General features: G+C 45.1%; 2 protein-coding genes across 3 annotated transcripts in view; one reads left to right on the forward strand and one right to left on the reverse strand.

Moving 5' to 3' along the window:
• The window catches only part of LOC112113469 (ATP-dependent RNA helicase A), a 47301-nt gene extending 5157 nt beyond the window's left edge, over positions 1 to 42144 (forward strand). Inside the window, exons 4-28 of one of the 2 annotated variants that reach the window (XM_026655860.1) lie at positions 1477 to 1594; positions 1882 to 1994; positions 2479 to 2627; positions 7018 to 7064; positions 8277 to 8413; positions 10238 to 10327; positions 12020 to 12181; positions 15607 to 15684; positions 16082 to 16273; positions 17542 to 17683; positions 18550 to 18632; positions 21172 to 21328; positions 21969 to 22069; positions 23983 to 24196; positions 24460 to 24554; positions 24722 to 24795; positions 25584 to 25736; positions 28503 to 28663; positions 30247 to 30358; positions 31080 to 31241; positions 31420 to 31547; positions 33437 to 33666; positions 35011 to 35126; positions 36082 to 36282; positions 41820 to 42144. In XM_026655860.1, coding sequence (XP_026511645.1) covers positions 1477 to 1594; positions 1882 to 1994; positions 2479 to 2627; positions 7018 to 7064; positions 8277 to 8413; positions 10238 to 10327; positions 12020 to 12181; positions 15607 to 15684; positions 16082 to 16273; positions 17542 to 17683; positions 18550 to 18632; positions 21172 to 21328; positions 21969 to 22069; positions 23983 to 24196; positions 24460 to 24554; positions 24722 to 24795; positions 25584 to 25736; positions 28503 to 28663; positions 30247 to 30358; positions 31080 to 31241; positions 31420 to 31547; positions 33437 to 33666; positions 35011 to 35126; positions 36082 to 36282; positions 41820 to 42144 — 3540 coding nt within the window. Of the gene's footprint in view, positions 1 to 1476; positions 1595 to 1881; positions 1995 to 2478; positions 2628 to 5540; positions 5632 to 7017; positions 7065 to 8276; positions 8414 to 10237; positions 10328 to 12019; positions 12182 to 15606; positions 15685 to 16081; positions 16274 to 17541; positions 17684 to 18549; positions 18633 to 21171; positions 21329 to 21968; positions 22070 to 23982; positions 24197 to 24459; positions 24555 to 24721; positions 24796 to 25583; positions 25737 to 28502; positions 28664 to 30246; positions 30359 to 31079; positions 31242 to 31419; positions 31548 to 33436; positions 33667 to 35010; positions 35127 to 36081; positions 36283 to 41819 lie in introns of those variants that run through there. The other variant, XM_026655861.1, reaches the window with a different exon arrangement.
• A 7647-nt stretch (positions 42145 to 49791) lies between these two features.
• LOC112113452 (testicular spindle-associated protein SHCBP1L) lies at positions 49792 to 108329 on the reverse strand. Its single transcript, XM_026656011.1, is given in 12 exon segments — positions 49792 to 50028; positions 55318 to 55440; positions 56095 to 56345; positions 66217 to 66370; positions 80965 to 81097; positions 84244 to 84462; positions 86082 to 86168; positions 96463 to 96677; positions 97362 to 97378; positions 97381 to 97507; positions 105554 to 105703; positions 108084 to 108329. Coding segments are annotated over 12 exon segments (1959 nt in total).
• Positions 108330 to 129959: the final 21630 nt, after the last annotated feature.

The raw sequence follows: 129959 nt of genomic DNA on the forward strand, positions 1-129959 counted from the left end.
GGATGTCTTTGAGCAGTCATGGGTGCTGTCAGGGGTTCTCTGCTCGATGTCCCCTTCCAATTCCCTGATTTTTCACACTATGACCTTCACTCCCATCTCTGTTTTTTTTTTCATTTGTTGTCCCCAGTATTCAGTTGTGGCCTAGGTCACTGTCCCCCTCCCCCTTAGCCGGGGGAAGGGCCTTTAGCTACTGGTGTGCGTAGGCCCGCTTAGGGTGACCAGACATCCCGATATTTGCTTGTTTGTCCCGAGTCCTGACCGATGTTCGGTCGGGACACTGAACAAACAAGCAATTTTGCCCTCCGCTCTGGTGCACAGGTGGAGCCGGGAGGGGCTCTCGCTCCCCCCCTCCCCCAGCCCCCTCACTGCCCCATTGGATCCCTCCCCAAATCCCCGCCCTGGCCCCGCCTCTTCTCCAAGCACACCGCATTCCTCCTCTCTCCCAGGCTTGCGCTGATCAGCTGTATGGCGGTGCAAGCCTGGAGGGAGGGGGTGGCCCCCAGCACTCACCCTGCAAACTACTCCAGTCCAGCTTCTCCAGGAAGGCAAGCACGGCCTGGCAGAGATCCCGCAGCGGCTCCCTCCGCCCGAGCACCCGGTAGAAGGCGAGGCAGGCCTGGGCTTCCTGCGCCGCGCGCATGGCTCATGGAGGGTGGCCGGGAAGCGAGCCAGGCTGCCCTGGGGATCTAGCACAGCATGTGGGCTTGGCAGCTCCGGGCTGGGCCTCGCTCAGCTGTTGCGGCCACCATAGAGTTGGGTGGAGACTGGGCTGTGCCCCGGGGGGGGAGGAGGCGCTCCGGCTCCCCCTCCCCCCCCCGCGTCCCGATATTTCATCTTTGTGTCATCTGGTCACCCTAGGCCCGCTGTGTCCTGGAACCCGCAATAGGTACTCATTTTCCAACTTTTACAGCAAATGAAGAATGGTGTTTTACGGATAAATCTCCTTCACTACACAACTGTGATTCATTCCTAGAGCAGATCCTTTCTGCTAGCTGAATGGGCTGAGGTCCTGTGGGAAAACTATATGTGATTGTGTAATTAGACTATCATAATGCATATGTATAATGGGGCTGAATTAAGGTTGTCTAGCTAACTGCTTAACTTTTGAGTGCTTGATTTTTGCGATATTAGTAATGTTCTTTTAACATAGGTTTTTGTGTGTAATTATACAGTGCATTCAGTGTATCCTGTTTATCATGGATATAAGCCATGGGCCATAAGTTCGCATTTTTCCTGTCGCTTGAAGCAGCTAGGAATGTTAAATTGTGAGTTTTAGTAGGACACCTGAAAGAGTTTAAATGCTCAGAGTCAAGCTTTTTAAATGTTTTAAATGGAAGCTTCTGACAGCAATGTTATATAATGAACATATCTTTAAATTGTATGACAACTTTTCTGACATGAGTGTTGAGTGAAAAGTTCTGTCCTTTTATATGAAGTTGGTGGCATTGGCATTCATGGGCTGTTTCCCTTCCCCAGGCAGGAGCTGCTGATGCTTCGGATGGAATAGTGCCTGAAGCAAGGGGAGATGGTGGTGAACGTGTTTCTACTCTGGGCGGACCTCTTCCTCCACATTTGGCACTGAAGAGTGAAACAGGCAAGACTTTGAATATCTGTAACTTACATTATATTTATTTATATATATACACACACACACACATTTAGAATACATTTTTTTACCTTATAATATCAATGTCTCCTATGTGTGTTTCTTCATAAAGAAAATAACTAAAAGTAATTGAGTATTTCTGAGGCGTGGCTGGGAACAGTTCAGATTTTTCTCTTTCCTCTTCAGAGCACCTGACTTCTCAGCATGCATCTCACAATTGTTAGGAGAGGGGTTAACCTTTCTTCTCTCTTCCCCTCCCCCCTCCCCCCCCTTAGGTGGTGGTCCGGCTGCTGGAGTTGGAAGCTCTGGCTATGGTGGGGCTCAGTGGGACCGTGGAGCCAATCTGAAGGATTACTATTCAAGGAAGGAGGAGCAGGAGGCACAGGCTGTAAGTTAACCTATCTAATTCTACTTTAGCTCTGAAACAAGTGTTTTCCACCCCTTTTAATGATTGATTAGAGTTTGCAGCCAGGCTTGTAATTTTTAGGAGTTCAGTATTTTGTAATTTTTTAACTGGCAGAAGATTTATCAGTGAAGAAACTAGCTGGTTACTGTTAACATCCGACAAACTGCTAACCACTGTAACTAATTTACTATCTTAAATTAGTAACAGAATAATTCTGGGTACACTGACGGTCAGATTGTCCTCATATCAACATTTATATTGTTTATACAGACTCTTTGCTGAGGCAGTCTGCGGAAATAGTCTTGAGGCCGTAAAGACACTTAAATTTCTTGTGAAAATTCCTGACTATTCTGTGGCACACTGACCAATTACTCAGGAAACTTGACTTTTACATTATGTTTTAAACATATTTGTAACAAAACTTTACAGTTAGAGCCAGTAACTTTAAAATTGTTTTCAATATTAGACCTTGGAGTCAGAAGAAGTGGACTTAAATGCTGGTCTTCATGGAAATTGGACCTTGGAGAATGCTAAGGCGCGTCTGAACCAGTTTTTCCAAAAGGAGAAGGTCCAGGGAGAATATAAATACACTCAAGTGGGGCCTGATCACAACAGGTTTGCTAGTTTCACTCATATCCTTCTGTAACAAGGGGTAGAAACATTTGTGGGCAAGAGGAATCCTTTCTGGGACCCATCCTATTGATTTAGTTTGTAGCACTCCGCAGTCCTATACGGGAAAGCTTTGTTTCTTGGTCAGTAGCTCTTAAAAAAAGGCAATGAGCAGTAGTCCCTGGAAAGAGGGGATTGTGCCTCATGTTAATCTTCAGCAGCTCCTTTTTTACTTTCTCAGTTGATTTTAAAAAGAGCCTTTGGCTTTGCAGTGTCCTATCCAGTGTGTTAGAAGAATGGCGACTGTGCTTCTGGACCTTGGGAGGGAGGGGGAAGAGATCCTTGGCATTGGGATGTGGATGACACTGTGGAGAAATCTTTGCCTGATGGTTTTGGCACTTGCTTAAAGAAATGCCTTTTTGTTTTGCATTTTATAGTGGTAATATTGCTATGATCTGGGTAACTGGGAGGTCTGTTTGATTGCAAGGCGATTATCCCAGCAGTAAATAATCATTTGTGCTACTCACTATAAAATGCATTAAGGAAACATTAATTTAACGTGTAATGCTTAAATTAGGTTAAGCAGGGAATGTATCTAATGGAGACTTAACAATTGTTACCGCTAGAGCTGGTTGAAAATTTCCATTGGAATATGTTGATTCAATGGAATCAGTATTCTGTGGGAATGTGTTGTGATAGCATTGACAGTTTTGGCAGAAACCAGGAAGTCTGGCCAGCCTGGTTTCCTGCCAACCGGTCAGGGTCCCAGGCTGCTCAGCTCCCTGGTGAGTGAGGCAGCAAGCTGAAAAATTCTATTTCATTTCTTCTGAAATGGAATTCTTTCCAAGCTGTGGAAAAATTCACAATTTAGAGTTTTCATCCAAACTTGGGACACTTCTTCTCTCCCTTCCCCCCCCCCCCTCCCCCTCCAAAAATGTGAAACTTTTTGTGGCAGGGAAAGTCTGTTTTCTATCTTAATAGAATCTTTTTGTGGTGAGAAACGCTGTCATACTGTTTTTTAATACATCAGTTCTGTATAAATAAGCCTTTTTGGAAAGCTGCTGTGCCCTTTGCCATCCTAAATGTGTTCTCCAAAGGTTATGCTATTATCAAAAGAGACAGCTGGATTTTTGTTTTCTCTGATTCCAATATCCCTTGATCTACTCACAGAAGATTGCCAGGAACTCTGAAGTACCTCTCCAGTCAATTCCTATTAATGGTGGGAAATTTCATAAAAATCTTTTTCAGATATATGAACACATTGTGTTTGACATCAAGATACCCTGGTACTCATGTAAACCTTGTATTGCCATTGCTTCAAGTCAGTTCACTTCCATTTCAGTTTCCAAATGTTGGGCACTTACCTCTTTCAAATCAATGGGGTGAGGATTAACTGTATACTACTGAGTACATATAAAATTCAAGTTCTAAGTGTTGTTCAGCAGAGTGTTTACTTCTGTAATCTGCAGGTTGCTGTTAGTGTATTTGGTGGTATGGGTTCCTTGTGGGTGGAGACCTTAAATCCATGTATTTGAGGAAAGTGGGGGTGGTGGTTGGTACTAGTATGTTTCTCAGCCTGCTTGCTGTTCTTCCAGAGAGCATTCCAGGGTGTAGTATTTATTACTCCCAGGAAGGCTCGTATGGATTACTCTCATGTGGATCAGCATGTTGGAAAGAGTGGATTGTGAGAGAAACCTGTTGCAGTGCATCTGACTCTTCAGAGCTATTCTAATATTAGAGGCCAGGAGTAAATTCCCCAGGGTTGTGAGTTCAATCCTTGAGGGGGCCACTTAGGGATCTGGGGCAAAATCAGTACTTGGTCCTGCTAGTGAAGGCAGGGGGCTGGACTCGATGACCTTTCAAGGTCCCTTCCAGTTCTAGGAGATGGGAAAGCTGCATTTAATAAAAAAAAAAAAAAAATGCATATTAGGTGAATATCCAGTAAAAGCAGAGGAATAGTTGCACTATATCTCTGGATTGAAGAAGTAGGGTGGTGGTAGTATTTTCAGGAAGCACCAATCCTCACATATATCTAGGCTTGGCAGAATTCAGTTTTTGATATATATTTTTTATTTATTTATTTATTTTATTTTTTTAATAATAATTTTGACATATCAATGTTTTAAATTTTCAGGTGTCCAAAACTGAGTTTGTCAGACAGTTGATAATAACAGACACTGAGATTCAGAAAGTTAAAGCTTTAGAAACCAAACACAAATTGTAAATATAACATGTCAAAAGATACAAGGAAAATAACCTTAAATCAAACTGTAAGTTCTCAAGCAGCATTTTTCTTACTTTGCTTATCTGTAAATTTAGATTATTATTGATGGTAATGTCTTTTGTCCGTTTGTATGTGTATGATGAAATCTAAACTTGCTGACATTTACCAATAAAAATCTAATCCTTCCAAGTCTACATATAACTTGCCAGTTCTGATCTTTTTAATATTCTTTATATTGAGTGTCAGTTTTACTCTTCCATAAGTGAGAAATTTTAAAGGAGAAATATGTCTCTTCAGTGGATTTTGTCACTGTCCCTTCAAAACTGAGTGGGTACGGGTACTTGATAATAGCATACATTTGGAATCAAGAGGGTTTATTTTGAGTGACAGGAATGTAAATGTAGAACTTCTGGGGCACAGAATACAAAATGAATATTTTAGCAAATGATGGGACAAGACTTTTACCTTTTGGGGACTTCACTGGCAGTCTGGGTACAGCATTGCTGCTTGTTTCATGCTGAAAGGGGTAGCAGACGGCGACACCAGAGATCTGTGCTCATTCACACATGTGCTTCTGCTTAGGCCGAACTAAGCAATCACATGGGAGTCTATTGTAAACTGATTTCTGGTGTCGCTGTTCCCCCCTTAGGTGGAGGAGAATGAGATTGAGTGCTGACTATAAGCCTGGCTGAGAAACATACTGGCATCGGTGTCATTAATGAAAGGGTGGCTGTTGTATCCCTGAGAGCCAGTGGCCTTTGACTCATGAAGCCGCTGTGCCTGAAGGTCAGTTCACTGGTGGTGCAGGAAGGAGTCTAACATTGAACTTAAATCCTCACCTAACCTTTGTTTTATTTACAGCGAGAAATCAAGGCCGTGTCCTAGCTGCAAGGTTCTGCCTGCAGCAGTGGAAGCACCAGAGGCATAGTTTTCAGAGAGGAACTGCATCTGTTAGAGCCCAAACAACTTGGATCAGATTTGCAAGTTTAAACCCAGAGTTATAACAACATGGTTTTCATTTCTAATCTTCGAACACGCATTTATTTGTGCTGTGATTTAAAAAAAAAAAAGGGGGGGGGGCAAAACTTGTGAGGTAGGTGCCCAATGCCCATTGAATTTCAGTGGAAGTTTGGTGTCTTACTCCCTTAAGCGTCTCTGAAAATCACAGCCTTAATCAATGTACTAGTAGTCTCTTTAACAAGTTTATTATATGGTTAGCAGTCTGAATGTTTGTGTTCTGACTGAAGGCAAAGCCAGAACACATGGAAATGAGGGCAATCTGAGCAGATTGCTCTAGATTTCAGTGTTAGGCAGTACTGCCTATAGGAATCTTGTTAACAGAACAATTGACTACAATGCAAAAGCAACTCTGTTATCTGCCTATTTGGTCACACTTCACCATTTGATTCCAGGCAGGGTAGGAGCCTGTTCTTGTGTTAAAACATATATACCTTGATGCTGGAGTAAACAAGTGAAGATATCCAACACACACACACCCCATCCATCCATCCTCTTTCAGGCTCGTCAGATAGTTCTGTCTGGTGCTGTCAGTTTCTTAAGGTTCTGTTCTGAAAAGTAACTGTAAAATGACATCATGGGTATGTGTGTTCATGAATCCAGATCAGACATACTCAAATTACCAGACTTTTTTTTTCCAATTGCCACTCCTTCAAAGTCACTCTTCAGTTCAAAAGTTAAGCTGCATTTTTACTAGTATATCAGTCCAAATAGTGAGTATGTGGGTTTTTTTGGTGTTGCCCATTAACTGTCAAGTTGCATAGGGAACAAATAAGGGAAGAATCTGGATCTGCAACTGGAACAATTGATCCATCAGTCAAACTAGAATCCAGTTTACTCAGCTGAATTAGTTTTTATGGGATTAAAAGCACTAGAATCTTATTTTAGTCATTAGTTGTTGAAGTATGACTCTGCTGCTCAAAATACACAGGGAGCAGATCTCACGATTGAGAAGGTGTCACTGTACAGAGGAAAAACCTTACATTTTAAGGTTAATGTTTCATTTGTTCTAGAATTAAGGAGGAAATAATTGTTTTATAATTGAGTTTTGATGAGCTTTGTCTAAACAGTTGGAAAGCCTGGCCATCTTGGAAATGTCGGGTTCAGCCACTCTCAGGAATTAAAGCCTTAACTGTGTCTCTTTGTGTGTTACAGGAGCTTTATTGCAGAAATGACCATTTATGTCAAGCAGCTGGGCAGAAGTAAGTGTCCTCCTTTTCCTCCTGTCTGGCTAGTTATGGGTCTTAGAGCAGAGAAACATGAGAATAATTCTGAGTACATGCAACACTAGTTGGATGGTGTTCCATGCAATAATGCACTGCTGCCAGTGTCCCAGTGGGCCCCAGTAAGCAGCTTGCTGAATTGTGTGAAGTCTTCTCACCATTGACTGCTATTATGGAAATGTTCTTTTACCTTTTTCCCCCAGTAAACCTTTCAGCTGCTTGTTCATTAAACATATAGGCCTTTCCTTTGTACATTGTAAAGGGATGGCCTGTGATAACTGGCTACATAGTGTATGTCTGGTTAGTGAAATAGCTTAAGACTCTTGGCCTTGAACCACCTGAGAGATGCACGTATCTAGTATTGCACTGCTTGAATTATTGCTTTTAGAAATTATTTTTAACGAGCTGGCCTCTGCCTTCATGGAAGTCTATTTCAGTAAAGTCCAAAGCAAGCAAAGAGCTAGAAATAGGACCATTCAAGAAGACACCTTGCTCAGGTTAAGTATCTAGTCAGTGATCCAGGATAGAGATATATAAAGGACTAGGATGGGTGGGGAACCTTGGAGAATCACAAAAATTACGCAGTCTCAAACAGCTAGTTAGAAACCTGTGGGTTGTGTGGGTTGTTTTTTTTAAGATACCAAGCACACAAGTCTTACTCTTGTGATTTGAACTTATAGCAGATATCTACACAATTAGAAACTTCACCAGTCAATTAATAATCTTTTTATAATGTCCATAATGCAGTAAAATTGATGTAGTGTGGTGCCTTAAAATGACCAAACTGTTAGGTATTTGAAGACACAAGAAAAACAAGTGTCAAGTCTTTACTGGATTTGTGGACTGGTGCCTTGAAATTGAAAATGGGCCTGCAGCATAGCCTGGTCCAGGTGGGTGCTGTAAGGGAGTCCTGGCTTTCACAAATATTGTGGAAAAAGCCCTGTTAAGCATGGGTAGGCTGAGTGCTATAAGGTAAACCTGCTTGCGTGAATACTGTAATGTGAATTAACTTTTGTTGGTTACAGCCTGGCTGGAGCTGGGAGTCCCTCTTCTCAGTAGGGATCATTACTGAAACCTGCTTCTAAGTAGCCACTAAACCCATCTCATATTGCTATCTTATGCTAAAGCTGTTTACCCACACAGACAACATGCATCACTGGCTACTATAACCTTAATGTTTGTATGCTACAGGAATCTTTGCTCGTGAGCATGGATCAAACAAAAAGCTGGCAGCACAGTCCTGTGCTCTGTCCCTGGTCAGACAGCTCTACCATCTTGGGGTCATCGAGCCCTACACTGGGCAGACAAAGAAGAAGGAAGGAGAAACAGTGAGTCTGCTATAGGAGAAGCAGATACTATTCCTCTGAGTCAGAAGGAGCAGTGAACTGGTGTAAATTTGTCTCTGCTTGCTTATGCTCCATATTTAATGCTTGGGAAGCTAATGCAATTTTCTGATCTCCAGGACCAGAGATTGATTTTGATCTGGGGAAAGATGAGTGGCTGGGATGAACAGAGAAGCAACTGTGTGTGTATTTGTGTGTGTATGTATGTGTGTGCACATGCGCGCTTGGAGCAACAGAGAGGTATGCATGAATAACGAGTGGGGTACCACAGGGGTCTGTTTTGGGACCGGCTCTGTTCAATATCTTCATCAACGACTTAGATATTGGCATAGAAAGTATGCTTATTAAGTTTGCAGATGATACCAAACTGGGAGGGATTGCAACTGCTTTGGAGGACAGGGTCATAATTCAAAATGATCTGGACAAATTGGAGAAATGGTCTGAGTTAAACAGGATGAAGTTTAACAAAGACAAATGCAAAGTGCTCCACTTAGGAAGGAAAAATCAGTTTCACACATACAGAATGGGAAGAGACTGTCTAGGAAGGAGTACGGCAGAAAGGGATCTAGGGGTTATAGTGGACCACAAGCTAAATATGAGTCAACAGTGTGATGCTGTTGCAAAAAAAGCAAACATGATTCTGGGATGCATTAACAGCTGTGTTGTGAGCAAGACACGAGAAGTCTATTCTTCCACTCTACTCTGCTCTGGTTAGGCCTCAGCTGGAGTATTGTGTCCAGTTCTGGGCACTGCATTTCAAAAAAGATGTGGAGAAATTGGAAAGGGTCCAGAGAAGAGCAACAAGAATGATTAAAGGTCTTGAGAACATGACCTATGAAGGAAGGCTGAAAGAATTGGGTTTGTTTAGTTTGGAAAAGAGAAGACTGAGAGGGGACATGATAGCAGTTTTCAGGTATTTAAAAGGGTGTCATAAGGAGGAGGGAGAAAACTTGTTCACCTTAGCCTCTAAGGATAGAACAAGAAGCAATGGGTTTAAACTGCAGCAAGGGAGGTCTAGGTTGGACATTAGGAAAAAGTTCCTAACTGTCAGGGTGGTTAAACACTGGAATAAATTGCCTAGGGAGGTTGTGGAATCTCCATCTCTGGAGATATTTAAGAGTAGGTTAGATAAATGTCTATCGGGGATGGTCTAGACAGTATTTGGTTCTGCCATGCGGGCAGGGGACTGGACTGGATGACTTCTCGAGGTCCCTTCCAGTCCTAGAATCTATGAATCTATAATATTGGGGGGAAGGGTTTTTTATTTGTGGTCACATTCTACAATAGTAAAACTAAAAATAAAAAATATCTATTTTTCAGCCTAAGAACATAAGAACGGCCATACTGGGTCAGACCAAAGGTCCGTCTAGCCTGATATCCTGTCTCTGACAGTGGCCAATGCCAGGTGTCCCAGAGAGAGTGAACAGAACAGGTGTAATCATCAAGTGATCCATCCCATCTCTCCCATTCCCAGCTTCTGGCAAACTTGATTTAACTTGTCAGCAGACCAGTCAGTTTCGGGTTCTCTTGTGTTAGCAGTACTGCAGTATTTTGATTGCAAACACTGAAAGGAATGTTTACGTGTTCATTTTAACAAACAAACAAAAAAGCTTTTTTTTTTTTAAAAACATAGATTTTTATTGAACTTAAATTTTGTATAAAAAGTACCTTTAATAAATGTGAGTTCTGAGCTGTCAGCATCCCTTTTCACTTCTCTCCCCTTAGAAGCCTCTCGGTATTCCAATATATTCTCCATTGAGGTTCTTGTGGATATCTTGGGTTTTTATTATAGTATTTTTAATTTCACAGGTAGAACCTTATGAAGTGGTGATCTCTCCTGATTTGGAAAATCAGCTGAATAGCATCATACAGGAGCTTTCTCTTGAGGTCATGCCACAGGTGGGTGTATGGTTCAGACTTGGGCTGTCAAGTGATTAAAAAAATTAATCGTGAGATTAATCGCTCGATGTTAAACAATAATAGAATATAATTTATTTAAATATTTTTGGATGGTTTCTACATTTTCAAATATATTGATTTCAATTACAACACAGAATACAAAGTGTACAGTGCTCACTTTATTTTTGATTACAAATATTTGCACTGTAAAAAGATAAGAAATAGTATATTTCAATTCACCTAATACAAGTACTGTAGTGCCATCTTTATCATGAAAGTTGAACATACAAATGCAGAATTATGTACAAATAATAACTGCACTCAAAAAATAAAACCGTAAAACTTTAGAGCCTACAAGTCCACTGAGTCCTTCTTCTTATCAGCCAATCGCTCAGACAAACAAGTTTGTTTACATTTACTGGAGATAATGCTACCTGCTTCTTGTTTACAGTGTCACCTGAAAGTGAGAACAGGCGTTCACATGGCATTGTTGTAGCTGGTGTCGCAAGATACTTACGTGACAGATGCTCTAAAGATTCATATGTTCCTTCATGCTTCAACCACCATGCTGATGATGGGTTCTGCATGATAACGATCCAAAGCAGTGTGGACTAACACATGTTCATTTTCATCATCTGAGTCAAATGCCAACAGCAGGTTGATTTTCCTTTTTGTGGTTTGGTTTCTGTAGTTTCCACTTCAGTGTGTTGCTCTTTTAAGACTTCTGAAAACATGCTCCACACTTCGTCTCTCTCAGATTTTGGAAGGCACTTCAGATTCTTAAACCTTGGCGCAAGTGCTGTAGCAGTCTTTTTAGAAATCTCACATTGGTACCTTCTTTGCATTTTGTCAGATCTGCAGTGAAAGTGTTCTTGAAACGAACATATGCTGGGTCATCTGAGACTGCTATAACATGAAATATATGTAGGTAACACAGAGCGGGAGACACACAATTCTCTCCCAAGGAGTTCATTCCCAAATTTCATTAACACATGATTTTTTTGGAAGCATGAAGGGGCATGTGCGGCTCTCTATGAGCTGAGGGGTGAAAACGTTACCTACTATCTGGCACATAATACCTTGCAATACCCACTACAAAAGTGCTATGCGAACGCCTGTTTTCACTTTCAGGTGATGTAAATAAGTGGGCAGTATTATCTCCCGTAAATGTAAACAAACTTATTTGTCTTAGTGATTGGCTGAAGTAGGACTGAGTGGACTTGTAGGCTCTGAAGTTTTACATTGTTTTGTTTTTGAGTGCACTTATGTAACACAAAAAATCTACATTTGTAAGTTGCACTTTCACGATAGAGATTGCATTATGGTACTTGTATGAGGTAAATTGAAAAATACTGTTTCTTTTGTATATCACTTTTGCAGTGCAAATATTTGAAATCAAAAATAATATAAATTGAGCGCTGTACACTTTGTATTCTGTGTTGTAATGGAAATAAATATATTTGAAAATGTAGAAAAACATCCAAAAATATGTAATTTCAATTGGTATTCTATTGTTTAGCAGCGCAATTAAAACTGCGATTAATCGCAATTAATTTTTTAATTGCAATTAATTTTTTGTTAATCGCATGAGTTAACTGATTAATCGACAGCCCTAGTTCAGACACTTCATTACACTGTTTTTCCCCATCAGTCGTACAGTTTGTTTAAACATTTTTTTTTCTGCACTTGTAGCCTGAAGATCCAAGCTGTCCAGTTTTGCTCAACATTGGAAAGCTGGCCCATTTTGAACCATCTGTGAGACAGAATCAAATGGGAGTTGTCCCATGGTCACCCCCTCAGTCAAACTGGAACCCTTGGACCAGCTGCAATATTGATGAGGGTCCTCTGGCATATGTAAGTCTAAGGCAGTTTCTTAGAATGGATCTGTTCCTATTTTCATATTCCTGGAACTTGTAAATGCATTTTTCCAGGTTTCTGGGGAAAGTTCCAATAATCCATGGGACTTCATGGATTGACTTCATGGATTTTGGATTTGGCTGTCTGACAGCAGCCCCTTGCTTGTCCTGTTTGGCCATTTTGTTTCACACTGTCATTTTTGCAGCCCTTAAACAATTCCCATTAACTTCATAAGGCAAGCATATAGACTTCTTTAAATTTCAGTTTATAACTATTCTCAGCCTGTCTCCCCAGGAATCCTGCTTTTGAAAGGAGAAACTGCTTCAAGCAGGTGTCACTTTCTTACCAGTCTGCTTTTCCATGGCTTCCAGCTACATAGAGAACAATGATGTGGCCTAGTAAAGAAAAGGAAATGTTGGCTTGGCGGATGCAGCTGGCTTGACTTGAGTACCAGCATAACCTGGTCAAAATAGGATACCCATAGCAAGAGTCTTGTTTTCTATTTTTCTGATCCAGTTTATGTCCCTATCTCCTCCCTGAGCTTTGCTTGCTTGGCTGAAACAATTATGCATTGTTTTTCAAAACACGGCCCTAGCAACAGTCCATTAAATGCAAGCTTGAGATGTGTTTGTTATTAAGATGTTGAATGATACTGCAGATTGAACGTATACTTCATATCACTCACAAGATTTGCTCGGCAGGGTGTAGCTTCCTTTTTGCAACGGAGATTAATTGATCCTTTAGTAGCAAAGTTGAAAAATTTATCACTATATTTAATATTGCCATTAATCGCACAATTAATTTTTAAGATTAATCGCGGTGGTAAAAAGATTAATCGTGTGATCTAAACAATAGAATACCATTTATTTAAATATTTTTGGATGTTTTCTACGTTTTCAAATATATTGATTTCAATTACATCACAGATACAAAGTGTACAGTGCTAACTTTATATTTATTACAAATATTTGCTGTAAAAAACAAAATAAATAGTATTTTTAAATTCACCTCCTACAAGTACTGTAATGCAATCTCTTTATCATGAAAGTTGAACGTACAAATGTAGAAGTACGTACAAAAAAAACTGCATTCAAAAATAAAACAATGTAAAACTTTAGAGCCTACAAGCCCACTCAGTCCTCCTTCTTTTCAGCCAATCACTCAGACGAACAAGTTTATTTACATTTACAGGAGATAATGCTTCCTGCTTTTGTTTACAGTGTCATCTGAAAGTGAGAACAGATGTTCGCATGGCCCTGTTGTAGCCGGCGTTGCAAGATATTTACGTGCCAGATGTGTTAAAAATTCATATGTCCCTTCATCTTTAACCACCATTCCAGAGGATGTGTGTCTGTGCTGATAACTGGTTCTGCTTGATAACGATCCAAAGCAGTGCATGTTCACATCATCTGAGTCAGATGACACCAGCAGAAGGTTGATTTTCTTTGTTGATGGTTCAGGTTCTGTAGTTTCTGCATCGGAGTGTTTCTCTTTTAAGACTCCTGAAAGCGTGCTCCACAGCTCGTCCCCCTCAGATTTTCGAAGGCACTTATTCTTACACCTTGGGTTGAGTGCTGTAGCTATCTTTAGAAATCTCCCATTGGTACCTTCTTTTGCGTTTTGTCAAATCTGCAGTGAAAGTGTTCTTAAAAGGAACAACATACGCTGGGTCATCATCTAAGACTGCTGTAATATGAAATACGTGGCAGAATGCTGGTAAAACAGAGCAGGAGACATACTATTCTTCCCCAAGGAGTTCAGTCAAAATTTAATTAATGCATGAGTTTTGTAAGGAGCATGATCAGCACGGAAGCATGTCTTCTGGAATGGTACCCGAAGCATGAAGGGGCATACGAATGGCATATAAATACCTTGCAATGCCAGCTACAAAAGTGCTATGCGAACTCCTGTTCTCACTTTCAGGTGACGTAAATAAGAAGCCGGCAGCATTATCTCCTGTAAATGTAAACAAACTTGTTTGTCTTAGCAATTAGCTGAATAAGAAGTAGGACTGAGTGGACTTGTAGGCTCTAAAATTTTACATTGTTTTGGTTTTGAATGCAGTTATGTAACAAAAAAAAATATACATTTGTAAGTTGCACTTTACGATAAAGAGATTGCATTATGGTACTTGTATGAGGGGAATTAAAAAATACAATTTCTTTTATCATTTTTACAGTGCAAATATTTGTAATAAAAATAATATAAAGTGAGCACTGTACACTTTGTATTTTGTGTTGTCATTTAAATCAATATATTGGAGAATGTAGAAAAACATCCAAAAATAGTCAAACAATAAAATACCAGTTGAAATTTATTAACAGTGCAATTAAAACTACGATTAATTTTTTTAGTTAATTGCATGAGTTAACTGCGATTAATCGGCAGCCCTACTTATTAAGTATTGGAGGTGGTAGTTCAACTAAGCTTTTTACTGCATCCTGCCCTTTTGTGCAGAATGGCTAATCTGTGGATGATGCATGTGAAAGATTGCCATCAGAGTGATCACTTCAGCAGTTCCTTGATGTATAGTTTTTCCATTCAGTCAGAGTACAATGCATTTGTTTCTAGGCCTAAAACAGAGAGTTAGACTGTTACTGAAAACTTTTTGGGAAAACTAACTTTTTTAGAAAAATGGTCCATCCAAACTCTAGCATGCTGGTCTGGGTAGGTAAAGAAATGGTAGGATAGCTCAGGGAACTAAATGAAAAGATCCTGTTTCTTTTGGGATTGCCTGCGTTCTTCAGTCATTACTGATTAGAAAGTGAAGCTAAATCCTCACTATCATGGTTTTAAAAAATAAAACCTCACATCTTTGCAGTAGACTTTTCCAAAGGGCCTCTTACTATAAATTAGAAGTCCATTTTCATCTTTTTTTTAATATATATATTCTCGCATCCAAAGTTATGTAGAGTAGGAAGCTGCAATTTGGCACAGTGTCTCAAAGAGAATATTTCTACTGATGATCTCACCGCAAAAAGGGTGCTAGGTCTTCGTTATGAGAGGAAATAACCTGTTCCATGAGTCAACTTTCATATGGCATTCTAATGCCATAACATGAAGGATTACTGCATGTGATCTTTGTGATAAATACTCAACCAAACTCCTGGTCCATCGGTTCCCATATCCTGTCTTTGGAAGTGGCAGGCATTTGATGTCTTCTGATAATGGACTGTCAAAGTAATATTGATGGTGTACTCCTGATTTGTTCAAACTGCATCTTTTTAGAACTACAGATTTGCACATATAACTTAATACTGAATATTTGGATGATGAAGTATATGGGTAATGGGTCAGAGTTAAGGTTATTGTGGTAACATTGCATTAGTACCACTTCTTATTGCATTAATGTGGTTATTTTCATTGTAAATATAAATAGATGTCTTCCTAACAAGTCTCTTAACCCTTTGTGTACTTTCCAGGCCACCCCAGAACAGATAAGCATGGACTTGAAAAATGATCTCATGTACCGCCTGGAGCAGGATCAAGAGTTACAGAGGGTAAGTCTGCTGCCTGTGATTTTTGGCATGCTGGTAAGTTTGCAGAAGCAATGCTTGCTGTAATTTTCTTCACCCTAGCCCTGGAGTTGCTGCTGTTTCTGAGTGCAGTAGACAATTCTTTGTGCTGGGGATTGTGGGTTTTACTCGGGATTGCTGGCAAGTGCTTTCAGGGGCATGGGGCACTACTGCTGTAGGAATGGTTGCTTTAATATGTTTTGCCCAAGTTCAAGAATGCTACCATTATGGGTTTTGCAGGAAAAGATCTCTCAGGTTCACAGATCCCACTAATGTGGAGTCGAGTACATGTTTTGCAAGAGTGGGACACTCTTGATGTAGATAGAGAGCAGAATGGGTTGAATTGCTGAATATTACGGGAAAGATCTGGGTCTCTTTTCAGATCCTACAAGAGAGGGAGACCCTGCCTGTGAAGAAATTTGAGACTGAAATTCTTGATGCAATCCATCACAGTCCTGTTGTCGTCATTCGTGGTGCCACTGGTTGTGGCAAAACCACACAGGTTCCACAGTACATCCTGGATGAATACATCAAAAACGGCAAAGCTGCAGAATGCAACATTGTAGTAACACAAGTGAGGAACGCGTTAAATAATTTCAATTTATAGGTTTCATGGTGGATTATGATAAAATACCCTTCCGGACATGCTATTAAATCTGAATGTAATTAAAACCATTCACGAAGGCTGGAGAAACTAAATCACATTCTAGACAGTTGTGAAAACATCTGCGATACTGATTACACTAAATTCATTACTCCCTATGCATGTGTCTGTGTAATGATTATTCATGTTGCAGTGGGCATCTGATAAGACTTGATCAAATAATCTTTGTGGACAGCACCAGAAAACTCTGCACTTGCATATACAGTGCAGTCCTTTCTGATACTTAGTAATGGAATATCCTAGTTCAGGGATCGGCAACCTTTGGCACGCGGCTTGCCAGGGCAAGTACCCTGGCGGGCCGAGCTGGTTTGTTTACCTGCCGCGTCTGCAGATTTGGCCGATCGCTGCTTCCACTGGCCGCGGTTCATCGCTCCAGGCCAATGGGGGCTGTGGGAAGCGGTGTGGGCCCAGGGATGTGCTGGCCGCCACTTCCTGCTGCCCCCATTGGCCTAGGATGGCGAACCGCAGCCAGTGGGAGCAGCGATCGGCCGAACCTGCGGACGCGGCAGGTAAACAAACCAGCCCTGCCTGTCAGGGTGCTTACCCTGGTGAGCCGTGTGCCAAAGGTTGCCGATCCCTGTCCTAGTTGATAGGTGGGGCAGGTCAGACCTATTGGTTATCTGAAGGAATGGGATCCAGCAGATAAGGGATATGGGGGCCTATGGAAATCAGCTGGCATATGCAAGATGAACCATTTTTTAAGGAAAACACTGAGCTTGCACCTTTCTGGTGATCTGGTTTCCTCCATCATTCCCAGCTTAAGTAGTTTGCTTCTTGCAGTGTCTGCATTGTGATACTGTCCATTAGAAGCAGCTACTGACTTGCATCCTAGCTTCTATTTATTCACATTGTGCAGCAGGATCTGCTTAAGATAAAAAAGTTTTGAGGTGCACTGGCAGCTGTGTAGAACTTTCCTATTACCTGCCCAAACTATACATGGCTCAAGCCAGTGCTGTTAGTAACGTACTTTCATGAGTATTTTAAGAGTTTGGATTGTAGTTCTCATCTTTTTTGGGTGCTCACCAATGAGATTTGTCTTTAAATAACTATCCTCAACATTAAAGTTTGGGGAGAGGCACAGCTAACTTCCCCAGTCTCTCTCTACTTGTAGGTCTTTGAAATAGGTAAGTTTGCACAGTTTCATCTTTACAATGTGCAAAAAATGTTTCACCTCTCAGCCCAGGAGGATCAGTGCAGTTTCCGTGGCAGAGCGTGTGTCGTATGAGAGAGGAGAAGAACCTGGGCAAAGCTGTGGATACAGTGTACGATTTGAATCTGTACTTCCCCGCCCCCATGCCAGTGTGATGTTCTGCACTGTAGGTCTGTATTGCTTTGTTACCCTACCAGCCTAATATCTGAGTAACAGCTTAGATGCCTGGCACTAGTGCATGGGTAGGCAACCTATGGCACATGTGCCAAAGGCGGCACGCGAGCTGATTTTCAGTGGCACTCACACTGCCCGGGTCCTGGCCAGCAGTCCAGGGGGCTCTGCATTTTAATTTAATTTTAAATGAAGCTTCTTAAATATTTTAAAAACCTTATTTACTTTACATATAACAATAGTTTAGTTATATATTATAGACTTATAGAAAGAGACCTTCTAAAAACGTTAAAATGTATTACTGGCATGTGAAACCTTAAATTAGAGTGAATAAATGAAGACTCGGCACACCACTTCTGAAAAGTTGCCTACCCCTGCACTAGTGGCACTGATGACAGTGAAAAAACAGCTCTTGTTTTCAGGGAGAATCTGAATGAAAATCGCAAGTTTTGTTCACCTGCTCAGCAAACTTTTCTCCAATTACGGAAAGGGAAATGTGCCAGTTTAGTTTGGTCATTGGGCTCATTAGAGGTTTGAGAATGAATACAGATCAGATACCATATCCACAATATTCCCTCTAAGTGAGATGAGGAGTAGCCACCTGAAGTTTAGGATGGGGAGGTGGTGGGTGGGGAGAGGTGGTCTCTCTAGTCTCAACACTTGGGCCCCCTCCCCTCATTACATACAGGTGTAAATGTGGGGTTTAGACAAAGGGTTTCAAAATGTGCACAGTTCTTGTTGTAAACTGTTGTTGGCAACTCTCATAAGAGCATAGCTGAGGCTTTGTTATAAATGTTTGAACTGCTGTGATCCATGTCAACATTCAGCTGTTACTATCCCCATTAATGTGAATTCCTTTTTTAAGGTGTCCTCCTAAGAAAACTGGAGGCTGGGATCCGTGGAATTAGTCACGTTATTGTGGATGAGATCCATGAGAGAGACATTAATGTGAGTTACTGAGTTGGAGGTCTGGATTGCTTTACCTGTTTACCAGGTCTTTTGTGTTTGCTTACTGTTTACTCTGTATGCTGTGTATGTGTTCCTGTCTTACGTGAAAGGGAATTGTGCATTTTACTAAATTGTATGGATCTGAGTCTTCCGTAATTGTTCTCAGTTGTAGTACTGGTTGAAATACTTCTGAGATGTTTCCAGCTGAAGATCAAGGCTTCACAGCTGCTTCTTACGTCCCTTTATAGGTCTTAGTAGGACTCTCTCCTACACTATTTCTCTAGCAAATAGAGCACTACAGTGCAAGTACTCTTTGTACAAAGTGGTTTGGTGCTGAAGATAAGAGTGAAAATTGGATAGACTGAAATGTTGTTGTCCTTCCCTTCCATTTTCTTATCTACAGTAATATACCACTTAATATGCTAGTACTTAAGCCCCAATCATCAAGTTGACAACTACAATGCAGTAGTTCATCTTTAGTACAAAAATCTGCAACAAATTGAAAACTTGAAAGCACTGCAAAATGAGCAACATTTAATATAAAAGTGGGGCTATTGTGCTGAATTTATTCACAATTAATTAAAAACTCTTTTTTTTAATCTACCTGAATCTACCTTGGTTTTCCTAAGAATGGCCATACTGGGTCGGACCAGTGGTCCAACTAGCCTATTTATCCTATCTTCTGATAGTGGCTGGTGCCAGATGCTTCAGAAGGAGTGAACAGAACAGGGCAGTTTATCGAGTGATCCATCCCCTGTCATCCAGTCCCAGGGTCCCTTACCATCTTAGGTCTATCAGTGAGTTATTAGCCACCCCCAAGGAACTTATCTATTTGTTTTTTTGAACCCTGTTATAATTTTGGCTTTCACAACATCCCCTGGCAATGAGTTCTACAGGTTGACTCTGCATTGTGTGAACATGTCTTCCTTTTGTTTGTTTTGAACCTGCTGCCTATTAATTTCATATGGTGAACCCTAGTTCTTATGTGAAGGGTAAATAACACTTCCTTATTCATTCTCCACAGCAGTCATGATTTTATCACATCAACCCTTAATTATCTTTTTCTAAGATGAGTAGTCCCAGTCCTTTTCATCTCTCCTCGTGTGAAAGGTGTTCCATATCCCTGATCATTTTTGTTGCCCTTCTCTGTACTTTTTACAATTCTAATATAGTTTTTTTTTTTTTTTTTTCTTTTGAGATGGGGCAACCAGAATTGTATGCATTATTCAAGGAGTGGGTATACCATGGATTTATAAAGTAGCATCATGATTATTTTCTCTCATTATCTATCCCTTTCCTAATGGTTCCTAATGTTTGTTCCTTTCTGTTTTCCTCAGTAAGATTTGATTTCCAATTTTTAAAGGATGTCTTTTTGTCTCTAACCATCTCTATTACTCTGTTTAACCATGGTGGTGTTTTTTAGTCCTCGTGCTATTTTTTTATTTGGGGTATACATACAGTTTAAGCCTTTGTGGTGTTTCCATGCAACTTGCAGGCATTTCAGTCTTGACTGTTCCTTTTAATTTCCATTTAACTAGCCTCTTCATTTTTGTGTCATTCCCCTTTCTTTGGAATTTCTTTTTCTCTCTCCTCCCTCCCTCTTTTCTCCCCCCCCCCCAAAAAAAGGGGGATGTTAAATTTAATTACATTATGGTTTCTGTTACTGAGCTGTTCATCAATATTCGTTCTTGGACCAGATCCCACACATCACTTATGATTAAATCAAGGATTGGCTCTGCCCTTATGGGTTCCAGGACTAGGTGCTCCAAGAAGCAGTCATTAATGGTATCTTTCAGCTTGCCATACCAGAAAGCTGAATCTTATCACATGATTAAAGTTCAGTTTGTCAAAGTTAGGTTCCTCATTTGTACTATGAATCCTCCTATGAGGAAATGTACGTGCGTTTGTGGCATCCAGACTGGATGAGATGCACCTTTTCCTCTTCTAATAGGAGAGATGCTATTAAGGGCATGTACTGTATTGAGTAGTTAGATTTTTGTACAGAACTGGTGTTTTTTAAACTGAGGTGGTCTGAATGCAGGGAAAGCTAAACAGATAAGCCAGACTTAAACCGATAAATGTTTTCATAGTATGGATCACCACTTCATAGTGCCTCATCAATTACCTCCCTTCTCATTTACAGTTGTAGAACGTCCTGTGTGTAGAACTACAGCAATTGTTCAGTTGTATTTTTTTAATGTGGACTGGAAACTAGAACGGCAAAGGGTTCTTTGGTGCTAACTTGTTGACATGGAAGTCAAAACCGCTTTAAGGAGGCACTCTAGAAGCAACTGAGAAGATAGTCTAATCTGGTAGGGGGAAAATGAGCATAGGGAGTTGATAACTAGGTGCTTAATTCTCCAATATGCTAGCTGTTTTTCAGAAGTTAGTTTAGTTTGAAAGGTTCGTAGTAGAAGTGCTGTTCATGTGAATAGGCGATTACATAGTTGCTTATCTATTGTTAGGGTTACTGGAGAAATGAAAATGTTTCTGGCAGCCTTGGCTAGTTGGTTAACACTCCTGTTTTCTCTATATACAGACTGACTTCCTCATGGTGGTGCTGAGAGACGTAGTTGAGGCATATCCTGAAATCAGAGTTATCCTTATGTCTGCCACTATTGATACCAGCATGTTCTGTGAATACTTCTTCAATTGCCCCATCATTGAGGTCTATGGTAGAACCTTCCCAGTTGAAGGTAAAACACTGGCTGAGCATGTATTTTGAGTAGTTGCTTTTATTCATTCTCTTTTCAATCTTGCACAGAGTAGAGGGGACAAAAGCTTAAACAGGTCACATGAATCACAGCGTATCCTGAGATCTGGTCTATACCCTATGTCGGCAAAGAAGTCAGAGAACATTAACTACTACAGAGTGAAATTTTTCTGTTTCTCTTAGAGGGTTAAATAGTGATAGTGATTTAACAATGAGTTGCTTCTACATAATGCATACACCTATTGTCTTGAATAAACCAGCCTAAATGATCCAGTATAAAAACAGCTGTGGAAAATACATGGGAAGAGCCTGAATGGACAGGCTGGCTGGTTAGAGGTGAGGAACAATGGTGGGAGAGTGTGGGGAAGCTTGTAGTGCCATTGCCCATACTGTACTTATTCTTTGTATAAATTGAGGAGTTTGGTTTCCAAGGCTGTCAGTCAAGCCCTCATCTCCAGCACTAGCTTCAAACTCTGAGTCCTCATCCTGCTCTTTCGAAACTTTATGGCTATCTTTAGGAAGGGCCTGTGTAGAGCTATGGTTAGAATATGTCCCTCTAGTGAAGCTTATGTGACTGGTTGATGGGCATCCTCTATACTAACTTGATGGATCTGTCCCTGCAGAGTATTTTCTGGAAGACTGTATTCAGATGACTCAGTTTGTTCCTCCATTAAAGGATAAGAAGAGGAAAGACAAAGATGAAGAAGGTGGTGAAGATGACGATGTATGTTGGGCTTGTTTATATACGTAAATTAAACAAGCACTGGCTGGAACCAGCGCACCAACGTAATGCATGCATTGCTGTACTACTTTCTTACTTGGACATCAATGAGGCATTTGTCCTGTTAGGGACAGAACACAATTTAACCAAGTTAAATTATAGTACTTTATAGTAAAATTTTTCAGATTCTCTTTGAGGGTTAAATATTTGCAGTGTTTCAGAAAAGTATTGTTCCTACATTATTATACAAAGACTAATGGGTGAGCAAGAGTAACTAATCAGGGGACAGAGGTAGTGGTCAGACGGCAGAACAATGGTATAAAATGAATTCCTATATAATTCACTGGCTGTGTTTTAATGACTGCAACATTGTTGCAGTAAAACGCTTTCAGAAACCTTGTAACTATTGAAATAGTATGTGGGATTGCTGTTGATATATTTAACTGAATTTTCTGAATGCTCCTCTAATTGATGTACAGTAAAAGCTGTTTTATACAGCACTTCAACTGGAAAGCTCTATAAACCGGCATTTCTGATCTTCATTGAAAGTCCGGTTTATAGTCCAGTTGGTGTGTGGCTGGCAGGGGGTTGGGGTGCGGCGCGCAGACTCTGAGAGGGAGTTTGGGTGCAGGTGGGGTGCAGGGTGCCGGATCTGGGGGCCGCTCACCTTGGGTGGCTCCCTGGAAGCAGCGACCTGTCCCAGCTGCTCCTGGTTCCTGGCCAATGGGAGCTGCGGAGCCAGCGCTTGGGGCGGGGGCAGCGCGCAGAGCTGCCTCCCACACCTCCGCCTAGAAATAGCCAGGACAGATTACTGCTTGTGGGGAGCCGCCAGAGGTGAGCAGCACCCCCCAGATCTGGCCCATCCGGCCCCCTCCTGCACCCAAACTCCCTCCCCCTTAGTTAACCGGCTTTTTTCATTTACTGGCACCCCCCATTTCTCCAACATGCTGGATAAAACCGCTTTTATTGTATTTATTTACCTTATAAAGTTCCAGTCCCATTTTGTCACGTCACCTGTGTTTTAAAAAATTGAACTGATTTGTGAATTCAAGCTTACTTCTTTTACTGCAGTAGATATTGCCAGCAACTATGCCTACCAAGAATTTGTATTCCTTGCATGGCTGTAGGTGATGGTATCTTCTGTAAAAAGATACAGTCCTGAATCTTGTAATGACTAAGATCATTTAACTAGGGCCCTACCAAATTCACGGTCCATCTTGGTCAATTTCACGGTCATAGGATTTTAAAAATAAATTTCATGATTTCAGCTATTTAAATCTGAAATTTCACTTTGTTGTAATTGTAGGGGTCCTGACCCAAAGGAGTTGTGGAGGGGTTGCAAGGTTATTGGGGGGGAGGGGGGGAGGGCTACTCTATATAGTTCCTAATTTTCCCCAGCTGGCACTGTAGTCTGTCTTATAGCAACAGAGGAGAGATCAACACCTCAGCAGGAAAAACTTAGTTGTAAAATCACAAAAAAAAAATCGTTAGAGGGTTTGCGCACAGGTGTAGAACCTGTACTTCTTACTCTTTTTTTAACTTGATTGCAAATTGACCATTTCTCCTTAAAAGAAACAATTTTTTTTTTCAAACCTACATATTGGTATTTCCTTAAAGAAAAGCAGTTTGATGTTGTAATTATGGCTCCATTTGTTCTAATGGAGATTTAATTGGTTTGATAGTTTCCTACTCTTAAATTATAATTTTACTGGTTTATAATTCTGAAAAGAGAATATGTATAGAAAAAAGCTGGGGAACAAGGCCAGGCCAACTTGTCCTGTGAGCCAGGACTGAGCATAGGACAGTGTTTCCCATCCATCCATCCCATTCATCTATCTGGTTTGCGTGGCCCTCATCCCCATAGTATCAGAGTGCCATCTGGTTAAAGGGTTTTTGTTTGTTCTCTACATCTGCAGGCCAACTGTAATCTTATATGTAGTGATGAATATGGTCCAGAAACAAAACGTTGTATGGCCCAGTTGAATGAGAAGGAAACTCCCTTTGAGCTCATTGAGGCCTTGCTAAAGTACATCGAGACCCTGAATGTTCCAGGAGCTGTGCTTGTCTTCTTGCCTGGCTGGAACCTGATATACACCATGCAAAAGCATCTGGAAATGAATCCACATTTTGGTACAAACAGCATTTGGTTATTTTCTACTCTGTGTCCTTCCCTCAGAACAGTTACTGGATGAATGTAAAGATGACTTGACTGAAGGAGTTGGTCCTTGTGTGTGTGTCTATATAGGATGAGAGCTGGGTTTGAGTAGATGGATGAGAGAAAGTGGAAGGAAGGTGTTTAGGTATGAAGCAGTGGATGGATAAGAGAGAGTTGAACTTTAATGTCTGATATATAACAGTTATAGTTGTTTAACCTCCCGGTGTTCATATTGTAGGAAGCCACCGCTATAGAATTCTGCCCCTGCATTCACAAATTCCTCGAGACGAACAGCGCAGAGTGTTTGATCCAGTGCCTTCTGGAGTGACCAAGGTGTGAAACTATGTCACCTACACAGAGACAGAGTGTAGTATCGTCGCTCTCTCCTGTACTTTTGAGAGGAGTTTTTTAATGCTGGCATTCTACATGTTACCTTACAGACCGTCCTTGGCTCCTTGTTACAATACATGTATTCTAATACAATTTTCCTGTTTTCATAGGTGATTTTATCCACCAACATTGCTGAGACTAGCATTACCATCAATGACGTTGTCTACGTTATAGACTCTTGCAAGTGAGTTCCCGATCCAGATCTCTATTTTACACAACGTATTCTTTGTTGGAATGCCAAGTAGTTTTTGCGAACATGCAGTACTTCCTTGTATTGCTGTAGCCCCAAGACTGAGTTTGGAGACCTAATCTGCAGTGGTTGTGTGCTTCCCCAAGCAATCTACACAGTTAAACAACCATATTGGTGTATCTGTAAATTGTCCTTGGTCAATTGAATACCATGCTAATGGTATTTATATGGGTGTCAGTGGGATTCCTGTATGCTGTTTTCCAAATGGATGATTTCATACTACAGACCTTGGTGTCCCTAGCCTCTGTTTGTCAGCGGGTGGAGATGGATGGCAGGAGAGAGATCACTTGATCATTACCTGTTAGGTTCACTCCCTCTGTGACACCTGGCATTGGTCACTGTCGGTAGACAGGATACTAGGCTGGTTGGACCTTTGGTCTGACCCAGAATGGCCATTCTTATGTTTAAACTCTCATTGTATGGTTGCTGGGGGAATATTAAGTCTTCCTATATTAGTCTGTTATGCACTCTGACTTGCTGTATGCACTTTGAGCATGTTATAGTCATGAATCACTAATTGCATTAGAGCTTTGAGCTGAGATTTAAACTTTTGGGAGAAGTCCAGGAAATACAGGTTCTGATGCAGTGAGTGGGGGCACTATTCTTTAAGCAGAAAGACTAGCACAGTTAACTTTTTTTATTCCAGTTTTGCTGCATTAAATGATACAGTGCAGACCTGCTTTGGCAATATTTGCTCTTCATTGTTTTTACTACTTTTACAGACAAAAGGTGAAGCTTTTCACTGCTCACAACAATATGACAAACTATGCCACAGTCTGGGCATCAAAAACTAACCTTGAGCAACGGAAAGGGCGAGCTGGCCGAGTGCGGGCTGGATTCTGTTTCCATCTGTGCAGCAGAGCTCGCTTTGAAAGGTGAGGCTGTGCCTCTTCTTCTGGGACAAAGGGACATTTGGGAGCACTCCATAAATTACAGAGCATGCAGTTGTGACCTACTTCAAACCAAGCAGAGGAAGCAGATTAATGCAAAATCATGGGGATAAGATTGCCGTGAACTGTTGCATTTCCTCAGACACAGAATTTAGTTCCCGCTCTAGAATCTGTGGGTCCCCTTAGAAAACTGCCATGGAAAGCAGGGAAATTGTTTGAGATGTGACTTCAGGAGCAGTCCCCACTTGACTAGACAAGTATGGCCCAGCAGCCTGATGGAGTAACTGGGAAGAAGGAGCCCCATGCTTCACCCAGTGAGACACTGTTGAGGCCCAAGGTATTGAAAAGAAAAGAAAAGGGATTCTAGAATGAGATGCCACAAAAGACATCTGGATCCTACCAACCAAAAAGTGCATGCTTGTGTAGAGAGATGCTGGGATCCTACTCCTCTCCTAGAGAGGACAGCAAGTGTGGAAGGTGGTGAGAACCAGGTGAGGGGGAAAGATCTCAGAGGAGAGGAGGCAGGTAGACAGATGTTCTTCCTTTTTCCCATCTCCCTGGCCAGAAGCTGCTAACACCTCTTTTTGCTGCCAAAATGTTGTTTTTCTCCCACTTCCATCTGCTCTAACATTCCCAAACTGCTGAAACCTGACCCCTTCTCATTCCTATCTGCCAAACCTTTCCCCAAAGACACAGCCATGTAACCCTCACTGCCCAGCTGCAGGGGCTTACACAGCTGTCAGATTCTACTATATTTCACCCACTACCCTGCAAAACATCACTGTACACCCATTCCCCTGGACAACAGCTGCAGGATAGCTGTATGTTTACAGTGATTGATGTTAAGAAATCTCAGTTTCTGAAGCAGCATGTAATAAAAACATTCCTAAAATCTTTGTTGAATTAAACATTTAAACACATTATAGTATAATGTGATCATCTTAATTCATTATGAACTTCTGACAGCAAACTAGTTGCATGCTGTTAAAGAAATCATGGGGTCTTGTCAGAATTTAAGTTCAGCTTACCACAGAGAACATGGAACCCCAGGAATTACTGTGCTTAAACAGACAAATTGTAAACAGGAGATTGAGTCGTGTATTTCCAATGGGGTCCCACAGGGATTGGTTCTTGATCCTACACTATTTAACTTTTTTTTTGTTGTTGTCAGTGATCTGGAAGAAAATAGAACAACTGATAGTCTGTGGATGACACAGACTGAGGGAATGATAAATAATGAAGAGAACAGGCCATTAATAGAATGAACAGGATTGCATGGTAAACAGGGTGCAAGCAATCAGTTTTAATAGGCTAAATGTAGACATCTGAGAACAAAGAATGTAGGCCATACTTACAGATTGGGGAACTGTAGCCACCATGATCTCTCTCTCAAAAAAACCAAAAACATCCTGCTTCCCAGGATAATGAGGAGAACATGAGCTCCCAGTGCAGTGCTGTGGCTGAAAAGGCTAATGCAATCCTTGCCTGAATTGGAATCTCTATTAGAAGCATAGGTTATTTTAGCTCTGTATTTGGCACTGGTGCAACTGCTGCTGGAATACTCTGTACGGTTCTGATGTCATTTTATGAAGAAAGTTGATAAATTGGAGAGGGTTTAGAGAAGAGCCACAAGAATGATTAAAGGATTAGAAAACATGTTTTATCATGATAGACTCAAGGTGCTCAATGTGAGATTAACAAAGAAAAAGTTTAAAGGGTGACCTAATTGTATAAGTATCTGCATGGGGAACAAATATTGAATGGACTCTTCACTCTAGCAGAGAAAGGTATAACATGAGCCAGTTGAAAATAAGACATAAATTTTTTACCATGGGAATAATTAACCCTTGGAACAATTTACCAAACGTTGTGGTGGATCCTCCCATCACTGGCAGTTTTAAAATCAAGATTGGATGTTTCTCTAAATTATATGCATGAGGAATTATTTTGGGAAATTCTATGGCCTGTGTTGTACAGGAGATAAGACTAGATGATTACAATGATTTCTTCTGGCCTTGGAATCTGTGAAAGCCTAGCTTCATGCAGCGTAGAAGGAGAAAGACAGTTTGAACTGTGGAAGCAAGGGTAAGAAGTAGAAATGGATGGGACCATGTTCATTTGGGAGGCATGTTTATCCCAAACATCACATAGGATACTAACTGTTCAAAAACTCAATCATTTCTAGGGGTTAACACTTGAACTGTGGTCCTCAAGGCAAAGAGACTGAAGGCACCGTGTTAGGGAGAAAGGGGCCCAAGAGCTCCATCCCCACCACATCTCCATGTTTCTAGAAATAAATACTTGGCCTGTTTCCAGTAAGAGCACTCCTCCTTGTTAACCCAAATGAACCAGGGACCAGCAGATGGTGTTGGGAGTGGAGGTGACAAAGTAGCCAGCCTGGAAACTGGAAACAGGGTAGTGGTAATAGGCAGCCTGGAAGTAATTGACCTGCCTGAGGAATGGAAGATCTGTTCTAGCATTCAAGTTTGGTTGTGGAAAGGCAAGGAGATGAGAGAGAGAAAGAGAGAGAGAGAGGGTTCCAGTTGGAAGGGAAATGGGAATTTCTGAAGATAAGTACTGTTAATCAGTGCAGGTTGCAGGAAGTCACTGAGGGTGGATTGATGAGGTAACTTGGTGAATGTATTCATGTAGGAAGGCTAGGTTGCACTTGATGGGATGATCTGTATTGGGGATCGGGAATGCATATGTCTAGAAGGTTGACTTGTTTTGTTCTCCCCTCACTGTTTTCAGGCTTGAAACTCACATGACACCTGAAATGTTCAGAACACCACTGCATGAAATTGCTTTGAGCATCAAACTTCTGCGACTGGGAGGGATTGGACAATTCTTGGCCAAAGCGATAGAACCACCACCTTTGGATGCAGTGATTGAAGCAGAGCACACACTCAGAGGTACTCCTGCTGTTGGGCCACAAGGTTCTTTGTTAGCAAACCAAGAGATGTGACATTTACAGCTTTGAATGGTTGAGGGTCTCAAGGTCAGTTGTAAGTAGCTTTGACATTTATATTGCTAGATAGACATTTATATTTCTAGGTTTTCTTTGGCTGGAACAACCTGATGTCTGAAGACCTCCTTTGTGGCTCTGGAATGCATTTTCTGGGTAGCAGTGAGTTTCTGAAACTGGAGCAGTGCTTAGAAGAACACAAATGTTCCTCTATTTGACTTCCTAGTTTCAGGCTTGTTTTGTTACATTTTACGAGGATCTTGTGAAGCTGGCTACTACTGTATCTTCAGCTGTGAGACTCATATATATGAGATGCGACTGAGTCCACTGCATTAAAGCATTTGGGAGACTGGTTCAAAAGAAGTCTGATCTAGGCTGATGGATTGTGTTATAATTATTTTGTACTTCTATACTGCTTGGTCACCCAGTTTTGTGAGATCCCTTTGTAACTCCTTGCAGCTTTGGATTTAACTATCTTGAGTACCATAGTCTCAAATTTTGCCACCTGACTGTTCACGCCCCTTTCCAGATCACTTATGAATATGTTGAACAGCACAGGTGGTCAATACAGATCCTTAGGTAGCCCCCACTATTTACCTCTCTCCATTGTGAAAACTGACTATATATTTCTACCCTTTCTTTCCTATCTTTTAACAAGTTATTGATCCGTGAGAGGACCTTCCTCTTATCCCATGACTGCTTAGTTTACTTAAGAGCCTTTGGTAAGGGACCTTGTCAAGGGCTTTCTGAAAGTCCAAATAGGCTATTTGGACTGGATCTCCCTTGTCTTCAGGCTTTTTGATACCCTCAAGGAATTCTGATTATTGAGGCATGATTTCCCTTTACAAAAGCTGTGTTGACTCTTCCCCAACATAATGTGTTTATCTGTGTCCAGTCGTTCTGTCCTTTCCTATAGTTTCAACTAATTTTCTTGTTACTGAAGTTAGGCTTACTGGCCTATAATTGCCAGATCGCCTCTGGAGCCCTTTTTTGAAAATTGGTGTTACAGTAGTTACTTTCCAGTAGTCTCTAAGGTGCCACAAGTACTCCTGTTCTTTTTGTGATTACAGAGGCTGATTTAAGCAAAGGTTGTATATCACAGTTAGTAGTTCTGCAATTTCATATGAGTTCCTTCAGAACACTTGGGTGAACTTCATTGTTTAAGTTCTTAAACTTCTCAATCTCTCATCCAAGGGCTAATTAAATCTTTGGTTTGACTTTGGGCTTGTCTACACTGGCAATTTACAGTGCTGCAAAAAACACCCCCCTGAGCGCAGCAAGTTTCAGTGCTGTAAAGCACCAGTGTAGCCAGTGCACCAGCACTAGTAGCCACGCTCCCAGCGCTGGTAGCTACGCCCCTCGTGGAGGTGGGTTTTTTTAGAGCGCTGGGAGCTCTCTCCCAGCACTCTGCTATGACCACACAAGCCACGTTAAAGCACTGCCATGGCATCGCTTTAGCGTTGTCAGTGTAGACTAGCCTTAGGCAACTGCCAGAACCATCTTTGCTGATCAGTTAATCGCTTGTTTCAGAGCTGGATGCCCTGGACTCTAATGATGAGTTGACACCTCTTGGGAGAATCCTTGCTAAACTCCCCATTGAACCTCGTCTGGGCAAGATGATGATAATGGGCTGCATTTTCTAGTAAGTTCCTCAGTATCAATGATGATTCTTGGCTGTCTTGCCCTGTGTTCCTGAATCTTCAGGCATCCAATAATGTCAAAAAAAAGATGCACCCAGATGGGCCGTGAATGGCACTGTGGGTGATGGCGTGGAGGGGAAGGGGAGGAAACTGAATATTCATGAGATTAGGAGACAAATAACATCACTGAGTGTAGGGAGCCAAATATTCATGAGCTAGGGAGGAACTGAATGGCACCAGTAGAGACTGAATATTTATGAAGTGGGGGAATGGGACACTGAACACTTGTAAGATCGGAGTGAACTGTGGTTGGGGAGATGTGAACAGTTAGCATTTGAGAGACGAGGTGAAAAGAACCACGGGACTGAATATTCATCAATAGAGGTATGCGGGCGTTGGTTTTAATCATGAGGGGTGGTGTTGGAGAGCCCATTTTCTGGAAGAGGGTAGTGAACAGGATTGTGAGAACAGATGGGGGAGGGGAAGAGGCATAATATTCATGAATGTGCTGTGAAATTCCAGCCACTGTCATTTGATCTAATTAATGTCTTTACCCTGGGAAGAGCTGCTGTAAAGAAGTCTCTCTAAGAATAAGTACTGAGGTAATGAGGCCCATGTCCTTAAGCAGGAAGTTTTTACTCATGTCAGTGGGCCTGTAACAGCTGTTGGCAACAAGTCTAGGAACAAACCCAGTCATAAATACTTCTATGGTTTTTGTTTCAGTGTAGGAGATGCTGTGTGTACCATCTCCGCTGCCACCTGCTTCCCTGAGCCTTTCATCAGTGAGGGTAAACGACTGGGTTACGTCCATAGGAATTTTGCGGGGAACAGGTTTTCAGATCATGTAGCCTTGCTTTCAGTCTTCCAGGCCTGGGATGACGCAAGGTATGTTGGCTTAGCACAGAACTTGATGGAAGATTAAGGGTAATATTGGGTGAGCAACTATGTGACCTGACTAGATAGCCAAATGGCTGTGTTAGAGTTTCCGTTTGTGGCACTCATTCTTCTCTTGTACAGATCTTCTTGAGTCCAAGTGAGTCTGTCTTGACTGTTTCCTTTTTAGAATGGGCGGTGAAGATGCAGAAATAAGATTCTGTGAACACAAAAGGCTCAACATGGCTACACTCAGGATGACTTGGGAAGCCAAAGTCCAGCTTAAAGATATTCTTATCAATTCTGGCTTTCCGGAAGGTAATATTCCATGGAAGTAGTCATTTCAGTATTGTCCTCTTCAATCTTTGAGAGTTGAGGGATAGGTTTCCAACCTGTTGGCTGGCTAATAGCCCAATAATGGTGAATACACAGCATATGGGCCCATGGTGACTTTGCCCCAGCACTGTTGTGCTGTTAAAACAGCTTCCACCTGAGTGTTGTTGCATGCATTCTGCCTCTCCTAGCGGAAGAGCAATTTAAGGACTTGTCTACACTGCATTAGTGCGCATATTGGGACTACGTTAATGAGCACTAGGGAACTTAGTGTGTGCCAGCAGGGTCCATGCGGACCAATCAGTGTGGAACACTCTAGTGCACACTAGAACTTACACCCCTCTAGTGTGGACTAATGCACAGTGTAAACAAGCCCTACAACTGCTTGTGAATTTAGCACTGCAGTGGTGGTAAATTCTGGAGGGCAAGGTTATGAGGAATTTGACGTTTTAAGTGGTAGTTGTCTTTTCAGATCCATCTCCATGGTTTTGCTTCTCATACTTCTCTGCCTCTTACCTCTGCCATATATGCTCCATATTGCAGTGATATTCCTTCTAGATGAGAAGAGCTAGAGACTGCCCTTCCAAAATCACTTGGCATAGCTGTTGCATTATCCGAAGGGAATTACTCAGGGCATTACCTCCCCACAGGATCTGAACACTGCCTTTCCTGCTCTGTAGTTTTCTGGGCTTGTGCTCAATCTTCACTACATAGCATGTTAGCTTAGAATTCTTTGTATTTGAGTTTTCATTTCCATTAAGCAGTGAGAATGTTACAATACATAGCAAAATCTCTCAGCTAGTCACCAATATAGGATTGAGCAAGACATGACTTAATACAGCCATGTGCAAATGGCAAGAAGTCAGATTTACTTTCAAATGGAATCTATTCAGAGAGAAGACCAAATTTAAGGAAGGTACCTATAAGTATCCAAATTAGGTTGAATTTATAGAGATGTTGTCAACTTGAAATCTAGTAAATTTTAGTGCCTTCTGCATAAAATTAATAGCAATGGCCAGGTCCCTAGTGGACTTTATGGGGTCCTTGCCTCTCACCCATTTTCAAGGTAAAAACTTTGATTGGGGTAGGGTTTGGGGCGGTTTACATTTATTTTGTTCTTGTAAGGTTGACTTTGTTTGAGGAGTATGCTTGGGTTGGGGTCTTTGGGTTAGGAGTCAATGCAGAGAGTTTCCATTCTTGTGGTGGAAGAAAAGCCCTTTTTTTTGAAGAGGAAGGTTTTGCAGTGTTTCCTAAAGATGGGACAGGTTCTAGATTTGATAATCTCTGGAAGTTTTGTTCCATGTTAAAAAGTTGATGGGAATCCAAAGTGTTGCTCTCCCTTTCATTTTCTTAATATCCAATAGTCTTTCTCCCTCTGTTCTCAAGGATAAATGCTACAATAATTCTCTTTCTGGGCTGAATGACCCAACAACCCCCAACCTGGGACTCCAGGTTTGTTGTGACAAGCAGTGACACTATTACAACATCCAACTTGACCTCTTTGGGAGGTCCTATGTCTCCAAAACAAATGAGGAAAAAAAAGATGTGATACAGCTACTCCTGGACAAGCTTTTATGTCCTTGTTCTTGAGCGTGTGGGAAGGGGAATGGCTTTAATTTGTAGTTTATTTTTCAGCTCTTTCCTCATTGAATACTAGAAAATGTGTGTTCAGTTTACTCATTACAAATACAGTTCTTTAATGTTGTTGTGATGCAGCATTAAAATGTCCTTTTCTAAGGGCAGAGGTGTCTTGAGAACCAATGCCTAAATAAATAGTTGAGTCAGTAAATGTTCAGATCAAAGATCCTGAATAACTTAGTTGCACTGCACTATGCGAGATCTGGAAAGTAGCCTGTTTTCTGTTCTGTCAACAGAGTGTTTGATGACTCAGATATTTAACAACACTGGACCAGATAACAATCTAGATGTTGTGATTTCCCTGCTTGCTTTTGGTGTATACCCTAACGTCTGCTATCACAAGGAGAAGAGGAAAATTCTTACCACTGAGGGGCGCAATGCACTTATCCACAAGTCATCCGTCAACTGTCCTTTCAGCAGCCAGGACATGAAGTATCCATCTCCTTTCTTTGTTTTTGGTGAAAAGGTAAAGAGAACCGTGAAATACCTTCTTTGATAAGGTTACAAAACTTTATGCCCATTCTTCATTTCAAAAGGAGTCTCTCTGGCACTGTTCTATTTCTTTAATGAAAATGTTAGTGCTAGTGAAACAGAGTGGATTGCAGCCCTGGAATCCTGTATTCCAAGGCTTTTCTGTTGTATGGCAAAAAAAACTGGAATTAGCCCTCTCCTCTTGCTGTTCCCTGCTCAAGGTCAGCTGATTCAGAATTCCATGTTCATTTATTTTATATTGTGCACAGTCCCCAAGTGTTCAGTGTGCTGCATACCTTTGTACTGACAAGTAACTGCTTTATAGAGTCAAGGGGCATGATGGAGGTTTAAGGAGCTGAACAGGGGACAGCTATGGCTTGTGGCACCCATGAAGGTGAGGGCAAGTAGCTTGTGTTTTGTTACCCAGAATGCATTTGAGTCTTTTGGTGCTGGGGAGGGGATTCCATCTCCTCTTCACTCCTGCGCAAAAAGGGGAGGGAGAGAGAATTATAAATTTGGGGGGCTGCAGGCATTAATTCCTTGCTCCCGTCACTCTAGCAACCCTGGATAACAGGCTGCCTCATTGGGGAGGAGTGCAATATCTGCCACAACAGCCAGCAGTGACTGATCTCTAACCGTAACTGGGCTTGCTAACACACCATTGAAATGAATGAGGCAGTTCATAGTCAGAGCCATTGTCTGTCTGTCTGCAGAGTTGGGCAGATGTCACTGAATTGGTTTATGCCAGATCCTATTTTGAAGGTATTCTCAACAAGTACCAAGTTCAGGTTTTTGTTTATATAAACAAAAGCCCAAGTTTTTAGCACAGTTATGCAGGAATTTAAAAATCTGCAATTGTGGGACAGTTGTATAATCACCAGGAATATATGGATCACTGACTATCCAAAGAACAGATTGCAAGCTTCCCCTAGAGTGCCCTACCAAAGTGCAGCATCCCAGATCTGTTGTATGGACTATCTTTAGGGTGAGAGGAGAGTTCCATCTGATGCTGGGGCATTGTGCTGAGATTGACAAAACTTGAGGTGTTTTTGGTAAAGTGACACCTGTTCCTTAGGAACTGCATTGAGACCACAAAATTCACTTCACATGGACAAATGAACAGCTTTTAAATGGTAATGAATTTGTTTCAACCAACCAAAGCTGGATTCACAGCATCTGTCCTGATCTGACGAGCTCTGTCTCTCAATGGATTAGTAATAAATACAATCTCCCAGGGATTATCCTGTTTGTAAAAAATTCTGTTAGTTTCCATGGCCAGTGGAAGAAAGAGCCGTCTTAGTTCTTGAAATGGGAAACCATGTTCTTCTTCTACCTGCAGATCCGAACACGAGCTATCTCTGCTAAAGGAATGACTTTGGTGAGCCCGCTGCAGCTGCTTCTGTTTGCCTCAAAGAAAGTCTTATCTGATGGAGAGATCATTCTGGTGGATGACTGGTATGAACTTCCTAGTTGATCATGGATAATTGTGAGGAGAAACAGCTGGTGACATAGCTATAAGTATGTTTAGTATGGGAAATGTAGGTCAGGCCGTGCAGTAACAGATGAATTTCGTCAGAGTATTCTCGTTGGTGTGTGTAAGGATGGGGGAACAGTTTATTTTGGCAGCTCCTGTTTTTTCTGTAGATTATGTTCCTAAATTGAAAACATGAGGCACTGGCTGGATTCCACAAAAGCTGCTTTCCCTGAGATCAGATCTGAATTAGAGGCAGTGTAGAATTTGGGTCACCGCCTCATAGACAAGCAGGAGGAAAGATAGCCTCATCGTTAAGACACAGGACTGGGTCAGGAGTGCTTGCTCTGCTACTGACTTCCTGTGACCTTTGGCAAGTAATTGGGAAACAGAGGTAAAAAGACAGTCTTTACAATGAGGTTAATGCCTACCCACTTCTCAGAGTTGAAGCTTAGTTCACTAACATTTGTCAAATTTGAGATTATGGGATGGTGAGTAGTTTTTGATGATATCTTTGTGTCCGTAACAGAGCCTTGAAGAGCTCCTGTATTTTTGAGCCTGCTTTAACGTTTTGGCATCTTTTATTCCCAGAGGGTAATGGAGTAGTAACTGGTAGTACCTGAAGCGTTCCCCAGGTCCGAAGAGCAGGGACTCAAAAATGTAGCAGCTGTTCTAATTGGCTTCTGATTTCTCTCAGTGCTGGGGAATCTCTCATGTTGCCAATCATAGTTTTTCGGTTCCAGATGGCGGCATTCCCCATCGTTAGGGTGTTATCCATACTCTTAACTTTGAAGTTCTAAGTGTTTTCTGTGGTGGTTGGCACTAGACGCACTGAACACCTGCTCTGTGGAACATTGTTCTCTACAGCCTCTCTCCTGTAGGCTATGATGCTCTATATCTAGAGAGATCTTCATTTTGAAATCGTTTTTCCTGCTCTAGGATTAAATTGCGGATGTCTCATGATGCAGCTGCCTGTGTCACTGCCCTACGTGCAGCAATGGAAGCTCTTGTTGTTGAAGTAACTAAAGATCCTGAAATCATTAGCCAGCTGGACCCAGTGAATGAGCGAATGCTGAATGTGATCCGCCAAATCTCCAGGCCTTCAGCGGCTGGCATCAACCTCATGGCGGGCAACACAAGGTTAGCGCCAGTCTGTTCACGTATACAGCTGGATCCTTGGAGTAGGAAAACATTCCTGGTAACTTGGAAAGCCTAAACATTCCGAAGGCCAAAATGTGTCTGAACTCCTATGCCAGCAAAAACTCCTGTTGTGGGATTTAGTTTGGAAGCAGGCTGCCTGATGTGGATAATGAGTGTTGAAGTTTTTATATACTCATATTTTCAGTGAATCATAATGTCTGAAAATCTTCCTAAGAAACTGTGCAAGCAGTGAAGTTGCAGGTTGATGGAGGATGACAAAAGGAGAGTAAAATGATGGCTCCTGTAGTTAAGAGTTAATGAGGTTTGGTGTGATTGGCTATCCTGTGATACAGCATGTACCAAGGATCTTCTGGATTTCACAAACGAATTGAGGGGGCTGCTGTACTCATGCATGATTTTGAACTGTTTGGGAAATGCACACCATCACATACACAAAGTATACTGACTGTAATTCCTTCCCCAGGCCACGTATGTCACCCTCCCATTACTAGCAGAATTATAAAAAATGATGCATAGTAGTTTCAGGAAACTGAAATAACATAACCGTTAGGCCCTGAAGTAGAAATCTTTCAAAAACCTGGGAGAGTATGGTTAAACTATAGCAACTTGGTACGCACAGATGGTTACTCTGCAGAGAGTAACCGTTTCACTGGCCTGCAATAAACTTCACACCAGAAGACTGATCTTGGTATGAAGTGTTTGAACAAGTTAATTTCAATTTAACCCTACTGTCAAATTCAGAATATGGTACAGGTCTGTCGCATCTTATACTGGGGTTACGTTCCGCAGTCAACGCGTAAAGCAAAAATCGCATATCGTCAAAATTACATTGAGTGTAATGGCGGGCGGAATTGCCCGCACTACAGGTACAGTATTAAAATTGTTGTTTTTCTTTTTTTTGTTTTTGCCGACTGCGTAAAGCTGAAATCGCGCATGTTAAATGCGCGTAATATGTGACAGACCTGTAGTTGTAATCCAAGAGGCCATGGTACCCTGGTGTGTACATCATATGGCTTGAACATTCTGGCAGCTGTAGAGTTGATTTGGATTTGCAGTGGTGGGCATTAACTTGTCTACTGAATTTTACATACTCTGAGCATGTGTGATTTCCACCTACTCAAGGATATTTAGATTGACGTGAAGGGTATGAAATTGCAGGCAATTTGTGTTGCTCATTATACAAAACAGATTTAAGATGTAAAGATGACTTTTCCCAAATCTCTGGAGATATAGTAATGGTTGAACTGCAGGCAAGGAGAGAAATGTATTTGGTTGATAGTGTTTGACTTCTCCATTCTACCACAAATACTCTTCCTGAAGAGATCAGTGCCTCATTTCTTGAGTGCTTATCTAATCATACTGTGTGATGCTAGGATTCCCCCTTGGTCCTAATGGCTGCCTAAGAGCAGAAAACACTACTCTAACATTAGACTCATAGACTTTAAGGTCAGAAGGGACCATTATGATCATCTAGTCTGACCTCCCGCATGATGCAGGCCACAAAAGCTGACCCACCCACTCCTGGAATAATTCTCTCCCTTGACTCAGCTGTTGAAGTCCCCAAATCATGATTTAAAGACTTCAAGTCGCAGAGAATCCTCCAGCCAGCGACCCCTGCCCCATGCTGCGGAGGAAGGTGAAAAACCTCCAGGGCCTCTGCCAAACTACCCTGGAGGGAAAATTCCTTCCCGACCCCAAATATGGCGATCAGCAGAACCCCGAGCATGCGGGCAAGATTCTCCAGCCAGACCCGCATTGACCATTGATACTAATTACCAGCGATGGCACGTTATTGACCTATTGACTAGAATCACGTTATCCCATCAAACCATCCCCTCCCTAAACTTATCAAGCTTAATCTTAAAGCCAGAGAGGTCTTTCGCCCCCACCGTTTCCCTCGGAAGGCTGTTCCAGAACTTCACCCCTCTGACGGTTAGAAACCGTCGTCTAATTTCAAGCCTAAACTTCCCGACGGCCAGTTTATATCCATTTGTTCTCGTGTCCACATTAGTACTGAGCTGAAATAATTCCTCTCCCTCCCTGGTATTTATCCCTCTGATATATTTAAAGAGAGCAATCATATCCCCCCCTCAGCCTTCTTTTGCTTAGGGTAAACAAACCGAGCTCCTCGAGTCTCCTTTCATAAGACAGGTTTTCCATTCCTCGGATCATCCTAGTGGCCCTTCTCTGTACCCGTTCCAGTTTGAGTTCATCCTTTTTTAAATATGGGAGACCAGAACTGCACACAGTACTCCAAATGAGGTCTTACCAGTGCCTTGTATAACGGAAGCAGCACCTCCTTATCCCTACTAGAAATACCTCGCCTAATACATCCCAAGACCTCATTAGCTTTTTTCACGGCCACGTCACATTGCCGACTCATAGTCATCCTGTGATCAACCAGGACTCCGAGGTCCTTCTCCTCCTCCGTTACTTCCAACCGATGCGTCCCCAGCTTATAACTAAAATTCTTGTTAGTCATCCCTAAATGCATCACCTTACACTTCTCACTATTAAATTTCATCCTATTACTATTACTCCAGTTTACTAGGATATCCCGATCTTTCTCCGAATTGGCAATACCTCCCAACTTTGTGTCATCCGCAAACTTTATCAGCCCATTTCTACATTCAGTTCCAAGGTCAGTAATAAATAGATTAAATAAAATCGGACCCAAAACCGAACCTTGAGGAACTCCACTGGTCACCTCCGTCCAACCTGACAGTTCACCTTTCAGTACGACCCGCTGCAGTCTCCCCTTTAACCAGTTCTTTATCCACCTCTGGATTTTCATATCGATCCCCATCTTTTCCAATTTAACCAATAATTCCTCATGCGGTACCGTATCAAACGCTTTACTGAAATCGAGGTATATTAGATCCACCGCATTTCCTTTATCTAAAAAAATCTGTTACTTTCTCAAAGAAGGAGATCAGGTTGGTTTGGCACGATCTGCCTTTCGTAAAACCATGTTGTAATTTGTCCCAATTGCCATTGACCTCAAGGTCCTTAACTACTTTCTCCTTCAAAATTTTTTCCAAGACCTTGCATATTACAGATGTTAAACTAACAGGCCTGTAGTTACCCGGGTCACCTTTTTTTCCCCTTCTTGAAAATAGGAACCACATTAGCTATTCTCCAGTCCAACGGTACCACCCCCGAGTTTACAGATTCATTAAAAATTATCGCTAACGGGCTTGCAATTTCTCGCGCCAGTTCCTTTAATATTCTCGGATGAAGATCATCCTGTCCGCCCGATTTAGTCCTGTTAAGCTGTTCGAGTTTGGCTTCTACCTCGGATACGGTAATGTCAACCCCCCCTCCTTTATTCACCTCTGTCACGCTGCCTCTATTCCTAAGCCCTTCATTAGCCTCATTAAAGACCGATGCAAAATATTCGTTTAGATATTGTGCCATGCCTAGATTATCCTTAATCTCCACTCATAGACTCATAGACTTTAAGGTCAGAAGGGACCAATATGATCATCTAGTCTGACCTCCCGCATGATGCAGGCAACAAAAGCTGACCCACCCACTCCTGGAATAATTCTCTCCCTTGACTCAGCTGTTGAAGTCCCCAAATCATGATTTGAAGACTTCAAGTCGCAGAGAATCCTCCAGCCAGTGACCCCTGCCCCATGCTGCGGAGGAAGGCGAAAAACTCCATCTCCAGTCTTCAGCGGTCCCACTTCTTCTTTCTTTGTTTTCTTCCTATTTATATGGCTATAAAACCTCTTGCTATTGGTTTTAATTCCCCTCGCAAGGTCCAACTCTACACGGCTTTTGGCCTTTCTCACTCCATCTCTACATGCTCTGACCTCAATAAGGTAGGTTTCTTTGCTGATCCCTCCACTCTTCGTACGCTTTCTGTTTTTTCTTAATCACCCCTCTGAGACGCTCGCTCATCCAGCTCGGTCTAAATCTCCTGCCTACGAACCGTTTTCCCTTTCTCGGGATACAGGCCTCCGACAGCTCCTGCAACTTCAATTTGAAATAATCCCAGGCGCCTTCCGCCTTTAGATCCATAAATATGTTAGTCCAATCCACTTCCCTAATTAGTCGCCTTAATTTATTAAAGTTAGCCCTTTTGAAATCGTAAACCCTAGTCTCTGATTTAATTCTGTTAATCCTTCCATTTAGTTTAAACCGAATTAGCTCAGATTCAGATTTAGTCAGATTCAGTGTGGGCAAAGCACACATCAGGGTTGGGATTTCTCTTGTAGAGTATGGGTGCTGAAGCTCCTCATCCAGTCTGTATAAAGAATGATAGAAATCAAAAGTTCTCCAGGCTCATAAACCACTATAAACTGTACCTGTGTTGCTCAGCACAGCAAACCATTAGACAGCAAGAACCACTTTTGCAGTTTTTACAAAAATATCTGAAAATAGTTGGTCTCAGTCCACACGAGTCTCACCACTTCTCATAATACAATATCTATTTGTGCTTTTCCATATCACTGGTAAACATGGCTGTGTATGGGGAAAGGGAGCTGTAGAGCTCTGTGATGTATACACATGAAAGTTCTAACAAAGAATCTTTTCTCTGCTTCAGTATCAGTCCTAGTACAGCTGCTGAAGGGCTGCATGGGGGGGAGGAGGAAGTTCCTGTTTCAGTATCCTTTCTGCTTTAAGGAACAGGCTGACTCTCTTTCCCCTCCACCCCACCCCTTCCCTAACTATGTCAAGCACATCCTATTTCCAGTCCGCTCTTCCTTCTCCTGCAGGCTGTTTCCCATTATTTTCTCAAATGCTGGGTGAATTTACAGGGCTAAATGTTAATGACTTCAGAGACTTTAATGTTCGTTATTCTGCTGTTATATAAGCAGAACAGAAACTGTGCTTTCTGTGTATCATTGGACCATTGTTAGCAGTAGCCTCAAACGGAAACGGCTGAACCACTTTGGTTGAAATTCAGCCTGAGGCAAGTGGCTGGCATGGAAAACTTCAGCCCCATAATGGGACTTTGGCAAAGTTATAAACAATTGAAAACAGTCTTATAGTAGGACATGTCAGGCAGCCCTGCCTCTAATAACCTGTTTCATTCCTTATTTCTGATGTAAATAATTTAATAAAAGTGGGGGAGACTCCACTGTATGGAGTATAGGTAACTGATCAAAATGAGGGACCAACTTCTATTTTTTCTTAAACATACCTACGAGGGGCAAAATAGAGAGCCCAGCACTTCCCACATAAGCTGAAAACTGCCACCCCTACCTATGAGTGGTTATTTTTGACAAAGTCCACATCAGTGGACAATTTTATCTCCGCTTTAGAATTTTTTCAGAATGGGTGTGGTCCTGGACCAGATGAGATCACTCCGGGCTGCTCTTTAATGAAGCTTTACAGGGAGCAAATGTCTAAGTTGGGTGTGGGATTTGAGCATACTGCTCTGCTGCATAAGAGAAGTGGGAGTTTTTATGTTTTTGGAACTCTCCACTCTGATTGTGATGAAAATATTGAATCCTATAAAGTTGTGGGTGTTAAATTAATTTTTTCTTAAAACTTTTCTTTCCTAGGTTTGGAGATGGTCCTCGTCCACCCAAAATGGCTCGATATGACAATGGAGGTGGATTCAGAGGACGGGGAGTTAACCAGCGTGGCTCTGGCTATAGAGGTGGAGGCTATGGTGGTGGAGGCTATAACTCGTACCAAGGTGGCTCTGGAGGAAGAGGATACCAAGGTGGTTCTGGGGGAGGTTATAGAGGTGGGGGGGGATATAGAGGGTCTGGGGGAGGGTATCGAGGCTCGGGTGGGGGATATAGAGGGTACCAAGGTGGTGGAAATAGAGGTAATTATGGAGGTGGGTATGGGGGCCAAGGAAGGGGGCGTGGTGGTTATTGAAATCCATTGAAGTCTTGTACTCTACAAAAATGTGCATGTTTCCTTCTGGAATTTCTTTGTTACTAATACAGAAGTCTGTTTGTCATTCTACTTGTTCACAGTAGCTTGAAACGAATTGTTTAGGACTACTGGTGATATTATGTAAAATAGAGTCCTTACTACAGAGTACCACAGTCTGTATACTTTGTTCTTAATAAAGTGTTCTGTTCACAAGACGTAACATGTTTTGTCTCTGTATGATGTTTGGATTCTGGACTTGAGCATGGCTGTTTCCTTTTAGGTTTAGCATTTGTCTATAGGAGGTATGAGAAATTTGGGAGAAACGTCTCTTTATTGTCTCCAGGGTGTAAAAGAGCATGTGGGACAGATAGCAACAATTCTTCAGAATTGCAAGGGTTACTAGTCGTTGCTGCTTCAGACCATGATTGCACTGAATGGACAGAAGAAGAGGTTTGAAATCCTAGGACTTTGTTAGCCAATACGTAGTGAGGTGTAGAATACACTACATTAATAGATATTATGAACACAATATTAATATAATGAACACATAATATATATGTGTTGGGAAGCTACATTAAGTATTGTGCTCTCCCCACAATTCTGTTCACCCATGTCAAATATCCTACTACATTTGTCAAAGCTGAAATCGGCTTTACAATTAGAAAAATAGGAAACATGGCAAAGCAAAGATGCATGAATGCTTTGTATCAAGTTCAGTTAGGATTTACTTTCATGGCTCATCAACACATGGAGTGTAATATTCAAAACAAAATATGGGAAAGTACAGGGAGATACCAAGGACAAAGCTGGCACAAACTAGTGGGTTAAACTTTAAAGTGATATGTAAAGAGTTGTAACTTGTAAAATCATTATTACTAGCTGAAATGCATATCTTTGAAGCATATAGCTGCAAGCATTTGCTTCCCAGGAAGGTATGCATGTCTCCTTTTATTGTACTGCTTTGTCTTTAGACCATATATTTAGCTAAATTGGATTATTTGGTCTTGAACACTTTTAAGAATGATCCTTGAGTGTAGTCAAACAATTGGCTACACCTTTTAGTTGATAACTTGAACAGCTGATGTGAGGGGAATCTCTTCCTTTGCTTTAGAATGCACTGTGCAAATAGGCCCTGCTGCAGTGCCAGATGACACTGTCCCCTTTTACTGCAGATTTACAGCAATTTAGGTTGTCCACTGGTTGGCTACTAGTATGTGCTGCCTTGCTCTATAGAGAACTGTGCCTAGTGAGGTAATAACATGGGCTAGGTTTCTCTGGCTCAGATACAGGAACCTCCAAGGGAAGTGTTTGAGGTTGATGTAGAGATGTTTGCCGACTCTGAAATTAACTCGGAAGTATGAAAAACCCCATTAATCTAAACAGATATTAACTTACAATGTTGACAGGTAAGCAGTGAAATAACTTGTATGATGAGAGAGGATTTCTGTTATCTGCCCATTCTACTAGGAGTGGCAGCATTTTGGCACCATGAGTAAGGACAAAGGACCTGAGAGTCCAGTATGTATCTGACCTGCTGCAAGGGGGAGCCAAACTAACTCGGAGGGGCAAGCACAGGGAATCCAGCAGAACTCCTAGGTGTGTTTGGAAGCTAATAAATAGAGCCAAGGCCAGAGAATGTGATATATCATGCTTGTAATCAGGTGCTGTCTCAGATGAAGAACTATGGACAGAACTTGAGTGTTACAACCTTCCCCTTGCCCCCACCACCCCTGATTTTAGGGGTCTAATTCTAAAAGAAACACCCCCTCCCATAAGCCACAAAAATCATTAGACAGCAGTACAGTTCAGTAATTACCAACCTGGGCTGGATGTAAACTGGTAATGTATTGCTTAAAGACTTTATTCCATTACCAACTATATGAGCTATACACTCCTATTTTTTCCTCTAGTTTACTGTATGGTGCTCCTTTTTCTCCCTATTTTTGATTTCCTTAATCTTAGTATAAGGTGTAATATAGCCTATTGTACTAAATTATTGCACATGTACGCTGAAACAAATATGCAGAAAACTGTATTTTATAATTAGATGTGTATATAAAACAAAACAACTTTAAACTAAAACAGATATATATATATATATATATATATTTTGCACAACTTCTATCCTCTCAGCTACTGAGCTTGTTAAGTGATATATGAATACTGCTAAGAATTCCCTCAAGGTTTCTCTTATTAATAGTATTGGGAAGTTCTTACTCCTGTTTTAGCAAGGTGGGAGAAGGCAGTGGGCTGATCTCTTGTGAACCACCATTGATGCTGTAACCTATTGTGGACTCAAATTACAGGCAATGAAAACTAAATTTAAATTAGTTGTCTTACACTGAGAAAATATAAATGTATATAATGGGGAAAATCCTATATAGTACAGCTTTCTGCAGCCCTGTGTCTCCCACAATTCTGCTACTTATAGGCTATTCCCCCACTCCTATCTGCTGGTTTCAGAGGCAATTAAAAGCTGTATCATAGCCTGTGCTAGACACATTCCCTTTCTTGACCTGAGGGCAAGATATTGCTTCCACCCAGCAATCAGTCATGGTTCTCTCTGCTCCTAACGTTGCCTCTTATATTTTTTTTCATTTTGGGGCATTAATAAGTAGCCTTCTTTGTTCTCTCCTCCTCTTGGACCACGTATTTAGAAGCAGGTGGCTGAAGCCACACAGAGTCTCCACTGCAGTGCCTCTCTGCTGAGCTCTTCTTCCTCCTTTCAGGGATAGCAGAGCAGCTGCACAAGCACCGCGGTGGCTAAGCCTAAAAGACTCTTCAGAGAGCAAATTATGCCCTGCCTGTTCTCAGCCACCTGACCATAGTGTGGCTAGGCACAGAGTTTGGAGTTGGACAGGCATGCTGAGACTCCTATCCTTTCAAGCAGCTGTGATTTCATTCCAGAAATGCCCAACTGGCCAGAAAGAGCTGAACAGGGAGACCTAAGGATGCGGATTTCATTCAGCTGGCCCAGGGGCTAAGTCCTGAACTTTGAAACCACGTTCAAAAAAGTGGAATCCACAGTCCAGATCCAACCTAAGCAGGGCCCTCTAAGGTAAGATACCTCCCTTCCAAATTTTCTCCTTAGACAGTGATTCCACTGCACTCACCTTTTGAAGAAATAATCGGGGAGGAATGGGTGTCTCTTGAAAAGGGTAAACACACTAACAGGAGGTTCTGATTCTTTGGCGCTTTCCGCTTGTAGAATGCTCTCTGATGTACTTAAGGTTGATGCTGCTATAGCACCTCTACCAAAAGATATGATTATTCCAACTGAATGGGACTTCTTCCCCAAGGATCCAGTGGACAGCAAGGTGGAAGGCCATCCTTAGCAGGGATTCTGATGCCTCCTCAGAGCATCTCTGGCAGCCACAGGCTTTGCTTGAGTCACAATGTCATAGCTAAAGGACTTTAAAGCCCTTAAGGGCAGAGACCAACTGGACTTTATACTCAAGAAAATCTCCCAAACAGCATTGGTAGCAGATGCTTCAATGGATGCTATAAGATTTTTCTGCCCGTACCATGGCATCCAGCTCAGCAGCCAAGAGACGCATGGCTTCATCCCTGTAAGGTAGATACTCACTCCAAACAAATTCTGTGCTCCTCTGAATTCACAGGACCTCCCCTGGGAGAAAAATTAAACAAAAGTCAGTCCCTGCCCTCTCCAATTAGTGCTCAAAGAACAGACTACAAAGCTACTATCAGACACACTCCTTTTTTCCCACCTTCCTCCCATAGGTTCCAGAGGAATGATAACACATGTTAAGAGAGAACCTTGGAACTGAGAAGTGATCAGAAAATCTAAGGGTGGCTTCCATGACCTCCATGAGTTCATTATGACAATGAATGAGTGTGCCTCCACCTAGACCTCAGTTTAGAGGCAGAAATTCTCAATTTCCAGATGAATATCTTGCTTTTACCACACAAGTAGATGTGAGAGAGGGTGCACCAGGGATACTTCCTCATGCTAAGGACCCTGCCCCCTCACTTCTTCATCCAGTCTCCCATAACCAGTGACCCCACAAAGCGTTAGCAGGTCTGAAATGAGATTTCCCATCTGGACATAGGAGTGATGGACATTCCCCCAGAAGAACACTTCTCAAGGTTTTACTCCTCCTCCTTCATTGTTCAGAAGTGCACTGGAGGAGTCAGGGCCATACTCAACCTCTTCAAAAAGAGATGAAGAAAATTCTGGATGGAGTCCCTAGCTTTGATAGTGACATCCCTGTCTCAAGGCTACTTCCTAACCTCAGTGGATTTAGCAGACTCAACCTCCACATTCCACCACAGGCTTTTAAGATTTGCTTAATGGCACAGATCACTACCAGTACGGAACACTGCCATTTGGTCTCTTGGTCCCCAGGGATTTATGAAGATGCTGGCAGTGATCATGGGCAGACTCAGATCCCAGAGTATTCACCTGTATCCCTTTCTGGACGAGCCCTATCCCACAGCATGTAGTACCACGATCCAGACTTTGAATCTTCTGCAAGCACACGGGTTTGTGATAAACACAAAGAAAAGTTCCTGGATTCTGTTGACAAGGATTATTCATCTGGATGTGGAGAAACACGTTAGCGACACTGGTCTGTCAACCATCACTCAACAGATTCCAGAAGATTCAGGATCTGATATCCATGATGGACCAGTGCATGAGCCCAACCATAGCTGTGCGGATTCAGCTACTGAGCTTCCCGGTCTCATGCACCGGAATCTCCCCAGGGCAAGGTCACACATCAGGTGCCTCCATGGCCTTTCTTCTGAAAGTATGAGACCAATCCCCAGAGCGCATACAAAATCAGGTACTAGTCCGAAACCAGATTTCCTCCCTGAGATGGGCAGTCCCGGACAAGTTCCACAGAGCAGTCTCCATATGCCTTCCAGACACTCAGGTTCTTACCAATGCCAGCCTAGCAGATGGGGAGTACATATGGAGCCCAGGGAAAGGAATCATAGCATTAATTTCTTGGAGCTCAGTGGGTCAAACCAGCTGTTCTGAGATTCCAGAGCCACGTGGAAGGCAACTACATCATGGTGAGTCAGACAGAATGACAATAGTTGTTTATGTATGCAACCAAGGAGGGAGAAGCAGCGTTGCTCTACATGTAGAAGTGATGGAGATAAAAGTGTGGGCAGAAAAGATTCTCTGTTACATAAAAATAATCCACAGAAAAGAGGAACTGAACCAAAAGGCAAACTAGCTCAGCCATTACAATCTCAACAACCCAGAATTATCTTCAATCTGATCACACAGATGTTCGGTTCCCTTCAGCTGACCGGCTTGCCAATCACAAGAATGCAAAGTGGCCGAAATACTTCACGAGGGAAGCAGATCCAAGTCTATGGGAACAGATGCTCTGTCAAACGGATGGCCTGAAGGCTGACTATGCACGTTCTCGCCCTTCTTTCTCATAGGGAAAATGAGCCAAAAGATGCGGCGAGAAAAAGCAAGGGTGATGTTAACTCTACACTGGGCATAGAGACCCTGGTTCTCTGACATGATAGATCTAAAGCTGAAACCACCATTGCAGCTACTGGTGAACTCAGACATCCTTTATCAAGGACCATTTCTCCATCTGGATGCAGCTCACCTTTATGTGACAACCTGGCTGTTAAAAGGGATGTTAGCGCCACACGTGGCATATCTTCCAAAGTGATGGGGATTCTGCTGTCTTCTATGAGGGGTTCCACACTAAAATCCTATTTCTCCAGCTGGACCAAATTCAGCAGTTGGTGTCAAGAGCACAGAGTAAAAGATCGTGGGACTCCAGTTAATTTGGAATTTCTTCAGAAAGGAGAGGATAAGAGTTCATGCCAAGCACCGCAGCTTGCTAGGTGTCAGCCCTTCATAGTGTACTGGTTTACACTATCCTCTGGCTCCCTGGCCAATAAGCCTCAGGTATCCAGGTTCCTCATAGTATTTTCACTGGCCAGATCAGCCGTCAAACTGATTTTCCTGAAGTGGGGCCTAGCACTGGTGTTGAAAGCCCTAACCATCCATCCCTTTTGAGCCTTGGACATAGCTGTATCACTATGTCACCTCTCCATCAAAACCTGTTTTCTAGTTGCCATCACAACCACCAGATATGGCTGCTAGTTCTGGAACTCATCTATGCATGAACCTTATTATGTAACCCATGATGGTAAGGGTGGTGCTAAGAATTTCAAAAACGTTCTTGCATAAGGAGAATTTGCCTTTCCATGTCTCATAGGAGACTGTCCTCCCTTCATCCTGTCCAAAGCCACAGCCACTGACTGGGAAGCTATGGCACACCTTGTATGTCAGATGAGCACTAAAGATTTATATCAAGTGTACAGAATCCATAAGGAGACCAGGCTCTCTGTTGGCTTCTTTTCACCCAGTATGCTAGGGCCTTAGGGTATCCAAGCTATCCCTGGTCAGATAGATCAGACTATGTATTGTGCAGACATACAAGGCATATGTGTGCTGGTCCAGAAGGAATTGAGGCCTATTCCACAAGACCCTATGCAACCTCTTGGGCCAAAAGAGCATGTGCTTCCACCACAGGGGTCTGCAGAATAGCGACATGGAGAAGGGCTAACATTTATTAGACACTATAGAGAATCTTCTGAAGAGGCTTCCTTTGGCAAGAGGGTGCTACAGACTGTAATCCAGTAATAACCTTGCTTTTTGAGCAATCCTGAAAATGTTTTTCCTTTTCTTCATTTGTTCTCTTACCCCTCCTTACTCCTGTCCACTGCTTGCTTTTTCCTATAGGTAGTAGAATTGTGGGAGATGCTGGGCTGCAGAATGGAAAATTTCCTACCTGATCATTTTGTCTGCTAGCAGCATCTCCAACGATTCTACCCCCCTCGGATGGCTTGTCAGCTGAGGGTGAACATCTTATTTGGATAGTTACCTTCCAAGCAAGGACTTACTGTACATAGTTATTTGGTTGGCATTGGAATTATTGTTACTAATTATTTTCTACAAGTTTTGACACAGCTTTTGAATGAATCATCTGGCAGTAGACTGGAGAAGGGGGTGTAGCTAGCGCAGCTTTTAAATGCCTCTGCAAACTGCAGCCAGGAGGGAAATAGCCCATATGTAGCAGAATTGTGGAAGAGACTGCTAGCAGAAAGAAAATTACCAGGTAAGAGATTTTCCATTATCTACATTTTCTCGTGCAGCTCTACTGATAGTAACCACAATAGAAGGGTCACTGTGCATAAGTTAGCACTGGCATTTTAGTCAGAGTTGTCTAATCCTACTCAGAGTAGGTCTGGATAATGACTATGTAAGGGTGTTCTACATTAGTGCTCAACTGTTATTGCCAGTGCAGTTCTACCAGTGGTAGTAACAGTGGAGAAACTAAGGATCAAACTACTGTAGACATTAGGCTGTTGTTCAGTGTTATAAAATGACCTTTCCTAGCCTGCTGAGAGGAAAAATATCTGTTCCCAGTTTAAACTATTAAGTCAAAGGACACACACTGTAACCCAGGACTGAAGGTGTGTGTTAGAGTTAGATGCTCTAAAAGTTAACAAAGCACAAAGGGCAACTCTAGTCATTTTCCATAACATTAATTCAAAGAAGCATTTAAGACTAACAGTCTTCAACTTGGAGTACTGTTGCTTTAATCAAACAATTTTTATATACCAAAACATACATCAAATGCATGTTTAACTATTAACTATGCTGAGACCCTTGATATCATCTAGTGTGTTACTACTCATCTCTAGGCTCAATTCATGCATTAGTTTGGAAAGCATATCTTCCTCTGCATCTCCCGATGCAGTAAATTCCAGTATCCCTCCTGTAGTAGAGAGTTGGTCCATAGGCTGAAGGATGGTCACTCCATAACCATTGTTACTATAAATGTGATTATTTTTCATCTTCAGTTTAGGGACAGGAACAACCTGTTAAAGATTCAAAACAAACTAGTTTTGAAGGGTGCATTGTGCTCTTACACACTTAAACATGGCATAAAAGAATGCTTGCACTGTTCACATTCAAAAGAAACTCACTTTCCTTTATAGTTCTAAGTATTCCTCTCAAAATGACAATGCCTTATCTCAGATTTTTAGATTCTCTCATAACTGTTAAAAGGAGCAACCTAATTCAAATCTGAAAAGACTTAGCAAATACATTTTAACTTTTAAAACTACTGATTTTAGTACTAAGACTACAGTTTCAATTTATTGAAATTTGATCTAACATCCTTTGAAGCTTCCCACTTTCTACTGTTACTATATTTAAGCAAGTATCTTTCACAAAGTATAGTATAACTAGTAGCGTGCAATCCATTCACCATAGCCAGCTCTGCTGCCCTAGCAGCAGTTCACAATGGGACTGAAATTGTCAATCTTCCATTTTCTGACTGAAATCCTAATACAGGTCTGTAGCATCTTATGCTGGGGTTACGTTCCGCAGTCAGCGTGTGAAGCGAAAATCGCATATAGTCAAAATGACCCTTGAAAATCCCTTAAATCACCCATAAAGTACAGTTGTGTATACCACTCTGTACAGTACTATGTATCATACACAGCAATGTACAGTACAGTATATAAAGACTACCTATGCAAAATATAATTTTACAGTATTTTTAATAACATAACAGATGGAAGAACGAAAGAATAAAAAATGAAAGCAGTACAGTACTGTAAACCTGAACAGTCACCGGTCATCCTGTATATTCTTGCTAGTCTTGTACTGTACACACTCCAATGATTAGTCTTCCTCTTCCCCTGACAACACGATCATTGAATCGCCAGGCTTGGGTGACGGAGAGCGAGTCGTAGACGAAGTGGTTGGCTCTGGTTCAGCTCGAGAAGTTGATTGTGTAGGCTCTGCTGCTGGTTGTTTTTTCTTTAAAAACATGGTGATTGGCAACTGTCACTGTTGTCTCTTGAGCTCCTCAAACATTTCTTGGTACGGTCTCAAATCATCCGTAATACAACGTGTGATTTTGAGGCTTCGTTCCATAGAAGGATCATATTCAGAAATTAAATCATTCAAGTGTTTCGCTGGTTGGAACACTTCAGAAAATTTATGAAGATTCCAACTTCCTGGCTCTTCCTGTTCGTCGTCATCTTCTGTAGACGATTTTATCAGTTCCTCTAACTCTTAGTTAGTCAGTGTTTCTCTATGGCCCTCAATTAATTCCTCAATTTCTTCCTCGAGGATGTCGATGAAGCCATCACCACTCACTTGCCTGGCCACCTGAACAATGAGTTTCACTTCTTTGTCAATGGTCGGGAAACCCTTAAAATCATTCACGCAGTCCCATAGGTTTCGCCAACATGCATTGACTGTTTCAGGCTTGATTGCATCCATTGCCTGTTCAATATAAGTGATGCAATCCGCAATGTTGAAGGACTTCCAACACTCCATCACATTAACATTGGGATCATCATCCATAGCGGTAAGGATCTGTGAGAATGTAAGCCTCGTGTACGTGGCCTTGAAACAGCTAATGACGCCTTGGTTGAGAGGTTGGAGGATGGAGGTGGTATTGGGGGGGAGAAAGACGACTTCAACGTCGTTATGCGCAAACCGGAGTGCCTCAGGGTGGCCAGGAGCATTGTCTACGATCAGCAACACTTTAAAGTCAAGTCCTTTCTCTTCAAGATACTGGTTGACCTCCAGAATGAAACACTTGTGGAACCAATCCAGAAATAATGCTGCCGTCACCCAAGCCTTTTTATTTGATTGCCAGAACACAGGCAGGAGATTTTTGTTCTTGCCTTTTAGGGCATGGGGATTTATTTATTTTTATATGGAGATATACCTATCTCATAGAACTGGAAGGGACCCTGAAAGGTCATAGAGTCCAGCCCCCTGCCTTCACTAGCAGGACCAATACTGATTGCCCCAGATCCCTAAGTGGCCCCCTCAAGGATTGAACTCACAACCCTGGGTTTAGCAGGCCAATGCTCAAACCACTGAGCTATCCCTCCCATTTGCAGCCCTGTAGAGCAAGCCCGGCTTTATTAAATGCCCAGTCGCATTGCCACAAAGCAACACGGTCTTTAGCTGCTTTGAAGCCAGGGGCTTGTCTTTCTGATTTCGAAATGTAAGTGCGGGTGGGCATTTTTTTCCAGACGAGCCCAGTCTCGTCAGCATTAAAAACTTGTTCTGGAAGATAGCCCCTTTCCTCTATGATTTTCTTTAATTGTTCGGGGTAGGCTTTTGCAGCCTCCTCATTGGCAGATGCAGCTTCACCAGTAGTCTGCACGTTTTTGAGGTTGAAGCGGTTCCTAAAACCGTTAAGCCAACCTTGGCTGGCTTTGAATTCCTTCTTATCAGAAGGCTGTCCCTTTTCGGTGGGAGGTTTGAACAGCGCATAGATGCTAAGAGCCTTTTCTCGCAACATGTTGCCATTGATAGGCACACGTTTACGGTTCATGTCTTCCAGCCATAAGTTTAATGCCTTTTCAGTCTTCTCTAAAGTCTTATCACGCACTTGGCTTGTCACCTTAGCAGTTACTGGAGCACTTGATGCCACGGCTTGACAAATTTCTCTCTCTCGAATCTTGATGGCACAGATGCTAGATTTGCGCCACGTTGGCGATGGACATACCGTCTAAGTCAACACAGCCAGTTTTTCCTCCAGCGTTGGAACAGATCGCTGTTTCTTCGGTTGAGCACCAGATGAAGTAGGTGGCTTGCGTTTAGGGGCCATGTTATACGAAAAATATGTACTGTATCTTTAAACAGTACAAGTACAGTAGAATCTCACTCAGCGCGGCGAGATGCGCACAGTATGAGAGGCACAGGGGGACTGAGTACTGCAGTGGGAACAGCAGATTTGCTTCTCCCATCTCACACTCACTCCGGGGCATACGCACTATTTAAACTTTTTTTGGCCAACCCTCCAGGGTTATTATAGGGGAGAACCTTATCACAGGCCTAAAGACATGCTGTTGCTGTCAAGTCCCAAAGCAAAAAATATTTTAGTGGGAACAGCAAATTCACGTCTCATGCTGGTGGAATCGCCCGCACTTCCCCCCCCCCCCCCCGACCGCGTAAAGCTGAAATCGCGCATGTTAAATGCACGTAAGATGCGACAGACCTGTACTGCTCAGCAGTTTGATAGCACAGCTACACAAGACACATGACCTATTCCATGTCCAACTCACTATTTAGTACAGATACTTACAAAAGAACACTGTGAAAAACTGTTTTGCTGAGAATTTAAATGTCAGGAAATTGATTTATTCCTTATGTATGTATTTTTACTCCTACAGCAAAACCCATATTGTAATTGTCTCAATGATTACCAGATCAGTCTCCATCCCTTTATAAATTAATGGAGATATCCTATCTCCTAGAACTGGAAGGGACCTTGAAAGATCATCGAGTCCAGCCCCCTGCCTTCACTAGCAGGACCAACTAGCCATCTCTTGATGGCTTCAAATCAAGATTGGAGGCCTTTATGGAAAATATGCTTTAGTTCAGTCAAAAAAATTGTAGGGTTTCACACATAAGTAACTTGGTGAAACACAAAAGCCTGTGATCTACAAGTAGTCAGAGTAGATGGGACCATTAGTTTCTAAGTCAAACTATGAAAACAAGCTGTATTGGCTCATGGGCAAAATGCTATTACATGTACAATTGATGAGCACTGCCTTCTTGTGCAGATCATCTATAGTTTTTTTTGTTTGTTTGTTTTTTGTTAACTATGTGCTAACAGGCTAATCTAAGTCTTACAGATGGGAACTAAAATGTGACAGAAGTTGACTAAGAGGACCTACAAAAAAAAAATCATGAACTCAGGGTAAATTCTTAACTGTTGAGTAGAGCAAGTGAGATCATGTGTAACAACCAGTCGAAGCAGCAATAAAGAGAAACTTCTTCACACCAAGGCCTTCGCTTCAGTGGAAAAAAAGGTATATTGCTAATTCAAGTTAGCTAACCTGAGGTACAATTCTAATGCAGGGCTTGTCTGCACTGCAGTGAACTTGAGTGTGATGGTGCTTAAGTTGAGTTGTCTGGCCCATTAAGAGGTATAAGCTCAATTGAGCTCAACTCATTAGTTGCTCTCACTACCTTTCTGGAGAGTTAATGAATGCAAACTCCACGCAAATGGCAACTTCTACTGATTTCCCACAATTCCTTTGTGTGCCCAGAAAGGAAAGACATGTTCTCCCACAATTCACTGGGAAAGTCATGGAGCAGCTCATGTTACTGCAGCACAAAGAACCACAGAATATGACCTCAGAAATCTTAAGTGCCACACGAGTGAGTGCCGTGCTAGTGTGAACACAGCAGCTTGAGTGTTTTGCAATGTGGCCACTCACTCAAGCTAGGCTAACTCAAGAAGTAACTTGAGTGTAGATAACTCAAATTAATTTTGCAGTGTGTAGTTTTCACATGAGTAAGGCTGCGATTTTGTCATGGAGGTCGCGGAAGTCACGGATTCCATGACTTCCCAAGACCTCTGTGACTTCAGCCTGCAGCGGCTGGGAGCTGCAGGGTACCCTCATGGGCGGCAGAGGGACCCTGGAACTCTGAACAGTCCCCACAACTGCCCAGTGACTTCCAATTTTGTCGTGGATATTTTTAGGGTTTCCGTGAATTTTTCTTTATTGCCTGTGACCTGTCCGTGACTTTTACTAAAAATATTCATGACAAAATCTTAGCCTTACATATGAGGTAGCAGATTAAGTTAAAAACTATAGTGGATCTTGGGACTGCCTCTCTTTCCCCTTAAAAAACACCCCTTCTGTGCTGCCTCAAAAGAAGCCCATGCAGCAGGGACACTCCACCAATCCCCCACAAGAAGCCTGGGCACAGGGACCCCTTCCAAGACAGCCCTTCCAACCACCACCTCCACCGCCCAGCATACCAGCCTCTCACTTTCCTAGGTACCAAATGCTCTTACTCAGTGTTCGCTCTCAGTGCCCTGATGCATAGCACTTCAGTAACTGCTGTACATTTGGTGTCTAAAAAGTTGAGAAGTGTGCTGGGACACTAGAGGTTACCTGATAGGATTCATGAAATTCCACAGTAATGGTTGGTAGCCAAGGACTTAGCCACTGGATTCTTGAATTAGAAATTTTAACTAAAGAAATGCAATTTTTACAATAAACATGATGTTCCTCATTTCTTTAGCTTCCACTAACTTCTGCATTTGCAACAGTACAGCTATTACTTTATAGAAGTGTCAGTTACAATTGCTAGGAGAACACAGCACAGTTAGTTACCTTAATGTTAATTCCACCTAGGGCACCCTGTGAACTCTCACTGGTTTTGAAGTTATTGCAGTGGTGAATTTTGTTACCCTCCAAAATGGCTGTGCTTCCTGGGTGAAGCTCAACACCAGCACCCTGTAGGTTAAAACAAAAAAATTTAAATCCTGAAAGTAAGGATTGCCACAGGAAAAGCATTCAGAGTACAGTCAAGTATGTAAAAAGTGGTTCTGCAATTTCGTATGAATATAAGATGTCAAAATTGGTCCACTGCAATTTATTATAGTGAGGAATGGAAACCCATAAAACTATGCAATTATGGGACCTTGCAACTCCTGCTCACACTGGAATGAAGGGTGGAGTGGAATCACTATTCATTGCTTAGCATTTATTACTTTAAAATTACATCTTCAGGGGTATATTTTAGTCACTACATCAGTGTTTTACATGTAAAAAGTACCAAGCATGAAAATATTGCTTAATAATTCTCAGTTTGGTTTTTAATAAGTAGGAAAGCAACTCCCAGCTAACACTTAATTCCATAGGTGAGGATAGCACTCTACCCTAGTAACACCACAAATAAAAACAAGGCTACTGCCCTGAAGAGTTTAAACAAATTTGCTACAGAAAATTGGAAGTTAACTGAAAATTACATGTAAGTTTTCAAAACAGAATTTGAACTTGAGGTATTTCCACTTGCAATTCAACAACAGTATTTGTCCTGTGTTTTTTTTTTTAACATTTTATACTTGCTTGTATATTAAATTTATTTTTTGATATTTATGCACTCACCTGAGCTCCAGTAATCTCACTGTTTGTAATAGTCAGAGAAGCTCCAGTAAGCACACAGACTCCAGTTCCTTCACATTTCAATATACAGTTTACAAAAGTCATATGACCAGATTCAACCACCACAATACCATCAACAGTCCCCTGTTGTACTAAAGTGAGGTGCATTAGTTTCACATTTTGGGCTTTGGATACCACAAAACTCTCATGAGTAGGCTCTGAAACGATCACAATTTCTTGAGGCTTTCCAGCTCCTAGTTGAAAGAAGAAAAGCACTGTAAACATTTATTTCCACACTATACGTAAAGCAGCTAATACCTTTTTGCTGTTTGATTAACTGTTACAACATTTGGGTTAAAATGAGTATTTCTCAGTGAGGTGTTTTGGGTTTTTTTTAAGTATCAAATTAATTACAACGAATGACTTGCCTATAAAAAACGGTTACCTACCTTTCATAATTGATGTTCTTAGAGATGTGTTGCTCATGTCCATTCCAAGTAGGTGTGTGCGCGCTGCGTGCACGATTCATCTAACCATGGGGTTAGCAAATACTGACCGCCCCACTGCACCCGGGTGGAAAGAGGAAGTAAGAGCCAGATGCACCTTGATCAATGAGACTGCCAGCCCCTGCTGCTTTAAGTAGAGTACCTAGCCCAGTATAAAGGGGATTGAAGACTGCGGGGGAGGGGTGCCCTTCTGCGAGGACCAAATAGAGAACCTTTTCTGCTTGACCAGATAAGTGGCATGAGTGGAGGGCTTTCTACTGCCAAGGAGAATCTCCCTAAGTGAATTGGAGCATTGGAGCTCTAACGAGTTTAGCCATGAAATTTCCATGCTGTGAGGTGGAGGTTGGGGTGCTGGAGGTGGCCATGGTCCTGCATGATGAGGTCCGGAATCGTGGGCAAGGCCATGGGCATGTCCACCAAGAGGTGTAACAGAGTGGAGAACCAGTGTTGGGGTCATGCTGGCTCTGAGAATCAACAATGCCTTGTCCTGCTGGATCTTGAGGAGGACCTTGTGGACGAGAGGGAAAGGCGGGAACACATACCGCAGGCGCCTCGTCCACGAGAAGAGAGAGGCATCTGTGATCAAGCTGGGGCTGTGGTTCAGAAAGGAGCAGAACTGCTGGCACTTCCTGTTCCATGTTGCAAACCGGTCTAGCTGGGGAGACCCCCACCTCTAGAAGATATTGCTGACGACATCCGGGCAGAGAGACCATTCGTGGCCATGAAAGGATCTGCTGAGGCGATCGGCCAGTTCATTTTGTGAGCCCGGCAGCTATCATGCCTCCAACTGTAGTGAGTGGGCGATGCAAAAGATCCACAACCTGAGGGCGTCCTGGCACAGGGGAGAGGAGAAAGCACCACCGTGTTTGTTTATATACAACATCACTGTGGTGTTCATAGATTCTAGGACTGGAAGGGACCTCGAGAGGTCATCGAGTCCAGTCCCCTATTGTCTGTCAACACCGATACACATTTGCCCTGGAGATGGGCCTGAAATGTGTGGCAAGCTAGACACGCTGCACGCAGCTCCCTGACGATGTGCAGCGATAGTTCCGCCTGGGACCATAGACCTTGAGTCCTGAGGTCGCCCATGTACACACCCCACCCCAGCACCAATGCATCTGAGACTAGTAAGAGCGATGGCTGAGGTTTGGAGAAGCGTTCTCCTGCACAAACTACTTGTGGATCGAGCCACTAGTGGAGGGATTCGAGAACCCGAGGAGAGAGCGTGACCAGTCTGTCAAGATGGTCCCGGTTCGGCCTGTTCCTTTGAGCCAGCCACATGTGAAGGGGACGGAGCTGCAGCCTTACATGCTGCACCACTTAAGGGCAAGCTGCCATATGTCCGAGCAATTTTAGGCCATCATGGTGGGGAACCATCTATGATGGTGCTCATGGCTAGAAAACAAGACTTGTGCAGGAACGCCCTGGCCTGAGTGGAGTCCAAGAGGTCCCCGATTAATTCTATTCTCTGAGTGGGAATTAAGGTCAACTTTGCCACGTTGAGAATGAGACCGAGCCTGAGGAACATCACACGCACCAGGTTCACGTGTTCCTCCACCTGGGCTTGAGGTGAGCCAGTCATCTAAGTACAGGAAGACTTGTATCTGATGCTTTTGAAGAAAAGCTGCCACGACTGCCATGCACTTCAACACCTAGGGGGCCGCTGATATGCCGAAGGGGAGGACCGTGAACTGGTAGTACGTGTTGCTGACCACAAATTGCAGAAACCTTCTGTGAAACAGGATTATGGAGATGTGGAAGTACGCGTCCTTCAAATCAAGGGTGGCGTACCAATCCCCCGGATCCAGAGAGGGAATGATGGAAGCCAGGGAGACCATCCGGAACTTCAATTTCTTTATGAATCTGTTGAGGTTTCGCAGGTCTAAAATGGACCTAAGCCCACCCTTGACGTTGGGGATTAAGAAGTAATCTGAACTCCAAAGGAACCTCCTCTACCGCCCCGAGCTGTAGGAGCGTTTGTACCTCCTGTACTAGAAGCTGCTCGTGAGAAGGGTCCTTGAAGAGGGACGGGGAAGGTCGGTGGGAGGGAACAGAATTGGAGAGAATATCCCAATTCTACAGTGCTCAGGACCCAGTGGTCTGAGGTTATTTGAGCCCAGACACTGTAGAAAGGGGATAGATGGCTCACAAAAGGAGAGGGAAGGATCCAGGTATTGAACTGGTGCTCCGTCCTCGGGCACACCTTCAAAAGTTCGGCTTTGAGCTCAAAGGCTGCTTAGCCTGGCCCTGGCCGGAAGAGGACTGAGATGGGCATCTCCTGATACTTCTGCCCCACTTCCTGCTATAGTCCTGGCTAGGAGGGGCAGAGTAGAAGCATGAGGCAACGGTGTGTGCAGCCCCATAAACTTGAGGGTCACCCGCGACTCCTTACCTATCTATAAGAACTGGAAGGGACCCTGAAAGGTCATCAAGTCCAGCCCCCTGCCTTCACTAGCAGGACCAAGTACTGATTTTGCCCCAGATCCCTAAATGGCCCCCTTAAGGATTGAACTCACAACCCTGGGTTTAGCAGGCTAATGCTCAAACCACTGAGCTATCCCTCCCCCCTTAAGGGTATGAAGCCTTGAGTCTCTCTGTTCCGCAAAGAGGCCGGAGCAGTCAAAGGGCAGGTCCTAGATTGTATTGTGGACTTCATGCGGGAGCCCTGAGACCTGCAGCCAAGAGCTGTGCCTCATGGCTATGGCAATGGCCATATTGTGGGTGGCCGAGTCTGCTGAGTCCAGGGCAACCTGAAGAGAGGTCCTGGCAACCACCTTGCCCTCCTCCAGGACCGCCCCAAACTTGGAGCAGAAGTCAGCTGGGAGCAATTCCTGGAATTTGGCCAGAGAACTCCAGGAGTTATAAGCATAGCGGCTCAGGACCACTTGCTGGTTCACTATGTGAAGCTGGAGCCCCCCGGTGGAGTAGACTTTCCGACCACAGAGGTCCAGCTTCTTCACATCCTTGGACTTGGACATAGGCCCCGGTTGCTCCTGTTGCTCCTTGTGGTTAGCCGCCTCTACCACTAAGGTCCCAGGCTGGGAGTGGGCAAAGAGGTGTTTGTACCCCTTAAATGGCACAAAGTATTTACACTCTACCCCCTCGGCAGGATGGCGGCGGGTGTGTGCCACAGCACCTTGGTGGTATTTTGTATAGTTTTAATGAGGGGCAAAGCCACCCTCAAGGGCCCTTCAAGAGCCAGAATGTCCATCATTGGGTCCGTGTCCTCAGAGGCCTCCTCTGCCTGCAAGTTCAGGTTCTGGGCCATCCTCCTGAGTAGGTCCTGATGGGCCCTGGTGTCCATACCAGGCAATGTGGTGGAGGTCCCTGCCACCGCATCATCTGGGGAGGACGAGGACGATGCCCTTGGTGGCATTGGGTCTTCCTGACCCTCCGGCTCACAGGGATCCACCTGCGTGAAGGCCCATTGAGCGGAGCAGGTGGCAGCTGCAGTACTGAGTGCCACAGCCGCTGTGGTGCCAGCGCCCGTGTTGGTACCCAGTCTTGACTGTTTGTTCCGTCTGGGCTTCCGCATCCTGATCACGGGGAGGCTCCCTGGTGACAGAGGAGGTCGATGGAGGCATCCGAGCCTCTGATACCATCGACAGGGACCTAGAACTGGGCCCCTGGGCTTGGTGGTAGGCCCATGGAGTCCAAAAGGGCCACCGAGTCAGCCCCTGACACTGCAGCAGCCAGGACAATATAGGCACCAGCTGCCCCTTGTCCTGCCTCGGGCGGTGCTGGGAGCAGGACTGGCTATGCCGGGATGTGTAGGAGTCCACTTCTGAGGAGAAGTCCGAGCCTGACCAGGGTGGGGCGGACCTAGACAGTGCCGGGGAATGGTGCTGCATCATAGGCTTGCCCCTATGATGGACGAGCGCCGGTACCACTGTCTGTGCCGGAGCACGAGCTGGCGGGGCAGGATACTGTGCCGTCATGGAGATCAGGTCCCTTGGTGCCTCAAAGGTGTCTGGCGTGAAGGGAAGATCCAGCTCCTCCTGCACTGGGGAGTCCACCAGGACCAGACTCGACAGATCTCCCCAAGAGGCCAGAGTCAATAGTGCCAGCATAGACAGACCCAAGGTTGGTCCGCTGTCTTAGTAGGGGAGTGCCCCCTGTCCGCTCTCTTCTTTTTGTGCGGCACTGAAGACTACGAGTGGTGTCTCATACTGGAGCTGGTTCTCGGTGCCGGGAATGGCGGTGCAGAGGCTCCTTAAATGAGTCCTTTCTCGGTGCCATGACCTCCCACACTGAGGCTGGTGCACTACACACCAAAGTGCCCAACCCCGGGTCCGACACTATCTGGGCTAGCTGAGGGCAAAGGGCTGACTTCATCAAAAGGAGTTTCAGCTGAAAGTCCCGCTCCTTTTTGGTCCTGGGCTTAAAGCCCCTGCAAATTTTACTGTTGGACTGGTGTCCTTCTCCCAGGCACTTGAGACAGGAGTCATGTGGGTATCCCTTGGGCAGGGGCCTGAGGCAAGACCCGCACTGCTTGAAGCCCTGAGACCAAGGCATGCCCCAGTCCCAGAGATGGGATTGCGAGGGAGGGGTAACCCCCAACATAAACTTAACTAACTACAACTTTACAAACTATTTACAGATAGAGATGAGAAGAGAATCCACTCTAGAGAATCACTTGCGAACGCAAGAGAAAAGCTGCTCCAATGACCATCACTGGTGGTAAGAAGGAACTGAAGAGGTGGCGGGTCAGCAGGGACCGCCATGAATGCGTCACTCCGGGGGGCTCCACAGCCGACATGACAGGTACCACTAGGAAAAACCTTCCAACGACTGTGCACGTGGCGCGCACACACCTACTTGGAATTGACATGGGCAATCATTCGAAGAATTTAAGTTATCCAAATTTGTTCCCTCTCCAGATCTACTTGTTTCATTGCATGTGCCATGTTGCACTGAACCAGGACCTAATAATGATACACATTTAACATGCTGGTCAAATGCCAAGTGAAAATAGCAAAACATTATTTTGCTTTCCTCAATCTTAGTTCTATAAGCCTGGTGCTCAAAACACAGAAGTTCTGAAGACATGGAGAAATAAGTATCACTGTGGAGACAAATTCTGAGAACTCTATTTGTTAATGCAATATGCAGCTGCAGTGCTGTCTGTTAACAATTGAAAGTGACCCATGAAGCAGCAGCAGAAGAGATTTTTAGAATCCACCTTACTGCTCCATTCTAGAAAATGTATCCGGAGCTTGGTCTTATACAAACGGTCAACTTCTGCAATGTGCCCAAAGAAATGAAACTTCCTTCTTCCTGTTCTGTGAAGTTCCACCAGTGGAGATTCCTGAGGATTTAAAGAATATTTGCAGAGCTCCTATATGATTCATATTTGGAGTGTATTTTGCTTCCAACACCACTAGATATCTGCGAGCTCCTGGCACCAATGAATGACCTTAAAAGATCTGCCTCTATATATGAAAAAGGTTCACGTCAGAGCTGATGTTATTGGCGTCCGAGACTTCAGTACTCGTAGAAGTCATAGGCATAACAGTCATGGACCCTGATCTGTTTTGAACTGACTTTATTTTGGAATTTATTCCTCATTTTCCTGGCTTTGAGACTAAAAGAGGTCTACTCTATTCAGTCAAAGGACAGCTGATTCAACATCAGAGTCAGGGTTTGAGCTTTTAAAGCCTCTTTGATGAGGATGGCATAAAACCTCTGCTGCTTACTGGTGCAGACTTGAGATTTGAAGGCTCTGCACACAGTGCAGCAGTTTGGGGAACAGGCTTACTGTAAGCAGAACAAACAGCAAATGCATGTGTCTGCCTCAAGGAACCAGGAGGGAAATGACATACATTGCTTAAATCCACCTTTCTTATCAGAATCCTTGGAAGTGTGATCAGCTGGGATCAAAAATCCTAGAACTCTAAGTCCAAAATAAAAATAAAATGTGCAAGGCAACAACCGTTTTACCAAATGTACTAAGTTATAGTTTGGGATGAAAACAACAAAGCCAATTGAGAGGGCTGGGTCTGCATAGCCTTTTGCAGTCCATGCTATGAACATCTGCTGCTATGAGAGGACACTGATGTAGCCTTAAGAAACTAACTGATAGATCTCAAGTTCGAATAGGCCGAGGCCACCTCAAAGAACCTTAACTTTATTTCTCTATTCTGAGTTTACTGACCATAATGCTACATTAACCTATTTTGCATTTAAAATTAGTTCTATTTATACAGTAAAGCCTGTCTTAAGAAAATATCTAAGGGATCAGCAAAGATTTGTTGAAGGGATGTTTTGAAGTGGTCTGATATTGTTGCCTGTTAGTGATCTTTAGCAGAGAGTTCACTATTTAGGTAGAATACATGATACTGTAGTATAAGTGTTTTAGTTAGTGATGGTTACATTATTTACACTCAAAAGTAGCTCCTCAAAGACCTTGAAAGAGAAGGTGATGGAATCTGGTTATACTGTGGCATAAAACAGGCAAGCCCATTAAGGCAAAGTGCCTGATGTAATCGAGAACTTGCTCTGATCCAGTAGAATCAAAAATCCAAACTAGGAACCCAGGAACAGGTATAAAGCAGCCAACATTAAGAGCACGGCTACACTAAGAGTTTACAGAGGTGCAGCTGCACTGCTGTAAACCCTCTAATGGAGCCTGCTCTAAGCCAACAGGGGAGAGCTCTCCTGTTGGCTTAACTACTCCAGCCCCCGTGAGCGACAGAAGCTATGTTGGTGGGAGAAGCTCTTCTGCTGACATAGTGCTGTTCACACCAGCGCTTATGTCAGTGTAACTTACGTTGCTCAAGGGGATGATTTATTCACATCCCTAAGCAACATAAGCTTTGCCAACATAATCTGTAGTGTAGTCATAGCCTTAGTTTCCTTTCTCATGGATGTTTTGAATGAATGACTCAATGGTTGAAGACATATTATCAGGAGCCAAGGGTTTGTGCACACGTGTATTAATTATGGACTGTGGCAAATTGCCGGCACTATTATGATGGGTCCCACGCTTTCTCCTCTTGTGGGGGTTCAGGGCGCCGTTTCTCACCCCTTAACTGGGGTATCAACTGTCCAACTAGTGTCCCCAAAAAAAGGGAGTGGAGAGGGAGGGACCCAGGCCCGCCCTCTACTCCAGGTCCCAGCCCAGGGGCCCTAGGGATAGCGGTGAACCACTTGAACTAGTGATTCCTTCCCCTGGGCTACTTCCCTCTCCGGCCCTTCAGCTTGTGGGGCTTCCTGCCCTCTCTCCGCTTGGGCCAAGTTTCTCCCAACCCCTTGTGTCTGTAGAGTCCCTCTGCTCTGCACAAGCCGGGTTTCCCTTTACCTAGGGTCTTGGTCTTTCTGGCCCACCACAGCACTTCTCCAAACTGCTCTCTGCTTCAACTCCTTCAAACTGCTCTCCTCCAAACTGTTCTTCGCTCCAACACCAAACCACTCTGCTTCAACTCCTCCAACTGTCTGATTGAAGCAGGGGTTTATCAGGTGACTGGTTTCAGGTACTCTAATTGGCTTAATTGGTTTCAGGTGCTCTAATTAATCTGTAGCAGCCCCTCTTCCCTCTACAGGGAATAAGGCTCTCATCATCCTGGGGCTTACATATCTCCCATCTATCACTCTCCTGGCTGCCCTCTGGCTGTGCTATATAACAGGACATATTTAGTCTAGGCGGATGAGACAGGATCTAGGAATAGACTTAATTTCAATACAGCTAGTTTGATGAAGACAAAGGTAACAAGCATCTCAGTTCATACTGCAAAGATGGCCCATGTTTACCAGCGTACACCATTCTTGAGCATTCATTAGACCTATCTGCTCTGAAGACTCCTAGGATCACAGAGACATTTGTTCACCTAAAGCAAGCAAAGCAGAGAGGCTGGGGACAGAGGCTGCCATTTCGGAGACCAGTGTAGACAATCGCTCAGAAGCATGACACGAAGTTACAGAGCTAGCCAGCTTGGGTAAGCCGTAAGAGGAATACTTACTAGCATATCTTCTGTTTCTCATCCATTTTAAATAAACCCTCCTGAAGGGAAGGCCTGACTAGATTTAAGAGAAACCAGTCTAGGGAATAATCTGGAAGGTTGAATGGGAGTTTAGAACTTGAGTTGTCCACAACTGGGATGCAAGAGGAAGTTTAAGTGCACCTGGATTGTTGCCAAATAACTTTACAGAATGCTATTAATTATTGCTTATTCAAGTGTGACACTAGTGCAAATCTATCAAGTTGTGGATTGACTAGGATCTCAGAGATATCTTCTAATCTAAGGGTTTACCAGATGAAAAAGAGTACTTCTAGATGCAATGTCATCACTTTAAGAGGAAGCCATGCAAGTGCTGAAAGATGAGATGGAGAGTACTTTAAAAATAAACTGTTAAGGGTACCACAGAGAGGAAAAATCTGTTAATGTCAAAAACAGATTCATTATTTTTCCAATTAAAAGGACCTAGAGCTTCAATTTTGCACCTGAAATCAGTTGCAGGTGTACATGACAGAACTGAAGTTAAATAATTTGTGCCTGACATTTTGCACTTGCACTGAATTGTATATGCATGATTGGCAGGCCAGTTTAGACCCTATTAAAAATTAGGGCCAAGACGTCGTCTTATACCAATACTAAATGCATCAATATTATTGGTGTTGGCCAAGCTAAGGAAAATTTTTCAGAAGGCTTCAGTGAAGAGGAACATATACTTTTAGGGCTACTTATTGAGTTTTGGTTTTAATTTTCAGTTTCTTAGTTGAGTAACCTGAAGAAAAAAAATCTAGTTGCTAACCTGTCGTAAAAGGATATAAAAAGATTTTAGTCCTCACATTTACTACTTCCATATTCACTTGTTAACTAGGAATGCTGCCATTCATCAACAAGACTACTACATTACTGGTTTCTTAACAATGAATAAGGCTAAGATTTAGTCACGAGTATTTTTAGTAAAAGCCATGGACCGGTCACGGGCAATACACAAAAATTCATGGCCCGTGACGTGTCCATGACTTTTACTATAAATACCTCTGACTAAATCTTAAAGGGACCACTGATGGGGAGCGGTCATCCCGGGGGGGCTGCTGCTGGGGGGGCCGGGGCCAGCTCCAGCACCGGCTGCACCGGGGACGGCTGCTGGGGGCCACCCGGGGAAGCGGCTACTCCGGCCGCTTGGGGACCGTCACCGGGGGCCACCAGCAGCAGCTGCACTGGCCATCCGGGGCCTGCTGCTCAGGCTGTCCCCAGGGCCACTCCAGCAGCGGCTGGCTGCGGGGCTGCTCCAGGAGGGGCCAGTGTGGCTGTCCCCAGGGCCACCTGAGCAGCTGGCCCTGGGGTCAGCCACATTGGCCCCCACAGAAGTCACAGAGGTCATGGAATCCGTGACTTCTGTGACAAACATGGAGCCCTAACAATTCTTACTGAATTAATATATCACTAAATTCCTTATATACTGCATTCAGTTGCACAGTATTTTTACACCAGGGTGACTAGCACAACTTTTATTCTGTCTGTTTTTAGATTCAGTGTTACTAATCCCATTAGAATTCACAGTGGGTTCCCCCTGCCTCCCTATTTACTTGTAGTAATTGCTGATCTGAAGGACTGCTTTATATAGTTACAATTTGTAATGTTAAAAGTAAGTAGAATGCACTGCTGACCTTGAATAATAATATCCTCAGTTAACATGGAGAGGTTTACAGCCTTATATTCTCCCGGGAAAATGACCACACTATCGCCACTGTAACAGCTATCCAAAGCCATGTTTAAATTATCATGTTGTTGAAGCTGTGTCTCAACAGAAAAATCCTTAACCTGTACAGGAAAGAGGGAGCAACAACTATTAAGACAAAACACACAAACCCCATGAAACTTTTGAATTAACAGACAATCTTTTGAAATCTGCTGCACTGTTATTTCTTAGTGTCGTCTACCTTTGCAGAGTTCATTTCAAACAGCAGGATTGCATGTTGGATGTGGAGTCCCACGTTCCTGCCCATCCCAATCCCCTGTGGACATTCTCGAGCTTGCCTGGCTGCAGAGAGCAGCATGAAGGGAGTGACAAAAATGAACCTGCTCCTTTCCTGCCAGCTGCCCTCTTTTTTCCATAGCTAAGCTTTTTCCTCCATGAGACCCTGTCTGATCTCCAGCCCCCTCCTGCTCTTTCCCCCTGGACTTGGGGATTAGTTGCTCAAAACAGAGTAGCCTGCATGTTTGGAGTCATTTGGCTAAACTGGCAGCTGATCCCCACCAGTAGCTCCCTTTCCATGTTCTGTTGCAAGAAGAAAATCTTCACCCCATGTGGAGAACAAGGAAGAATGCACCTGGTCCCATGTCCCAGAGGAGACTCCCACCATTGCTGCTCCCCCTTGACCCAAAACTCTCTTCACTGGAGGTGCTCAGAATGGAGTACTGGGGAGAGGAAACTCAACCCTCATGTGAAAGGTACCAGGTAGATGGTCTTTGAGAGCTCGAGAGGAGGGGAAAGAGATATTAGGAGGTGAATGTGATATGGCTCAGTGCCCGAGAGTGTGTATGATGGATGTATATATGTCATAGGGTGGCTGGCCCTGACTCCCCTTATATCTACCTGTGACAGGATTCTTTAAGGAGAGCAAAGCCATCTAGGCAGCTAACTAGCTAAAACATACCTGGGCCTGATAAAAGGCTCAGTTGGAGGGAAGTGCTCCCAAAGATTCTAGCACAGTGGTGGGCAGCCCGTGGGCCCCACGCGGCCCACCAGAGTAAGCCGCTGCCAGGCTGCGAGACGGTTTGTTCTCACTTGCATGGCCGCCTGCAGCTCCAAGTTCGCCATTCCCGGCCAATGGGAGCTGCAGGAAGCAGCAGACAACGCGTCCCTGCAGCCTGCACCTCTTCCCGCGGCTCCCATAAGCTGGGGAACAGCGAACTGCAGCCACTGGGAGCTGTGGGCGGCCATGCAAATGTAAACAAAGTGTCTGGCGGCCCGCCAGCGGATTACCCTGACGGGCTGCATATGGCCTGCAGGTTGCCCACCACTGCTCTAGCAGGAGGATAACTATGGCCTGTTCACCTCCAAGCTGACACGTGAAAGGAGTAAAAAAGGGGCCAGCTGGCCTGAAGCATAATCCTGCTCCAAGAGGAGCGCTGTGGATGTACTCCTCATCTGAGAAGCATGAGTTTGTTTTGCATGATAACCCAGCTCTGGGATGGGTGCTAGGAACTCCTGAACTTGGAAGAGGGTGCTTGTCAGCATTAGCCCCCAGGTCAGAAGAAGGGTTGGAGTTGAGGGGCTTAATGAGATGCGGCTTTTTATACTCTGTAAAATAAGTTAATAAAACATCACAAAGAGTGTATCTTGTTCTGTTCCCGAGTCTGAGTAAATCATTGCATGACCTCAACAGAATAAGAGCGCAGCAGGACTGCAAGGCCACACCATACCCCAAGTGGGCATGCTTAATGGCATCTACCTGTTACAATATACTATTGGCATAAAGAAAGAAAAAGTAAATGATGAAGGGAGGAGGAGGAGAAAGATAAGGGGAGGGATTAGTAGAAGAAACAATTCATAATTAGGGCCCCTACCAAATTCACGGTCCATTTTGGTCAATTTCATGATGACAGGATTTTAAAAATTGCAAATATAATTATTTCAGTGATTTAAATCTGAAATTTCACAGTGTTATAATTGTAAGGGTCGTGACCCAAAAAAAGGAGTTGTGGAGTAGTTGCAAGGTTACTGTAGGGGAGGCTGCAGTATTGCTACCCTTATTTCTGCATCTATCAGCACATGGTCATAGATTCCTGGAGTAACAGTACAAATGCCTTTCATACCAGACAAGGCGGGTGAGGTTATATCTTTTATTGCATCAACTTCTGTTGCTGAGAGAGACAAGCTTTCAAGCTTACTTAGAGCTCTACTTCAGGTCTGGGAAACGTACTCAGTGTCACAGCTAAGTAAGTGGAACAGATTATTTAGCATAAGTAGTTCATACATATTTCAAGGGACCATTCAAGGTGAACAACCCTGCAGTGATAGAGGGGAAAGGAAAGGCAGGAGGGAAAGCCAGCTGGGGGAATTGTTAGTGGGTTATAGATTGTTGTAATAAGCTATAAATCCAGTGTGTCTACTCAATCCATGATTTTTAGTGCCTTAAAAAGTTATGAATTTAAGCTCTCAAACTCATCTTTTGAAAGTGTTGTGAAGGTTTCCTTTGAGGATGAAGACTGATAGGTCAGATACAGAGTGATCATTTTGTGGAAAGCGTTCAACCACAGGTGATATGGTGTGTTTTGTCTTTTATCATTTTCCTGTGTAAGTTCATTTGAGAGCATAGTGATTGTCTGGCTTCACCAACATATTTGTTATTGGGGCATTTAGTGCATTGGATGAGGTACACCACATGATGTGATTGGCATGTGTAGGACCCATGGATCTTGAAAGGTGTGGGGGGTGTTGATCACTGTAGCAGTGGAGATACATCTGCAGGTTTTGCATCTCTTGTTGTGACAGGGTCTGGTGCCACTTTGAATTGGTATGTTTTGGTCTATGGGGAGTTTGCTTCTGATTATGACCTTGGAGAGGTTGGGGGATTGTTTGAAGACCAGAAGAGGAGTTTCAGGAAAGATCTCTTTCAGGATGGGGTCCCCATCAAGTATGGATTGTGGTTGTTTTGATGGTACCTGCATGTGGGTTCCAACATTGGGTGTTAGGTGACAATTATGGGGGTGTGGTTAGAGGAGGGTTTATTTCTGTATTGAAGCATGTTCTCTCAGGGTATTTGGATGACCTGTTCCATGAAGCAATCTACTTCTCTGGTGGAGTGTTCTTGTTTGGTGAAGGCGGTTTTGCGTGAATTGAGGTGTATACCCAGTCTCTCTCCTCAGAGCATATTCTGTGGTATCTGAGTGCCTGGCTGCAGATAACAGATTTCTTGGTGTGTCTGGGGTGGTTATTGGATCTATGAAGGTAGGTATGGTGATCTGTGGGTTTCTCATATATAGTAGTCTGTAGGGTTCCATTGTTGAAGCTGATCAGGGTGTCCAGGAAGTTGATGCTAGTGTGGGAGTGTTTCAGAAAGAGTTTAAGGGATGGGTGGTGGTGATTGAAGTTGTGGTGGAAATCTATGAGGGAGTTTAAGTTGTTGTCCAGATGATGAAAATATCATTGATGTATCTCAGGTATATCATTAGTTTCTAGTGCATTCATGCCAGACAGAAGCCTTTGAGCTTTAGGATGTTTATGTAGAGACAAGCTTCTTGAGCGGGCCATAGGTCCCAAGTTTAAAGGTGCTCTAAGAGAGCCTCCCTAAGTGAGGAAGTCTGGTGAACAGTCTTCAAATGTAGAGGAGCAGAAGGAAAGGTTACTCACCTTGTGCAGTAAACTGCAGTTCTTTGAGATGTGTGTCCCTGTTGGTGCTTCACTTTAGGGGGCAGTGCATCCCGGCGCCGTCGATCGGAGATTTATGGTCTCACGCATGCGCAGTTGGTGTTTCGCGGTGCTGTTGGTGCCGCGTGTAGCGCACGCATGACCTGAGCCCCCAGTTCCTTCTCTACCACAGGGTCCTCACTGTGAACGCCGAAGTAGAGGGGAGGTGCGTGGGTAGTGGAGCACCCATAGGGACACACATCTCAAATAACTCCAGTTACTGCACAAGGTGAGTAACTTTTCCTCCTCCTTTGAGTAGTGTCCCTGTGGGTGCTCCTCTCAGGGCTGCAGGGACTTTGGGTTCGTTCGAGTCATTGAGGTAAGTACTGTGAGACCCACTATGGCATCAGCCCTGGAGTCCTATGTGACTGCATAGTGCTTTGCGAATGTGTGGACGGAGGCCCAAGTGGCCGCCTTATAGAGCTCTAGTATTGGAACGTTATTAAGGAATGCTACTGAAGATGAAATGGACCTAGTAGAATGTGCTCTAATAGTTCTGTATTCCAGATATGGTAGCATGTTTGAATGCATGTGGAAATCCATTTGGATAATCTGAGTGGATATAAAGTCTCCTTTCAAGCACTCAGTAGTAAAGATGAAAAGTCTAGGGGATTTCCTGAAAGGTTTGGTTCTTTCAAGGTAGAACACTAGCGCCCTTCTAATGTCTACAGTGTGTAGGGCGGCTTCTGTTGGAGTACCACGAGGCTTAGAGTACAATGTCAGTAGGTGAATAGATTGGTTCATGTGAAATGCTGAAGTTACTTTCGGTAAGAATTTAGGATGTGGACTTAGCGTGATCTTGTCCTTGAAGAATGTTGTGTAGGGGCACCCATGGCATATCCTCCAATCTCGCTCATCCTTCTGGCCGAGGTAAGGGTGACCAGAAAGGCTACTTTCATTGATAAGTGGAGTAATGAGCTGGTGGCTAATGATTCGAATGGTGGTCTGGTGAGGCATTTCAGTACCAGGTTGAGGTCCCATGTTGGTGTAAGGCATTGAACATCTGGGTAAACATTTATGAAACCCTTGAGGAAGCATTTTGTAGTTGGGTGTGCGAACGTCAAAGTTCGATCTCTCGGTGGAATGCTGAAATTGCCGCAAGATGGACTCTGATGGAGCTCATTGTTAAGCCAGTTCTTTTCAGCTCCAATAGGTATTATAAAATTGATGGTAGTGGTGCTGAATTGCTTGTCAGGTGTCTTCCTTGACAACAGGCGGAGAACCTCCATTTTTGAAGGTAGGTATTTCTCATAGTCAATTTCCTGCTGTTTAATAACATGTGTTTAACTTGTTCTGATCAGGTTATTTCGTCGTGGTGGAACCATTCAGGAACCATGCCTGTAGGTGGAATATCTCCAGGTTCGGATGAAGAATGCGACCGTTGTGTTGAGTCACCATATCCAGTCAGCGAGGGAGAACTCGCGAGGTGTATATTGCCATGTGTAACAGGTAAGGAAGGATACCATGCCTGCCTGGGCCATGTCGGAACTATAAGGATAACCTTGTCCCTGTCTGCTTGTATCTTGTATATCACTGGTATCGGTGAAAACGCATACATGAGTTGTGCCTCCCATTTGATGAGGAAGGCATCCCCTAGTGACCGTAGTCCCAGTCCTGATCTTGAGCAGAACATCGCACATTTGCGATTCATCGGGGATGCGAACAGATCAATGGTGGGAGTGCCCCACCGTTTGAAGATTGAACTCAGGACTTCTCCATTCATCTTCCATTCGTGATCCTGAGAGAAGTACCTGCTGAGCATGTCTGTTGTTGCATTCTGACAGCCTGGCAGGTAACACGCTGAGATGTTTGGAATTGGTGCATACAACATAACAAAGTCTCATGGCTTCTGTGCATAGAGAATATGAGCAAGCACCTCCTTGCCTGTTGATGTAGAACATGCAGGCGATATTGTCGGTCATAATTTGAATGGATTTGTTCCATATACGAGGTAGGAAACGTCTGCAGGCGTTGCGGACTGCTTGTAGCTCTAGCAAATTGATGTGCAGTTAAGTCTCTCCCAGAGACCATTTGCCCTGTATGGTGTGCTCACCACATGTGAGCACCCCAGCATATCAGTGAGGCATCTGTGGTGATCACTGTTGTCGGGGGTTCCTGTTGGAAAGGAATATCCATACGGACATTTTGTGGACTTGTCCACCATTGTAATGAGTTCTGGACACTTTGTGGAACTTTGAGACGTTTCTGTAGGTTGTTTGCTTGGTATGTATACCGTGCGCAGCCAATCTTGTAGGCATCAAATATGTAATCTTGCATGTCATACCACGAACATCATGGCCGTCATGTGTCCTAGTAATTGTAGGACAGTGCAAGCCCAAACTTGAGGACTGACTTGTACCTCTGAGATGAGGTTTGTGAATCTGATAAGGGTTAATGATGCCTTGGTTTTTATGGCATGGAGGTGTGCCCCAATAAAGTCTAGTTGTTGTACCAGGTTTATGGATGATTTTCGTTTGTTTATTTGTAGAATGAGCTCCCGGAATAGTGTGATGGTGGATAGGTCGAATGCTAGTACTCTGTATTGGAAGTGTTCTCGTCCTATCGTTGAGGCTGGCATTATCATATGGTCGCTGTTGTTGTTGTTGCCTGTTGTTTAAGGAGTCTCTAGGCTCTAATATGGTTGGTATCTCCTTCTCTTTGCAGGGTGGGTGTAAATCCCCCAGGTGCGGACTGTGGCCCAAGAGACCTTCACTGAATGAAGCACCTCGTCTGTCTTCTGAGAGAAGAGTTATTCCCGGTCGAAAGGTAAGTCCTCTACTTTTGTCTGGAGTTCTTTTGATGTCCCTGAGGCCTGAAACCATGAGGCTTGGTGCGTTCCTACAGCTGTGTCCAATGCTGCCTGAAGGACTGTTTTGGATATGAGCTGGCCCTCAGTGACAATGGCCTGCAATTGTGTCTGTTTTTCCTCTGGGAGTTCAGATGTGAACTGGGCAAATTTCCCATAGTTGTTGTAGTCGTATTTGGCCAGTAGTGCTCAATAATTGGCCACTTGAAACTGAAGGGTGCAGGAGGAATATACTTTGCGTCCGAACAAATCAAGTATTTTGTGTTTTGTCATGGGGTGTAATCTTGAATTGTGGCTGTTCGTTACGGTGATTTACTGCCTCGACAACTAGGGAGTTGGGTGCACAAATAGAAAAGTCTGCCTCCTTGGATGGTACGTAATATTTTCTATCTGCTCTTTTGCAGGTGGGCAGAATAGAAGCAGGTGTCTGCCAGACGGTCTTCGCAGGATCCAAGATGGCCTCATTGATGGCACTGGCAATTTTAGAGGTAGATGCGGGTTGCAGTATTTGTACCAGCTTGTGCTGGTTTGTCTTTACCTCCTCTAGTGGGATGTCGTGGCTTTGCAAGACTCTTGAACAGCTCTTGAAACTGTTTAAAGTCATCTGCCGAGGCTGGCAGTGGGGGCATAATCGCCTCATCTGGGGAAGAAGATGAGTTGTGTACAGAAGATGTCATGATCTGTGCCCATCTCTGTGTCCTCCCCCTTCCTGTGTCTCCAAGGGTTGTGGTGTGGGAGATGTTGGGTTAGAGCGCAGTTCGCGTCTATGCACTGTGGACAGTCTAGAAAGCTGAACCCTTTTTGAGCTCCATGGTTCCCAAAGCGTCCATTGCATTGGGAAAGCCATAGGAGGGTACATCCATGGGGGTCCACACCATGGTTGGTTCATCTGGTGTCTTGGACCCATGTGGCTCCACGTTGGTCAGTGGACCTTAGGTGAGGAGTGACGTAGAGATAGGAGGTACTGTCCCTGCATCTCCTCCTCATCATCACTGGAGAACCGTGCTATGTCTTGTGGGCTGTGATCTCCTCTGGAGCCTGAGGGGGAGCCCTCGGCACCGAGTATCCGTAAATGTGGTGCAAATGAGATTTCTAAGTCTCTCTGGTACAGCGGAGATTATGTTGGTGCTGATTTCTGAGAAGTCGTCGGTGCCGTGAGTGTTTTCCCTTTCATTGATAGTCACTGCCGATCGGTGGTGGTGTTTGGCCGGTGCCATCAGTGACGATTTGGTGGTGTCTACCTGTGCTGACTGAGTTGTCGGTGCTGGGTGTGGATGCATGGTGCCTGACCCACTCAGTGCTGAGTCCCGTACCGGTGAGCTCGGTGCTGTGGAGGAGGCATGTTTTCATCTGTGCCTCAACTCTGTTTCTTTTGCTCTGACCTTGGTGGTGCCAGAGGTGCCTGGAGCGTCATAGGTGCTCACTGAAGAGTAAGATGGCATCGGGGGTAGCAACCTTGCAGGAAACCGCCTCTGTTTTCATGGACCTCTCTTCAGAGACGTTTGAGCCCTTTTTTTTGGTTTTTCAGAGGGTAGGTCTCCTTTTCCATCTTAAGGAGGGCCCAGAGAGGATGTCTGCTTGTCCGCCTCAGGCTGGAAGGACTTCTCCATCAAGATCATTTTAAGCCGGACATCCCTGTCCCGTCAGGTTCTGGCTTTCGGGTTGCTGCAGTGGGGCATTACTGGGGAATATGCCCCTCACCCAGGCAGCATATGCATAAAGAGTGTACGTCTGAAACGGGCACGGCATCGCAGCAGGAGCCGCATCGTCTGAAGCCTGGAGACCCCGGCATTTTAACTAGGGATGATTGACTAATTGACAAGAAAAAAAATTTTTAACACTGACTAACTATCTCTATAACAACTTTATATAAATATTTATCTAAAAACTATTTCTTAACGGTTTTAGGGAGAAGTGCTAACACTGCCCCTTTGCTCCGTCTTCCGCCGAGGACGGTTGAGAAGGAACTGGAGGGCTCAGGTTGTGTGCATTCTACACACGGCACCAACAGTACCGCAAGACGCCTACTGAGCACGTGCGACCTGCGTGGACACTGCTACCATAAATCTCTGATCGATGGCGCTGGGACACACTGCCACCTAAATTGGAACACCCACAGGGACACTGCTTAAAGGGTATTCTGTTGTACATCTGAAGGTCTTTCCCCCAATTTAACAAGGTGAGGATTTCTTGCAGGACCATGACCATCAAGTTCATGCAGTGTCTGCTGGATGTCCAATATGACTACAGCTAGCTGGAAATTTTGCAACCAAATGTTTTTCCTTCCAAAAATGCCAATTCATCAAAAGCCAAATATTTTGCAGAAACATGTCAAAATAAACATATGTTCTGAGACAATACAGGCACGGTTTTGATGGAAACTTGCCTGGTTTTCTGCCAATTCACCTGCCCGCTTTGGAATCAGGATCCACAACTTCATGGCAACCCTGTTATATGGACTGCCTAAGGGCCACAGATCCCAGGGCTTCCAGACTCCCACTTAGCATGGGGAGCAAGCTGACCCTGGGGCCTGGAAGCCCAAGCTCTATCCAGCTGAGGCTCTCAGGTCTAGGCTCCCAGGTCAACAGCAGGGAACTTGGAAACCCTGAGAACTTCCTTTGATGCTTTTTTTTTCTCCAAATATTTGAGGTACTTATATGCCCTCCCCCATTTTAGTAGTATATCAGCACCTCACCATTTTTAATGCATTTACCCTCACAACACCCTGTGATGTAGGGAAGTACTGTCATCTCCATTTTTACAGATGGGCAGCTGAAGCACAGAAAAACTAAGTGGGGAAGACCATAAGGAGCAGGACACAGAAGATGATATACCCAAAGGGCACTAGATAAAGAGCTGCAAGAGACCTCATCTTGGCCACAGCCAGGTGGCAACTCCTGCAAAGCAGGCAAAAAGGAACAAAAAATCCTATATCTGGAACAGCTGATCAGGCAGCAACACACCTCTGAGGTCTCACTTTGACAATGAGCAAATATATCTCCACCCAAATCTGAATCTTGGAGGCAGTTTCCCACTTCTCTGGAGAATAGTCTCCATTGACCACAGAGAAGTGGGTAAGGGATGTAGTGCAGTTAATCCCTGAAACAAAGGGCCCCATTCCATCACTTCTTCATCCAATCCCCCATCTCAGGCAATCTCATCAAATGTGAACTGATGCTAAACGAAACCTCACTTAGACATCCTAGCAACAGAAAAGTAGCCCTCAAAAGATTCTTAGGCTATATGCTATTCATCATCCAAAAGCTTACAGGAGGGTCAGAGCATTCCTGGACCTAAAATGACTCAAATGGATGAAGAGAATGAGCTTCTGCATGCAAACTCTTGCTGTGATGGTAACATCCCTGTCCCAAAGGGACTTCCTCACCTCAGCTGACCTAGCAGCTAGATGCATCTCTATGTCCTTATGTCTGTGCCACCGCTGCCTACTCAGATTTGCTTATGACACAGGTCATCCCTGTACAAAACTCTACCACCATTCAGCATCTCTTCTGTCCTCAGGATCTTTTACATTATACTGGTAATGGTCATAGCCAGACTTCAATCTCAGGGCACTCACCTGTATCCCTTCCTGGACAACATTTTAATCAAAGCTCCAACCAGAGCAGCAGACCACACTTTGGATACAGCAGTTAGACTCATAGACTTGAAGGTCAGAAGGGACCATTATGATTATCTAGTCTGACCTCCCGCATGATGCACGCCACAAAAGCTGATCCACCCACTCCTGGAATAATTCTCTCCCTTGACTCAGCTGTTGAAGTCCCCAAATCATGATTTGAAGACTTCAAGTCGCAGAGAATCCTCCAGCAAGCGACCCCTGCCCCATGCTGCGGAGGAAGGTGAAAAACCTCCAGGGCCTTTGCCAATCTACCCTGGAGGAAAATTCCTTCCCGACCCCAAATATGGCGATCAGCAGAACCCTGAGCATGCGGGCAAGATTCTCCAGCCAGACCCGCATTGACCATTGATACTAATTACCTGCGATGGCACATTATTGACCTATTGACTAAAATCACGTTATCCCATCAAACCATCCCCTCCATAAACTTATCAAGCTTAATCTTAAAGCCAGAGAGGTCTTTCGCCCCCACCGTTTCCCTCGGAAGGCTGTTCCAGAACTTCACCCCTCTGACGGTTAGAAACCGTCGTCTAATTACAAGCCTAAACTTCCCGACAGCCAGTTTATATCCATTCATTCTCGTGTCCACATTAGTACTGAGCTGAAATAATTCCTCTCCCTCCCTGGTATTTATCCCTCTGATATATTTAAAGAGAGCAATCATATCCCCTCTCAGCCTTCTTTTGGTTAGGGTAAACAAACCGAGCTCCTCGAGTCTCCTTTCATAAGACAGGTTTTCCATTCCTTGGATCAGCCTAGTGGCCCTTCTCTGCACCCGTTCCAGTTTGAGGTCATCCTTTTTAAACATGGGAGACCAGAACTGCACACAGTACTCCAAATGAGGTCTTACCAGTGCCTTGTATAACGGAAGCAGCACCTCCTTATCCCTACTAGAAATACCTCGCCTAATGCATCCCAAGACCGCATTAGCTTTTTTCACGGCCACGTCACATTGCCGACTCATAGTCATCCTGCGATCAACCAGGACTCCAAGGTCCTTCTCCTCCTCCGTTACTTCCAACCGATGCGTCCCCAGCTTATAACTAAAATTCTTGTTAGTCATCTCTAAGTGCATCACCTTACACTTCTCACTATTAAATTTCATCCTATTACTATTACTCCAGTTTACAAGGTCATCCAAGTCTCCCTGCAGGATATCCCGATCTTTCTCCGAATTGGCAATACCTCCCAACTTTGTGTCATCCGCAAACTTTATCAGCCCACTTCTACATTCAGTTCTGAGGTCAGTAATAAATAGATTAAATAAAATCGGACCCAAAACCGAACCTTGAGGAACTCCACTGGTCACCTCCCTCCAACCTGACAGTTCACTTTTCAGTACGACCCGCTGCAGTCTCCCCTTTAACCAGTTCTTTATCCACCTCTGGATTTTCATATCGATCCCCATCTTTTCCAATTTAATCAATAATTCCTCATGCGGTACCGTATCAAACGCTTTACTGAAATCGAGGTATATTAGATCCACTGCATTTCCTTTATCTAAAAAATCTGTTATTTTCTCAAAGAAGGAGATCAGGTTGGTTTGGCACGATCTGCCTTTCGTAAAACCATGTTGTAATTTGTCCCAATTGCCATTGACCTCAAGGTCCTTAACTACTTTCTCCTTCAAAATTTTTTCCAAGATCTTGCATATTACAGATGTTAAACTAACAGGCCTGTAGTTACCCGGGTCACTTTTTTTCCCCTTCTTGAAAATAGGAACCACATTAGCTATTCTCCAGTCCAACGGTACCACCCCCGAGTTTACAGATTCATTAAAAATTATCGCTAACGGGCTTGCAATTTCTCACGCCAGTTCCTTTAATATTCTCGGATGAAGATCATCCTGTCCGCCCGATTTAGTGCCGTTAAGCTGTTCGAGTTTGGCTTCTACCTCGGATACGGTAATGTCAACCCCCCCTCCTTTATTTCCCTCTGTCACGCCGCCTCTATTCCTAAGCCCTTCATTAGCCTCATTAAAGACCGATGCAAAATATTAGTTTAGATATTGTGCCATGCCTAGATTATCCTTAATCTCCACTCCATCTACAGTCTTCAGCGGTCCCACTTCTTCTTTCTTTGTTTTCTTCCTATTTATATGGCTATAAAACCTCTTGCTATTGGTTTTAATTCCCCTCGCAAGGTCCAACTCTACACGGCTTTTGGCTTTTCTCACTCCATCTCTACATGCTCTGACCTCAATAAGGTAGGTTTCTTTGTCAATCCCTCTCCTCTTCCACTCTTTGTACGCTTTCTGTTTTTTCTTAATCACCCCTCTGAGACGCTCGCTCATCCAGCTTGGTCTAAATCTCGTGCCTATGAACCGTTTTCCCTTTCTCGGGATACAGGCCTCCGACAGCTCCTGTAACTTTAACTTGAAATAATCCCAGGCGCCTTCTGCCTTTAGATCCATAAATGTTAGTCCAATCCACTTCCCTAACTAGTCACCTTAATTTATTAAAGTTAGCCCTTTTGAAATCGTAAACCCTAGTCTCAGATTTAATTCTGTTAATCCTTCCGTTTAGTTTAAACCGAATTAGCTCATGATCACTCGAGCCAAGGTTGTCCCCTACAACCATTTCCTCAACGAGGTCCTCACTACTCACCAAAAGCAAATCTAAAATGGCATCCCCCCTCGTTGGTTCAGCAACTACAGTTGCTTCAAGAACATGGTTTTGTGATAAACACCAAGAAAAACTCTCTGATCCCTTCCACAAGGATAGCTCTGGGAGTGGACATAGACATTACTGAGGCAAAAATCTACCCATCACTGGACAGATTCCAAAAAATCCAGAACCTTACATCTATGCTAAAGAACATAAGGCCATCCGTAGCTCAGTGTCTCCAACTACTGGGTCTTTTAGTTTTGTGTATAAACTAAAAGTTTTGTGTATAAATCACCCCATGGACAAGATCCCATTTCATGTGTCTCCATGTGTTTCTCCTCAAAGTATGGACCCATTTGCTGGAAAATATACAGGATCAAGTACTGGTCCCAAGCCAGGTATTGGATTCCCTCAGATAGTAGGTAATCCCAAAGATTGTCTGCAAGTGTCTTTTCATATGCCTTCTAGACCCACAGGTGCTTAATAGATGCCCACTTAGGGGATGGGAGCATACCTGGGACACAGAACAGCACAAGGCACCTGGAACTCCATAGAAGGGAATCAAAGCATCATTCGCCTGGAGGCTCCGTGCTGTTAAGCTCACCCTATGAAGATTCCAGAGGGAAAGGGGTCTGAGCAGGTCTGTCTTCATTTACTTACTGAAGGCAAGGCTAGAGAAGCTGTGCCTACCTCCAGAAACCCATGAAGATCCTGAGAAGTATTCTTTCCCCCTGAATGAACAAGAAGTATTTTTTTAAAAATAACTTCCCCTGTAATTCTTTCCTAATTCTCCAGAGGCATAGGAAGCTTACTCAGATATGCAACTTCTTTTACTGCTGTTATCCAGAACTTCAAAGAGTTTTAGACCACTGAATGGTATCTTGCTCAGTTCAGTTCTGGAGTGGTGTCCACACCTGGAGGTGAGGCCAAGTATATCTCTTAGCTATGGTGGAACAAAAGGAGGCAATGGAAAGGCCAAGATGGACAGATTCAAGGGACAAATATCTCATGATGGCAGAATTTCTGGATGAACAAAAACCCAGGGGGGGAATGAGTGGGACAAAGAACCATCTGAGAGGAACAGAATTAAATGAAGCCATGCTGCAAGAACTTGGGGTGGTAAGACTGGATAAAGCAGCAAGAGTCACTTTCACAGGTAGAAGGCTTCTAGCTAATTCAAACACACATGAAGTTCCCTCTTGTGGAGACAGAGTGTCTAGCTTCATGACCTTTTTCCATGGCTATGGTGTCCACTGGTCCCTAGAGCAATAAGTAATAATGGACACTATCTCCAAAACACACAGAACAGTCTCTTAACGTATGAGCCTGTGACAGCCTATCACTAACTGGTGTGAGATACCCTTTTCTAGGACTATTGCTGGCCATGGCAAAGTGGAGCTACTGCCCTCCAAGCCAGAAAAGACACATCCCCATGAACACCCTGCTGCACATCTACTTCTGTCAGCTCGTCTAATGAGCTCTATGGTTAGATGTCTGCTGGAGGGAGAAGGAGAGAGGAAAATGTGGAAGTGTGGGGGAAGGAATGCCAGCAAGCCACAGTAGCCAAGGTTTTCCGCAAGTGCTCTGCAGTGGAATGACAACAAGTTGTTTCTGCACAGAGAGGTAAAATAAACAGAGCTTGTTGTGCAGTTACTAGGCTTACATATGGGGAGTTTTGACAACAAAACTTCTCACCAGCGAGCTACTTTTCTGAATGGGTATGGTCAAACCACTAGTCCATTTCAGACTAATGGATTGCCTATTAGAAATGTATATTCTCTCTCATCCCACGGACTGAGAGGATTCTATGCAACCACTTCAGTTAAATCAGGAAGTAAAAGTTTAGAGGTCACTTCTGAATAACTATCTCCTTCAAGACAGCTATGTACTAATATCGCCTAGGTCATTTGGCCTTGGTTTTGTTTAGCACACTTAGTCCTTCTGACTCACATAAAACATAATGGAAGTCTTCCTCACCATTTCTGCTGTCATTGTTTTAGCTACAATATGAGTTACAGCTTTCCGATCATCTCTGTGTCCTCTCCTACGCCTCAGTATCCTTGGGGTCAGAGGTCCATGAGCTCTGTAATTTAGACCAAAATCTCTGTACTATTAGTTTTATAAAAAGCATTTCTGACGGTATGTAAAATTGTTTGACTTTAAGAAGTTTTATGCTGAATTTATTAGATTTTAACAGATATATGCATTTAAACAACATCTTCATCCGTGACAAACATAACAGACATCTCCAGCATCACAAAACTTTCAGTGTTAAATGCAAGATATGCAAAAGCAGCACATTTGGTATTTCCAAATTTGTTTAGACAAGTCACTCACCACTTTGCTGCCATCTCCAGAATCCTATAAATTAATATATTTCATGAATTTGGCTTTAGGGTCCTGGGCTTTGACCCATGTTTGAAAACAAACATTGAACTCTATTTAAACACTGTTCCCAGTATAATCCATTCAAAAAGATTGTCTGAGTGACCAGTACAGGTAGGCCAAAAAATATTTTAAGGCCATTTTCAAAAAGCATCTTCTAGCCTAGATCAACAGTTTGACTCCATCTTTTGATACAACATAATTCCTTTACTATACCAATCCCCAATGAAAAGTACATATGGAGTGTCCAAACAAAAACCTACCAAAAAACCCCGACACATTTCTTAAAATGTAGGCACATCTTAAAGGGTGGTTATGGTTAGAAAGGGTACTCTTCAAATTATCTATGCTTCATATTCTTTCCTCCCTCAGTATAATAAACCACTTCCGTTTTACAAAACAAAGAGAATTTAAATCTGCAAGAGATGCAGGGCAAGGAGGAGGATTAGAAGGCATTGGAGGTGGGGGGGAGGAGGCAGGACAGAAACAGAAGAAGACAGGGATAGGCTTGTTGGGGGAAGGGAAGACAAGCAGGAGCAAAAGTGTCTGGAGCCACTAGACCACACTCCCCAGCAGAACCTGGAACTAAACCCATTATTCCTAAGTCTCAACATTACTTTGTTATCTAGGAAATCGCTGTGAAACCCACTGAAAGTATGTCTCTCCAATTCCCATCTACTGGCAGTCCCACACAGAAGATAAACTGCCTTCTATTGCTATCAGCTGTGTGAGCTCAAGTGGTAGAGAGCTGTGCCATGAACCAAAAGATCCCAAATATGCTGTTGACCTATGTGGGGGGTAAATCTGTTCCCACATAATGGAATTTGTTTTTGAAATTTAAGTTTAAAAAAAAAAAAAGACTTTGTTTGTTTATTTAAACAGTAATGTAGGAAAGTCAAGCACTCAGAAGTTAGAAAATGTTAAAATTAAGTTTTCCTGTGCAGCCTTAATTCAGCTTCCTTGTGCATGTGTTATGGTAGAGTTTAATTATGTGTTGATGTATATTTTTTCCCTACAGAACTCCTGCCTCATTAAGTTTACAGGACAAACTGTGCTGTAGGAATGAATCAAGGTTGTGTACTGAGTGAGACTGTTGTAGGACTGCTGCCTCATTTGTTGCAGAAGTTGGAAGATGTGTAGTGAATGAGGCAGAGAACTACAGGAAGAAAAAGATGATCTTATCATTAGGGCAGCTGAATAACATTATGGGAACTGAATTCTATCCCTGACACTGCCACAGAGTTCCTATGTGATGCTACGTATGTCACTTAAAGAAAACTTTTCACAGGTGGTCACTAATTGTGCATTCCTCATTTTCTAGGTACCTAGCTTGAGACACATGTGGGTTCATTTGCGTTAAGTGCTGAGCGCACACAACTGCAACTGAAGTCAATGGGCACTGTACTTTCAACATATAAAGTGCTATAAAATGCTACGTACTCTAAAAACCAAGCTTCAGGCTTCTCAAATTCAGCACTCAAAATTAACTGACACTTCTAACAATTTTGAATTTAAGCTTTGTACCTCAGTTCTCTATCTGGAAACTCGGGATATCATCTCCTCGCCTCTCAGGGGATGTTGAAGATTAATTAATTAATGTTCATAAAGAACTAAGATACCTCAATGAGAAAAATACAGAAAACACCATGAGCAAATTAATAATTCTGTTCAAATTCTGCACTGAGTAGTGTGCAGTAAATAATGATGAGGATAGAAATAGTGAATAGTGAACCATCTATCCCGTGCACTGAATGAGGCAGGGGTCTCATGTGGGGGAAAAAGTGATAACATAATTAAAGACTGTCCGAGAACATATGCACACCAGGGCCTGAATTAAGGTTGCCTGTGGGCAACCCTAACTGGCATTTACCAATTTTTGAATGCTTGACTTTGCAACCTTCTTTTAACGTAGGGTTTTTAATATAATATGGATTTACAGTACATATTTTTATACAGTGAAATACTGCAGTTCAGACAGCATCTGGATAAGGACTGAAGTATGCTGATAAACTAAAGAAAAATGGAAGGACAGGGATTTTTCTAAATTTTAGTGATTTAATAGTTCCACTGGAGAGTAAGTAGCAATCAGTTGGTTACCTTAATGTAATAATTCCACTAGGGAGGATATCCGTCTCAACTACTGGCAGGAAGCTTTTAAATTCATAGTTTATAATTAATTACAGTGCTACTTAACTTCTATTAACATTTAGAAAGGACAAGCAAGAAATTATGATGTTTAGAATGGATTTTGTTGTAGGGCCCCAAGTATGAACTAGTAACTATAGAACAGTGGTTCTCAAACTATGGGGCACACCTGGGAATGTGTCACGGGAGGTGCAAGCTGTGAGCACTTTTTTTTTTTTTGGAGTTCCAGCTGTCAACCCCAGGCGGCTGGGGCTTGGGCAGCAGGGCCATGCACAACCAGGAGGCCAGGGGAGGGGATAAAGAGGACAGCCAGAGGCCCGCCATCCCAGGGCTCTCCTCACCTCCCTCCCCCAATCCCTCACCGGGATGTAATCTGGGCTCTCCTCCCCCCTCCACCCCCCACCAGTCCTTCACCCGGAGGCAGCGGCAGGGCTCTGGCTATCAGCCCTGGAACAGCAGCAGCGCAGAAGTAAGGGTGGCAATGGGGAGCTAAGTCTGCTGTGAAAAGTGATATTGACAAATAGCACTTTTAACATTGCCACCCTTACTTCTGCGCTGCTGCTGGCACAATGCTGCCTTCAGAGCTGGGCACCTGGCCAGAGGTATATGTACTTGTGTGGCAGGGGCTGTAAATGACTACAGACACAAAGAAAGGGGACTCAATCAAATAAGTTTGAGAACCACTGCTATAGAAGTTACCTGAGGCGAAGGTCCTCCCATATTTTCAGCAATCCACACAGCATTACTAGTTCATAGTATTTTTTCCAACATTCAACAGCTTCTTCTGCTGTAGGTTCTTCTTTAATATTACTTTGGTACTGAATCAATTCCAAATGCATGTTTTTATACTTCTCCAGATTTTTTCTAAAACGTTGACCAATTGGAGCAGGAATAGTTCCATTCTCAATATCACACCAACTGTGAAAATAAAATAAAAATGTTATACTTCTGTAATAGGGCGTACAGGCCCCATGCTGGCAAGGAGGGGGTTAATGAAGGACTCTGGACCCAACTGGCCCCGGGTCATTACACCTGCAGCAGATGTCAGGTATGAAGAGGGGAGTTAAAAGAAGTCCCAGCTCAGTGCGGGGCTGATCAGGAAAGAAAGCAGAGCTCTGCTTCTTTGCCAAGGAAAGCCTGGTTTCAGCCAAGAGTCAGATACAGCTTGCTGTCTGGATGAGCCTCCCAAAGGATGAGATGACCAGGCCAAGTAAGACTGACCAAAAGGCCTGGCTGCATGGATACATGCCCTAAATCAGGAGTCTCAAACACGCGGGCCGCATGTTATTTCCTGTGGCCCTCCAAAGGCGCCAACTTCGCCAGCAGCCAAGCTCCCCTCTCGTTCCCCTTCCCCCCAGCGCGCTGTGTCCCTGCTCCTCCGCCTACCTCCCAGCACTTCCTTGGCAGCACTTAAGACTTTCCAGGAGGGGGGGGAAGAGCAGGGACGCGGTGCACTCGGGGGAGGAGGCGGGGCGGGGATTTGGGGAAGGGGTTGGAATAGGAGCAGGGAGGGGGCGGAGTTGGGGCGGGGACTTCGGGGAAGAAGTTGGAATGGGGGCGGGGAAGGGGTGGGAAGAAGTGGGGTAGGGGCGGGGCTGCTTGAGACCCCTGTGATAAACTGTTTGTTGGGGTACCGGGCATCATCGCCCAGGGATCTCTCTGTTAAGGGTTCTGGACACCTAGGGATTCCCCCCCCATTGCCCAGGGGTCTCTCTTTTAGGGGTGCTGGGCACCCAGAGGTCCCATCCCCATTGCCCAGGGTTCTCTCTGTTGGGACACTGCACAGTGTCTGTGATGAAGTGGAAATTTTCTGTAACATTTTTATAATTCCTAGGCGAGCCTCAGTTTCCCTCTCGACTTTGCGCTGTGACCCGGGGGGTGGAAAGGGTTACACAGTGCAGGAGAGAGTCGGCGCCTATGGCGGGCCACAGGAAACGGCCTGCAGGCCACGTGTTTGAGACTCCTGGTGTAGATCATCATCAGTGTTACTGACCACATAAGGAATAGTTACAGGTGTTTATATTTTATTAAAACCCCTCTTTGCATTACAGTTTTAAAAAAGTTAATACATTGACTTTTAATAGCGTACTATATTACTCTTCATTTTTTTTCATTTTTGACTATACTTTTGTATTGTTGTATGAAAAGGTTTCAGTGATGTGGCCCTCGGGCCAATGTACTAGTCCTCATGTGGTGCTCGTGGTGATTTGAGTTTGAGATTCCTGCCCTAAATAGAAGGGCAGGATCCTGCTGAAGATTCCTTGGATAACTCTGTTTTTGAGTTCATAGCATTCCTTTATTTTTGGACTTTAATACCCCAGAAAAGGTAGGACTCAAGTGTGCCTTAGCTGGAGGGCTAAAGCACCAATGCAGTAGACCCTGTGAGAGGTGGCAACTGACTGTTGGATACCCTATGACAAGGTGAATAGTGCTCCAACGTAGGAGATCCCTCACAGCTTTTTTTTTTTTTTTTAAATATATAAAAGAACACCCCACACACACCCCCCTCAATCTCTTTTTTGGGATAATATACTTACAGTTTAATTCTCTCTTCTACCAGTGCCGCATAGGTCTCACAACTTTCATCTTCATCCCAGTCCCTCCAAAGGAAGTCGTAGAAAAACCTAAAAGATATATTGACATTACAGGGGGTCCCGAGTATACGTCAGGATTGCGTTCTTGAAAAGGGCAATGGATACTGAAACGACAGATACCAGGGAATTTAATTTTTCCCCATAAGAAAAAATTGCCTGCCCCACTCTACTCCTGCCCTGCCTCTTCCCGCCCAGTTCTGCCCCCTCCTCCGAGCGCACCCCATCCCCGCTCCTCCTCCTCCCTCCCTCCTGAACCCCATGAGAAGCACCCAAAGAAAAGCCCTGCAGAAGGTGAAGCAACAGCTATGTGCATCGGAACACGTTCCCCTATTGGTGAGCGACGGATTCAAGAAATGATGGACAAGGGGGAGACTTATACCGGGGACCTCCCTGCATGATACTGCCACCACATTTGTTCTTGCGTGAGAAGCAGAAAAAAAAAGCTTCCATATGTTTTGGCAATCAACCTCATAACTTTTTACTGTAGTGATCTCAAGTTGTGAAAAACATTTTCACTTCATAAAAAACTGCAACACCGCAAATCTTATTTCCCCGCAAGAAAAATCTGCTTAATTTCTGCAGTTTGATTTCTCTCTTCACCTCACCAGCAACCTTAAGTAAAATCTCAACAGCACTTCTATAAGTTCATCTATATGGTGGTTTATGGCTGTCCAAAAGAAAAAATGTAGTTACCTACCCTTCATTTTTCCTTCTCTGAAATGGGCACCTGGTGCTCCATAATCTGTTACAACTAGGTTACTCTTCCTCATCTTCCAAGCCTTGTGACTAAAAAAAATAAACTCCACTAGCTTCACAATGTAGTGCTGGCAATTAGAACTGATAAGAGAAGTGATTGCCTCTCTGTAACTCCCCAATCAACTGCTCATGCTAAGATGATAAATTATGAATTCCGATTATAACACAGGGAAATGGAAGAAACTGCTTACAGCAAAGAAAGATCCTAATATGAGGGAATCACAAGATTTCTCCATCTCTCCCTGCAGGAATATTCCATAAAGAGAAAAAAGGAAGAACTGAGACATTTCCCCTCCAACTGGAAATGAATGCAAATTAGGTGACAACCTGGGAGAGATCTCTCAGAGCACCAGATGCCCACTTAAGAGAAGGAAAAGTTACATGTAGGTAGGTAAATTTAACCTGTCTTCATCATGGGTACCTGGTGCTCAGTAATCCATTACAACTGGGAAGTAACCAGTAAAACTTATCTACATAAACAGGAGGGAAACTTGAAACATCAAGAGTGAACCACAAGGAAAAAACAACTGCTTGAGGATAGGTTTATTTTGTTTTACTTTTCTTCTGCCTTCCCTCAGTATGTGAAGTGTTTATTGAAAGAAAGCCAAGAGAGCCTGCAGGACCTTCTGCCCAAAAGTTATCTCAAAGACAAAACATCTATTTAAAACAATAAAGGAATGCACTTAAGTCCACATAGCTATACTACAAAATTACTTCAAAGCACTATGCTATTCTGTCCAGGAAATGGACATATGCCTGAACTTTTACAGGAGGAGGGGGATCTTTTATGAACAAACTGTAGGCCTGACAAACTCCTTAATTTATCCATCTAGGACTAGTGCCTATAATGCTTTTGTTGCAATCTTCCTTAGGTCATCCATCTAATATTAAAATTGCATCCAATTTTCTTCAAGAATTAGTTTTATGTAAATAGAATTTGAATATCCCAACATCTAAAAGCAAGTAACTGATTCTCTTAGTGGTGAAAGAACTTAGGCCTGGTCTACACTAGAGGTTTTTTCGAATTTAGCAGCGTTAAATCGAATTAACTCTGCACCCGTCCACACAACGAAGCTATTTAGTTCGACATAGAGGTCTCTTAAATTCGACTTCTGTACTCCTCCCCAATGAGAGGAGTAGCGCTAAATTCGACATGGCCATGTCGAATTAGGGGAGGTGTGGATGGAAATCGACGCTCCTGGAGCTATCCCACAGTGCACCACTCTGTTGACGCTCTGGACAGCAGTCCGAGCTCAGATGCTCTGACCAGCCACACAGGAAAAGCCCCGGGAAAATTTGAATTCCTTTTCCTGTCTGGGCAGTTTGAATCTCATTTCCTGTTTGGACATCGTGGCGAGCTCAGCAGCACTGGCAACGATGCAGAGCTCTCCAGCAGAGGTGGCCATGCAATCTCAGAATAGAAAGAGGGCCCCAGCATGGACTAATCGGGAAGTCTTGGATCTGATCACTGTGTGGGGCGATGAGTCCGTGCTTTCGCAGCTGCGATCGAAAAGACGGAATGCAAAGATCTACGAGAAGATCTCAAAAGCCATGACAGAGAGAGGATACAGCCGGGATGCAACGCAGTGCCACGTGAAAAATCAAGGAGCTGAGACAAGGGTACCAGAAGACCAAAGAGGCAAACAGACGCTCCGGATCCCAGCCCCAGACATGCCGTTTCTACGAGGCACTGCATTCCATTCTAGGTGCGGCCGCCACCACTACCCCATCACTGACCGTGGATTCTGAGGATGGGATATTGTCGACGGCCGCTTCCTCTGAGATGTTAGCGGACGGGAAGATGAGGAAGGAGATGAGGAGGACGAGGCAGTCGACAGCGCTTACAACGCTGATTTCCCAGACAGCCAGGATCTCTTCATCACCCTCACAGAGATCCCCTACCAACCGTCCCCAGGCGTTAACCCGTACCCAGAATCAGGGGAAGGATCAGTCGGTAAGTGTTTTAAACATGTAAACGTTTATTTTGAACAGAACAGGAATATTAACAGTGGGTTTTTCATGATTAGTTTGCCCTAGGCGCTTAATGTTTTAGTCCTTGGCAGTGCAACTACTGCCAAAAAATCTAACAATGTCCGGTTTGTCATGATTGGTTTGCCCTAGGCACTCTACTGTTTAGTCCTTGCCAGTGCAGCTACAGTAAAATACGGTCTATATGTCTGGGGATAGAGCTGAAATCCTCATGGGACATCTCCACGAAGCTCTCCTGGAGGTAAATGGAAAGCCTTTGCATGAGGTTCCTTGGGAGAGCGGCCTTATTGTGTCCTCCATAGTAGGAAACGTTTCCGCGCCAGGCTATCAGCAAGTACTCCAGGATCATTGCCTTGCAGAGCATGGTGGCATACGGCCCTGGTTTTTGCAGGCTTTCACGAAGCATGCGTTCTTTCTCGGTCTCAGAAATCCTCATCAGAGTGATGTCGCTCATGGTGACCTGCTTTGAATTAGGGGAATGTTAGTATTGGGACTGCTTGCCAGTTCCTTTACAGAACTGTAACCGGCGGTTTACAGCCACGCGGTGGAGGCGGGAGAGGGGCAGCATACAGGGATCTTTCCTGGGGACAGCCGCGAGGGGGTGGGACAGGGGCAGAGTTCATGGTTGCCGGATTGCTGGCAGCAGGAACTGGCCAATGCTAGGAGCATTGCTTTGAACGTGAAAGAAGGGCAGTGCTATAATTTAAGTTTTAAGCAGCCACAAGTCTACGGCTTACCATGTCAGCCTGCTACCCAAATTCCGCTGTCCTGCCCCACTTGTCTGATCTGCACTGCAAAACCCCCAGGCACTGAATGCGAAGGTCGAAAATTCGACCGTGTCCTGAGTGCACATGTGATAGGTGCTGTGCATGGTCTTGTTCACAGAGAAAGACTATGTTCTTTGTTCACAAAAAAAATCTTTCTGAGGAATTCACTCCCTTTTTCCCATCCCACAGCTGCGACTGTCTCCCGACCTACCCTGGCATCACCCTCCCAAGGCTGGCGCAGATTACGCGCAGAAAGAAAAGGACACGGGACGACATGTTCTCAGAACTTATGGGCTGCTCCCGTGCCGAGGCGGCCCAGAGACCCAGTGGAGGGAGAACATGTCGCAATACCAGCGAGCACACAGCGAACGGGAGGAGAGGTGGTGGCAGGAAGACCAGCAGGCGACTCAAATGCTGCTTGGACTAATGAGGGAGCAAACGGACACGCTACGGCGCCTTCTGGATGTTCTGCAGGACCGGAGGCAGGAGGACAGAGCCCCGCTGCAGTGTATCTGTAACCGCCCTCCCCCGCCACAAAGTCCCATACCCCCCTCACCCAAAGTCCCAAGAAGGAGGGGCGGCAGAGGCCGTGAAAACTGTCACTCCACCCCTGCAGACTGCTCAAGTAGCAGAAGGCTGTCATTCCCCAAAATTTGATAAGTCCTTTCCTTCCCGCCTCACCCAAGCCCCCGTCCCAGTTTTATCCCCTGTGTTGTTGCTAATAAAAAATACGTTTCTGTTAATTACTGTTTCCATCATGTTCTTTTAGAGGAGAGTGTGTTTGAAGGGGGGGGAAGGGGGTTGGTAATTGGACAGGACAGTCACCTTTACCAGGGTACAGACACGGGGGCAGGTTCAGCAGCAGGTCACACACACATTGCAGTCACTAGGCACCCTGGTCATTCTGGGAGGTGGTTTTCATGTTCTGTGTGGGGGGGGCTATGTGACGGGGGAGGACGGTTAGAGATCTTATGCTGCGGTCCTTATCCTGGATCACAGAGCCATGCACCAGGAGATCTGTAACCGTCCTCCCCCTGCCAGAAAGTCACACAGCCCCCACACACAGAGTCCCGAACAGGAGGGGTGGCAGGCTCCGTTGAAACAACCAGTCCACCAGTGCGGACCGCTCTAGGAGCAGGAGCCTGTCATTCCTCGAGTTTAGAAGCGTCCTTTGCATCACTACACTACACCCGCTCCCCACCACAGTCTGCGTCCCAGTTTCAACACTTTACCGCGAAAACCGTAATAAAGAAAATGGTGTTCATTAACAAATTTCCAGTTATTTTATTTTTAAACGTGTGTTGGAAGGGGGGGAACGGGGTATGTAACTGAAGAGGATAGTGAACATTAACTGGGTAAAGAAACAGGGGCAGGTTCAGCTTCTCTGTAAACAAACTTAATAGTCATAGGTTACCCCGCTCACTGAGGAACCTAGTTTTCAAAGCCTGCCGGATGCACAGCGCGTCCCGCTGGGCTCTTCTAATCGCACGGCTGTCTGGCTGGGCGTAATCAGCAGCCAGGCTATTTGCCTCAACCTCCCACCCCGCCATAAAGGTCTCCCCCTTGCTCTCACAGAGATTGTGGAGCACACAGCAAGCTGCAATAACAATGGGGATATTGGTTTCGCTGAGATCAGAGCGAGTCAGTAAGCTTCTCCATCTCCCCTTGAGACGTCCAAAAGCACACTCCACAACCATTCTGCACTTGCTCAGCTGGTAGTTGAAGAGTTCTTTTTCAGTGTCCAGGGCGCCTGTATAGGGCTTCATGAGCCAGGGCATTAGCGGGTAGGCTGGGTCCCCGAGGATCACTATAGGCATCTCCACATCCCCAACAGTTATTTTGTGGTCCGGGAAGTAAATACCTTCCTGCAGCCGTCTAAACAGACCAGAGTTCCTGAAAACACGAGCGTCACGAACCTTGCTCGGCCATCCGACGTTGCTGTTTGTAAAACGTCCTCTATGGTCCACCAGTGCTTGCAGCACCATTGAAAAGTAGCCCTTTCGGTTAATGTACTGGCTGGCCTGGTGGTCCGGTCCCAGGATAGGGATGTGAGTTCCATCTATAGCCCCACCGCAGTTTGGGAATCCCATCGCAGCGAAGCCATCTATGATGACCGGAACGTTTCCAAGGGTCACTTCCTTTGACAGCAGTAGCTCAACGATTGCGTTGGCTACTTGCATCGCAACAACCCCCACGGTAGATTTGCCCACGCCAAAGTGGTTCGCCACTGACTGGTAGCTGTCTGGCGTTGCAAGCTTCCAGAGGGCTATGGCCACTCGCTTCTGGACAGTCAGGGCTGCTCGCATCCGGGTGTCCTTGCGCTTCAGGGCAGGGGACAGCAACTCACAAAGGTCCAGGGAAGTTCCCTTCCGCATGCGAAAGTTTCGCAGCCACTGTGATTCATCCCAGACCTGCAGCACTATGCGGTCCCACCAGTCCGTGCTTGTTTCCCGGGCCCAGAATCGCCGTTCCACAGCATCAACGTGACCCATTGCCACCATGATGTTCACGGCTCGGGGTCCGTGCTTTGTGACAGGTCTGTGCCACTCTCAGACTTCATGTCCTCACCGCGCTGCTGTAGCCTCCTCGCCCGATTTCTCAGCATCTGCCTCTGGAAAAGGTGGATGATAAGGTGTGAGGTGTTGACAACGGCCATAACTGCAGCGATGGTCGCAGCGGGCTCCATGCTCGCAGTGCTGTGGCGTCCGCGCTGTCACTCACCAGAAAAGCGCACGAAATGAAATGACTGCCTGCCGGCGCTTTCAGGGAGGGAGGACGGGAGTGACGGTTGGATGACGACAGTTACCCAAAACCACCCTCGACACATTTTTTTCCCCAGCAGGCATTGGGGGCTCGACCCAGAATTCCAATGGGCAGCGGGGACTGCGGGAACTGTGGGATAGCTGCCCACAGTACACCACTTCCAATGTCGACGCTTGCCCCGTTAGTGTGGACTCACAAAGTCGAATTACTGTCCTTAGTGTGGATACACACGTTCGACTTTCTAATATCGATTCCACATATTCGAATTAAGTAAAATCGAACTACTATCATAGTGTAGACATACCCTTAGAATACAAGGAAAGCAAATAGATTACAATGTTCAAGTGGAAACTATAATTTCAGGGGACACAATTCTGGTACAGGCCTGAAAATCATTTCATCTGCAAAAAAACTGCACAGAAAGATTCCAGATGGATAAAGCCCCCCAAACTTTAGACTTGATGACCCTTGCGGTCCCCTCTAACTCTCTGGCTCTATCAACTAACTCTCCTGGCCAATGTAATTGCGAACAGATAAAATGTTTTAATAAGTATGGGGAAAACTCCCCCATTTGTTTAGGAAAAATTAGATTATCTGAAACATTAAACTATTCTACTAGTCTCCTAACAGCATCTCTGCAGAGAGACAGCTTTAAGGAATTGGGAAATGTGAGGGTGTTGCAATAAATGCTAGAATTGGAAGGAATATGCTACAAGTAGCCTAACATTGAGACCTGAACCTTCAGGAAGATTGTGTCATAGTTTGAGCAAGTGCCTATCTAGAAGGAACTCCAATATATGTCCTTTCAAGAGCACCATGAGAATCAAGTTCTCAAAATCCTTTCAAGTTGCCAGATTTGTGGACAATTTCTAGATTTGACTAGGATGTTCCATGAGCTCTCCTGAATATTCATGCTCTAGAAGGCAAAAACTTCAATTTCCAGGCCAAACACTTCATGTGCTGAGGTCTAGAAGTTTGAGAGGATCCTGAAATATGTTTCCACTTGACCAGGAAGTTCGAAGTGCTTTTTTGGTCACATACACTAAGGTATTTTACTGAAGGCCTGAATTAACCTTTTCAAAAGACACCGCAACCCCCAATATACTGGGCTGTCCATCTTAACTGTTGTAAAGATTGCTGTTTCTGCAGCTATAGCTTTTGCTGCTGCCTCAGTCTATGACTTGCTCCTTGAAGAGACAGAGGAATGCTTTAAAAAAGAAATGATAGAAAGAGTTTATAAATGAGGAGGGAAAGCTGAGATGAACATGCTCTGACCTTAAAGCCTTACTGAAGTGGTTTTAAAGCTGTGCAACAAAACTCTCCTTTCTTAATGCTAACATTTTAGCACAGGATTACAGCCATTTGGATTGTCCATTGAAGCTGTCAAGCTAATGGTGTAAGCAACTAGCCACTCAGCAATATCACTTGAATGAAAATTGTTGTCAGGCTCAGTAAAGTGGCAGGCTAGACCAGTTTGGAACACGTGAAAGGAAACTGGAAGAGAGAAGCTCAGTCACATCCCTATAGATTCCAGCTATTTTGATGGTCTGTTATTGGTATAGGCAGGATGCTTGCAGTAGGGGCTAGGATGCTCTGCTGCACTCATAAGAAAAGTCAGCAACAGTGGTAAAAAGGCAAGCTGTTAGGCCACGCTGAGCTAAGGGAGGCCAGACAGAAAACAGGTCTACTGACAGGCTACCAGTATGGCCTAGATCACTCTGCATCCTGCAAAATACAAAAATCAAATCAAATTGGGGGCAGGGGAAGAGAATGCAGTGGTAATACGAAGAACTATACTAGGCCATACTGTCACCACACTTGAGAAAGCCAGGGTAACAAAGGGCTAGCGGGCATCAGCAGGCTGGACCAGGCCACTCTACTGACTCGCTGAGGAAAAGACAGCAGAAGGAGTGGATATACGGTGTAGGGAAATGCAGGGTATAGAATATGCTTCACAAATCCATATCTGCACAACCCTCAGGCTGCCCTAATATAATGGTAACTGATACCAAATACGGAGAATCTGAAACATTTGAGTGCTATGTTGTTGGGGTTTTTTTTTTTTTAAAACGATGTTTTCATTTTCAGAGCCTGTAGAAGTCAGAGCTTAAGCACAAGAAAAATTGTCTAACGTCCTAGACAGTTGGGCCAAAAACACCAGGTACGTTGGCAAACTGAAAGCAGTAGGCAAGTCATGCTCCCAGGTTGTTCCTGACCCTGCTGACTTACCAGCCTCTTGGGAACATTCCTAGAACCCATACTTCACCACAGTCAGATGAGAAAAATAAAAAGCTAGGGGCCTCTGGCTTGGTGCTTCCAAAATGCCAGGTCCTGATGCAGAATTTCCATTCCAACCAGCTTAAGGCTTGCCTGTCGGATGTCTGTAGAGTGGAGTGAGTAGGTGGTGATCATAGCTAAGCCTGCTACACTGCCATGTTTCCTCCTCAGTAATAGCTTTCCCGTACACTCCTCGTCTCAAAAATCCTCTAAGGCCTGGGTCTACACTACAAACTTACATTGGTATAACTACATCGCTCAGGAGTGTGAAAAATCCATGCCCCAGAGCAACGCAGTTATACCAACCTAACCCGTTATAGATAGCGCTAGGTTGACGGGAGAACTTTTCCTGTCTACATAGCTTCCACCTCTCATGGAAGTAGGGTTTCTCCCGTCAGGATAATATCTTCACTAAAGCGCTACAATGGTGCAGCTGCACTGGTGTAGCTGTGCCACTGCAGCTTTTTAAGTGTAGACCTGCCCTAACCTACTAGGGGCACCAAGAAGAGGAAGAAAAAAGAAATATGCACAATGGAAGTAACTCCTGCTTAGAGATGAGTCCTAAGAGAACCTCCAGGTTCTTTGAGCAGAGGCAAAACACTGGGGCATTAGAGAGGCAATCACTACACCAGGGGTCGGCAACCTACAGCATGCATGCCAAAGGCGGCACACGAGCCAATTTTTCCAGCCCCGCACAGCCCGCTGCCGGCCTGGGTGAACGGAACCCTGGCTGGCAGCAGGCTGAGTGGGGCCAGCAGCTAGGACGCCGACAGGCAGGAGCCGGCGGGTCTGGAGTTCCTGACGCCGGCCCCTTGCCAGCCAGGGTCCGGCCATCGGCCCCGCTCAGCCTGCTGCGGCCTGGGATACCAGCCGCCGGCCCCGCTCACCTCGCTGCTGGTCTGGGGTTCCAACCACCCGGCCCCCTGTATTTATGTGCCCGTGCTTAATTTGTGTTTTCGATGATTTGCCTTCTGAAAAAATCTCCCATGTCTCGCACCCCCAGGCTAAGAACCACTGCACTAAACTGATAAGATCTGCATTTTAATTTAATTTTAAATGAAGCTTCTTAAACATCTAAAAACCTTGTTTACTTTACATACAACAATAGTTTAGTTATATAATATAGAGTTATAGAGAGAGACCTTCTAAAAACATTAAAATGTATTACTGGCACGCGAAACCTTAAATTAGAGTGAATAAATGAAGACTCGGCACACCACTTCTGAAATGTTGCTGACCCCTGCACTACATTGTGAAGCTAGAAAGAAATGGCAAAATATTTTCAAGTTGAAATGACTCATTGAAAGAAATCCTTTTCTGCAAACAGTTTGTTTCTACACATTAACAAGCATTTTGTCAGAAAATTCCTGACTGGCTCTACTCAAGATACAGTACTGCAAACCTTGAAAACACCATATGGTTGGCGCATTAAGATAAAAGGGTCAACACCTTTTAGAGTAAAAAAAGCAGAAGTATTAAGGCAAAGCACCAAAATCCAGATAGAGCTGCTGAACCTCAGGTCCAAAAGCTGTTCCCTCCTGGACTAAGTAAATCCAATCAAATTGCAAGGGTTTTTTGGGCCATTAACTGGACTGCATCAAAATACTTTTTCATCCTTACCACTTTTTAAACTGAGACTTTTGTTTGTGAATACTCTTACACTATTAATGAAGCAAAGTAAATCTTTCTAATCTTTCTATTTTAGGTACAGTTCCTCAGTTAACATTTTAGCATCTCTGAATGGCAAAAATACAGGGGAAAAAGCTAAATACCTCACAACGTCCAAAGCCTGGGCAATATCAAATACTACCATATCCTGCCCCTCGACAGGGTAGATTTCCAGCAAAGGTACACAATGGTCCAGTTCCTCCAAAACATTATCAACAAGCTCTCTTGGAATATTTGCAATATTAGAGGAAAATGGTTCAGCAACAGATATAGAAGCTTTCAAGTGAGATGAGGTGCTCTGAGATGGTTTGCAAGTAACCTAAGACATAAGAAATATATAGTTACAAAATGTTTTTAAAATGTCTATATCTTTATTAGTATGATCCTGCAATCCTGCCACACACACAGTTCTTATTAACTTTCATGGGAGTGCCACCTGTAGAACTGATCCATACTAAAAATAATTAGTGAAAATGACATCTTCCTTTAATTTTACCTTAAAGCAGTAGTATGATTTTAAGAGAAAATGATTAGTTTGCTACAGAATAGGTAAATTGAAAATTATGAGTTATTTTTTTAATCTAAACACTACAGACAGCTGTAGAGGCCAGTATTTAAGCCTGTTTATCATTCAGGGTGAGAATTTGCAATTTCATAGTCTACTTATCTAGTATGTTAAGCTCAGTTTGAGGTTTTGTTTATTTACTAGGTAATCTCTTTGATCTGTTTGCTATCACTTATAATCACTTAAAATCTATCTTTTTGTAGTTAATAAACATATTTTATGTTTTAATCCAAACCAGTGTGCGTTTGACTAAGGTGTCTGGGGAAAATCTCAGCTTGATTACCACAACTATGCATGGTCCTCTTCACATTGAGGTTAAGCCCATATATAATGGCCAGATTCGACCAGGGCAGAACGAACAGTACTGCTCTGGGGTCTTAGGCTGGGAGGCTAGTGATTAGAGAGCCTGCATGTGACTGCAGCTGGGTGTGTCCCTACCTTTGTGAATACTGGTGAAAGTGCAAGCCTGGAGGGCTTTGCAACTTGTCACGGCAACACAGTGTGAAAGGGAGCTGGTGGGTCAGAGAGCTCAGTGATACCCCAGTTCTAGGTGGCACCCCGGGGAGGAACCTGTCACAGGAATCCTGTGGGGGGAAAATATAGCATGTAATCTCATAATTAAAGACTACTGTAATGTTTACAGGAGCAGAAGTTAAGATTGTGAAAGCGACCTTCATTTTGGCATTTCCAGACTCTGGAATACTTAATTTTTAACCTTAATTTAACTACTTTAAAAAAAAAAAAAAAAAAAACGACATTAAAAAATAGAAAATAATTTGTGTGTGACTACACATCACATGTCACAGAAAGGAAAAATTTAGTTAAAAAAAGAATTGATAGTCTAATCCTGTCCCTACCATTATCCTGTTTCCTTGAATTTGCAGGTTGGAGGATATAGTTATTCTTTTTTTCCAGTTCTCAAGGACCAATGTGCAATAACAAGCACTTGAACCAGTCTCAGAAGAAGCACTAAGAGATCGTATTGCATACCAGGATCCCCAAGCAGTGGAGTAATTATGTCCATAAAGTTGGGTGAAGAACAAAGACACTACTCCACAGCTAGATAGCAGCTCAACTCCCATGAGGTTTTGTGTAGTCATCAGTCAGGAGAAGCTCATTAAGTTTCAGCAAGAGCTGTACACATCTCCAGAATGAAACTGGGGAAAGAGGAAAATTGTTTCCTCTAATTCACTTGTTTACCAAAATCTCATTCCAAGATTTTAGCTTCTTTATGGGACTCCCCTGGCATAAGGATTCCAAATTAGTGGGGATGAAGGGTAGGGTCATGAGATCTGTGAGGACCAAAGCATCTCTAAGTCCACTTTCCATAAGGTAAATAACCTCTTTTCCAATGCTTGTCCATAAGGATCCCACGCTGCAGGTGAGTGACCAACAGTTACCTCTCAAAAAAGCTGGCTGTAGGATTCCTATCCAAGATGCCACAATGGAATAATGATAGGTATGTGAACTGATCAAACTCCAACTAGCTTCTCTACAAATCTCAGGAATACGGAATGGCAGAGTATACAAAGATGGTATTTTCCACAATCTGACTACCATACACAATAGCTCAAAGTATGTCCTTTTCTGCACTTGAAAATGTTAGTAAATGCATCTAGTTCGAAAAGCATGCACAAATGGAGGACTAAAAAACGGTTACTCACCTCTTGTAACTGTTGTTCTTCAAGAGGTAGTGTTCATGTCCATTCCAATCAGGTGTGTGCGCACTCACGTGCACAATGGCTGGATGATTTTTCCCATAGCAGCATCTGTCAGGTCAGTCTGGGCGCCCCCTGGAGTCACGCCTTCATGGTGCTCAATATAGGGCCCTGCCGACTCGCCACCCCTTCAGTTCCTTCTTGCTGGCTAGAGGGGAAGGAGGGTGGGTCCTGGAATGGACATGAACAACTCATCTCAAAGAACAACAGTTACAAGAAGGTGAGTAATCGTTTTTTCTTCTTCTTCGAGTGCTTGTTCATGTCCATTCTAATCAGGTGACTCCCAAGCCCAAGTTCAGGAGGTGGGGTCGGAGTTGTCCACTGATTGGAGTACTGCTCATCCGAAAGCCGCATCATCTCTGGCCTGCTGGGTAATCGCATAGTGCATGGAGAGAGTGTGTATGGAGGACCACATCGCCGCCCTGCAGATTTCCTGAGTAGGGACCTGGGCCAGGAACGCTGTAGATGAAGCCTGTGCCCTGGTAGAGTGTGCAGTAATCAGAGGTGCAGGAACACCTGCTAGGTTGTAGCACTCACGAATATGGAGACGCTATCCATAACAAGATGAGTTGGAATGACACAGGCTGACCTTTCATCCTGTCCACCACTGCCACGAATAACTGGACTGATTTCCTGAATGGTTTTGTTCTCTCGATGTAAAAGGCCAGCGCCCTGTGGACATCCAGAGAGTGGAGCCTCTGCTCCCTGCCGCTGGAATGAGGCTTAGGGTAGAAGACCAAGAGAAAGATGTCCTGGTTGATGTGAAACTGCAACACAGCCTTCAAGAAGAAAGCAGGATGGGGCTTGAGCTGAACCTTGTCCTTATAAAACATGGTGTAGGGAGGGTCTGATGTTAGGGCCCTGAGCTCAGATACCCTCCTGGCCAAGATTATCGCTACCAGGAATGTTACCTTGTAAGAGAGGTAGAGCAGGGAGCATGTTGCTAAAGGTTCAAAGGGGGGCCCCCCCATGAGCCTACAGAGGACCAAGTTGAGGTCCCAGACAGGGACAGGCTGACAGACATTAGGGTATAGCCTGTCGATCCCTTTTAGGAATCGGCTGACCATGGGGTTAAGAAACACAGAGCGGCCCTGCACGCCCAGGTGGAAGGCCGAGATGGCGGCTAAGTGCACCCTTATTGAAGACCAGAATCCCTCCTGCTTCAGATGGAGGAGGTAGTCCAGAATGAGTGGCACTGAAGCAAACGTCGGGGGCGAATGGTGCTGCGCCAACCAGATTGAAAATCTCTTCCACTTGGCAGGGTATATGGCTCTCATAGAGGGTTTCCTACTGCCCAGGAGGACCTGTCTAACCTGGTCTGAACAGGAAAGCTCCAACGGACTTAACCATGGAGCTTCCATGCCATGAGATGAAGCGACTGGAGGTTCGTGTGTTGGAGACGCCCATGATCTTGTGTGAGAAGGTCCGGGAAGAGCAGCAAGGTAATCGGGGCTCTCACGGACATGTCTAGGAGAGTTGTGTACCAGTGCTGATGGGGCCAGGCCGATGCTATCAGTATGACCTGAGCTCCATCTCTGAGGATCTTGAGAAGCACCTTGTGAATGAGTGGTATGGATGGAAAGGCGTATAGGAGAGAACCTCCCCAATGGAGGAACACATCCGCGCTGGAGCCTGGGCTGTGATTCTGGAAGGAGCAGAACCGCTGGCACTTCCTGTTGCGTCACGTGGCGAAAAGGTCTACCTGGGCAAAACCCCACCTCTGGAAGATTTAAATTGCGACGTCTGGGCGAAGGGCCCACTCGTGGCTGTGAAATGACCTGCTGAGGTGGTCTACCAGCTCGTTCTGTACCCCAAGGAGGTACGACATCAGATGTACTGAATGTTCTACACAGAAGTCCCAAAGCATGAGGGCTTCCTTGCACAGGGGAGAGGAGCATGCACCCCCCCCTGTTGGTTGATATAGAACACTGCTGTTGTATTGTCCGTCATGATTGATACACATTGTCCAGTTAGGTAAGGACGGAAGGTCTGACATGCTAGGCCTACCACTCTCAGCTCTCTGACATTGATGTGGAGACCCAGATCTGCTTGAGACCAGAGGCCTTGAGTTCTGCAGTCTCCCAGATGAGCTCCACAGCCCATCTGATGCATCCATCACCAGTGACAGAGGCGGCTGTGGGGCAGCAAAGGAAACCCGAGCACACCTCCTGAACATCAATCCACCACCGGAGGGAGTCGAGGACTGGGCGAGGCAGGATCACAATCCTGTGCAAACTGCCCTGGGCTGGCCGATATACTGACACAAGCCACGACTGAAGCGGTCGAATCCTGAATCTGGCATGCTGCACCACATAGGTACAGGCAGCCATGTGTCCGAGAAGTTTCAGGCAGTTCCTCCCTGTAGTGGTGGGGAACTGTCTGAGGCCTCGAATTATATCGTTGAGGGCCTGAAACCTTGCCTCCGGCAGGTATGCCCTAGCTTGGGTTGAGTCCAGTGCTGCCCCTATGAACTCTATCCTCTGGATGGGAGACAGTCAATTTTGCTTCGTTTAGAAGTAGACCAGGCTGTCTAAGGTGGCTCTGATGAATCTGACCTGAGCTTCCACTTGGGTCCTGGAGCGGCCTTTGATCAGCCAGTCGTCGAGGTAAAGAAATACCTGTACTTGGTGCCTTCGCAAAAACGCGGCGAAGACTGCCATGCACTTGGTGAAGACTTGAGGTGCTGCTGACAGGCCGAACAGGAGGACAGTAAATCGGTAGTGGGTACTGTTGACCACAAACCTGAGGTACTTCCTGTGGGGCTGAGTAACTGTGATATGAAAATGTGTGTCCTTCAAGTCGAGGGCGGCATACTAGTCTACTGGATCTAGTAAGGGGATGATGGAAGCCAAGGAGACCATGCGGAACCTGAGTTTCTTTATGAACTTGTTGAGTTCTCACAGGTCCAGGATAGGCCTGAGGCCGCCTTTGGCTTTCGGTATTAGGAAATACCAGGAATAAAAGCCCTCACCGCGTGTTCCTGAGGAACCTCTTCCAGTACCCCTAGCGATAGGAGCGACTGCACCTCCTGGATAAGGAGCTGCTCATGAGAAGGGTCCCTGAAGAGGGACTGGGAAGGAGGGTGGAAGGGCGGGAGAGCACAGAATTGGATGGAGTATCCCCTCTCTACCATGTGGAGCACCCAGTGGTTCGAAGTGCAGGACCATGCATGGTAGAAAGGGGACAGTCAGGAGAGAGAGGTATGGTGGGGTAGATCCAGTCTCTGATCTGGTGCGCCGTCCTCAACCGCACCGTCAAAAGGCTGGTTAAGTGCCAGAAGGCAGTTTGGGTTGGCCAGAGCCCTGGCCTGAAGACGGTTGTTGTCTCCTCCTGTTCCTCCTCTGAGAACCGTCCCGGCAGTTCTGGTGATGGAATCTTGGCAGAGGTTGCGGTCTGAAGTGTCTCCGCTGTGTGGCTGGAGTGTGCAGATCCAAAGACTTGAGGGTGGCTCGTGAGTCTTTCAGGCTGTATAGCCTCTTGCCTGTCTTTTCAGAAAAAGAGTCACACCCTCAAATGGGAGGTTCTGAATAGTCTACTGGACCTCATAAGGCAGCCCCAAGACTTGGAGCCCCTTCTCATGGCCACCCCAGTAGCCGTGACCCTAGTGGCAGCATCTGCACTGTCCAATGTGGCCTGGAGGGAAGCCCAGGCGACTAGCTTCCCCTCCTCCACCAAGGCCGAGAACTTGGCTTAGGAGTCTGAAGGGAGGAGCTCCGTAAATTTGGCCATCGCCGCACAGGTGTTATACTAGTACCTGCTGACGATGGCCTGCTGGTTTGAAATAGGGCGCTGCAGACCCCCAGTAGAATAGACCTTTCTCCAGACAAGGTCTAGTCGCTTAGCCTCCCTGTTTTTTGGGGAGGGCCCTTGGAAATCCTGTCTCACATGGGTTAGCAGCGTCCACAACAAGAGAGTCGGGGTGAGTGGGAGTATAAATGTTTGTACCCTCTGGAGGGCACGAAATAACGCCTCTCATTGCACGTGGCAGTGGGCAGCAAGGAAGCTGGGGTCTGCCACAGGATCTTGGTAGTGTCCACAATAGTCTTAATCAGTGGTAGGGCAATACGAGAAGGTCCTGAGGGGGTGAGGATGTCCACCATGGGATCAGCCTCCTCAGCCTTAATGCCCAGACTCTTGAGCAGCCCTTCGCAGCAATTCTGCAGCACCCTGTTGTCCTCAAGCACTAGGGCTACGGCTGTACCCACCAATGCCTCATCTGGCAACGATGAGAAGAAAGCACTTATAAGCAGCAGATGCTCCCTGCCATCCAGCCCCAGGAGATCCCGCGACTCTCAGGGCAGCATCGGTGCTGATGGGGCGCTCGCCGGCACCAGGGCTGTAGACTTCGAACCCAGTGTTGGCGCTGCCATCAGTAAGACCCAGGGAACCATCGATGGAGCCAGTGCTGATTCCCCCTGTCTGCGCCGACGAAGGTGGTGGGCCCATCGCTGGTATCTGTGCTGGAGCTGTCAGTGCCTGCACCGTAATCAGCGCCGAAGTCAGGTGGCTCAGTGGTGCCAATGCTGCGGCTGGAGGTGTTGGCATATGGGCTGGCGCTGAGGCAAGCTGCATAGACTATGGCGGGATGAAGGTGGCTGAGGCCACAGAAGATGCAGCAGAGCCTTGGTGAAAGGCCCAGGTCCAGAATGGCCACGGTGGTGGATTCTGCCACTGCAGTGGCCACACCTGGGGCTCTCTCCTGTCTCTCCTGGACCTCGATCTTTGGCTCCTACTTCTCCTGGATTGGTAGGAGTCACTCTGACTTCCAAGGTTTCTAACACTGAAGACCAGGGAGGAGCTGAGCCTTGGTGCCTCGAGCGTCAAGAGCTCGGGGAGCAGGTAGGCTCTCTGTTCGAGTGGGCCGGTGCCGAGGGACATGGAGAGGGGGAGCGCCTGGACATCATAGCTGGCTTCCCTCTTGACTGCGCCAGGCCGTGGGGCCGCCAACACTGGAGGTTCTTCCCTCATCGGGGGCGAGAACGGCACCGTAAGGTACAACAGGTCCCAAGCAGCTTCGAAAGCTTCTGGCGTCTAAGGGAGCTGTAGCTCCTGGCCTCTAGGGACCGGTGCCTGTGGGGGACTCAACTGCCTTGCCTGAGCAGGAGTCGACGCGGCCCCAGTGGGGGATCGGAGCTGTGGCCCACCTGGAGTCTCACTTCTCTGGACTTAGCCGGAGGTGACCAACTGTCCAGCTTCTTTTTCTTCTGAGGCAATGTTGAGTGGGATCAGTGCCTGCTCTCAGCCGGGCCTCATGAGGTGCCATGCCGGGGCCGAGCGTCCCAGGACCAGTCTTTTCTCGGAGCCAAGCTTGACAACTGTGCTGGGGCGCTCTGCGTCAAGGATGACATGTTAGGAGCCAGGTCCCCTGATCCTGGGTCAGAATGACGGCATACTGCTGCCTCCATGAGGATCACCTTAAGCCGCTGTTCCCTTTCTTTAAGAGTTCTAGGGCAGAACTCGCAGCAGATCTTACAACGATCCTTTTGGTGACCCTCCCCTAGGCACCGTAAACACGAGGAGTGTGGATCGCTCTTCGGCATGTGCTTCACCCAGGCCACACAGTTTTTAAACCCCGGGGACTGCAGCATACTACGGCTCCGGGGAGTCAGAATGGGAGGGACCTCCAACAACTCTAATTAATAATAAATAAGGTAACTATATACAGAGAACTGCAGAATGCGCTTGCTAAGCAAGGGCTACAGGAAGTTCTAGCCAACCGTCACTGGAGGTAAGAAGGAAGTGAAGGGTTGGCAGGGCCCTATATTAAGTGCAATGAAGGCATGACTCCAGGGGGTGCCCAGACCGACTCGACAGATGCTGCTATGGGAAAAATCTTCTGTGCATGCGCACACACCTGACTGGAATGGACATGAACAAGCACTCGAAGAATAGTTAAATACCCATCACTGTGTGAAGATCTGAAAACACAGGTGTTTGAGAACTTCCTAGAAACATTTGAAAAAACTCAATGATGATTAGTGTGCAAGATGCTGTGAGCCTTGCTTATTTTTCCATTAAACTTTAAAAACCTAAATGCTTTATTTTAATGACAACTACCGTATATACTCAATCATAAGCCAGTTTGTTTATAAGCCGACCCCCCCAAGATTGATAAGTAAAAATGGAAAAAAATGTATAACCTGTTCATAAGCCAACCCTATAATTCAGGGGTCAGCAAACTTTGGCTCCCGGGCCATCAGGGTAAGTCGCTGGGGGGCGGAAATGGTTTGTTTACCTCGAGCGTCCGCAGGCACGGAGGTAAACAGTGTGTCCCGGCGCGCCAGCTGCTTACCCTGTTGGGCCAGGACAGCAACTGGTGGGGAAATTTTTTGGGGAGGGGGGAGAAGCTGGGAGTCAGGGGAGTAACCCCTGGGACCCCACCCCACATGACCCCACCCCTAGTCCGGGACTCTCACCCTCTCCCCATCCCATCCCTTATCTGGGGAGGGCCAGGGGAGGATGTCTTTGACCTGGCTAGAGCTGCTCCTGCAGGCTGGGCAGCGCGGCCCCAGCCTGCTCCAGTGGGCCAGACCGGGCAATGCGGCCGCATGATGTTCCAGTGGGCTGGGCCAGGCGGCACAGCCACAGCCTGCTTTGGCAGGCTGGGCGGGGCCGAGCGGCATGGCTGCAGCCTGCCAGCCCTGGAGCTGCAGCTGCTTTGGAGGCTGGGGGGAAAGCAGCGTGGCCAGAAGCAGAGAGAATCTGGCCCCACCTCTTCCCTTCTGTCTCTACTGTACTGCCTCTCCTTGCTCCCTCTGTTGGGGGGAAGGGCTGTGTCCCACCTCTCCCTCTCTATACCCGTTCATAAGCCGACCCCCTTCTCTGGTGCTTCCCTTTTTTACTAAAAAAAAAATTTGGCTTATGAACGAGTATGTATGGTAACTAGAATGAAAAAATAAAAAGGAAAATTACTTCAACAAGTATTCCAACAAAAGGTATAAGGACATCTTCAGAATTGATGAAGAAAAGCTCTGGATTGGTCTTCCAGACTCCAAGCCATTTTTCTTTCATCTTCAATTTCTCCAGAAGATATTTACTCATTGCTTTATTGGCATCTTCTGCCTATTACATGAACAAAGAGAAAAAATTCTCATCTATCTTAAAGGCACTGCACTTTTAATTAAAAATAAATTCATATAAAACTTCACATTAATCCATAAAACATGATACATCACTCTAAGGCAGTGGTTCCCAAAGTGGGGTTTGCAGAATGTTACAGGGGGGTTGCCAGAAAAATTTCCCTCAGGGTGAGCAGAGGACCCCGGGCATTGGAGGCAGCAGGTGGGACCCAATTGCAGGGCGGACAGCCGAAGCCCCAGGAAGAGCAGGGCCAGGCAGTTGGGGCTGGCAGCCCAAGCCCTGCCTGACAGCAGGGGAGCCGGCAGCCCGAAGCACAGTGCTCTGCGTGGGGCTGGCAGCCCAAGCCCCAGGAAGAGCAGGGCTGGGCAGTTGGGATTGGCAGCCCGAGCCCTGCCCGTCAGCGGGGGAGCTGGCAGCCTGAACCCCAGCATTCTGCGCGGGGCTGGCAGCCCAAGCCCCAGGAAGAGTGGGGCCGGGCTATTTGGGCTGGCAGACAGAGCCCTGCCCCCGGCAGCCCAACCCCAGCGCTCCGTGTGGGGCTGGCAGCCCGAGCCCCAGGAAGAGCGGGACCGGGCAGTTGGGGCTGGCAGCCCGAGCCCTGCCCCCATCAGTGGGGGAGCCGGCAGTGGTTCTGGACTTCCAAGAGGTAGGCAGAGTAAAGCAAGCGCATCCATCACACTGAGAAAATTTAAACTTAAATCCCTGGAAATATTCCTTTTTAGAAGGGGGTTCATGAGATTTCACAATTTAGTGAAACGGGTTTGCGGGCTGTTAGAGCAGTGGTTCCCAAACTTTAAGGGCAGCAGAGAAGAAGGATATAATGGGGAGGAGGGAGAAGGAAAGAAAATAATGGGTGGGGAGAGGGAGTACACTCTCTTATCAGGAAAGAGAAAAAAGCAAAAAAAGGAGTGAACCCCAGAGGGGGGGGGAAATACTTTAAAAAAAGTTAACAGACAATGTTAAAATTAAACAATACACAATTACTTTAAATCAGAGTGCTGTGAGAGACTGTATTGACAAATAATAACCAAATTCCTAAATTTTATTACGCTGCTACTCTTCAGGGAAGGAGGATGGATTTTAAATAGCTTTCCAGCTTATCAGAGACAGCCATTATAACTAAGGCTTGGTCCACACTGGGGCGGGGGATCGATCTAGGAAACACAACTTCAGCTACGAGAATAGCGTAGCTGAAGTCAACGTTTCCTAGATCGAACTAAGTTTATTTACTGCGGGTCCACGCGGCACAGGCAAGCTCCCCCGTCAACAGCGCTTCCTCCTCTTGGCGAGCAGGAGTTCCGCAGTCGACGGGGGAGCGCTTCTGGGATCGATTTATCGCGTCCAGATGAGACACAATAAATCGATCCCAGAAGATCGATCTCTACCCGCCGAATCAGGCGGGTAGTGTGGACCTAGCCTAAGAAAGGAGGTAAGGCTATCTCAAAACAGCACAGTGGGGAATCATTGAATAGCTTTTCAATTAATTCTGTCAAGTTAAGCTTTAGAATATTGAAGCTTATCAAATGACAATACATGGGAAGATTAAGACTCTGTACATACTATGAACCACCATCCTTTTTTTTAATAAATGCCAGTTGAGTGACACATGACATAGTTTAGGGTGGCGAGGTTATTTCATATCTGTGAGGTGTGCAACTTTTCCCAGAGGTTGGCAATTTATTTTATTTTACAGAGAAAAAAAATGCCAATTTATTGCACTAACACCATTGTGAAGTAGACTTGACACAGCTACTAAATAACATAAGAGACAAGGTGGGTGCCATACTATCTTTTATTGGACCAAATTCTGTTGGCAAGAGATACAAGCTCTCAAGCTACACCAAGCTCCTCTGCAGGACCTGTGTAAGCTGGAAAGCGTGTCTCTCTCACCAACAAAAGCTGGTTCAATAAAAGGTCCCCCATCTTGTCTCTCTCAGATCCTGGAACTAACAGGCCCAGTAAACACCATGGCACTCTGGGAGGGTGTTCTCTAACCTTACAGATGCCCCTTCTTGGATTTTTATTTTTCTTCACAGCCCCTCCCCTTTCCATCTGCCATTTTCTCCTCCCTTCCCTTCGTTCCGATTGCTCTCCCTTCCATTTACATTCTTTACTCCGCCTCCCGGGGGCAGCGTCCGGAGGGCATGATCGCACGGTCTCTTATGTGGATCTTCTCGTTGGCTGGAGCTGTTTACCGTCAGAGGGCGGGCCCGCGTCGGGCTGAGCGCGCCTCGCCTCTTCGGATGCCCTGTAGAGCCCCCAGCCCCGCCCCAGAAAGGAACCCCTCCCCTCGCAGGCGGCTCCAGGGAACTCCCCACCTGCCCCGGCCAGTGCTGCGCTCAAGGGTACGGGCCCCGCTCACCTTGCAGCCCCGCAGCAGCCTGTCGCAGTACAAGGCCACCTTGTCCCGCCCTGGCACGGCCCCCAGGTGGGACGGGTACTGGGCTGGCAATGGGTCGGCCTCCGCCTCTTCTTCGCCCTGGCTGGAAAGAAGCGGCCGCCGGCTCGGCCCAGCGCCGGACGAGGGCCCGGCAGGCCATGAGCGGGAGTTCTCACCCGAAGCCGGTTCTATCTCGGCTGCCCCTTCCTCGGGGCCACTCGAGGCCATTGCTTCAGACAGCCACGCGCCTGGCGGCCCCGGGCCGTTACCCGCCGAGCCGGAACTACAGCCAATGGGCGGCCGGCGCGGGACACCCAGCCAACGGGGGACCTGGCTCGTGACCACCGACCGTTAGCATTAATCCGCCTCTTTGTGCTCTGCTCTTCCCTCCAAACTAACCGCGCGCGCGAGCGAGGTTCCTCATGCGCGTGACGGGGCGGGGCTTCAATGGCTCTTCTTTGCATCTCAGATTTCCTATCTCGTGCCCCTCCCCGTCGCGGTACGGGGGCGGGGCCGGGTCCTGCTCTCATCCGGGGAACTGGGGGTCCCGGGGATTCAACCACCTTACCTCTTTTTGGCCCCCTCCCACTGATGAGAGCCTTCCACATGAGCCGCTCCCCCCCACGGTCCCTTCTATTTGTTTGTGGCAGGAGTGTCCCCCTTGTTCTGGCGGCTGGTTGCGTGGCCTGGTGGCTGCTCAGCCGCCATGAAGCCCTTAGGGCTGGGTAGCAGAAGGGTTTTGTTTGTAACCTGATTCACACCCTGAGGTGCTGCCCCACACGTGAGGTGACTCCCTTGGGTCCGAGGGGATGGGGTAGATTGGAACACCAGGTGCCAGTATGCACTGCTTCATTGCCCACCAAGCAAAGCAGCCTGCTTGGGGGGGGCCTTCTCCCAGCATGCCCTCTCCTCCCCTCCACAGCCTGAGCCAAGTGGCTTATGGGGGTGCCAAGGCCCAGTGTGCTGCACTGCACGTTGCCTGCGGGACCCAGCACATGTTGCTCTGTCACCACCAAAGCAGGGTGGCAATTTCCATATATTCCTTAGGAATGTATAGTCATCTCTTCAGTGCAAACAAGTACAGAAATCCATGTGAAGACCTATTAACATCTCTATTGCAGAACAACATTCTTGGATGACAGCAAACGTCAGCTGCATGTGCGCTTCCTGTCTAGCATCACCACTTCTTGATAAATATTTTCTGGATCCTTCATCTCTCCATACTAGCGGAAATCACTGAAAACCAAGAGCAGCCTGGAATGGTGCTTAAGGGCTAGACACAGCTTGTGGATTGTGTTTGACTTATAAGGTGCTGTGTTTTTTTGACCATCCCTGTTTCATAGACTCTTCAGAAGCTGACAACTTCTTAGACTCAGCCCTATCTAACGTAGTAATGTAAAAGAACTCTCAGAAATTATCTGACATCATTTTCCTGTTTAATGAACTGTCTCCTCATTTGGACTAACTAACTCCTGTTTACACCCTTGAACCTAAATAAATTGGCAATACTGTCAGGGAAAGATGAGTAAAACATTGTGGGAGAACATCTGCCATCTCACACGCCCATCTGGAAGGACATTTTGTTAGATAGTATTTGGGGTCAGTATGGGAAAAATGTTAGCTGTCTAGTATAATAATGGACTTCAGGGGAAAACTTAAGATTTCAGTCATGCATTTGTCCATCCTTAGTCATCCTGGACTTTCTGTTTGAATATCCAGATGTTACTAAAGTAAAACCTAGCCATGTGAACTCAACTGATGAAGAGCAAATAGCTACTTTTGCCATATTGCCCTGTACTTGTGTATCTAAAAGAGTGAAGTTTATTTGTTGCAAATCCTGTGCCCCTGTATTTGGGATCTGTATCAGTAAGACCCTTCCATCCTGGCTCATTTTGCTCACCTCAGACCTGGTAACTCATTCAGTCTAGCTCTTTCAGATAAATCTGAATCACATTGGAGGCCAGGGAGAGTAGCTGGAACTGACTGGTGCCCTGAAGAAAGAGGTGGGGGCAAAGAGTGGAGAAAGACCTTTAAATGTTTCCTCAAATGACAGCAAAATGAAAAAAAAAGGCTCTGGGTGATTATGAATATGTCTATGTTCAGTGAGTAAGAGGAATTATTTTTTTCTCATTTTTTCTTGTTTATTCTACTTTGCCAGCAAAAATTGAAGGGCGTAGGCTGAAAACACCCTCAGGGAGCAAAACTCATTGAATCCAGTTTTGCACAATATATATCCAGATTCTTCCTTACTATAAAAAGACTCATGGGAGCTTCTGTGTCATGGAACAGAAGTTGGATATTCTTGTTTGCGTTGTTTTGTCTGCTTTTGTTGTTGTTTGCTTGAATTTTGCTGTATATAACCTCAAATTCCATTTGTAACATGGGAAGAAGTAAGAGGAGAAACAATGCCAAGGGAAGCAGCTGGAGATTGTGAATCCCATGTATAAATGAAGGGGGGAAATCTTGGGGGACCCACTCCTGAAAACAATTTGAAAAATGGATGCACGCTGGAAGTGTTCTGAGGCCAGAAGAAATGACACCCTTTCCTTTCCTGGTTTTCCTTTTCCTTTTAGTCATTCTCAGTTCTGTTGCTCCTTCCCAATGCCTGAATTAACTGTTGTAGAAGCAGTACTTTGTCTTTCTGAGGATAAGAGGCACTCTTTCTTTTGGGAGGATTTTATCTAGCTTTCCCTTCCTGATTTCTAAATGCTTTTTCTCTGAAATCTCTTTTCTGTATCCTCTCCCTGGTTTTCTGCTTTATCTATTTGCTCATCCATCTTGTTTTCTTTCTTTTACCTCTCGTAGCTTTCCTTCCCTTTTTCCCTCTATACTTGTCTGTGTGGGTTGCAAACCTGTTCTCATTTGCCATGGCTGGTCTTCTGCTGATGCGGATTAGCTCAACCATTTGCAGCTATTCTTCCTCAGATGCCAAGAATACCCCATAAATCATTGCCCGGATCCCAGCAGCCTCTCCTTTGCAACTCTGTGGGAGCTTGTGGAAAGGATTCTGTGGCACATTTCAGGAAGACTGTTTGTGAGTGACTGAATGCAGGGTCACAGAAACTGAAAAAATATTGAGAATCTCTGATGAATTGTTCTCATCTATATGCCAAACAATTTGGCACCTGAAAGAGACAGAAACAGGAATGTGTTTATGGAGGATTCTGGGTTATGAAAAAATAGATTGAGTGACAAGCAGCAAATAGAAAAGCAACTCTAGACAGTGCTGATCAAGTGTGTGACAAAAAAAATTATTGGAATAGATGAGATGAACTAGGAAAAGGCAAACGCAAATATCCAAAAGTTAATAGACTTTATTTAAGAGAGAGAAAGATGAAGAAACCACTGGTATAACTGTAGAAGAATTACACTCACTACCTTTACAGAACCCCCAAAATAAGTGTAGAAACTCTTAAAATTCATGATAGAATTGACTTTTGATGCTTGATAAACCTTTAATATCTTACAAAGCCATAACATTTAATTTTTCTCCTCTAACATGCATATCGGGGGGGGGTTAGTTTTAAGTGTATATAAATATAAAAGGGGGGCTTATGCATTCAAAAATATACACATACAAAATTGCAGACACAAATTTAAGTGGCTGGATTGAGGCCCGGTTGAAAATGTGGCCCTAGATGTTTAATACTGTTTTCCTATTACTGTATCAGGATTTTTGAAGCCCTGGTGCCTTTTTAAACTATAAAGTTAAAGGAACTTTGGTGATGAAACCTGAGTTGCCAAAAGTCAGTAAACCATTCAAATGGACTGTATGGTAAACCAACCTAAATTCTGATGTTTAACTTCTTGATAGCAAACAGCTGCAGTTCAGAAGAGTTGAAAATTATTATTTTAAAATGACATATTAGTGTGTGAAGCAAAGGTGACCTCAAAGGCTGAACTGCTTGATTAATGCTGCAGTCGCACCTGCTCAGATTAAAAACTATTAAGTGAATTAACCTCTTTAATAAAATAAATCTCTTGTGCTCCAAGCTGTAGCAAATTAGTAACTGTTAAAAGAAGAGCAGAGGTTTCGTTATACTTCCAGAATGTCAATATAAACTAACAATTTATAAACACTTTTTATAAACAGGTAGACAAGCCATACATTGAAAGATTGACTTTTTTCAGTGTGATTACAATGAAAATATCATATTTTCTTCTATATTAAAACACAAAAATGGATATGCTATTATTTAAAGATAAAGAAAAAATAAAACTAAGATGCAGAAATTAGAATCTCTTTTCCAGTTTGATTCACTATATTTTTCTGTGTACTTTAGAGATCTTGTCAAGTTCATATATCTGCTATTCCCATGTTGAACTGAGGAGCAGAGGTGAAAAGAATGGCAGAATGCTGATGCTGGCACAGGGCAAATGTGGTTTGAAAGTAGAAAACTATCACTTTGTTCTACCGCCAAACTTTTTTTATATATACATTGTGGTATCTCCTCCTTAAATAGCTTGTTACTGACCCTTCAAAAGCAATGAAGATGGAGTTGAAACATTTAGAAGGAAACAGTCTATTTTTAATGCATTTTTAGAGATTTTTTTTCTTTCCATTGTTTGCAATATCCACTTAGAAGTTTAAAAATATCATTTCTTTCCCTAACAAAGTTATCCTTTTCCATTTGACACATGTTGATTTTTCTCCATGCTTAATAATGGTAGTAATAATAGTAATTATTAATAATATTTAGCATTCACATAGCTCTTTTCATGTTCAAAGTTAAGAGGACAAATTGTCCTATTAAAAAAAAACTGAACACACACACATACACACACACAAGGATACAAGAATTTCTGGGAGTTTCCACACACACTGCATTTCCAACACATTGTTCCTTCACAGGGCAGAATTTAGCCATCTAGCCCTTGCAGAACGAGAACTGGCCTCTTAAATCCCCAGATCCTGGGAGATCCATAGATGACAGAACCATCCACATCGTGGTCTTCTATCTTCGCATGGCTCCCCAACCCTCATGGGAACATAACTCTACAAGAGCCATGATTCCATGGGATCCACCACTGGACCCCAATCAGTTTAGGTTAACAGCAAGTAATAGAACGCTAACAAAATCAACATTATTTTGTTCTGGGATCCTCAGTAGGGTTGGGGGTCATGGTACCTTGGAGAGCAGCCATGCTCCTGTCTACACTCCTTTCCACTCACGGATTGTAATCCTCCTTATGCTTAGAGCCCCTTCCCCTGGATCCATGGAGAGGCTTTCACTGGGTCAAGGAAAAGCAGGAGGGGATGATGCCATGGAGCTGGCACTCACTCAGCTACTCCCCAGCCAGATCACCAGAGCTGGATCCTCTCCAGAAGTAGAGAGGACCGTCTGGCCCATACTACTACTTTCTATTTGATTAGTAAGCCCTGACAAAGAGCTCAGCCATGCAGAAGACACAGAATGAATACAGATCCTGCCCAAAAGAGTTTATAATTAAAGGTCAGACAAAAAAGACAGGAAAATACAAAGCAGAGAAGAACTTGGAATAAATGTTTAACTTTTTATTAGTATGTAGTTTGTAGAGGCCTCAGTCAAGATAACTTTTTGCTAGGTACTATACAAAAGCATAGTAAGAGATAGTCCTTGAAGAGCTTACAATCTAAATAGATATGACAGGCAATGGGGCATAGAGAAGTGAACTGATTTATCCAAGGTGACAGAGTGGGTCTATGGCATGACATCTGAGAGGTAGGTATAGGTAAGTAGTATTATGCCCCATTTTACAGACAGGAAAATGGAGACAAAGTTTAAGTTTATGGAGACTTGCCCAAGACCCCAGAGGAAGTCAGCATCAGAGCTACACTGCTACAGCTCAGGATCACACTACTAACCTACACCTCTTTCTTTGTTAGGGCCAAAATTGACATACTTCCTTTGAATATAAGCAAAACTGGTAGTGACACCTCTAGATAAGTTTGCCTAACATGTTCCTTTATAAGACCATGTTGCTAATAACTTTGCAAAACATTAGCTGTTTGGGTTGAAATTTTCCAAGCCAGGTGTCTGTCTCAGGCTGAATTTTTTTTTTAAATTTTCAGCTAAAGTCCAGATGTTTCTGTGAACATAGATTAGGGAAAACTATGTTGTTTTGCTCATATTAAAAAATTGGTACAACCAGTTCATTGAGAAACTCTAGCGTCTGTATGCCTTGGTGTCAAGGATATGCCTTTTATGTCCATGTAAAAATCTACCCAAAATTGGCTGAGTTATGACCCACTGAAAATTGCAGTTCACACATGCTCAGTAGCAACCTTTTAGAGTTTGTCTGTTAAGTTCTCTGAAGATTTAGTCTGGACTGAGCATGCTCTATCCCTTGGCTACAAGGGCTGAGAAGGACTTCCTGAGCAATTGCTTCTCCTGGCTACTGTGTCTGTTATGATGCCAGGTACTGGAACTGAGAGTAGAGAGACTGTCAATAATATGCTCTCAGTGACCCCTAGTTGGCACCCAGGCAATGAGGAGAAGGCTGCCTGACCAGGGTTGGGTATTTGATCGTCCAAAAATGATTGGTCAATTGACCAGTCAGACATTGGTCAAATATTTGCAGATAATCTAAAAATGGTCAAATATTTTAAGCATTAATGTATTAGAACAGTAACAAAAAAAGAGTCAAACTTTATGGTCTCCAATAGGCTTAGTCTTAGATAGAGCCTTATACCTAAGTATAAGATTAGTCATGGGTATTTTTAGTAAAAGTCATGGACAGGTCACGGGCAGTAAACAAAAATTCACAACCCAGTGACCTGTCCATGACTTGTACTATAAATACCACTGACTAAATTTTAAGTGCTCTGGGGGACTCTACGGGCACAACTGCTGCTCTGGATGGGTGCTCCGAGGTGTAGGGGCTCCAGGGCATCACTGGTGCTCGAGGGGGAGCAGCCTGGGGCACCGCTGGTGCTGGGGGAGGGGGGGTGGCCCAGAACCACCACTGCTGCTTGTGTGGGCAGCTGGCCCAGGACCACCGCTGCTGCTTACGGGGGTGTGGTGTGCCCCGGGATCACTGCTGCTGCACGTGGGGAGCGGGGTGGCCCAGGACCGCTGCCGCTGCTGCTCACATGGGGGTGGGGCTGCTGCTGTGGGGGAGGGCGCAGCCTGGGACCGCCGCTGCTGCTGGGCAGATGGGACCACCACTGCTGTTTGTGGGGGGAGGGGGCGGGAACGCTAATGCTGCTCATGGGGGTGTGTGGCCCAGGGCTGCTGATGCTGCTTGTGGGGGGAGTGTCCCGGGACTCCTGCTGGGTGTGTGTGTGCGCAGCCCAGGACCTCCGCTACTGCTGGGGTGGGGGCATGGCCCAGTACTGCCAGTGCTGCTCCGGGGACCGGGAGGACCAGGACCACACAGCAGCCGCACCGGCCGCTGCAGAAGTCATGGAGGTCCCAGAAAGTCACAGAATCCAAGACTTCCGTGACAGACTCGCAGCCTTACTTATACCTAATTACAAAAAAAAGAAAAAGAAAAACCAAGTTACTTGAGTTATTTTAACTCTAAAAAATGCAAAACACAATGAATTTAAGATCTAAAAAAATGAAAGAATGATTATTAAGGTGCCCTGAGATGTATATACTCTATCCTGGCCCAGCAACCAAGGGGTTAATGCAGGTAGTCCCAGCCAATGCTGATTGGCAGCCTCACAGCAGCTGGAAGGATAAAAGAGCTAGGAAGCAGAGGGGTGGCTGTCAGAGGAGTGAGCAGGCTGGAGAAGAGAACTCCTGCCAGTAAGCTGCTGAAAAGTCGCTCAGAGACAGCACCCTAAGAAGGGATGACCAGACCAGCAGGCTGAAGAGCCTACAGAAACCAGGGGGAGGTAGGAAGGAGCTTAGAGCTTGGCTGGAGTCGAGTCCTGGTTTGGCTTGTCTAGATTGAGGACTCTGAGCTGGAACCCGGTGAAGTGGGCAGGTTTGGGTTCCCCTACCAAACCCCTGAGGCATTTAAGAACAGAAGGGATTTTCAGGGCACCAGGAATTGACTGACAGCCCTGCTAGACTCTGTGAACTGAGGTGCAATGCTCTGCCTGGCTAGAGGTGGTGCTGTTGCACCAACACACCAGCTCACATATGTTTTGTTTTTTTTTAGCAATGTTAGGTTAGCACAGTGGTTCTCAACCATGAGCATGCGTACCCCTGGGTGTATGTGGAGGTCTTCCAGGGAGTTCATCAACTCCTCTAGATATTTGCCTAGTTTTACAACAGGCTACACAAAAAGCACTAGTGAAGTTAGTGCAAGTTAAAACTTCATACAATGACTTGTTTATACTGCTCTATATACTGTACACTGAAATGTAAGTACAATATTTATATTCCAATTAATTTTTTTATAATGATATGGTAAAATGAGAAAGTAAGCAATTTTTCAGTAAGAGTGTGCTGTGACACTTTAGTATTTTTATGTCTGATTTTGTAAGCAAGTAGTTTTTAAGTGAGGTGAAACTTGGGGGTACGCAAGACAAATCAGACTCCTGAAAGGGGCACAGTAGTCTGGAAAGGTTGAGAGCCACTGGGTTAGCATTTAAATGTGAATAATACTCAAGACTGAACAGTTACAAAAGAAAAATGAAATTAAACAGAAGTAAAACTGATAGTAACTGTAAAAAGAAAAATGTAATGTTTAAATGTATTTATGCTAAGAAGGCAGCAGGTCACCTCTTTAAGCATCTTGCTTTTCATTATCTATTTTTATCAACTTCAACTGCTTCATCTCTTCTTTTTTTGTCACCATCAGTATCTCATTCTTTCTCTTAATCTGGTGAAATACTGTGTCAAAACCCTGGTGCAATTCTGCTAAAAGTTTAAGAAACTCTCTTTATTTTTTTGAAGAGCATCATCATGGGAATGCTTGGGTTCTTTTACACAGCTACCCAATGTATTATCCCACAACCACCATTCACCTAACACACGCACTTCTTTTTATATTAGCAGGCTTGGAAGTTAGGGACCTCTAGTCTATTGAGAATATTTCTCAATTAGTAAGAACAGAATGGATTATCAATCCTTTATCGAACAGCCTGAGCTCATGCATGCAAAGGGCTCTCACACAGCTATATAAATCAACACAGAACAGTTCTCTGCCATTTTCCAAATGGATCTGGGTAAACAGTCTCTAGTCTTTATAGTAAGAACCTCACCACACACTAGTGTAAGTCTAAGTATGAGAGGAATGTTTATATAGTCGGGTGTATGTCAGTGAACCCTTCTAGAAGGATTAAACTCTCATCTTCCGTGTGACATGAAAATCCCCTAGTGCAAGAACACCACATTTGTTTTTTTCTCTGCTAGGTGAGAAAGTTGTAGTACAGTGACAAAGATAGCACCCAGTCCAGAGTCTAAGGGTATGTCTATACTACAAGAGTAGTTCGATTTTACTTAAATCGAATATGTGGAATCGATATTGCAAAGTCGAACGTGTGTGTCCACACTAAGGACGGTAATTCGACTTTGTGAGTCCACACTAACGGGGCAAGCGTCGACATTGGAAGCGGTGCACTGTGGGCAGCTATCCCACAGTTCCCGCAGTCCCCGCTGCCCATTGGAATTCTGGGTCGAGCCGCCAATGCCTTCTGGGTAAAAAAATGTGTCGAGGGTGTTTTTGGGTAACTGTCGTCATCCGTACGTCACTACCGCCCTCCCTCCCTGAAAGCGCCGGCGGGAAATCAGTTCGCGCACTTTTCTGGTGAGTGACAGCGCGGACGCCACAGCACTGCGAGCATGGAGCCCGCTGCGACCATCGCTGCAGTTGTGGCCGTTGTCAACACCTCACAGCTTATCATCCACCTTTCCCAGAGGCAGATGCTGAGAAATCGGGCGAGGAGGCTACGGCAGCGCGGTGAGGACATGAAGTCTGAGAGTGGCACAGACCTGTCACAAAGCATGGGACCCCGCGCCGTGAACACGGACTGGTGGGACCGCATAGTGCTGCAGGTCTGGGATGAATCACAGTGGCTGCGAAACTTTCGCATGCGGAAGGGGACTTTCCTGGAACTTTGTGAGTTGCTGTCCCCTGACCTGAAGCGCAATGACACCCGGATGCGAGCAGCCCTGACTGTCCAGAAGCGAGTAGCCATAGCCCTCTGGAAGCTTGCAACGCCAGCAGGGCCGGCTCTGGCTTTTTTGCCGCCCCAGGCAAAAAAGCCTCCGGCTGCCCCTCCCCCCCCGTGGGGGGGGAGGGGCGGCCGGAGCCCCGGGGGGAGGGTGGCGAGCCCTGGTGGGGGCTCCGCTCTCCCCCCGGCGGCCGGGGGGAGGGCGCCGGGGGGGGGGGGGGGCCGGGGCGCCGGGGGGAGGGCGGCGAGCCCGGCCGTGGCCCCGCTCTCCCCGGGGGCCGGAGCGCCGCGCCACCCCCCTCCAGGTGCCGCCCCAAGCACCAGCTTGGTGGGCTGGTGCCTGGAGCTGGCCCTGAACGCCAGACAGCTACCGGTCAGTCGCGAACCACTTTGGCGTGGGCAAATCTACCGTGGGGGTTGTTGTGATGCAAGTAGCCAACGCAATCGTTGAGGTACTGCTCTCAAAGGTAGTGACCCTGGGAAACGCGCAGGTCATCATAGATGGCTTCGCCGCGATGGGATTCCCAAACTGCGGTGGGGCTATAGATGGAACTCACATCCCTATCCTGGGACCGGACCACCAGGCCAGCCAGTACATTAATCGAAAGGGCTACTTTTCAATGGTGCTGCAAGCACTGGTGGACCATAGGGGACGTTTTACAAACATCAACGTCGGATGGCCGGGCAAGGTTCATGACGCTCGTGTTTTCAGGAACTCTGGTCTGTTTAGACGGCTGCAGGAAGGTATTTACTTCCCGGACCACAAAATAACTGTTGGGGATGTGGAGATGCCTATAGTGATCCTCGGGGACCCAGCCTACCCGCTAATGCCCTGGCTCATGAAGCCCTATACAGGCGCCCTGGACACTGAAAAAGAACTCTTCAACTACCAGCTGAGCAAGTGCAGAATGGTTGTGGAGTGTGCTTTTGGCTGTCTCAACGGGAGATGGAGAAGCTTACTGACTCGCTGTGATCTCAGCAAAACCAATATCTCCATTGTTATTGCAGCTTGCTGTGTGCTCCACAATCTCTGTGAGAGCAAGGGGGAGACCTTTATGGCGGGGTGGGAGGTTGAGGCAAATAGCCTGGCTGCTGATTACGCCCAGCCTGACAGCCGGGCGATTAGAAGAGCCCAGCGGGACGCGCTGTGCATCCGGGAGGCTTTGAAAGCTAGGTTCCTGAGTGAGAAGGGTAACCTGTGACTTTTCAGTTTGTGTACAGAGAAGCTGAACCTGCCCCTGTTTCTTTACCCACTAAATCTTCAGTATCCTCTCCATTTACATACCCCGTTCCCCCCCTTCCAAAACACGTTTAAAAATAAAATGACTTGAATTTTGTTAATGAACACCGTTTTCTTTATTACTGTTTTCGCGGGAAAGTTTTGAACCTGGGATGCAGACTGTGGTGGGGAGCGGGTGTAGTGTAGTGATGCAAATGACGCTTCTAAACTCCAGGAATGACAGGCTCCGCAGTGGTGGACTGGTGGTTTCAACGGAGCCTGCCACCCCTCCTGTTCGGGACTGTGTGTGGGGGGGGGGGCTATGTGACTTTGTGGCAGGGGGAGGACGGTTACAGATCCCCTGCTGCGTGGCTCTGTGATCCAGGATAAGGACCGCTGCATAAGATCTCTAACTGCCCTCCCCCGCCACAAAGTCACAGAGCACCCCCCACAGAACACTAAAACCACCTCCCAGACTGACCAGGGTAACTAGTGACTGCAATGTGTGTGTGCCCTGCTGCTGTCCTGTCCAATTACCAACCCCCTTCCCCCCCTTCAGACAGACTCTCCTCTAAAGAACATGATGGAAACAGTAATGAACAGAAACATATTTTTTATTAACAACTACACATGAAACTGGGGGGTGAAACTTGGACGGGGGCTTGGGTGAGGCGGGAAGGAAAGGACTTTTCAAATTTTGGGGAATGAGAGCCTTCTGGTGCTTGAGCAGTCTGCAGGGGTGGAGTGAGAGTTTTCACGGACTCTGCCGCCCCTCCTTCTTTGGACTTTGGGTGAGGGGGGTATGGGACTGGGTGGCGGGGGAGGGCGGTTACAGATAGACTGCAGCGGGGCTCTGTCCTCCTGCCTCCGGTCCTGCAGAACATCTACAAGGCGCCGGAACGTGTCCGTTTGCTCCCTCATTAATCCAAGCAGCGTTTGAGTCGCCTGCTGGTCTTCCTGCCACCACCTCTCCTCCCATTCCATGTGTGCTCGGTGCATTTGGGACAAGTTCTCCCTCCACTGTGTCTGCTGGGCTGCCTGGGCTCGGGAGCAGCCCATAAGTTCCGAGAACATGTCCTCCTGTGTCCTCTTCTTCCTACGCCTCATCTGCGCTAGCCTCTGGGTGTGTGATGCCAGGCTAGGTTGTGAGACAGTCGCAGCTGTGGGAATGGGAAAAAGGGAGTGAATTCCTCAGAAAGATAAATTTCATTGTGAACAAAGAACATAGTCTTTCTCTGTGAACAAGACCATGCACAGCACCTATCACATGCGCACTCAGGACAAGGTCGAATTTTCGGCCCTCGCATTCAGTGCCTGGGGTCTTGCAGTGCAGATCAGAGAAGCGGGGCAGGACACCGGAATTTGTGTAGCAGGCCGATATGGTAAGCCGTATACTTGTGGCTGCTTAAAACTTTGATAGTTGCACTGGCCTCCTTTCACACTGAAAGCAATGCCAGTCCCTGCTGCCAGCAATCCGGCAAGCATGAACTCTGCCCCTGTCCCACCCCCTCGCGGCTGTCCCAGGGAAAGATCCCTGTATGCTGCCCCTCTCCCGCCTCCACTGCGTGGCTGTAAACCGCCGGTTACAGTTCTGTAAAGGAACAGGCAAGCAGTCCCAATACTAACATTCCCCTACCTAATTCAAAGCAGGTCATCATGAGCGACATCACTCTGATGAGGATTTCCGAGACGGAAAAAGAAAGGATGCTTCGGGAAAGCCTGCAAAGACCAGGGCCGTATGCCGCCATGCTCTGCAGGGCAATGATCCCGGAGTACTTGCTTCTCTCCTGGCGCGGAAATGTTTCCTACTACAGAGGACCCAATAAGGCCGCTCTCCCCAGGAACCTGATGCAAAGGCTTTCCAATTACCTCCAGGAGAGCTTCGTGGAGATGTCAATGGAGGATTTCAGCTCTATCCCCGGACATATAGACCGGATTTTACTGTAGCTGCACTGGCAGGGACTAAATAGTAGAACTGCTTGGGCAGAACAATCATGCTACACCGGACATTGTTTGATTTTTTTTTTTAAGTAGTTGCACTGCCAGGGAGTGAACAGTTAAGCGCCTAGGGCAAAGTAATCATGAAAAACCCATTCTTAATATTCCTGTTCTGTGAAAAATAAATGTTTACATGTTTAAAACACTTACTGGCTGAACCTTCCCCTGATTCTGTGTCCGGGTTAACGGCTGGTGACGGTTGGTAGGGGATCTCTGTAAAGGTGATGAAGAGATCCTGGCTGTCGGGGAAATCAGCGTTGTAAGCGCTGTCGACTGCCTCGTCCTCCTCATCTCCTTCCTCATCTTCCCCGTCCACTACCATGTCCGAGGAACCGGCTGTCGACAATATCCCATCCTCAGAGTCCATGGTCAGTGGTGGGGTAGTGGTGGCGGCCGCACCTAGGATGGAATGCAGTGCCTCGTAGAAATGGGATGTCTGGGGCTGGGATCCGGAGTGTCCGTTTGCCTCTTTGGTCTTCTGGTAGCCTTGTCTCAGCTCCTTGATTTTCACGCGGCACTGCGTTGCATCCCGGCTGTATCCTCTCTCTGCCATGGCTTTAGAGATCTTCTCATAGATCTTTGCATTCCGTCTTTTGGAGCGCAGCTCAGAAAGCACGGACTCATCGCCCCACACAGCGATGAGATCCAAGACTTCCCGATCAGTCCATGCTGGGGCCCTCTTTCTAGTCTGAGATTGCACGACCATCTCTGCTGGAGAGCTCTGCATCATTGCCAGTGCTGCTGAGCTCGCCACGATGTCCAAACAGGAAATGAGATTCAAACTGCCCAGACAGGAAAAGGAATTCAAATTTTCCTGGGGCTTTTCCTGTGTGGCTGGTCAGAGCATCCGAGCTCGGACTGCTGTCCAGAGCGTCAGAGTGGTGCACTGTGGGATAGCTCCTGGAGCTATTAGCGTCGATTTCCATCCACACCTAGCCTAATTCGACATGGCCATGTCGAATTTAGCGCTACTCCCCTCGTTGGGGAGGAGTACAGAAGTCAAATTTAAGAGACCTCTATGTCGAACTAAATAGCTTCCTGGTGTGGACGGGTGCAGAGTTAATTTGATGTAACGGCGCTAAATTCGACAAACTCCTAGTGTAGACCAGGCCTAAATTATTACATTCAGAGTGCACACTAATTTCAATCAATTTTGCACATACATAGGCAGGGGAATTCACCCCTGCTCTGCAACCCTTTCCACTGGTGTAAAGGGACTGCTGGAGGGATACAAGATGTGCTCTTGGGAATACCCTGCGCGCACACACACACACCTCTTCTCTCCACACAGGAGGCCCTCAGGCAGGGGGCATTTCATAGAGTTGAAGTGAGAGGAGGTATAATTAAGGCAGTCCTGTGCCCCAGAGATTCCATGTCATTGCAGTGACCCATAGGGAGCAGCCATGAAAGGCTGCTGTATAACTATAGGATGTGGAGTAACTCAAGGCTTGGCTACACTTGCGAGTTAGTGCACAATAAAGGAGCCCCGTGCGCACTAGCTCACTCCCCGTCCACACTGACAAGGCACGTAGAGCGCTCTGACTCCGCGGCTACAGCGCTGCTGGTACTCCACCTCGGCGAGTGGAATAACGTTTGCTGCGCCTCCGCTGGAGCGCCATAGTGCCAGTGTGGACAACCTGTCCTGTTAATGCGCTCTGATCGGCCTCCAGAAGTGTCCGACAATGCCTGTTCTAGCCACTCTGGTCATCACTTTGAACTCTACTGCCCTGCCTTCAGGTGACCAATCGTCAGACCCACCCTTTAAATTCTCTAGAAATTTTGAAAATCCCCTTCCTGTTTGCTCAGCCAGGTGTGGAGTGCCCTCAGCTAATCTTTCCAGGTAACCATGCCTCCACCCGCCAGGCGATCCCCAATATGGAGCAATGGCGAGGTGTTGGACCTCATCAGTGTTTGAGGGGAGGAAGCTGTCCAGTTCCAGCTGCGCTCCAGCCATAGGAATTATGATACCTTTGGGCAGATATCAAGGGACATGATGGAAAGGGGCCATGACCGGGACGTACTGCAGTGCAGGATTAAAGTGAAGGAGCTGCGGAATGCCTACCGTAAAGCCCGCGAGGCAAACAACCGCTCCGGTGCTGCCCCCACGACCTGCCATTTCTACAAAGAGCTGGACACAATACTTGAGGGTGACTCCACCTCCACTCCGAGTACCACCATGGACACTTCAGAGCCCAGTTCAACAAGGCAGGAGGAGAAGCAAAGCAGGAGTGAGTGTGCTGAGGCATGTAGCCTGATTTTAGGGTGTACTGATAATATTAATTTGGATAATATGGGAATTTAATTTATTTTATTAATATTAATAATTATCATCAATATTAATTAGTATGGGTTTTAGGCTTGCCAATCTGTTTGATCAGAAGATAAGTTCTTGTCCTGAATCAGGCTCCACAGAATTTATAAAGGACCCTCGGGGGTATTACAGGAAGCTCACACTGAGACAGATATAGTCTTAAAGACTTTTTATTACAATCAATAATAGTAAGTAAATGGTAAAATACCCAGAGTTACAAAGTTACAATTGCATTACTGCTATTCAAAAGATACATATGATAATATAGTATTACATGCAACAAAGCTTTGGTTAACATACTCACACCCTTCCTTGATAACCTGGTGGTAAGAGACACAGGGCCAGCCTTGCGGTTCAGGTTTCTCAATTCTTGAGCGAGGGATGCAGTCCTTAGAAAATGCTAAGCGCTATCAAAGCTGACTAGGGTTTACTTGACTAACTTAAACTTAAATAAAAAACCTAATAAACAAACTAAGAATAAAACTTAGGAAAACCAAGCTTAGCCTAGTTCCCTTGAAACTTAAAGTTTAAGAAGAACAAGTATAGCCTACAAGTAGTAGCAGTCATCGTAGATAGAGTGGAGGAAGTAAATGAGAATAGAGTAAAGTGAGAACGGAGATAGTGAGAAATGGAGTAAAGTGAGAACAGAGAGAGAAATGGAGATGGAGTAAAGTAAGAACGGAGATACTCTACTGAGGTGGGTTACCTCTTTTATAGGGCAAATGCCGGACCTCCTTCATCTTATGCCCAAATTTCATTCCTCACCCACAGAAATGTTAGGGTACACTTACCCCATAGGCTAGTATGTATGTGCGTATTGATGACAGGTATGTACGCACAACAGTCTCTTGTGGTGTACTTGTTAAGTCTGTGGGGAAAAAACCCCTATGCCATCTTCCATTGTCTATTGGTCTAGATAAAAGGTCATAGACATAGGCGTGGGTACTCATCTATTTAGGAAACAAGCTATAGGTCAACTTTGCTTTTTGAGTAAAAGGTCTTAATATAGATAAGCTAAGGCAAAGTTAGCATAACATACAGAATATAGCCTGTAGGTCTCTTGCATTACAGCCAAACTTACTTTAATATAAATCTATAAACCTATTACAATAAACCAAATACTTAAACTATAAGAAAAGATATAGATATAGATATATACAAGCAAGCAGGTTAGTCCTATAGGCTACAGGCAGAGGAAGGCACCCCAGAATCCCTAGATGCATGCAGCCAGGGGCTGTTCTCAAGCCAGGAGGAAGGTAGCCAGTCGCGGCGGCCGGTGCTTGGGGAAGGACAAACACCAGAGGAGGTTCCCGGTAAGCGGCTTTTATTTTGGGAAGGAAGTTATTCGGTGCGGGCTTTTAGGGCGAGAAGGTCTAGGGCTGCATGCATGCCTAGATGTGGAATAGGGCATTGATGTGCTCTCACCTCATGGTAATTGGCCTGAGTGATCTCTTCAAAGGTCTCATCCAGAACTTGGGCAATGTGCTTGCGCAGGTTTCTCGGGAGAGCCACTGTGGTCCTTGTCCCAGTAAGGCTAACTTGTCTGTGCCACTGTGCCGTGAGGGGCGGAGGGACCATTGCTGCACACAGGCAAGCTGCATCTGGGCCAGGGCAGAAGCCTCATTGCAGTAGAAGACCCTCCCTTGCTTCCTAGGTCACCCTCAGCAGCGAGATATCTTCCAGGACGAACTCCAGTGGAAAATGTGGGGACAGTGTTCAGTATAGGGGCCCCCTGCCGCTGTTGGCTCTCCCCATGGCACAGAAACCCAGAGGACAGTACAGCCGTGAAACAATCAGTCATGCTTGACCCTGTGATTACTCACCATTTTGGGTCTCCCGTGGGTTATGTGCGCTCGCTTTGGGATGGGCAAATTATGCTATTGTGTAGACTGTGCTTGCCCGTAAGTACAGGGGAACCATTGCTCTGTCTGGTGTGAACAATGCTGCCTCTGTTAAGTGTTGCATTTCGCCTTTACAGATGCAACCTTGAGATCTCAGCCGTCCGTGTCATCACCGGATGAAAGATTCCAAAGAATCAGAAAGAGGCCACATAGAAGCAAGGAAGACATGTTGCATGAAGTAATGCAGCATTCAAGTAATGAAAATCAAAAAGTGCAGGAGTGGCGGGAGAGTGAAAAGAGGATCCAACAGCAGAACAAGGAGTGCCGGCACAAAAGCGCGGTGCTCCAGCAGCAAAGCACGGATTGGCTGATAAGCGTAATGGAGCACCAAGCAGATTCAATCCAGGCCCTCGTAGCCATGCAGGCAGAGCACTACCGTGCCAACCTCTCCTCCTCTCCCCCCCCCCCCGCAGCCCTTGTCCCAAAACTCTTTCCCTTGTGCCCCCATTTCACCTCCAACCCACTTTCCCCAACATCCGGGTTCTTACCGCCACCAGCTGCCTCCAACACCTGGAGCTTCACCACCCAGCCCTGCAAACTACGACCCTTACCCTTGCACTCAACCCCCATCACCATGCAGGATAGCCGTCCTGAAGTGCAGCACTCATTGCACAGCACTCCAGACAGGACATACGCAAATCTGTGATTGTACCGTTCCCCACCCCACCCCCTTGTCCTTTCTGTTTCCCAAGCAATTGTTTCTTTTCAATAATTGAATTTTCTTTTCAATAAATGGATTTTTTGGCTTTGAAAACATTCCTTATTCTGGCTGGATAACTGTACTCCGAGAGTAGTTATGAATGGTTCCCAGTCCTGCTGGAAAGGTATAACAAGTGGGGTTCTGCAGGGGTCTGTTTTGGGACCAGCTCTGTTCAATATCTTCATCAACGACTTAGATATTGGCATAGAAAGTACGCTTATTAAGTTTGCAGATTATACCAAACTGGGAGGGATTGCAACTGCTTTGGAGGACAGGGTCATAATTCAAAATGATCTGGACAAATTGGAGAAATGGTCTGAGGTAAACAGGATGAAGTTTAACAAAGACAAATGCAAAGTGCTCCACTTAGGAAGGAACAATCAGTTTCACACATACAAAATGGGAAGAGACTGTTTAGGAAGCAGTATGGCAGAAAGGGATCATGGGGTTATAGTGGACCACAAGCTAAATATGAGTCAACAGTATGATGCTGTTGCAAAAAAAGCAAACATGATTCTGGGATGCATTAACAGCTGTGTTGTGAGCAAGACACAAAAAGTCATTCTTCCGCTCTACTCTGCGCTGGTTAGGCCTCAACTGGAGTATTGTGTCCAGTTCTGGGCACCGCATTTCAAGAAAGATGTGGAGAAATTGGAGAGGGTCCAGAGAAGAGCAACAAGAATGATTAAAGGTCTCGAGAACATGACCTATGAAGGAACGCTGAAAGAATTGGGTTTGTTTAGTTTGGAAAAGAGAAGACCGAGAGGGGACATGATAGCAGTTTTCAGGTATCTAAAAGGGTGTCATAAGGAGGAGGGAGAAAACTTGTTCACCTTAGCCTCTAAGGATAGAACAAGAAGCAATGGGCTTAAACTGCAGCAAGGGAGGTTTAGATTGGACATTAGGAAAAAGTTCCTAACTGTCAGGGTGGTTAAACACTGGAATAAATTGCCTAGGGAGGTTGTGGAATCTCCATCTCTGGAGATATTTAAGAGTAGGTTAGATAAATGTCTATCAGGGATGGTCTAGACAGTATTTGGTCCTGCCATGAGGGCAGGGGACTGGACTCGATGACCTCTCGAGGTCCCTTCCAGTCCTAGAATCTATGAATCTATTGCATAAAGTAAAAGATACCTTAGCCCAGGAAAGAAACTGCTACTGCAAGTCAGTGTAGCAAAAACAGATTCCTACTAACATTGGAACCACTGTACTTCACTCCCGTGCAGGGCACCAGACATTACTGGTGGCTTTCAGCCTCAAATTGCTCCCTCAAGGCATTCCTAATCCTTGCAGCCCCACGCTGGGCCCCTCTAATAGCCCTGCTCTCTGGCTGTTCAAATTCAGCCTCCAGGTGTTGAGCCTCCGAGTTCCATGCCTAAGTGAATCATTCACCCTTCCCTTCACAAATGTTATGAAGGGTACAGCACGCAGATATAACCGCAGGGGTGCGGTTATCTGCCAGGTCCACCTTCCCATACAGAGAGCGCCAGCGGCCCTTTAAACGGCCAAAAGCACACTCCACAGTCATTCTGCACTGGCTTAGCCTGTTGTTGAACCGCTCCTTGCTGCTGTCAGACTCCCTGTGTAGGGTTTCATGAGCTACGGCATTAAAGGGTAAGTGGGTCTCCAAGGATCACAATGGACATTTCGACTTCCCTTAGGGCAGCGCTCAATCTCGTGTCCTTGTGCCGCAGGGTGGGGGCGAGCTCCTCACACAATCCCATGAAAGTGGCTTTTCTCATCCAAAAGTTCTGCAGCCACTGCTCGTCATCCCAGACTTGCATGACGATATGATCCCACCACTCAGTGCTTGTTTCCCGAGCCCAAAAGCAGCATTCCTCGGTGGTGAGCATGTCCGTGAATGCCACAAGCAAACTCGTGTCGTATGTGTTACTCGAGTTGATATCGTCGTCGGAGCCCTCACTGTCACTTTGGATCCTAAGGAATAACTTGACCCCCAAACATGACATGCTGGCGAGACTCGTCAGCATACTCCTCAGCAGTTCGGGCTCCATTCCCGCAGACCGAAAGGGAAGACAGAGCGCGCAGTACAAAAAACATTGAAAGATGGTGCCAAATGTGGACGGAAGCACAGGGAATGCTGGGATGTGATCCGATGCGTCACGGGGCATTGGGACAGGACCCAGAATGCCCCGCCCCCTCCACCCCCTTCCCACAAACCACAGCGCCAGAATGGGAAGAGGTGCTTTGTGGGATAGCTGCCCATAATGCACCGCTCCCAATGCTGCTGCAAGTGCCGCAAATGTGGCCACGACAGTGCGCAAGCAGCTGTCAGTGTGGACAGACTGCAGCGCTTTCCTTACTGTGCTCTCCGAAGGCGGGTTTAACTCACAGCGTTCTACATCTGCAAGTGTAGCCATGCCCTCAGAATTAGTTAAAGCCACCTTTGCATCCTTTCTGCTTGGACTCCCTCTTGTGTGCTACACCTTCTAAAATGCACACTATGCAATCTGGCCCTAAAAGTTTTAAAACATTTTTTAACACATGTTCTCAGTGGTGTGGAAGCAGAGAAAGAACTGACAGGAAGGGGATTGCAATGCATGACAGTTTGTTAGCAAGAGTCAGGCTAACTGTAACCCTAATAACGCGAGATTTGTAGAAGCGAGGAATGTGTGAGGCGAGTGGGAAAGAACTGTGTGAGAAGTTGTTGCGACCTTGTGTAGATAATATGGAATGTAGACTAAGTCTACATTAGTGAGCAAAACAAGATATCAGAATGACCTATGTATAAACAAAATGCAGCTGTTGCTCATTATTGTCTGTAACAAAAGGTATAAATGCTTGCTGTAATTGTTTGCCTGTTGAGAGACCTGATTAGCTCTCTCCCTCTATGCAATTGATAGAGAGAAAATAAAGTATCTGACTTGCTGTACCCAAACAAAAAGTGAGAACTCTGTTATTCTCCGACAGTGGGCGTGCACAATAGCTTTGGTGGTTCTGTTGATTTTTGTGCTCTACATGGACAGTTTCAAGTCCCATTCAAATCTTGACCTCTGTGCTGAGATTGCCAATGAGGGTGCCAAATAGTCCCACTATACTGTGAGTGTGATTTTATTATGTGAATGTTTGTCCAACAGGAAGATTGAGACTCCCAATTATTACACATAGGCCACAAGTGCTAACAACTCTTGATCACGTCCAAGAGGGGTTGTATTTAAACCAGTGACCTAAAGGTAAAAGGCTGCATATCCCATTGCTAATCTTGAATCCATTCCCTCCAAAGGGGGGTTCTAAAAAAGAGAAAATCAGAACACCCCTGAAGCCCATTCACTCACTCTATAAAGCAACCAACTTATGTCTCTTTAATTTACATAGAATCTGTTTCTTGCAAAATTATCTCATTAAAAGGAGCAGAGAAATTTTATTCACATACCAATGGTTATCGTGCAGATTGACTTGATGTAATCTACAAATGAATAACTGAGGAAGTCAGATTTAAATAAAATAATCTGTAAAATTTGCTGTGTTTGTACAGTAGGGTTACCATATGTGGAGTGTCCCAAAAGAGGACACTCCACGGGGCCCCGGCCCCGCCCACGCCCCGCCCACGCCCAAACTACGCCCCTCCCCCAAAGTCCCCGCCCCAACTCCGCCCCCTCCCCTGCTTCCCGCGAACATTTGATTCGCGGGAAGCAGGCAGCAGGTAAGGGGGGGGGG

Source organism: Terrapene carolina, unplaced genomic scaffold (genome assembly GCF_002925995.2).
Source record: "Terrapene carolina triunguis isolate 2854851 unplaced genomic scaffold, T_m_triunguis-2.0 Scaffold211, whole genome shotgun sequence".
In the NCBI taxonomy this organism is placed as follows: Eukaryota; Metazoa; Chordata; order Testudines; family Emydidae; genus Terrapene; species Terrapene triunguis.